Source organism: Scyliorhinus torazame, chromosome 6 (genome assembly GCF_047496885.1).
Source record: "Scyliorhinus torazame isolate Kashiwa2021f chromosome 6, sScyTor2.1, whole genome shotgun sequence".
In the NCBI taxonomy this organism is placed as follows: domain Eukaryota; kingdom Metazoa; phylum Chordata; class Chondrichthyes; order Carcharhiniformes; family Scyliorhinidae; genus Scyliorhinus; species Scyliorhinus torazame.
The window spans coordinates 258564981-258709159 of record NC_092712.1 but is presented as its reverse complement, the minus strand read 5'-3'; the positions used below and the strand labels follow the sequence as shown (position 1 = coordinate 258709159).

General features: G+C 50.2%; 1 protein-coding gene and 1 pseudogene across 1 annotated transcript; both read left to right on the top strand.

Annotated features, from left to right (window-relative positions):
- The first annotated feature begins 1360 nt into the window (after window positions 1-1360).
- LOC140425387 (cytochrome c oxidase subunit 7A2, mitochondrial pseudogene) lies at window positions 1361-1816 on the top strand (annotated as a pseudogene).
- Window positions 1817-42530: 40714 nt separating this feature from the next.
- On the top strand, window positions 42531-111482 carry rnf182 (ring finger protein 182). The gene is made up of 2 exons (XM_072510214.1): window positions 42531-42861; window positions 108422-111482. The coding sequence occupies exon 2, from the start codon at window positions 108605-108607 to the stop codon at window positions 109343-109345; it is 741 nt and encodes a 246-aa protein (XP_072366315.1). The 5' UTR covers window positions 42531-42861; window positions 108422-108604; the 3' UTR covers window positions 109346-111482.
- Window positions 111483-144179: the final 32697 nt, after the last annotated feature.

The window sequence follows — 144179 nt, the reverse complement described above, 5'->3', positions numbered from 1 at the left end:
TAGTGGTCGCAATGGAAGCAGAAAAGGCATTTGATCGGGTGGAATGGACGTATCTGTGGGAGGTGCTGGGGCGGTTTCGGTTTGGACGGGGCTTCATCGACTGGGTTAGGCTGCTGTATCAGGCGACCATGGTGAGTATACGGATGAACAGGTTGACATTGGGCTATTTTAGGCTACACCGGAGGACGAGGCAGGGATGCTCCCTCTCCCCAATGCTGTTTGCGCTGGCCATAGAGCTGCTGGCAATTGCGCTGAGATCCTCAAGAGGCTGGTTTGGGGAGGGGTGGAGCACAGACTCTCGCTATACGCAGATGACCTACATGTTTCTGATCCACTAGAGGGGATGGGAGAAATTGAGGATTCTGGGGGAATTTGGCCGGTTTTCAGGTTATAAATTGAACATTAGGAAAAGTGAGATGTTCGCAATCCGGCCAAGGGTGCAGGAGAGGCGACTGGGGGAGTTGCCATTTAGAGTGGTTGGAGAGTCTGGGGGCAATGGAGAAAACATGTGGGAGCAGAGGGAGCATCGGTCTGGTCTCCAATCTGCAATAATCATCCGTTTGCCCCAGGGAGGCTGGTTGGAGGGTTCCGGAGATGGCAGGGATCGAAAGGATGGGAGATCTATTTATAGAGGGGAGCTTTCCCAGCCTGAGGGAGTTGGAGGAGAAATTTGAATTGACGGGCGGGAATGAGTTTAGGTACCTGCAGGCACGGAACTTCCTACGCAAGCAGGTCTCAACCTTCCCTATCTATGAGGAGCGGTTGAATAAACTCGGTTTGTTCTCACTGGAACGAAGGAGGTTGAGGGGCGACCTGATAGAGGTCTACAAAATTATGAGGGGCATAGACAGTGTGGATAGTCAGAGGTTTTTCCCCGGGGTAGAGGGGTCAATTACTAGGGGGCATAGGTTTAAGGTGAGAGGGGCAAGGTTTAGAGTAGATGTGCGAGGCAAGTTTTTTACACAGAGGGTAGTGGGTGCCTGGAACTCGCTACCGGAGAAGGTGGTGGAAGCAGGGACGATAGTGACATTTAAGGGGCATCTTGACAAATACATGAATAGGATGGGAATAGAGGGAAGTGTAGAAGATTGTAGTTTAGTCGGGCAGCATGGTCGGCACGGGCTTGGAGGGCCGAAGGGCCTGTTCCTGTGCTGTACATTTCTTTGTTCTTTGTTCCCGCTCCTACCACCAAGGGGGATACAGGACAGGGTAGTTTCCAGAGTATGGGTGGGAGAAGGGAGAGTTTCGGACATCTATAAAGAGCTCATGGGGTCAGAGGAAACGCAGACCGAGGAGCTGAAACACAAATGGGAAGAGGAGTTAGGAGGAGAGATAGAGGATGGTCTCTGGGCAGATGCGTTGAGTATCCACAGCATGGGAGCGAAATGAGCGGCCTAGGAGTGAGGGGCCTGCGGGCTTTTCAACAGATTTCACAGCTGACCTTCAGCACTGCAGCCTGCAGGCGAATGGCGAACAAGGTTCCTGAGAAGCAGAAGATATTCCAGGCGGACAATGGGATGCCGGTCCATTTAAAAGGCGGTGTGATGGATGCACTGCTCTACAGGCTAACCATGAGCCTCACGGTTGCGGGTGCAGCCTATGTTATCTACGAACTCGTCACAATTGCCCTGCCCAAGAAGAAGTAACATCAGCTCTTCGACATGCCTAAATCTTCGTTTTATTCCATAACCCTATAATACTGTAAATTATCTGGGGACCTGACTGTTCACGGTTTATGTGAACAGTTGTTTATTTGATGATGAGACTTGTATAACTAATAAATAGTGATTTATCACGAAAAAAAAAAAAAAAAAAAGAGTATCCACAGCATATGCCAGGCTCAGCCTGATACAATTTAAGTTCGTTCACGGGGCACACATGACAGTGGCCCGGATGAGCAGGTTCTTTGGGATAGAACAGTGGGTTCTTCAAACTTGGGGGCGCAACCCGCGGGGAGGTTGCGGAGCCGTCCTTTGCGGCGCTCCCGATCGCGCAAATCCCCGCGCAGCAGCCGGCTTTTAATAACAACGGCTGCAAGCGGCCTTTAAAATGGCCGTGAACATGTTAACAAATTCGGCCGCATTGCGCATGCGTGCACGATCATTGGCGCTGTTGCTAATTGTGCTTCTCTCTTAATTTGGCTCTGTTTAATTACGTTTGCTCAAGAGTTGCCAGGTATCTTTCGACACCGCCACAAGGTTCAAAACCGAATACTGATCAAAGACTCGATACACCAGTTAGTAAGTTCAAAAGCAATGCTCATTTATTTACACACAGTCAAATCTACTCATGCATAAAACTCTACAACCTAAACTATCACTATTACTAAAAGCCTATACTTAGCTTCGGGTGCCCACTCAGTCAGAGGAACAATGGCCGTTGCTCGGTTCTGAGGCTGCTGGGTTGAGCTGTTACAGGATAGCAACTAGGAGCGTCTATCTCGTAGCGTGCATTGACTCGGAACTTACTTGGTCTGGCGTAGCTGCTCGGCTGGTCTCTCTTCGCTGAGAGCCAAGGCCTGCTCTTGGGCGGGCCTTGAACATGGCCTCAATTAATTTGACCTTTCCCAATCATTCTTATCGATCTTGCTCCAATAGAGGGGTGGGTTCCCTGATTGCCGGGCGTGTCCTAGGTGACCGTTGGTCTGCTTTGTTTTAGTCTCCTCTGGCGCCGGGGTGTCTGCCTTAACATTGTTTATCTAAATGTTTCCCTTTTGTCCCCAGAGATGGCTCATTAGTATGTAGATGGCTTAGCAGTACCGGTCCTGTCTGAGAGCCACTGCTCTAATCAACAGACAGGCCTTGCACCTGCTTGCTTTTCAGTATTGTCCAACTTTCCCTGCATTCTTTGCAAAGTGCCCATTTTGTAATCGGGATGTGGCCATCACAGCTACAGCGCGCATGCGCATAGTTTTGCACATGCGCGCCGATGATCGGATGCGCATGCGCAGTGCGGCCGCTATTTTTATAAACAGTCATAGCTAATCGTTTTACAAGTTCGGGCTTTTAAAATTCATTTTATTCATTTACTTTATTCAATTTTTATTTTTTTCATTTATTTTATTCATTTTTTTTTTACAAGTTCGTGGGGGGGTTTATTTAATAAAATGTTATGGAAAAAACGTAGAACTTTGGACAGATGGAGACTCCATACTTTCCGATACTGGAAGGCTTCACCTTCATCCAACAGGTTCCATTGCATGAGTGTGTACGAGGGCCAAAGGGACCCAAAACCATTTCCTCCATTTTTATCAGCAGCAAACAAGGTAAGAGAAAATGGTGGGTCGCTCAGGTCAGCCGGCATGGGTCGTGAAGGTCGGCAGGTTAGTAAAAATGGGTCCCTGGAAAAAAAGTTTGAAGAACACTGGGATAGAAGACACGTGCGCAAGGTGTGCGGGAGGACCAGCGAATCATGTTCATATGTTCTGGGCATGCTCGAAGCTTGGGGGATTCTGGCAGGGGTTTGCGGATGTCATGTCCAAGGTGTTAAAAACAAGGGTGGCACCGAGTCCAGAGGTGGCGATTTTCAGTGTGTCGGAAGATCCGGGAATCCAGGAGGAGAAAGAGGCAGACGTTCTGGCCTTTGCCTCCCTGGTAGCCCGGCGACGGATACTATTAGCTTGGAGCGACTCAAAGCCCTGAAGTCAGAGACCTGGCTCCCTGACATGGCTGGCTTTCTCTGTCTGGAGAAAATCAAGTTCGCCCTGAAATTAAATGAAAATAAATGGGCTTCAAATGAAGTTACTGTGAAAAGCCCCTAAGTCGCCACATTCCGGCGCCTGTTCGGGGAGGCTGGTACGGACATTGAGAGGGTCAATGTCAGGGTTCGTCCGGAGGTGGCAGCCGTTCGTCGACTTCTGTCGAGAAAATTAACTGTCAGCAGAGAGGTGGGGAGGGGGCTTAGCTTAGATTAGTGTGTAACAAAGGTGGGACTGTGAGGGAGGAAGACTGCCTTTGCACTATGTTTATATTTGTATGTACACTGTTTCTTGTTATTGTTACAAAATCACAAATAACTCAATAAACTTTTTTATAAAAAATGTTTTTATTAATATCAGCCACGGCTCACTCTCCACTCTTGAGTAAAAAGGTTGTTGGTTCAAGGCCCACTACAGAGCTTGAGCACAAAAAAGTCAAAGCTAACACGTCGGTGTAATACTGAGGGAGTGCTGCATCATTAGCTCTCAGCTGGAAGTAAAAGATTCTATGGCACTGCTTTTAAAAGAAGCAGGGAAATTATCTATAGTGTCCTGGCCAATATTTATCCCTTAATCTGCATCACTAAATAGATTATTGGTCATTGTCACATTGCTATTTTTAGGCATATTGCTGTGTGCAAATTGGCCACCATGTTTCCTGTGTTATAACAGTGACTATACTTCATTGGCTGTGACGTAAAGATGCGTTCGAGAAATATCCATTTTGTCATTGGCTGGCCACCTTCAACTTTTTGAAAATAATTTGCTAATCAAAAGGCAGTAGCCCACATCTACTATGTTACATTTGCGAGAAGACACTAGATGCTTCATGAGGACACTGGGTCTGTTGAGCTCTCAGACATTGGCTAACATAAGCCCAGATTGAAACCAAGGAGAAATCATGTGACCTAGCTCACAGGGATTAAAAAGATACTGGATTTGAACTAAAGTCAAAGAGACTTCCTGTCATGGATTTGCATGGGAACAGCAATAACACACATTTAACAAGACATAATAGGAAGCGATCTGTCCAGCAAGAGGTAGAAATCTGCCGAGTGACAGCAGTAGCCAATATTCAAATGGCCAGATGAGATACGTCTTTCCAAGTAACAAGATTAGAAGGCATCTAGATAAAATCAGGTCTGAATATCTTATTAGTAGAAACAGTTTACCTAGATGATGGGGCGATCAATGAGGCATACACATGTTACGTTCTCGAGTTAAGGAATGTGACAGGGTCAGACAAGCCAAATCGACAAACGGCGGAGTTAAAGGAAAACAGTGGTATAATTGCCAGCATCCTCAGGAACAGACAGGCCAGTTTACATCTGCCAACCTCAGAAGCAGACAAGCCAGTTTCCTGCTAGAAGCCTGGAGGCTAACCTTACACCTAACAACCTCTAAGTCTTAGTGCCAAGGCAATGCAGAAACCTTTGCAAAGGCAGATTAAATATCTTCGCAGGACCAGGATAAGACATTTCCCGGATTTGATTATCCTCCCTGTATTGTGTTGTAATTATAAGCTGTTTTTTGACCTATTTTCTTTGGGTGTTGTTTGGGGGAAGTGGGAAATCTTAAAGAGTTCAGGGATCATTCATATTGTCTTTGTGTTGTATAGTCCTGTTCATGTATATTTGTCTTTAATTTAATTTGATAAACAGATTTTAATAATTGTAACATGATGACTTGACTGCTTATTCTCATGGGGTTTCAATTGACTCCTCATACCATGCCAAAAACAAAACTCTACACTCTCATGATCTGGTGTTCCAAGTTGGGATAGTCTTGCAGATAACATAAGCACTGACAGTGCCACAAGGATACCTCCTCTCTCTCTGAAAATACTATCATCAAGGTGGGCTGTTTGTGATTTGCAAACCCAGTAGAATACCTAATTGCTGCAAATCGAGAGGCCTGAAAGGAGGATTCTGAATCAACACCACTGCAGATGAGCTGGGACAGGTGATGTTATGAAGGCAGCCTCCTGTGAAGTCTGTAGAAAATGAAGACTTGGACTGATAATCTGCAACTATTTGAAATTTTGACTTTTTCCCCGTTTTCTTTTGTCTGATTTCATATTGTCATAGATCCTGTTTAGTGGGAGGTGTTAACATTTGAGCATGATACAGAATGTCTTATCCTTTAGAATCTCAGGGACTTTTATTCATGGTATCTGTGCCGAGTGCTAATTATCCGTCGTTTTCTCATCTTATCAGTACCTTTGTTATGGTTGTTTGGTATCATCCTCGAATCCCTGCAGTGCAGAAGGATGCCATTCAGCCCATTGTGTCTCCACCAACTCTCTGAAAAGGGCACCTTGCCTATACCCACCCTATCCCCACCTAACCTTTTGGACACTTTAGGGGGCAATTTAGCAGGGCCAATCCGCCTAACCTGCACATGTTTGGACAGTAGGAGGAAACTGGAGCACCCGGGGGAAACCCATGCAGATATGGGGAGAAAGTGCAAACTCCACACAGACAGTCCCCCAAGGTCGGGGTTGAACCCGGGTCCCTGGTGCTGTGAAGTAGCAGTGCTAACCACTGTGCCACCACGCCGCCCCCTTTCTTTAATCAGGATGGAATTCAGTGGCTCCATTACCGGAGGTGGGTGGAAGGCTCTTCATGGATGTGTCCAAAATGCAGGACGGACATGTGTCGGAACTTACAGTGCCGGCATGTAGAGGGGAAGTCGCACATTGGGCAGCTCCCGCTTGAGGTATGTTTTTAGGAAGTTTAAAATCCAGTCCCAAGGGTAATTTTTGGAGGATTGAAAGAAGGGAGATAAAAAGTCGCTAAAAGATGCCAAAAGGACTGCAAAAACCAGTGGTGAAGAAGGGAGGGAGCGAGGGCTCACCGTCGAGTGAGAGGGCCAGCAAAGGTGCTGCCAAGCTGGCAAAGGCTGGACCGCAAGGTGGGGCCACACTGCTTACGGTGGAGACAATGACTGAGGTGATGGCTGTGGAGCTGGAGAAGTAGTTTGCGAGGCACATGGAGGCATTGAGGACGGAGATGGCGGTCGCACTGAAATTGTTGGAGGAGGCAGTTGCCCCGGTGAGGGTAGCTGTGGCAAAGACATCGGCTGAGGTGAGAGAGCAGGGCGAGAAGATGAAGGAAGTGGAGGAGGCCATGTCGCAGCACAGCGACCAGCTCACCTCGATGGGGGACGAACTGCGAAGAGTGGTGGAGGCTAACAAAGGGCTTCGAGCAAAGCTCAAAGATTTGGAGAATCGCTTGAGGTGGCACAATTTGAGGATTATGGGCTTGCCCAAAGGAGTAGAGGGCCCGAGGCCAACGGCGTACTTCGCCGAGTTGATGGGGGAGGGGAGGAGCTCTCTGGGTATGAACCAAGAGCAGTAATCATCTGCTTCCATAGATACCACACAAAGAAGAGGGTGTTAAGTTGGGCGAAGCAGACTTCCGGTGATGGCGGACGGGAGGCGGCCGCACAATGGAGGGCTCCCATTCGGCAACGGCATTTTCGGGGCTTTAAGCCCGGTCCCAGGGTCCACGGAGGCGGCAGAAGCAGGGAGAAGCCACGGAGGAGACACAGTGAAGACACAGGAGGAAAAAAAGAACAAAGAAAAATGTCGAGGATGAGCAAGAAAACGGCCGGAAAAAAAACAGCCGAAGGTCCGTCGGGGAGTGGAAAGGTCACCGCGGGGTCACCAAGGAAAATGGAGGCTGGAGCACCAGGGAAGGCCGCACTGCTTACGGCTGAAGAAATAACTAAGGTGATGGCTGCGGAATTTGAAAAGCAGTTGGCGCAGATTGCGAAATGCATGGAGACGGTGAGGAAGGAGATGAGGGAGGTTTTGAGTGTGCTGGTGGAGGAGGCGGTTTCCCCGGTGAGGACGGAGGTGGCGAGTGCAGTGGCGGAGGTGGGAGAGCAAGGGGAGGCGCTGAAGGAAGTGGAGGAGACGTTATTGCAGCACGGTGATCAACTTGCCTCGATGGGGAAAGAGATGCGGAAGGTGATGGATACTAACCAGGATCTGCGAGGAAAAATGGAAGACCTGGAAAATAGATGCAGGCGACAGAATTTGAGGATTGTGGGGCTGCCCGAAGGAGTTGAAGGACCGAAGCCGACTGAGTATTTTGCCGCGATGTTGTCAAAACTGTTGGGGGAGGGGGAGGATCCCTCCCGATATGAACTGGATCGGGCTCATCGGTCGTGGAGGCCTGTACCAAAGGTGAGTGAGCCGCCAAGGGCAGTGACTCTGTGCTTCCGTAGGTACAGGGTGAAGGAGAAGGTCCTGAGCTGGGCCAAGCAGAAGCGGGTGGTGCAGTGGGCTGGAGCTGGAATATGTGTATACCAGGACTTTACGGTGGAGCTGGCAAGGAGGCGGGCTGCCTTCAACCGGGTGAAGAGGGCACTGTACTTTAGCAAGGTGCGGTGCGGCATTGTATATCCAGCGAAGCTGAGGGTGACTTACAAACGCAGGGACTTTTATTTTGGAATGGCGGAAGCAGCGGAGGAGTTTGCGAAGGCAGAAGGACTGGCAGAACTGACAAATTGAGGAATGGCCATGTGCCGATGTAACCTCATGACTGTATTTTCTTCTTTTTTGTATCACTGCGCGCAGGTGTAGAGACTAAAGGAGCCAATGTGGTATATATTTGGACAAGGGAATGGACGGGACTTTCACTCAAAATGAGGGTTCTTTGGGGTGTAGGTGGATATGCGGGGTTTGTGTGCTAAAAGGGGATCTTTGAGCTTTCCTAAGGCCGGGCAAGGGGGAAAGGGACCCGGGCGGGGGCCTCCATGCTGGCCGGTTTAAGCCGGCCAGTGAACGGGAGTGAGGTGGGGGGAGGGGCTGCGGCCATCGGAGCTTGGCAGAACAGGGTCCGAGTGGTCTAGCCGGGGTGGAAGGTTGGGGGGAAGGAACCGAGGTTGGGAGGAGGAGTTTTACAAGAGGCAGTGGATGGGAGGAGCTGGAGACCGGGGGGGGGGGGGGGGGGGGGGGGGGCTGTGTAAGATTAAGGGTGACTACGGGTAATCCCTGATTCCTTTTTGTCATTTGTTTATGTAAACATGCGGGTTGAGGTTTGGGGGTTGGTGGGTAGATGGGATCATTGTTATTATGGGGACTGACATATCTTGCTGATTATAGTTGATGGATGTAAATGTGGGAGAAAATGGGAAAAAGGAGGAGAATAAAAAAAAAATTTTTTTTTTAAAAGTTGGGCGAAGCAGAAGCGGGAGGTGCAGTGGGCTGCAGCTGGAGTTCGGATATACCAGGACTTGACAGAGGTGTTGGCAAAGAGGTGGGCAGCGTTCGGCCGAGTAAAGACAGCACTGTACAACAGTGGGTGCGATTTGGTGTGTATCCGGCGAAGCTGAAGGTGACTTACAACACCAAAGATTTCTATTTTGGGACGGTGGAGACGGCTGAGGCGTTCGTGAAGGCAAAAGGCTTGGGACAGAAGTGAGGAGTGGAACTGGACAGAGGTCGTGGACTGTGATTGGGGAGCTGGAGAATGTATAAATGTTATAACTTTCTGTTCATTGACCTGTATTGTAACTTACTTGACTTCACACTGTTATAGAGTTGAAGTTTTTGTTTGGTTTGATTGGCATTATTTGTTGCTACGGTTACATGTTATTTTATTGAGTTGTATGGGTTGGATTGTTTTTTTCTGGGACTGGGTGGAAGGAGAGGGGATGGAATGCCTTGGGGTGGGGTGGGGTTGGGTGGGGCGGGGGGCGGGGGGTGGGGGCACCCCCGCACTAGCTGCACTAGCTAACTAAAGTCGGCAACTGAACGAAGGTGAGGTGGAGGATGGGGCTGCGGACATTGGATCCTGGTGAGCAGGTCTCGATGGGCCTAAGAGGTGTGAAAGGGGGGGGGGGGAAAGTGATCGATACTGGGTGAGGTTTTTTCAAGAGGAAGTATGGGGGAGAGGGGGATTCTGGGAGGGGGAGGGGGTTTGATGTTAACAATGGACAGGGGCGGGTAAGGCTCTTGGGGCAGGGCCCGGTGGTATGATGATGGTGGATAAGAAGGGAGCGGGGGTGAGAGACCCGTGGTTAGGATAGTCACGTGGAACGTGAGAGGGTTGGGAGGTCCAGTCAAGAGGTCAAGGATGCTTGTGCATCCTAAAAGCTTGAAGGCCAATGTAGCAATGCTGCAGGACAGAGGCCGGGGTGGAAATTGGATGTGGGACTGTTGGGGGACCGAGGGTTCTGTGATAAAATTGAGGAATATGTAGGCTTTAACTGCATGAGGGAGGTGTTGAAGGCGGTTGTCTGGGAGGCTCTAAGGGCAGTGGTGAGGGGTGAGGTGATCTTGTTTAAGGCTAGGGTGGACAAAGAGGAGAGGTTGCAGCATCAAAGGGTAATAGATGAGATGCTGGAGGTAGATTGGAGTTATGCTGAAGATGGGGACCCAGCAAAGTTGGAAAAGAGGAAGGAACTCCAGGCGAGCTTTGACCGACTATCTACCAGGAAGGCGGTGTGCCAATTGAGGCGAGAAAGGGGTGCAGTTTACGAGCATGGAGAGAAGGTGGGGCATATGTTAGCGGGTCAGCTTCAGAGGAGGCGGCGGCAAGGGAAATTGTTCAGGTGCGGGACAGGGCAGAGAAGCTGGTGGTGTCTCCGGATCTGATTAATAAGGTGTTCGAGGAATTTTACGAGAGGTTGTATAGGTTGGAGCCACCTGGGGAAGACTGGGAGATGCAGGTATTTCTAGATGTGCTGGGGGACCCGAGGTTAGGGGAGGGTGACAGGGTTACATTGGAGGGGGAGGTAACGGAGCAGGAGATAAAAGATGTGATTGGGAGGATGCAGTCGGGGAAGGTGGCAGAGCAGGGTGGGTTTCCGGTGGAATATTATAAAAAATTCAAGGATAAGCTGGCACTTCCGCTGGCTGTTGGGAGGCCTGTAGTAAACCCCCAACATTGTGACTGCACCCTTCTTATTCCTGAGCTCCACCCATATTGCCTCGCATACGAGCCCTCCGAGGTGTCCTCCCGCAATACAGCTGTGATTTTCTCCTTAACCAGTAATGCAACTCCCCCACCCCTTTTACATCCCCCTCTATCCCGCCTGAAGCATCTTAATCCTGGAACGTTTAGCTGCCAATCCTGTCCTTCCGTCAACCAAATCTCTATAATAACAGCAACATCATAGTTCCAAATATTAATCCAAGCTCTAAGTTCACCTGCCTTACCTGTTATACATCTTGCTTTGAAACAAAAACTCCTCAGAGCACCAATCCCGCTGTATTCAGCAACATCTCCCTGTCTGTTCTTCCTCTTGTCTTACTGGCCTTAGCATAGTGGTTAGCACAGTTGCTTCACTGCTCCAGGGTCCCAGGTTCGATTCCCGGCTTGGGTCACCGTCTGCGCGAAGTCTGCACGTTCTCCCCGTGTCTGCCTGCGTTTCCTCCGGGTGCTCCGGTTTCCTCCCACATCCAAAGATGTGGTTAGGTAGATTTGCCATGCTAAATTGCCCTTAGTGTCCAAAATGTTAAGTGGGGGTTACTGGGTTACGGGGATAGAGTAGAGATGTGGCCTTGAGTAGGGTGCTCTTTGTAAGGGCCGGTGAAGACTCGATGGGCCGAATAGCCTCCTTCTGCACTGTAAATTCTATGATTCTATTCACTAGTTACCCCTCAGTTGTTTCACCTGCTGACCTGCTCTAGCTCTGTCATTCTTTCCTCTACTCCTCTCTTCAACACTATAAAGCCCATCACATTTCTACCTCTTCAGGTCTGAACAAGACTTGTTTTTGTATTGGAGCTTAATGTTCTCTGCCTTAAGTTTATCTGTGTTTGCTGCAGCAGTGGGAAGAGTTGGTCACAGTTTGGACCTTGTGTGGTTTGCAGCTCACAGAAAGCCCTGGGAGCCGTTAGCAGAAGACCTGAGGAACTGCAAAGATGGTGGAAGATCACTGGTTCCATGCCACGCAGTGATGACTCCGAAGTATCCTTAGGGGCCATTTATAGCTCAGTATATCCAGGAGACTAGAGTTCAGAGAAACCTAGAGGCAGTACCAGGTTGGTGAAGTTGGCGTTCTGCAAAAGAGTTGGAAGTGTGCCAGTGTTTTGAGGTGGAGGTGCAGCTCCATGGATCCCGTGAAATGCAGTCTCAGGAGAAGAAATTGAACCATCGGGTGTTGAGCAGTTATTGAGGCAATCCAAGTCGTAGTGGCTATTGAGGGAATTTGAAGGCTAAATCTTCAAAAGTGAAGATTTGAAATCTGTCATGCGCAAATAGAATTTTAATGAGATGTTGTGACTCACTGAGATCACTGAGGTCTAGGTGGTTTGCTGAGAATCCATTTGACTTGGGATATTCCACCAAGTAATGTGGTGTGATATGTTCGACCACAGATTGCCTGTTAATTCATAGTTGTTTGAGATTAATTCTGAATGTTTAGAGTATCAGATATATATTGCAAGTTGTTTTACTTTTTTGTTGTTCTTAAAACTGTGGAATCCTGTGGCTTTATTCTCCTGGTAGATAACTGGACTTTTAAACTTTGCCTGAAAAGTCACTGGTCTCCAACTGAGTCGGAACAGGGAGGAGAGGAGATTTACCAGGATAATTCCAGGATTGAGGAATTTTAACTGCATGGTTAGGTTGGTGAAACTGGGGGTGTTCTCCTTGGAGCAAGGCAGATTGAAGGGAGAATTGATTAAAGTTGTACAAGGTTGACAGGTTTAGATAAGATAAACAAAGAAAAGCTGTTTCCATTAGGTGAGGATGCTGGGACCTGTGGGCACAGATTTAATGTTTTGGCTAAGGGGTGTGAAGAAGGTCACAGACAATCAGGGTTTATCAACCTAGTCCTGACAACTCTCTCTGTGCCTTGTCATCTGCTATTCCTCTCCTTTTTCAGCCAAGTAGTTGCAGAACATCTTTTTGAACCACAGTTATCTCCATATTTTTCCTCTGTTCATAACTTTCACTTCTGGGCGACCTCTTCATTTACAGAGAGAATACAGGGCAAAATATTCTGACCTTAATCCCTGCTGGATTTTTGGAGGATTTCCACAGCGGGAACCTGGTTGAATGACTTATGCATCTGGCCTTTCCCCCTTTCCTTGAGCAAAGTAAGAGCCCGCCTCTGAGCTCCCCAAACAATAAGAGAACACAGGCAAGATAATGCATCCATTCACTCAAAGAAAGTATTTTAATTAAAGAGACCATAATAATGGGTCGATAAGGCTCACCAGCACTTGACTTTCTGAGGCTACGGCAACCAGTGGTGAGGAGACATGGGAAGGCTGCCACAATGTTCCCACCCAGCCCAGCCTGATCTCTCTGGAACTCCTCTTCTATTACTGAGTGACTGCAGTAGGATCAGATGAAGAGGAGAACCTTCCCAACTCCGCAAACATGCATGGCATTGGCCAAGGAAGTTAACAGAAGATGTGTGATTGCTTTAGTCTGGAAACAGTGCACCAAGAGGATCCATGTCCTCAGCATGGCGGGGAAGGTGAGTAACATAATGCTCTCAGCTGCTAAGTCAACACACTCTGTCTTCAGCAACAAAAACAGAAAATGCTGGTCTGACAGCATCTGTGGAGAGAGAAGGGAGTTAATGTTTCAGGTCTGGATGACTCTCCCAGTGTTCTCCTGCATAGAAATCCTTAGCTTATACTTTTTACAGCTCCCCTTTGTCATAATATGCACCCATGCACATCTTGAGGTAAAAGCAGGCAGCGACAGACACCCAGGTGAGCCAATCAATGTACAGAACAGAACACGACCAATCACAAGACAGGACACCAGAGGGGGACTTACACCTATAAAACACATGAGGCATCAGCACCCTGCCTCTTTCCACTGGTGATAGCTATAGTGATAGTCAGGGTGTACAAATCATTCAACACCTCCAACACGTGGATCAGAGCTAGCCTGGTCTAGATAGTTAGCTTTAGTTTACTTAGGGTAGTAGAGAGTCAACCCACAGGCAGCTGTGTGTTTTGTTGCTGGAGTTCAATAAATCTTTTGTTGAACCAACACCTTCGTTTGGTGTATGCTTGATCAGTTAATTGCATCGTGTGCAATCCATGTTACCCCAGGGTGAACAACATGACATGATACCAGAAATGGCTACTGCCTCTAAGTAATTTACCTTTGAAAATTCTCTCAAGACCAGCAACTGCCTTCCTGTGCCATGGAAAAGATCCAGGCACCTCTGCAGCTCCGCATCTCCGGGAACCTTGGCGCCAACTGGCGGGCCTTCAAGCAAAAATTCAGCCTATACCTTGAGGCCTCGGGCCTCGAATGTGCCTCCCATGCCCGAAAAATCACCCTGCTGCTGTCTACTGCGGGGGACCAGGCCATCCAAATCTTCAATTCACTCACTTTCTCCAACGGTGAGGACAAGGCAAAGTTCCAGACTCTCCTCGTGAAATTCAACAGTCACTGCGAAGTCGAGACAAACGAAAGCTTTGAGCGTTACATATTCCAGCAGCGCCTTCAGGATAAGGACGAGCCTTTTCAGTCTTTTCTTACTCAGCTTCCCATTCTAGCGCAGTTCTGCAACTACGGAGACCCCGCTGACTCCCTCATCAGGGATCAGATTGTGTTTGGTGTCCACTCCGACGACCTGCGGGAGCAGCTCCTAAAAATAAAAAATATGACCTTGCAAGTGGCCATCGAGACATGCAAAGTCCACGAACTGGCGAAAAGTCGCTATTCCCGCCTGAAGTCGGCAGAGCAGGACCAACTCGTCTCCCACAAGGCTGAAAGTGTACAGGCCATCGCCCGAATGCGGGGCCTGTGCATCGATGAAGGCGCCCATTTCACGCCCTTTTCAAGGGCTCCCATGCATGCGCACCACGGTCGGGAAAACGACGCGGCCGAAGACTACACTGCGCAGGTGCGAGCGGCGGCTGACCGCACTGCGGAGGCGCGACGACACGCCGAACATCACGACGTCGACATAATGATGTGCCCCATTTCAAGCGGCAATGCCCTGCGAGAGACAGGCGATGTCTCAACTGCAAGAAGCTTGGCCATTATGCTGCTCTGGGCAGATCTGCACCTCCGACAGGGGGCCAGCGGTACCAGGTCCAACGAAAACGAGTTTGAAGTGTGCAGCAAGGGCTGCTGGACTTGGAACCGGATCCCATCACCGATCCAGAGGACGACTGCCCGGAGTCCACGTATCGAGTGGGCATCATCACCATGCATAACCATGCCTCCTCACTTTCACCAACACACACGCCCATCCTTAAAGTGGATTGTGCGGACGAGTGGCGTGCCGCAGTACAGGTCAACAATTGTAGCATCTGGTTCAAGCTCTACACCGGTACTTCGGCCAACCTAATATCCAAAGCAGATCTGGCTCGCATCCGGAGGCAGCCTACCATTCTTCCACCGGCTTGCCAGTTGCTCGACTACAATGGGAATGCCATCACGGCACTAGGGTCCTGTCACCTGCAAGTATCCAACAGGGCCGTCAAGGCCACTTTGCGGTTTGAGATCGTCCAGCCCGGCAAGGCTTTTCTGCTGGGTGCCCGAGCATGCAAGCTCCTCCAGCTAGTTCAGCGTGTACATGTCATGTCCTCAGCTGACAACACTCTGCAAGCTGACATTGAGGAGCTCCTACTGAAGTACCCGGATGTGTTCACAGGGATGGGCATGCTGCCCTACCGCTATAAAATTCTGCTCAGGCCTGATGCCACGCCTGTCATCCATGCGCCGTGCCGGGTGCCGGCGCCCCTCAAAGACCGTCTGAAGGCGCAACTGCAGGATCTCCAGGATCAAGGGATAATATCCAAGGTGATGGAACCAACTAACTGGGTCAGCTCAATGGTCTGTGTCAAGAAGCCCTCTGGAGAACTGCGCATTTGCATCGATCCCAAGGATCTGAACCGCAACATTATGAGGGAACACTACCCCATCCCGAAGCAGGAGGAGCTGACAACTGAAATGGCGCATGCCAAATATTTTACAAAGCTGGACGCATTGAAGGGCTTCTGGCAGATACAGCTGGACGAGTCCAGCCGGAAGCTATACACATTTAACACTCCCTTTGGGAGATATTGCTACAACCGAATGCCATTTGGCATTGTGTCGGCCTCCAAAATCTTTCATTGAATAATGGAGCAAATGCTCGAGGGCATTGATGGTGTACGGGTCTATGTTGACGATGTCATCATCTGGTCCACGACCCCGGAGGAACATGTTGCCCGTCTGCAGCAGGTCCTCAGGCGCATACATGCCAACGGCCTGAAGCTCAACAAAACTAAATGCTCCTTTGGCAGGTCGTCAATTAAATTTCTGGGCGATCAGTTCTCACAACAGGGCGTGCAGCCGGACTCAGACAAAGTCCAGGCAATTAACATGATGAAGACGCCAGAGGACAAGAAGGCGGTCCTCCGCTTCTTGGGGATGGTGAACTTTTTGGGGAAGTTCATTCTCAATCACGCGTCACACACCACGGCCCTCAGACACCTTGTGAAAAGGTCCACCACTTTCCAGTGGCTGCCCGCACACAAGAAGAGTGGCTTGAGTTGAAAGCGAAGCTAACCACCGCTCCTGTTCTAGACGGCATTGGGGCGGTGCTCCTGCAAAAGGACAACACCTCGTCCTGGGCTCCAGTGGCCTACGCTTCCAGGGCCATGACGCCCACTGAGCAACGCTATGCTCAAATTGAGAGAGAATGCCTGGGCCTGCTCACTGGCATCGTGAAATTCCACGATTATGTCTATGGTCTCCCGACCTTTATCGTGGAGATGGACCACAGACCCCTGGTGCACATTATACACAATGACTTAAATTACATGACACCCAGGTTCCAGCGCATTCTCCTTCAGCTCCGCAGGTATGATTTTGAACTGGTTTATACACCTGGAAAGGAGCTAATCATCGCGGATGCCCTGTCGCGTGCCATCACCTCACCATGTGAGCAGGTAGACTTCATGCACGACATCGAGGCGCAGGTGAAACTGTGTTCCAGCACTGTCCCGTCATCCGACAACCGACTCGGCATCATTCAGGAGGAGACCGCCAAGGACCCTCTGCTGCAGCGGGTCATACATCACCTCACAAATGGCTGGCAGAAAGGGCAATGCCCCCAATACTATAATGTAAAGGATGACCTAACTGTTGTCGAGGGGATCCTTCTGAAATTGGATCGCATCGTCATCCCGCGCAGCCTCCAGAGCTTAGTGCTCACGCAGATACACGAGGGACACCTCGGCATTGAGAAGTGTAGGCGCAGGGCCCGTCAGGCTGTCTATTAGCCCGGCATCAATGAGGACATCTCAAATATGGTCCTCAACTGCGTGACATGCCAGCGGTTCCTGCCTGCTCAGCCCAAAGAGACGCTCCACCAGCATGAGCTCGTGAGCTCTCCGTGGTCTAAAGTTGGTGTGGACCTCTTTCACGTCAACGGGCGAGACTACGTCCTGATAATTGATTACTTCTCCAGTTACCCCGAGGTAGTGAAACTATCGGACCTAACATCCTGGACCGTAATACGGGCCTGCAAAGAGGCATTCGCCAGGCATGGAATTCCGCTCACGGTCATGAGCGACAACGGTCCCTGTTTCTTCAGTCAAGAATGGTCCAACTTTGCAAAGCAATACCACTTCCAGCACATCACCTCAAGCCCGCATTACCCACAATCTAATGGGAAGGTCGAAAAAGGGGTCCACATCATGAAGCAAATGCTCTGTAAGGCTGCGGACTCAGCTTTGGACTTCAATCTCGCTCTTCTGGCATACAGGGCAACCCCTTTGTCCAATAGGTTATCTCCGGCTCAGCTCCTAATGAATCGTAACCTGTGGACGACTGTCCCGGCCATTCATGTACCTGACCTGGATCACCTTCCGATGTTGCAAAAGATGCAGCAGATTAGAACCAGGCAAAAGATCACATATGATGCTCACGCTGCGGATCTGCTGCTCCTCTCTCCGAAGGACACTTTTCGCATTCAGTTGCCTGATGGTGGCTGGTCAGCTACTGCTGTTGTGGTTCGACAGGCTGCTCCCAGGCCGTTCGTGGTTCGCATGGCGGATGGATCGATTGTAAGGCGCAACAGAAGGGCACGACGCAAACTTGCATGCCCACCACCGGATCTCACTTTCCCAGATGTCACTTTGCCCGACCCGGACACCTCGCTCCATGAGGCCACCAGCCTGGCTGCATGCCAACCGGTCAAGACACCATCATCTCCGTCTCCACCTCTCAGGCGGTCCATGAGAATCCGTCGACACCTCCAACAATTGGACTTATAAATAATTCCCTGTATATATAATGTTTCCCTGTATATATAATTGGATTGGATTGGATTTGTTTATTGTCACGTGTACCGAGGTACAGTGAAAAGTATTTTTCTGCGAGCACTCAACAGATCATTAAATACATGGAAAGAAAAGGGAATAAAAGAAAATACATAATAGGGCAACACTACAAATGTTATGTTTCTGCACGCTAAACACCTTACATGTACATATCCATCCATTCACCGATTTTGTATATAGTTACTCTTGTAAATCTGTCATTTCTGCTTCAAGCAGCCGACAACATTTTATTTCAAAAAGGGGGTTGTCATAATATGCACCCATGCACATCATGAGGTAAAAGCAGGCAGTGACAGACACCTAGGTGAGCCAATCAATGTACAGAACAGAACACAACCAATCACAAGACAGGACACCAGAGGGGGACTTACACCAATAAATCACACGAGGCATCAGCACCCTGCCTCTTTCCACTGGTGACAACTGTAGTGACAGTCAGGGTGTACAAATCATTCAACACCTCCAACACATGGATCAGAGCTAGCCTGGTCTAGATAGTTAGCTTTAGTTTACTTAGGGTGGTAGAGAGTCAACCCACAGGCAGCTGTGTGTTTTGTTGCTAGAGTTCAATAAATCTTTTATTAAACCAACGCCTTCGTTTGGTGTATACTTGATCAGTTAATTGCATCGTGTGCAATCCGTGTTACCCCAGGGTGAACAACACGACACCCTTTTTCCTCTCTCTGCAGATACCTTGCATCCCCATTTGAACAGTCTGCACTTGGCCCTCAGCCTTTTACCCATTTGCACCAATGTCTCAGTCACCCTTCACAAATACTGGGCTGGATTCTCCACTGGTGAGCAGCCTGGGGGTTTCCCAACGGCGTGGGGCTGCCCCACAATGGGAAGCCTCATTGACCAGCTGGTGTAACGGAGCATCACGCCGGCGGGGTGAAACAGAAATGTGGTGCGATAGGGCAGAGAATCCAGCCCACTGCCTGTCCCTCTCCACAAAAGCCATACTGAACACACACACAGTTCTGTTTTCTCTCCTTGAAGAAGACAGCATTTAATCTAGTGAGATGCCAGGTGGATAGTGGGTAGATGATGGCCCTTTGCTTACAGGTATCTTGGCAATTCATGCCCACCTGCTCCATTTGGAAAGTGATCTTGTTCTAGGAAGCTGCATATATCAGCAGTGGCCTTACATGAGAGTGGATCCTCCTGATGCCCTGTTACTCAGAATGTCAAGAGAGCTGTTCCAATCTGATTGTAGATCCTGAGTTGGTGATTTTGCTGCCTTAATGCCCACCTGCCCTGTAGAGAAGGGAACTGGGGGTGACTGCTGCTGCCGGAGTAGTTTGTGGCAATGTGACTTCTGCCCTTGAACGTGAGCAGACCTGGAACGCGGGGCTGCATAAGCTGCTGCCATACTATGGTGAAGACTGGCAACAGGAAAGTGCAATGAGGTGCTAGACAAGCAACGTGCCTTCCAGCAAACAAAGAACAAAGAAATGTACAGCACAGGAACAGGGCCTTCGGCCCTCCAAGCCCGTGCCGACCATGCTGCCCGACTAAACTACAACCTTTTACACTTCCTGGATCCATATCCTTCTATTCCCATCCTATTCATATATTTGTCAAGATGCCCCTTAAATGTCCCTATCGTCCCTGCTTCCACTACCTCCTCCGGTAGCGAGTTCCAGGCACCCACTACCCTCTGCGTAAAAAACTTGCCTCGTACATCTACTCTAAACCTTGCCCCTCTCACCTTAAACCTATGCCCCCTAGTAATTGACCCCTCTACCCTGGGGAAAAGCCTCTGACTATCCACTCTGTCTATGCCCCTCATAATTTTGTATACCTCTATCAGGTCTCCCCTCAACCTCCTTCGTTCCAGTGAGAACAAACCGAGTTTATTCAATCGCTCCTCATAGCTAATGCCCTCCATACCGGGCAACATTCTGGTAAATCTCTTCTGCACCCTCTCTAAAGCCTCCACATCCTTCTGGTAGTGTGGCGACCAGAATTGAACACTATACTCCAAGTGTGGCCTAACTAAGGTTCTATACAGCTGCAACATGACTTGCCAATTCTTATACTCAATGCCCCGGCCAATGAAGGCAAGCATGCCGTATGCCTTCTTGACTACCTTCTCCACCTGTGTTGCCCCTTTCAATGACCTGTGGACCTGTACTCCTAGATCTCTTTGACTTTCAATACTCTTGAGGGTTCTACCATTCACTGTATATTCCCTACCTGCATTAGACCTTCCAAAATGCATTACCTCACATTTGTCCGGATTAAACTCCATCTGCCATCTCTCCGCCCAAGTCTCCAGACAATCTAAATCCTGCTGTATCCTCCGACAGTCCTCATCGCTATCTGCAATTCCACCAACCTTTGTGTCGTCTGCAAACTTACTAATCAGACCAGTTACATTTTCCTCCAAATCATTTATATATACTACAAACAGCAAAGGTCCCAGCACTGATCCCTGTGGAACACCACTGGTCACAGCCCTCCAATTAGAAAAGCATCCCTCCATTGCTACTCTCTGCCTTCTATGGCCTAGCCAGTTCTGTATCCACCTTGCCAGCTCACCCCTGATCCCGTGTGACTTCACCTTTTGTACTAGTCTACCATGAGGGACCTTGTCAAAGGCCTTACTGAAGTCCATATAGACAACATCTACTGCCCTACCTGCATCAATCATCTTAGTGACCTCCTCGAAAAACTCTATCAAGTTAGTGAGACACGACCTCCCCTTCACAAAACCGTGCTGCCTCTCACTAATACGTCCATTTGCTTCCAAATGGGAGTAGATCCTGTCTCGAAGAATTCTCTCCAGTAATTTCCCTACCACTGAAGTAAGGCTCACCGGCCTGTAGTTCCCGGGATTATCCTTGCTACCCTTCTTAAACAGAGGAAAAACATTGGCTATTCTCCAGTCCTCCGGGACATCCCCTGAAGACAGCGAGGATCCAAAGATTTCTGTCAAGGCCTCAGCAATTTCCTCTCCAGCCTCCTTCAGTATTCTGGGGTAGATCCCATCAGGCCCTGGGGACTTATCTACCTTAATATTTTTTAAGACACCCAACACCTCGTCTTTTTGGATCACAATGTGACCCAGGCTATCTACACCCTCTTCTCCAGACTCAACATCTACCAATTCCTTCTCTTTGGTGAATACTGATGCAAAGTATTCATTTAGTACCTCGCCCATTTCCTCTGGCTCCACACATAGATTCCCTTGCCTATCCTTCAGTGGGCCAACCCTTTCCCTGGCTACCCTCTTGCTTTTTATGTACGTGTAAAAAGCCTTGGGATTTTCCTTAACCCTATTTGCCAATGACTTTTCGTGACCCCTTCTAGCCCTCCTGACTCCTTGCAAGTTGGCAATCACCTGCCAAGCAGTGATTACACTCTGAGAAACTGCTGTTCTATGCTTTTTCTTTCAATGGCCATGACTGGTGTTCTTCAATGTTATTTAGCAAAGCCTTCACAGCTTGTCAGTTTCACTGAAGACACTTTTCCTTCTGTCCACTCGCCTCAGTGACCCTGGCAAGTTGCTGACAGGTTGGAAAGCAAGTCATCCAGGAATGAGTCTGAACAGATCTGTGGCTGCATGTTGGCACAGTGGTTAGCACTGTTAATTCCCGCTTGGATCACTGGCTGTGCGGAGTCTGCACGTTCTCCCCGTATCTGCATGGGTTTTCTCCGAGTGCTCCTGTTTCCTCCCACAAGTCCCAAAAGACGTGTTTGTTAGGTGAATCGGACATTCTGAATTCTCCCTCTGTGTACACAAACAGGTGCCGGAATGTGGTGACTAGGGGATTTTCATAGTAACTTCATTGCAGTGTTAATGTAAGCCTACTGGCGACAATAATAAAGATTATTATTACTTAGCTGTCAAATTACCTTAATAATGTAACCATGCTGTCACCATGCAGTAACCTGGAAGAGTATGAGATGGTGTTGCGATTCGCATCCCAATTGCAGGGATTTAACTCTGTATGTATGTGAAGGTCTTCCCTTGACTCTGAAAATTATCCCATTATTTCCTTCAAAATAATAAAGCGGAATGGGTAAGTCTAATAATTGTACACTAGGGGTCAGTGTTGTACATTCGTTTTACCCTTGTATTTTTGTGTTGTAAAATCACCGTAGTCCCACATGTCCATAAGCTGCTTTCCCTTTGAGGGGGAGAGCTGACTGGTGATTTAACCTGAGGATCGGTGCAGCATGGTGGCACAGTGGTTAGCACTGCTGCCTCACTGCGTTGAGGATCTGCGTTCGATCCTGGATCAATGTCCCTGTGGAGTTTGGACATTCTCCCAGTGTCTACATGGGTCTCACTCCAACAACCCAAAGATGTGCAGGTTAGGTGGATTGGCCACTCTTTTGAGGTCCACCAACAAAACAGAAGAAAGGAAAACAAACTGAGGGACAAAGCAAAAAAGGGCCGCACCTGTTAGGGGCACTGCCCGAACATAACAAAGATCAACGGAAACGGAAAAACATCAAATAAGAGTGCAGTTAAAGGGGGTCAATAAAGCCCCCCAACCCCTGCGTTGCCCACTGGGCAAGGAAGGCCTCGATGGTGCCCTATCGATGGGCTCTGGGTGCTGCGGGGAAGTGAAACATTAACGGCTGGGGGGCTTGAGGTCAGGGGGTTCGCGTTCACACACAACCAGATGTCCATAAAGATGATGAGCCATGTGGAGGAAGTCCTCATGGTGCTTCTTCTTTTCCTTTCTTCTCCGGTCCTGGAGCTTCTGGAGTTCTGTGGAAACAAGCATAGTGTCTGTAACTATCTTTGTTTAACATCTCGTACGATAGTGTGTCTGTCCTTTAGTGCCAATTACTCCCTTTATAATTGGTCACTATGTGTAACTCCCTCATTTTTGTTCAAAAACCGAATTTCAGGACAAGACACACTTTCCAATAATGAACCAGTGCGAGCCGTCTCGCAGACTGTGCGATTTACCATCCAAATGTTTCAGGATGTAAATAGCATGTGGTTGGCAACCTAAGGGTTACCTGAAACAAAACAAAACTTTTTGAACTGTAAGTGCCAAAATGAGGTGTGTATGGGGCGCGACGGGTAAGAGTTGGATGGAGTCCCCAGGTAGGACGGCGACCAATGCCGTGTCTCCCCTACCCGAGCGTAGTTGACCAGAGGGGGGGTTCCCAGGCAGGGCGGGTCCCAAGCCATTTCTCCACTGCCTGAGCAACCGACAAGAACGGGCAAGAAATGTAGTCATCGTGGGGGGGGGCTGCCGTATTGGTTCTACTTCGAACCAGAAGGGCAGTTATGAACGGGCGTCTGGTTCCTTAACCAGTCTCTGCAGACAAGCTAGTTCCGCTGAACTAGTGTCTGGCAGTAGTGAGTGAAACCTCAGAGGTTTCTGCTGATGAGCGTGCGGACAGGTTCTCAGAGGTTTCGGCCGAAAAGGCGTGGGGCCGTGAAATTTTTTTTCCTGTCAGACATACAACATTTAACAAACTTACAAACAACACAAAACATGCTGCAGGTTCCATCAGAAAGGAGACCACTTCTCCCAAGCGGTTCCTTTTAAAACATCATCTGGACACCTCAGTTCTCGGTTGCGAACAGGGTCGCAAAGAGGTTCTCGGTGTGGGAGTCAGACCCAAGGTCATCATCTTCTCCCGGGTGCCAAACTCTTGAGTGTATCAGGGCTGAAAGGGCTGCATGGTGTGAGGTGGGGTCGCTCTCGTCGTTGTGGATGAGTCGGAACGAATTATCTCGATGCCAATAGTTGGTGTCTAGTTGTGTGGGGACAGAATCGGGGTCGTCATGGTAGTTCGGTGGTTGGTGGTGGGGTTTATTTAGGAAAGTGACCATGAAGGGATCACTCGGATCGTAGTCGGATTCGCTGGGTGTGGGTCCTGTTGCACGGGGATAGTAGGGAGGCGTGCTGTGGCTATCGTCCGAGTCACAGTCGCTGTCTCTGCTGCTGCAGTCTGTGGGCGTTCTGGGGTGGAGTGTATATTTCGGGGGTGGAGCCGAGGTTGAGTCCGTGACTGGGCTGGACGTGTTGGGGGATGGTAGGGTTACGTTGGCTGTGGTGTGCTGCGTCGAGCATGACGTGGTGTGCGTGGTTAGACTGTGTTCCATATGCCTTCAGCTGGTTGATATGGAACCACGCAGTCTTACCGTTGGGGTACTTTATTTTATATACGGAAGGGCTTACTTTATCCACAATGGAGTACGGACCCGAGTATTTTGGGGACAGGAATGTGCTGGGGTTATATACAGAGAGCATAACTTGCTGTCCTATACTGTACTCAGTCGCATGCACTGTCTTGTCGAAACAAGCCTTGCTCTGTTTCTTTCTGGTGCCCAATTTTACTGCGGCTGCTAGCTGAGCCGTTTTAACATTTTCAACTAATTGCTGTACTGCTTTCTCGTGTGTGAGGGCCGTCACTTCGGGGCTGGTCAAGTCTAAACCTAACAAATATTCTGTGCCTTTCATGGGGCATCCGGTCATGAGAGTGTGTGGGGTGTAACCTGTGTAAGTAGAAATTGTGTTACGCAAAAACATCAGCACAAAAGGGAGGACCGAGTCCCAAGTGGTGTTGTTCTGCTGGACCATCTTTCTGAGGGTGGATTTTAGGGTCCGATTCATGCGCTCCACGATACCACTCGACTGTGGGTGGTATGCTATGTGGAATTTTTGGGTGATGCCAAATATCGTGAGGACGTTCTGCATGACACGTCCCGTAAAATGGGAGCCTTGGTCGGATTCAATGCTGCAGGGGAGTCCCCATCTTGTAAAAATGTGGTGGGTCAAAATCTTGGCTGTGGTTTTTGCCGTGTTTGTGCGGGCTGGGAATGCTTCCACCCATTTCGTAAATGTGTCAATTACCATAAGTACATATTTATAGCCATTCCTGCAAGGGGGTAATGGTCCTATAAAATTGCTCTGGAGGTTAGTCCAGGGGCCATTAATGGGTCGGGTATGGCTGAGTTGAGCCTTTTTGGCATATCTGTCCGGATTATTCTGGGCGCAGATAAGACAATTTTCAATGTAGTGGTTTACATCTTCCTTTAAATTCGGCCACCAACAAAGCTGCTTGAGATGGGCTGTAGTGGGATCGATTCCCTGATGTCCATAACCGTCATGGAACAAACAAATCAGTTGATTCCTGTCCTGTTCAGGAACCACATAAAGGGTGTCTTTTAACACCACACCGTCATGTGTGGTCAGTGCATTTCTAAATCTCTCGTAGGGTGCTGGATACTTTCCTTTTACAATCTCCCTGAGATTGCTGTCCTGCTTCTGGGCCTCTACTAGATCCTCGATCTTTGTCTGTGAGACCTGAACTGCACTCACTGGTACGCTTTTGGCCAAAGGTATCCATGTCTGGAATCTGCCTTAACCAGTGCGTCGGCTTTCACATTTCCAGGGGGGGGAGGAACGATGGTGACTGCGGACTTTGATTATCCCAAAAGTCCTGTTCTGGGCTCTCTCTAAAATGTGACAGAGCAATGGGGCTAAGGGGAGGGGTTTTCTGTCTGCGGAAACAAATCCTCTTGCTTTCCACAGGGGCAGGAATTCCGTGAGGCTGTTGCAGACATAGAGGCTGTCCGAGTATATGTCTGCTGGGCTGGGAAAGGAATCTGGGTGTTCCACTATATATGTGATGGCCGCGAGCTCTGCTGCCTGCGCGCCTAAGTGGCCTGGAAGTTTGAATGATATTTCCTCAAGAGCGCGTCCCTGCGCGTCCTCGACATAAATACCGCAACCTGTTATGCGCTTTCCATCCAAGACTGTGGAAGATCCATCCACATAGATCTTTATGGGCTCACACGTGTCCGTGTGCTGGGGGCTCTGGGTTGAACTACCTATCTGTCTGGGGGGTGTCTTCGCGATAAAGGGGCCTGTGTCGTGGTGTGGAGAGATAATTTTGCATTCATGGGGGGTTCCAGGGTACTGTAAGTTGTCAGCAAAAAAGGTGTGCGTCTTTGTCCGTTTAACGGTGATGTCCCATCCCTGCAAGAGAAGGGTCCATCTCGCTGCTCAAATCTGGCTTGCTGTACCGTCCTTGAGTCGTCCCGTCCAGTAAAAGTTGGGTGGGGGTGTGTTCGGTGAGAATTGTGATGGGATTCAGTCTGGTAATATATGAAAAATACTGCACTGCCCAAAATACTGCGAGCAGGTGCCTCTCACAGGCTCAAAATCCCTGCTCCACAGCATCTAAAATTCTGGAGGCATAAGCTACGGGCCTTAACTGGTCATGCCGTTCCTGGAGGACCACGTCTGTGGTCGCTACCTCTATGGCGTAAGGGGAAAGCGGGTCTGGAACTTGTTGTGCGGGTGCTGCTATGAGTGCTGTTTTAAAGAGTCCACAGCATCCGAATGCGGCGGAAGCCATTCCCAGGGGGCTCCTTTCTTTAAGATGTCTGAGAGGGGTGCTGCCTTGCTGGCGAAACCGTCAATGTGGTTTCGGCAGTAGCCAACCAGTCCTAAAAACGACCGGAGGGCTGAAACGTTCTGGGGAAGGGGCAATTTAGCAATCGAGTCAATCCTTTTAGGCTCAATCTCGCGTTTACCATGTGTGATAATTGTTCCCAAATATATCACTTTTTCTTCCAAAATCTGGGCCTTTTTGGGGTTAACTTTACAAGCAATTGAGTGTAAGAGTTCCAGGAATTCGGACAGAAGTGTCTGTCTGCAGTAGTAGGTCATCTACGTACTGAACCTGACATTCGGGACGAGAGAATTTGGCTAAGCCATTTGCCAGCTGTCGGTGGAAAATGGAGGAGGTGTTGTGGAATCCTTGTGGCAGGCATGTCCACGTGTACTGCTGTGCTTTAAAGGTGAAGGCAAATTTGTACTGGCGCGCCTTTGCCAATGGAATGGACCAGAATCCATTACTGATGTCCAAAACCGTAAAGAATCGGGAATTGAGTCCCTACTTGAGCATGGTCTCGGGACTTGTTGCTACTGTGGGGGCTGCTGCGGGGGTGACTTTGTTGAGTTCCCGGTAATCGATGGTCAGTCGCCATGATCCATCGGGCTTTCTCACTGGCCAAATCGGGGCATTATTAGTGGAGGCTACTGATCTAAGTACGCCCTGCTCTAATAAGCTTTCTATTACCTTGGAGATTTCTCCCTCTGCCTCTTGGGGAAATCCATACTGTTTTTTGGGTCCAGGGTCAGGTCCTGTTATTTGTACGGAGCCAGTCATCCATCCACAGTCGTGCTTGTGGGTCGCGAATGCTGCCCTGTTCTTTTGCAGAACTGCCCTAACCTGCTTGTCCGTACTAAGCGTGGTCGGGTTGAACCAAAATTTGCCTACTGCGCTAATTTTGTTTGCATACTCTCCTATGTTGAGCGTTGCGGGGGCTCTTGCAGATATTGCCATCTTCCAGACACACTGGTTGACTGGATCGAATGAAAGATTGTGGGAATTCATGAAATCGATTCCCAGAATGTGTTCTGCTGTGTGGGGCAGGTCAACTAAAACCACGGGGTGCTTGGCGGTGATATTACCGATTTGAATGGGTACAGGGGCTGTGATGTGTCCCTGTTGTGAGTGACCTGGAAAGCCGCTGAGGGTGATAGTGGCTGTAGTGGGCCACGTGTCCTTTTGGAACATGGTGGAGGAATTTATTGTGGTGCGGGACCCTCCTGTGTCCCATAGAAATTCGATGGGCTGTCCCCGAATTTTCGCTGCAACTACCGGTCGTCCGGACCGATCCCAAAGGGTGTCGCAGACCCAACTGGGGGAGCCCGAACACCATCAGTCCGTTCCGGTCAAGTCCGTCTGATCTGAACGGGCGCTAACACTATGAATGGGCCCTGTCTTTTTCTTACTCAGAATGCCCGTCTGCTGGGCTCTCTGTGGCTTTTTAGGGGCATTGCACTCTCTTGCGAAGTGTCCCAACTGTCCGCAGTTGTAACACTCCTGTGACTTGGATGAGGGGGCTGTTCTTTCCCTCATTTACCCATGCGGGGTTCTGGTGTGTTGTAACTGCCTGCATATCTGCAGCAGCCTGCTTTTCCTCGCTATCCTTAACTGCGGGTTTACTTTGTATAGATTGCTCCCAAGCGCGGGACAATCTTTTCACTACCCACTTCTCGTTATGGGCCTCCTCTGAGGGATCATAACTCGTGCAAGCTTTCTGTCCTGTTTCTGTGGCATGGGAGATAAGGGTGCGGGTCCATTTGGCCATGTTGTCTGGGGACAAATGGGCACGGTCTAAGTCTCCAAAGACTGCTGCCAAGTGGATCCACAGGCGTCCAGCAAACGCTGTGGGCTGCTCGGATTTCTTTTGCCTATATTTGTTGAGGCCATCTACGGGGTCACCCCGGTTATACCCGATCGCATCCAGGATTACGGTATGCATTTCTGAAAGGGTGCCTCCTCCTACATTCTGTGGGTCAGGAAGGGCTGCTGTTACTGAAGAGTCTAAACTTAAAACTGTGAGCTTTACATGCTCTCGCTCATCCAGGCCATACATGGTCGCCTGATACTTGACTGTGGCAAAGAAATGGTGCAGGGCTGAGGTGGAGAGGAACGGTGTGATCTTATCGCACGCGTCCCATAATTGGGTCACTGTTAAGGGGGTGGAGTATAGAAATTCCGCATCGTCCGATGTGGCTGTGCGGTGGGTGGTTACTGGGTTCATTGGGGCTTGAACTATCTACTGGGTGGGGGGTTGGGGCGCTTTTCTCTTTTGTAGCCTTCCCTGCGCACATGTTCCCTGAACATATCTCTGCGCTGTTTCATTCAATTCTTCCCAATCAGGGCCGTCGTCCTGATCTAATTTTTCTCCAAAGGTTTCCTGGAAACCTTTCTGAACTGAAAGCAGCGATTGCAGCTCTGCAATCTGCTTCCGGCACTTTGCGTGATCTAACGTGCTTTGGCTTTGTTCTGTGGTGGCAGCATGGAGTGCTCTTAATGCTGCCTTTAGGTCACTACACTGTCTCTGTAGTGCTTCTACCTGTTTTACCGTTTCCTCACGTACCAGGACTGCACGTTGCGTGTCCTAATAGGCCTTTTCGTATTGAGACTGGAAGCTGCATAAGTGCGCCAGACAAGACTGGTGTGCCCTTTTGGCATCCTCCACCTCTACATCTTTTGCTGCCAATTTCCTTCTCAATTCCAAATTCTCCTTTTCTACCTCGCTTACATCGACCTTACTCATTCGATGTATGCCCTCTACTTCTTTCCGGAGCATCCTAACGACCTCCTCTGTGCCTCGCAATTGTGCCAAGCAGGACACGATTGCCATCGGCTTGTGAGCTTTCCCTAAGCTCTTTTTGTGGATCTCGCTCAGTTTTTCCCACCAAGTATGTCCTATACTCCCGGGACCTGATTCCTCGTTGTCACAGAATTCATTCCAAAGGGGCCATCCTTTCCCTTTGAGATATTTCCTGATCTCTTCCTCCCAAATGGGACATTGTCCCACTCTACTGCTGCTGGTCGCTGTGACCGCAAATTCCCCGGGGTTCATTAGGCGCTGCATTGCCTGCATTGCCATCTTTCCTATCCGAATGCTGCTCTTCATATTTGGGACAGGGGTTTTAATCCGATTGCTGCTCTTCAAATTTGGGACAGGGGTATTAAGGCGGTGCTGTAAATACGGGTACGGTTTTCGCTACTTTCCAATATTCAAACTTCCGACAGTTTTGACGCAACAAAAAATCTATCAGTTTTACCTTATCACCTGTTAGTTGCGCATGCATTCACACACTTCCGAATTATGAGTATTGATCAGAACTGCTTGAACACTTGTGGTTTTCTGTTTCTAATTGGATCTCTAATTCAAATTCTGGGTTCTCCCGGAGTGGTTTTCCACTTCTAGATCGGGTCCCGTCAGATGTCGCCAAATAATGTTGCTAATTTTGCCTTAGTGCAATTGCTCTGTTTATTACCTTTGCTCTTGAGTCGCCAGGTATCTTTATGATACCGCCACGTGGTTCAAGTCCGAGTAATGATCAATAACCCAATACATCGATTAGTAAGCTTTAAATCAAAGCACATTTATTACACACAGTAATCACTACTCATGCACAAATTCTACGTTTAAGCTACTTCTACAACTAACAGGCCAATACTTAACTTGGAACTGGCCCACCAGGTCAGGGAAACAAATGGCCTTTCGTTCGGGTTCTGAGTCTGTGGGATTCGAAGTTGGTACAGATTGATAGCTAGGAGCGTCTATCTCGTAGCGAGCGTTGAAGTAAGACTTACAGTTTCGACCAGCTGCTGAAGAGTGAAGAGCTGGAGAAGCGGTGGAGAAGAGAGCGATTTGAACTTGGGGCTCAATTCTTATAGTTCCCAGGGGCTTCCCGCCTTTCGGGGCGGACCCTGTACCTGGTCCCAAGTGATTGGACTTTGTCCCAATCGCTTGGTGCGATTTTCTCCAATGCTGGAGCGGTTCCCTGATCGATGGGCGGTCTTGAGGTGCTCGTTCACCTCCTTTTGTGTAGGCTTCTGCTGGCGCCGAAGAGTCTGGTTTTGCTTTATGTGTCTAAATGTTGCTTATTGTTCCCGGGGATTGCTCATTAGTATGCAGATGGCTGTTGTTTTGTTATGCTGATGGTTGCTGGTATCGATATTGTCAGGCCTTTCCAGAGGTAAATACACAGCCAACCTGCAGCTGCTCACTTGTGTCTCGTTGGCTGACTTTCCCATCTGCCTTTGCCGTTTGCCATTTTGAATCGGGAGTTGGCCATTTTAAGTGCCTACACTGCGAGCCGGACGTCCACCGCTGCACGTTGTGCTAACTCATGGGGTATCATCTAGCCCACTCCTCCACCACCCAGCACGTCCCCGATCCTGGTTACCCCGGCAGCCACAGCTCGCCCCTCTGCCAGCCACTCAAAATGGTATTGGTGGAGGTGCGGAATCCTGAGCAGCGGCTCCCTGACGACAGCCACCACTCCTGACCGGGGGAGCTGCGGTGTGAGGCGTCCATGTTCCAGACTTTGAGCAGGTCCTGGTAAAAGACGGGCAGCGCCTGCGGAGGGTAACGAAGACCCTGCAGATCTATGAACAGGAGCTGCACGTCATAATTCAGGCCGTGCACCCGGCGGAAGAAATGCGTCGCGAGGGCACACCATCGTGGAGGGGGCTCAACGTAAAGGTATCGTTGCAGTGTCTGAAGGCGGAAGGTTGCCACCTGGGTGCAAAGGCACACCAGCGCCTGGCCGCCCTCCCAAAGCGGGAGACTCCGAACCTCAGCAGCGACCCAGTGCAGTCTCTTGTCCCAGGAGAACTCTACAAGCATTCTCTGGATGTTCTTGACAAAGTCAGGGGGAGGGGTCAAAGTGACCAGCCGGTACCACAACATGGAGGCTATCAGCTGGTTTATGACGAGAACTCGACCCCTGTAGGTCAGCACTCGGAGCAGTCCTGTCCAGCGCCTCAAGCAAGCGGCGACCTTGGTCTCCAGCTCCTGCCAGTTAGCCAGCCAGGATTCCTCAGCTGGGCAAAGATGGACTCCCAAGTAGAGGGGACTGGTCCTGCTCCAGATGAAAGGCCTGAGCTCCTCTGGGAGGGGGTCCATTTGCCACGGACCGACCTGGAGTCCGGAACATTTGTCCCAGTAGATCCTGGCAGAGGACGCGTCGGAGTACACAGCCTGGCACTCTTGCATCCTCCGGAGGTTAGCAGGGTCAGTGAACATGAGGAGCACATCATCAGCATAAGCCGAAAGGACCACCCCAATGCCCGGCCCGCGCAGAAGCAGTCCCGACAGCCTCCTCCGCAGGAGGTGCAGGAAAGGCTCCTTGCAAATAGAATAACGTTGGCCAGACAAAGGGCAGCCCTGATGCACCCCTCTCCCAAAGCGAAGGGGCGTCGTCAGGGACGCGTTAACCTTACAAAGACCCTCTGCGGCAGTGTACAGAAGTCGGATCCGAACGACAAATTGCATCCCGAACCCGAATGCTTGCAGAATCCCGAATAAATATTCGTGATCCACCTTGTCGAACGCCTTCTCCTGATCAAGGACAGGAAGGCGCTCGACATACCAGCCCTCTGGGAATGATGGACCAGGTCCCGGACCAGATGAATGTTGTCATGGGTTGTGCGGCCTGGGACCGTGTAGGACTAGTCAGGGTGGATCATGTGGTCCAGCACGGTGCCTTGGCGAAAATCTTGTAATCCGTGCTGAGGAGGGAGACCGGACGCCAGTTTTTAAGGTGGCGGAGATCCCCCTCTTTGGCAGCAAGGTAATGGTGGCTCTGCGCCATGAGAGGGGCATCTCCCCGGTTGCGATACTTTCCCCCAGGACCCCAGGACCCCCGCATAGTCGCTCCCCAGGACGTCCCAGAATGCTCTGAAGAACTCCACGGTCAGCCCGTCCAGCCCTGGGATTTTGCCCCTGGACAGGCTGTCGAGGACACCGGTCAGCTCCCCTAGGCTTATAGGAGTATCAGGCCCACTTGCGCCCTCTGGGTCGACCTGCGGCAGGTCCTCCCACAAAACTCTGCCAGCATCCTCACTGGACAGATCCGGAGAGAAGGGAGCGCTGTAGAAGCTTCGGATTTGGGCCCGAACCTCCTCCGGATCCGAGACGAGGGACCCGTCGTCGGCCAGCAGCGTAAGGAGCTGCTGACGGACCCCGTGCCTTTTTTCCAGCGAGTAGAAGAAGGGGGAGCCACAGTCCATGTCTGTAAGGATCTGGATCCGTGACCTCACATACGCGCCCCGGGACCTGCAACTTGTCTGTACATCAGACGCAGGGCCGGGTCTTCATCGGGCTAACCGAGACGTGACTCCAGGTCGAGCACATTTTCCAACTCCTCGACCCTGGATTTCTGCCTCTTTGTCGACCCCCTCACATACTCCTGACAGAAGGTACACACGTTGCCCACGTCCCACCATAGCCTCAAGAAGGGGAAGCCTCCCCACTTCCTTCTCCAGCCGGTCCAGAAGTGACAAAATGAGCCCAGGAACCACTTGTCCTCCAGCAGCAGGTTGTTAAAGTGCCAGCATGCGAACCGCAACTGAGCGCGAGACATGACGAGCCCCGCCCACACGAGACGGTGGTCCGAGCACGGCACCAGCTGCACAGAGGCCATCGGGACACGGGGCAGGTACTCCCTTGAAATGTAGAGGCGATCGATTCTGGACGCTCCAACCCCAGGCCTCACAAAAGTGAAGACGCTGGAGTCAGAATGGAGAGTCCACCAGACATCCACCAAGTCAAAGAACCCGACCAGGTTCCTTAACTTCACCACTGCACGAGAGCTGCACTGGGTTCCAAGACTTTCCTGTACATTCGAGAGGCGGCCACAATGGCCGAGGGCCCGGCCATCGCGCGAATGCACGCCTCTATGGTGATGGTGGGGTGAGCGTAGCCCAGCTTTTGCGTCAGCAACTGGAAAGGTGGCGGGGCTGCGGGAGCAGTGGAGGCCGAAGAGGCCACCACCCTCGCATAGTTGGCTCTGGTCACTAGCGTAGGTGGAGAGGCCATCAGGGCAAATACCACGCCCACCCCAATGTGGGCTTTGTCGCGTTGGAATTTAATTGACAAAATAGATAGTGGGGAGGGGGTTGTCAAGGGAAGGGCAAGGTGGAATGACGTACTCTCCCCCTTGGAAGGTATACAGGGGAGCAAAGCATGGAAGGGAAGAGAAGAGAGAACAAGAATCCCTGTTGGAGGAGGTTAACAATGCTGGAGGGCGGGGCACCGTAGATGGAATGGTGCCCGAGGAGAGAGACTCCTGAGACTCCAGGTGAAGCTGGAGGGTGGGAGGATTGGGGATCTTCAGCCCAGGTGAGGGCCCAGCAAAAAAAACACAGTCTGTGCTCCCACCCTACGTCACCACACGGAGGTAAATGACGCTGGTTTAAAGAAGTCTTCGGCCCAAGTAGGGCTCAGCAAAATACAGTCTGTGCTCCACCCTGGAACGACCACCCAATGGAACTGATCTCCTTTCTGCTGGTGTATGGGATCTTCAGCCCGGGAGGGGCTCTGCAACCACTCGCTGTCCCTGTGGTAGTCACCACTAACTGTATTAGATGTATATTAGATGTAGTACGGTAAGACTCCTGTACTAGAGGTACATGGGTAACTCCCTGCCTGCTGGCTCCGCCCAGTAGGCAGCGTATAAATGTGTGTGCTCGCAGGTGCTGCTCCCATTCTGGTTCCAGCTACAGAGGGCCACACATCTTTCCTCAACAAAACCTCGATTATTCACTACTGTCGTCTTTGTAGTAATTGATAGTGCATCAGTCCCTGTCCCGGAACAAGCTCACTAGATGGAATGAGGAAGACCTGTCAGTTGGGAGAACTGGGCAGGGCCAGGCCCAAAGCCCGGGAGTGGCCCAGCAAACAAACAGTACAAAGGGACTTTACTCCCACTTTGTTTTTGCAGCCACCTTCCTGTTGTTATTGTTGTTGCTGTTGTTTCTTCCCTCCTTCCTTTCTCCTTCTTCTCTCCTTCCTCTCTCCCTCTCCTTTCCTCCCTCTCTCCTTCCTGCAGGCAAGTCAGCAACAGCCAGCACTCAGCAGCAGAGACAGAGAGCAGCTGCAGCTACTCAAGGTGGATTAGCAACTCTAAATTGCCCCTTAATTGGAAAAAAAAATTGGGTACTCTAAAAAATGTTTTTAAATCCTGAGGATCACCACACCTCGGGTAAGGGGCAATGTTGAGACAACGAGGCCTTCATGAATAACTTCAGCCAGTAGAGGAATTGTACCTGGGCTGCTGGCCTTGCATAATAAACCAATTGTCCAGCCAACCGAGCTAAACTGGTCCCATTGTGTTGTAGAGTTAATCCAAAGTTTAATGCTACTTAGTAAAATGAAGAGAACATTAGCAAGGTTTTTTAGATTAGTCATGTGCTCTTCATTTGTTGAATTTAGTTGATTGTTCACAAACGGTAGGATTGGATTTTTGTTCAATGAGCAGAATTACCATGATTTCATAACATTTTATCTATAACGACAAGCTAAAGGAGAGTGGATGACTCAGTAGGGTAGAGTTTGGTCTTTTACCACTTGGACTCAAATTCAATTCAAAATCAATGGGTGAAAAAATCTCTGCTGGAATTGAATCTTAAACGTAATCCAGTTGCTAGTGGTTGTGTGCCTTTCGCACAAAACCGCCCTTTTTTTTTTTAAACAAAGGATCAGAAAATAATTGTGTGGAAAATATAAAAATATCATGGTGGTGCCAGTGGGATTCCCATTTTATAGTTGGCCTGAGGCACAGAACGGAGGTTGCTTGGTGCTGCATCGAAGTGGGTAGGATATAGACTTACACTTTGTGGGGCCCTGTCCTCATCTTCATTTCTGGGGGCCCCCTATGACATCACACCCCTCCTCCCTGTTGTAACCCCATGAGGACCATGGGGAAACAATTATTGGGACTCATGGAATACAAGCTCCCTAGGTAGGGAGGCAGAGGCCAACCAGCTGGAGCTCGTTAAGGCAGGGGATAAAAGCAGGCCTAACTGATGGCCTGATCTGATCTATCCTCCCAGCGAGGTCTGCACTGGGAGTGAGATGTTGTGCTAAGCATGCAATTATACATATGTAAACAAATTCACCTTCATTACCAACAGATTCCTTTTGCGTTATTCTGCCCCAATTATGTCATGCCCCTCCCCTCCCAACCCCACCCACCCTCACCCCACAGATCGCAAAGGTGCAAGTCACTGCTTTTGTGCTTTTTTACTTGTAAAAATACATCGGTAAGAATAATTACTGAACTGAAATCAAAGCTTACCTCTTGTCAGAATGGCGGTAAAGATGATTAATATTGCAATGTGTGTGTGCAGGGGCGAGTAAACATGGAACTTGCTGATGAGCAACGAGATGGAAAAAGCAGCCGGTGACATCCCTGCAGCACAGACCAGTGCAGGACAGAATGAGCCAGTCCAGCGCAGGAGCAAATACTCCAATCAACAAGGTGCATATTCTGTCATTCAGTATATTTCAGAGTTTTGTTCAGTTTCAAAAGTTAACTTCCTTATTTCCTCTCACAAAATCAAAGAAGTTATTGCCGTAAATTCACGTGGCAGGCTTTCCTGAACCCTGTTCGGCTGTCTGGGGGTCATCGGCTCTGGCACTGGCTGGGGACGGGGGGGGAGGGGCACCAGATTGACCAGCCCCATCTCCGGCAGGTCCTGTAAGACACAGGATGACATGTATCATTAGACAGCGAGCTGGGGGATCGGGGTTGGGGGGTGTGGGAGTTGCGAGGGGTGAGGGTGCGTAGGTGAGGGGGACTGTGGTGTGAGGGGTAGGGTGGGGTGTGGGTTGTGGGGTGACTGGGGTGGGGGTGTGTGGGTGGGAGAGTGAAGGGGGTCCCCACATGTGTCATGGGGATCCGCAACTAAGCAGGGTCTCACTCCCTTGCCCGCTGCTGAACTGCACCTCGGCAACCTCCCTTTCCTCCGGGCCGCCGACCACGACCAGTGCCCTCTGCTCGGGCATGGTGAGGAGCCGCAGTTCTGGTGGTCCCTATCCGGTATTTTCCCGCTCCCAGCGGTTGTGCGCGTCCTTCTCCTGGGGGCGGGGAGGGGGGGAACACAAACAGGACAACCATTAGACGTTCCAATGCTTGCAGCCCAGGGGTTGGGTAGATGGCGGTCTCAGTGGCCAGGGCACCCGCCTATGGCGGCTGGCATGGATGCTGGCATGTCGGGCAGGGTGGGGGTTCAGCCGTCCCCCGGGGGGGGGGAGGAACCGGGTTGCAGGTGTGTGGGGGGGTGGCGGGGTTAGTGCCAGGGGCACAGAGCAGCCAACTCACCCTTGCCCCCCTGAGGAAGTCGTTGAGTTTCTTCCTGCACTGCATACCAGTCCGGACAACACTGCCCATGGCGCTGACTGCCTCTGCCACCTGCGTCCAGGCACGGCAAATGGCGGCACCTAGCTGCCTTCCACCTTGGCCGTTTACAGTGTCATCCGCCTCTCTTCCACGGCGTCCATGAGGGTGTCCAGCTCAGCGGCCCTGAACCGTGGCGCTGCTCTCCTTCCAGCCATCTTGTGGGGGATGGACCGTTTAAGTGCGGCTGCGGTGTGTGAGCCTCATGTGTGCCAATCATGGACCGGATCCGGCACCATTTTGCATGGAACCGATTGTGTTCCACGTGGCGATGGTGCTCGCCCATTTAAACTAGCTGAATCGGTGCAGTTATTGCGCTGTTTTTTCTGTCGTAAAACACCACTGTTTCCACGTCGGCGTCAGCACTTACTCTCAAAATCGGAGAATCCAGCCCATCGTCTCCAGAATGGAGAATCCAGCCCATAGTCACCCAAACGGAGAATCCAGCCCATAGTCACCCAAACGGAGAATCTAGCCCTTGTTATCTTTACAATTCTGTGTTCAAGAACTCTTTTCATCCACTGTGGCCAATACTCACCTTGTGGCAAAGGTGCATGGACCAACAGTGCCAGGACGTGGGCAGTGCATAATTCTGACATGTTGCAGAGACAGGGGAACAGGCCAGAAAGTTGTTGTAATATGGATATAAGTGACACAATAATGATTCCTACTCAACAGATTAGTGATTTACTTATATCTTTTGCTGCCTTTATTACCTTGTGCACAACTTGGCAATTTTCCACCCCACCAACCTTCATGTTTGTCAGATCATCAATGTCTATTCCTGACACTTTTAACTATGATTCCGCCATCAACTGCCTGTTCTGAGGTGGGTGAGGTAAAGACAGGGAATAGGTATCAGCAAGAATTTGAAAATGGCAGCATTACCATCAAATCAGCATTGTACACTGATTGATGTTGTAAACTGTTTGCCCTGTCTGCTGCGGGTGGTCACTGGATGGGTGTGTGCATACACCGTTATCAAAATAGTGTCCAGTTTATTCCCATGAGGTGTGTGCACACATCGTAGACTTCATTTTGAGTGTTATGTGGCTGCACAGCATCTAAAATAGTAGCTAAAATGTTATGCAGCCCACCTTTCCCCTATAGTTTTTACAACACTGTATTAGGCTAATGTTTATGCTCCAGAAGAGCGTCCTGCCACCTTTCTTTATTTATCCCCATTTTTAAATTTAATTGATTTCTCCATCATACTTATTTAGATTCTCCTTAAATGCATCTAGTCTATTCACCTCAACCATTGCTTCTGGTAGTAAGCTCCACATTCTAACCATTTTCTCGGTAAATAATTTTCATGATTCTGCATTCCCTATCATCAGGGACTGGACCCTGACATTTGCTAGAATACTGGACATGAACCCCAATTTTTTTTTTGTTGATTTGTAAAACGGTGAGGCAAGGATACTTTTGTTCCAGAAGTCATTACACACAAATATAGGGATATGGTATATTAACATAAACTTTATTGTTAACACAATACTAAACTACCTTAACATCACAGAAATATAGCTCATAATGACCAGTTAAACAATGCTTAACAATAAAAAGAAAGACTTTCACTTCTAACTCATACCTTCTTTATCTCCGTACGAAGTCTTACAACACCAGGTTGGTGAGGTAAAGACAGGGAATAGGTATCTGAGGTGGGTGAGGTAAAGACAGGGAATAGGTATCAGCAAGAATTTGAAAATGGCAGCATTACCATCAAATCAGCATTGTACACTGATTGATGTTGTAAACTGTTTGCCCTGTCTGCTGCGGGTGGTCCAACAGGTTTGTTTCGATGTCACTAGCTTTCGGAGCGCTGCTCCTTCCTCAGGTGAATGAAGAGGTCTGTTCCAGAAACACATATATAGACAATTACAAAGATGCCAAACAATGCTAGGAATGCGACCATTAGCAGGTGATTAAATCTTTACAGATCCAGAGATGGGGTAACCCCAGGTTAAAGAGGTGTGAATTGTATCAAGCCAGGACAGTTGGTAGGATTTCGCAGGCCAGATGGTGGGGGATGAATGTAATGCGACATGAATCCCAGGTCCCGGTTGAGGCCGCACTCATGTGTGCGGAACTTGGCTATAAGTTTCTGCTCGGCGATTCTGCGTTGTCGCGGGTCCTGAAGGCCGCCTTGGAGAACGCTTACCCGGAGATCAGAGGCTGAATGCCCTTGACTGCTGAAGTGTTCCCCGACTGGAAGGGAACATTCCTGCCTGGTGATTGTTGCGCGATGTCCGTTCATTCGTTGTCGCAGCGTCTTTATCTCCAATCAAGCAAAATGCAGCACAGGTCAAAAACTACTTTTAAATAGAGTTAGCAAACACAGGGGCCGGGTCGGAGAATCCCCATGTGGGGAGGCGCGAATCCCACCCCGCCGCCCCGACGTCGGCTGCCATATTCACTGGCGCCATTTTCTGGGGGCCGGCGGGATTCCCGCCACACCGGTTGAGCGCCATTGACAGCAGCACCCTTGGCGATTCTCTGGGCCCCGATGGGCCGAGTGGCCGTAAAGTTTTGGCCAGTCCCGCCGGCATGAATTACTCACCTCACGCACAACAGGACCTGGAGGAAAGTGTGCGGGGGTGGTCCTGGGGGGGGGCTAAACCTGCGGGGGGATCCGACCCCAGGGGGGGCCCCCCACCGTGGCCTGGCCCGCGATCGTGGGCTACCGATCTGCAAGCGGGCTGGTTCCGTGAGGGGCTGTCTTTCCTCCGTGCTGGGCCCCTGTAGGGCTCTGCCGTATTGCCCGGGGGCCGGCGCAGTGAAAGGAACCCCCGCATATGTGCGGAAATACGCCGGCCGGTCTGTGCATGTGCGAAAATACGCCGGCCGCTCCGCGCATGCGTGAACTTGTGCCGGCCCTTCGGCGCCGGCTGGAGCGGCGCCAACCACTCCGGCATCAACCCAGCCCCTGAAAAATGGGAGAATTCCTCACTTTTGGGGGCTGTTGACGACGGAGTGGTTAGTGCCGGTTTTACCGCCGGTGTGGGGACATAGCCCCATTTTCAGAGAATCCCGCCAAGGGTTACTTGCCAATCCTTGGATAGAGTGGTCTTTTGAGAGCCTGCTGGAAGAGAGAGAGAGAGAGATCCTGTCAGATTAATGCTGAATCTCTGACAGCCTTTTGCAGAAGCTGCTTTACTTTCAGCTCACTACTTTTTAAAAAAATGTTCTTGGGATGTGGGTGTCGCTGACTGGGTCAGCATTTCTTGCCCATCCCTAATTGCCCTGGAACGGAGCGGCTTGCTTGACCATTTCAGTGTGGGGCAGTTAAGAGTCAACCGTATCGCTGTTTGTGTCTGGAGTCACATGTAGGCCAGACCGGGTAAGCACCTCAGATTTCTTTCCCTAATGGACATTAGGGAGCCAGCTGGGATTTTACGACAAACGACAATGGTTTCATGGCCATCATTAGACTTTTAATTCCAGATATTTATTGGATTCACCATCTGCCGTGGTAGGATTCAAACCAAGGACCCAGATCCATTAACCTCTGGGTCTCTGAATTATTAGTCCAGTGACAATGTCACTAAGTCACTGCTCCCCCTGCTTCCAGAGAACTAAACTAAACCTCTGCCTGCTACTGCCCTGGCTCCTCCCACCCACCACTTCAATCCCATGACTTACTTACTTAAGTTTAAACACAATGGGCTGGATTCTCTGATTTTGAGGCTATGGCTCCACGCTGGAGCTATGGCGTGGGAATGGTGGCATTTTACGATCGGAAATTCGGCATAAAATGGCCACCGATCCTCCATTTGGCTGGGGGCTAGCAGCCGAGCAGCGTAGAGCCCCCGGCTCTAGCTGCTGATACGGATCCGTGGTCTTGCCATGCAACATGGCGCCGACCGCTCGTGCCCCCCCATAAGCGAAATAGTGCCCCCCATTTGGACGGCTCGTGCACCCGGACCACCCCCCAACAGTGCCCCCAGCCCCAGTCAAAGTCCCCCCTGCTCACCGATAGTCCCTCCCCCGACTGTGGCGCCGCTGGACTGAGTCCGCAGCTATCATGCTGAGTTCTCGTCGGATGATACCACACTCGACTGACGCCGTCGGGAAAACGGCCGGTCGGGGGCGGAGCATCGGGGGTGGGCCTCAGGCAATGTCCTGTGACCGTCAATACGGTGCGTGGTGTAGTCTGCGAGTATGCCGCTTTGGAAGGGGCAGAGCATCGCAAAAGCGGCGCCGCCCCCGAACTGGGCGTAAACGGGTATTCTCCAGCCAATCGCCGAAGACGATTTCAGCGCCGACGACCGGAGAATCTCAGAATGTTTGTAATTATCTACTCCCCAGGGAATCCCAGAAAACAGAACAAAAACCCATTAGGCCTCTCATTGTAAACATATACACGGTTTGAAAGAACGATAATCATACTTTTACAACATCTTAATTGCACATTTGCAGCCACAAAGTCTGGCTGCCTTTCAAACCAGGATTTAAAATATGTCAGTGCAGCAGATACATACACACACCACCCCAGGCTTTAAAAAGTATTACTGCAACAGATAAATATAATACAATATATATACCAATTTTTACATTCATCACGCTATATTTAAGTGACTAACTTATCTTTATGTCTCTAGATTTAACCTTTCCTCTGGATGAAAACATCTCTACATCCACTCAAACACATTCATAATCTTAAAGAACTCCATCAAGTCTTTTCCGATTGGGGGGGGCCTACATTTTGCAGCTGTCTCCGCGGTTGAGTCCGCCATGGCGCTCGCGCGGCCGCTGGAGGCCACCGCCTTCTGCATGTGCGGACTCAAAACTGGAAGTGTGGGGTCCCATATCCACAGCTAAAGCTGCATGAATGACTCTGGATCCCTGCTAGCCCCCTGCAGGTGAGTGAATTGGATGATCTTTTTATCGGAAACTCTGGAGTGAAACGCCAGCGTTTTTACACCGGCGTGGGGACATAGTCCAATTTTGGGAGAATTCAGCCCATAACCTCTCAGTTCTGGTAATATTCCAGCAAATTTCATTTGCACCTTCTTCTGTGCCTCTCTATCCCTTTTATGATGTGGCGACCAGAACTGTTCACAATACCACAAATGTGATCCAGGAAGGTTCTGTACAATGTTGTACATGTCTTTTTTGCTTTTCAATTCTATCCCTTGATGAATGAGACCCAGTGTTTTGTTTGTTTTTTCTCCTGGTCTTAGTCACCTACTTTTAGAGTGATCTCTGTATCATTTGACTCTGGTTAGATATAGTTTCCCTTGACAACGAATGAGCAGACTAGGCTATGTTGATTGGATGATAAATCTAGGCCACAGTGAGTGCCCTGATGTATGCTCCAGGTTTTCTTTATGCTGTATTGCTACGGTCACTGTTTTGTGGCTGTAAAATAAATACCATAAAAGTAATAACAAAATCAGTAGCAAAACTGCATGTTTATATGCTCATACGCTGTGCTAAATGTAATGAGTTAGTGAACACAGTAAAAATGTTTTAGCTAAACAGGTATAAAGTTTCATTAAATAGTTAATGCCACGTTGTGTATGAGTTGACACCTCTATAGATATATAATGCAAAATGTTCTGTCTACTTAAATTAAATATTACAGTAAACAAAATCAGTTGATAAAATGAGCTTGTTGCCTCCACATCCTGCTACAGTATATAACTGAGAAGCTGGGATCTGTGTTAAAAATAGCCCAGTTCAGTCAGGAGCTGCTGCCGCAGTCTCTGTAGGTACTGCACCTGTGAGGTGATGTCTGCTCATCCACCTGAGTACTGTGTCTCAGAGTCATATTACTCTGCTATGATGACTGGTTTCCTTTTCTGACTTGGGATTAGCCATAGGTTCCACTCCAGACTGTCTATGGATTGTATTGCAAACTGATATTATACTGGAGTAACCACCTCTACGTCCACCACCAGTTACTCCTTGACCGTTATTGTGGTGTAGTTTGGCTTTGGTCATTTGTTTCATAGAGAGAAAAACAGCAAGTCTGAATGTTCTGAGCTTCATTCATTTTTTCCCCGTTGATTTACACTGTTACCAAGGTGACAAGGATGATCAGTCCCTCACTGAAGCAACAAAGCCATATCACACAGTTCTGATGATGGAGGAGTGCATCATTCCATAAAACTGGAATATAACAGGTAATTTCTTTCTTTTTTAACTTTATGCGAGCTTGAAAATATGAATCACCATCAGAGCAACTTGCCCCCCTAAAAGGGCAAAGCTGAGCAGAAGCAGTCTGGTCCTTTAACCATGGCTAGATGATACAAGTCAGAATCTTCCTGGAAGTGTGTGTAACAAGACAGCAGTCAGTTTATCTCATACAGATCAGATCTTCAACAAATATAGGTGTAGCCTAGCTTTTGGAAATGAACCTTGATGGAGGGCTGGTAATTTTCTATCGCTATGGCATCAAAATACTGGCAGGCACCCAACATCAAATGATGTTGGTGTAACATTTGAAAGAATTACAGCATGTTAGAAAAAAAGAACAATGGGGTATGTTGTAAGATAGTGCGTGGTTCGCACAAAATAAAATCCATTTGATTGAAATATGCAAACACTCATAATTTCTATATGCTCACTAATGCTGGATTTCAGCAATTGGTGCGTTTATTGATTGCACCTTAAAAGCTGTTTAAGTAACAACACCAGTGCAAGCTTCAAGGTCAATTCATATCTTCAAATTGGGATGCGAATGGTACTGAACTATGAATATTAGGCAGGTTGGGGAGACTGAGGAAAGAAAGAAAATAATATATAGAATTGCGCCTGTTAATTTATCATTTCTGAAGTAAGGTCAAAGGTACAGGAAGGATACAGAATGATTGTTTCTTTCAATATGACGAATGATGGACAAACTGTGCTGAATGTTTTCTAACACCATGGGCTGGATTCTCCGCACCCCAACAAAATCACGTCCAACGCCGGGGCGGAGAATCCATTTCTGCGCATGGAATCGGGACCGGCGGTGGTTCCCCGATTCTCCGGCCCCCGAAAAGCAGCGTACTCTGTGTCGCGGATCCCCAACATGCGGCCATTGCCAGAGGCTCGTCCCACTATTCTCCGCCCCCGACCGGCCAAAGTCCCGACGGCGTGGATCTAACATGGTCCTGCCGTTCGGGATACTCGCGTGGCGGCTGTGGACTCAGTCCGCGGTCGACATGGTTGGGGGTGGGGCGATCGGAGGGCAGGGCGGGCTTAATACGGGACCGGGCTATTTCTGGGCGGGCGGTCCAGGTCAGGCGTGCGGCCGATCGGGGGCCCTATTTAGGAGGTCCAGCTCCACGGTCTGAGTCCGCCATGGAGCACGGCGCGGCCGCTGGAGGCCGCTGTCGTGCGCATGCGCAGCCTCTGACCCGGACGTGCGGGGGCCGTATCTGCAGCTAAAGCTGCTAGATTCACGACGGGTCCCTGCATGCCCCCTGCAGGGCGATGAATATAGGGTCTTTGGCATGAAAGGCCACAGTTTTTACGACGGCGTGGGGACATAGTCCCAAAAATAGGGAATCCAGACCCATATTCTCAGAACGGTTCAGCAAAGGGGAATAAAGCACTGTTATTTCAGGAAGCAAAAAGTCCATTGAAATTTAGAGTTAGCTGAACAGGCTTGAGGCAGATTTTTTTTGCAGAGCAGCCCTTGTTAGCCTGTAATGTTATTTAAAGGAAACGTGAATGTGTGTGGTCATTTGAGATGATTTTCAGTTTTCAGCTGGAATTTAGGCCACCGGAACCACCTTGACGAAAGGTAATCAATCGTGCATGGGGAGCAAGAAAAGATCATGATACGGGTACAACACAAAAGATAAAGAAAAAATACTGTCAGAAAAACATGTATCTCTTTCACCTCCCTTGTGTGGGAGCTCTGTAGTGACTTGCATAATCTTTATTTTCTGAAACAAACTATGGATGACTGTTCATTCAAAAAATACAATGCGCTTGCAGTAGATGAAAAATTACAAGGGTGTCAGACTGCCAAAAGTAACCTGTTCCCAATTCACAGGATTATATGTGCTTTAATTCAGTGTGGCACAGTGGTGCAGTAGTTAGGACTGCTGCCTCACGGCGCTGAGGATCCAGGATCAATCCCGGCCCCAGGTCAGTCTGTGTGGAGTTTACACATTCTCCCCATGTCTGCGTGGGTCTCACTCCCGCAACCTAAAAATGTGCTGGGTAGTGGATTGGCCACGATAATTGTGCCCCTCTCTAGGAAACATTTTTTTAAAACAGGAAAACAATGCTTTCATTGTAAACAGATTTATCCAGCCTTTAATATGCTCTCGTAATGATGTTCATAAATAGCACTGTCCAAAGGGTATTTGGAACCTACTGTGCGCCTTGATGCTCTTCACCTACATTCATTCCGAAGCAATTATTTGGCACCGGAACATTCCAACGAACAGCTGATATCAGAAATGATGAAAGTGCTCAGTAATTGCAGTCACCAATCACTGTAACCAATTACTTATTTGCCGATGTACTTTGCCGATTATTCTTTTTGTCTACTGTGTACGTACTTTATACATTCCCTTGGGCGCAGAAAAATACTTTTCACTGTACTTCGGTACATGTGACAATAAATCAATCATAGCATTCCACTGGTTCTGAAATTGGCAACTTAATACAAAACAAAAATATATATATTTAATATTTTCACGAATTAGCCATCATGTGGGCAAATGCAATGTAGCATTAGTAAGAACACAATTATTAAAAATATTGAAAACAGGCTTTCCTTCTTGTTCCCTTTATTATTGTTGAACACAGCAAAACACAGTACAATCTTATGGAAGGGAGCAAATGTTGTGCCCTTATTTAAGAAGGGTGCAAAGAAAGAACTGGGAATTATAGACCGGTAAGCCTAACATCTGTGGTGGGTAAGTTATTAGAGAGGATTCTGTGGGATAAGATATACAGGCGTTTGGAAGGGCAGCATGGTAGCATTGTGGATAGCACAATTGCTTCACAGCTCCAGGGTCCCAGGTTCGAATCCGGCTTGGGTCACTGTCTGTGCGGAGTCTACACATCCTCCCCGTGTGTGCGTGGGTTTCCTCCGGGTGCTCCGGTTTCCTCCCACAGTCCAAAGATGTGCAGGTTAGGTGGATGGCCATGATAAATTGCCCTTCGTGTCCAAAATTGCCCTTAGTGTTGGGTGGGGTTACTGGGTTATGGGGATAGGGTGGAGGTGTTGACCTTGGGTAGGGTGCTCTTTCCAAGAGCCGGTGCAGACTCGATGGGCCAAATGGCCTACTTCTGCACTGTAAATTCTATGATAATCTATGACATGGGGCTGGATTGTCCGTCGTCAGGATGCTCTGTTTTGCCGGCAGCCCGGGGGTTTCCCGACAGCATGGGGCTGCCCCACAGTGGGAAATCCTGTAATGATATGTAGACAGACATGTAACTAAAGGGTTAATCACAACACTTAGCGGTGGCACTACCACTATAGGGCACCACCAGATCACACTATATAAATGAGCTCCCCAAGGATCTTGCTCTCTTTCCACACAGGAGTAGCCAGACAGCAGTAGTATCGTATAGCCAGGTCACAGCCTGTCCACCACGTGTAGTTCAGATACAGTTTGTACAGTTATTTCTCATTACTTTATTTCTAGAGTTAGTTCAGTAGTGTCAAACTCATTTATTAGTTTTATCATTACTTAATAAATTTGTTTCCTTTACATCGAAGACTTGTGTGTTCTTCAAGGTCGTCTGCAACCTGTAATGACAGATATTACTTTAACCAAGTAATACAACATGCTACCAGGAGTAGCAATATAATATAATAAAAATGGGAAACCCCATCGACCAGCCAGCGAAACGGAGCATCCCGCCGGCATGCTGAACCAGAAATCTGGCGTGGCGGGACGGAGAATCCAGCCCAGGGTTTGATTAGGAGTAGTCAGCACGGCTTTGTCCATGGGGAATCGTGCCGTACAAATTTGTTAGAGTTCTTGCATGACATGATCAGGAAGGTTGATGAGGGCGGGGTGGTAGATGTAGTCTATATAGACTTCAGTAAGGCCTTTGATAACGTTCCACATGGTAGGCTGCTCTGGAAGGTTAGATTCCATGGAATCCAGGGAGAGCTGGCAAATTGGATATACAATTGGCTTGATGGTCGGAAGCAGAGGGTAATGGTGGAAAGATGCTTGTCGGACTGGAGGCCTGTGACTAGTGGTGTGCCTCGGGGTCAGTGCTGGGCCCCTTGTTGTTTGTTATCTCTATCAACGATTTGGATGAGAATGTACAAGACATGATCAGCGAGTTTGCAGATGACACTAAAATAGGTGGTATTGTAGACAGTGAGGAAGGTTATCAAAATTTGCTGCAGGATCTTGATCAGCTGGAGAAGTGGGCCAAGAAATGGCAAAATGAGATCAATACAGTTAAGTGTGAGTTGTTGCATTTTGAAAAGTCAAATCACGGTAGGACTTCCATGGTGAATGGTAGGGCCTTAGGGAGTATCGTGGAACAGAGGGACCTTGCAGTTCAGATGCACGGTTCTCTAAAGATGGAGTCATAGGTAGATAGGGCAGTGAAGAAGGCTTTTGGTATGCTGGCCTTCATCAGTCAGAGCATTGAGTATAGACGTGTTATGGGCTAGGGTTTAGAGAGTCCCAAAGTGTATCATGGAGTTCACCTGACCCACAACTTTTAATAGATTGTGGGTATGGGGAGCACACGGGCCTACCTTATAGGTGTGATACACCAGAGATCCACAGTACTTTTAAATTAAAGCAATGTTTATTTATGAAGTGGAGATGCCGGCGTTGGACTGGGGTGGGCACAGTAAGAAGTTTTACAACACCAGGTTAAAGTCCAACAGGTTTGTTTCGATGTCACTAGCTTTCGGAGCGCTGCTCCTTCCTCAGGTGAATGAAGAGGTATGTTCCAGAAACATATATATAGACAGATTCAAATTTGTGATTTATTTGTGACAGATTTATGAAACCAGTTAACACTTTATAAACCCACAGTAAACATCAACAACTATCAACACCAATAAATCCCCAAAGAATACAGTACTCTATTGATAACACGGCAGCACGGTAGCATTGTGGATATCACAATTGCTTCACAGCTCCATGGTCCCAGGTTCGATTCTGGCTTGGGTCACTGTCTGTGCGGAGTCTGCACATCCTCCCCGTGTGTGCGTGGGTTTCCTTCGGGTGCTCCGGTTTCCTCCCACAGTCCAAAGATGTGCAGGTTAGGTGGATTGGCCATGATAAATTGCCCTTAGTGTCCAAACTTGCCCTTAGTGTTGAGTTGGGTTATGGGGATAGGGTGGAGGTGTGGGCTTGGGTAGGGTGCGCTTTCCAAGAGCCGGTGCAGACTCGATGGGCTGAATGGCCTCCTTAGGGGCTGGTTCAGCACAAGGTTAAATCGCTGGATTTGAAAGCAGACCAAGGCGGGCCAGCAGCACGGTTCAATTCCCGTACCAGCTTCCCCGAACAGGCGCCGGAATGTGGCGACTCGGGGCTTTTCACAGTAACTTCATTTGAAGCCTACTTGTGACAATAAGCGATTTTCATTTCATTTCATTTTCATAGCATTTCATTTTATTTCTGCACTGTAAATTCTATGATAAACCCTTAATAAATTCCCAAACAACATTCGGCAGACAAAAGACCCTTTTAAACACAGAGATCAGGTTTAAATTCACTATTGAGAGCAGTCAGCACTTTGAAATCACCCAATTGATTTGGAGACAGTCTTTAGTTTGCAGAGAGAGATCCTTATACAGCTCCTTGCTTTGCCTGCAGCTATCCAGCTCTCGAAATGAAACTAAACACACCCTGTAGCAAACAGCCTAAAACAAAAGTAAAGCAGACAGACAGCCCAGCTCCACTCACACTCTGACATCACTGATAAACACCCATTTCTTAAAGGTACTCTCACATGTCAGAAGTTGAAAAGTTATGTTGCAATTGTACAGGACATTGGTGAGGCTGCACTCGGAGTATTGTGTTCAGTTTTGGTCACCTTGCTTTTGGAAAGATGTTATTAAACTGGAGAGAGTGAAGAAGAGATTTACAAGGATGTTGGCAGGACTCAAGGGGCTGTGTTATCGGGAGAGATTGGACAGGCTGAGTCATTTTTCTTTGGAGCGTAGGAGACTGAGGGGGTGATCTTTTGAGGTGTATAAGATCATGAGAGGCATGGGTAGGGTGAATGCACTCAGTTTTTTTCCTAAGGTTGAGGAATCGAGAACTAGAAGGCATAGGTTTAAGTTAAAAGTGGAAAGAATTAATGGGAACCGGAGGAGCAACATTTTTACACAGAGGGTGGTACGTATGCGGAATGAGCTGTCGGAGGAAGTGGTTGTGGCAGGGACATTGACAACACTTGAAAGATATTTGGACAGATACATGGATAGGAAAAGTTTAGAGGGATATGGGCCAAATACAGGCAAAGGGGGTTGGCTTAGGTGGACTTTTTGGTTGTCATGGACCAGTTTGGGCCAAAGGGCCTGTCTCCATGCTGTGGCTTCTATGATACTATGATATACCAACATGAATGAACCAGTGATAGGATTTTATAACCAATTGTTTCTGTTTCTTTGTTCTAATCCACTGAATGGGCTAGCAACCAGTGTAAAAAGCGAATGACTTGCAGGTGCAAATCGATGCCTCCCATCCATTGACTCTAACTACACCTCCCGCTGCCTTGGGAAAGCGGGCAGCATAATCAAAGACCCCTCCTACCCGGCTTACTCACTCTTCCAACTTCTTACATCTGGCAGGAGATACAAAAGTCTGAGAACACGCACTAACAGATTCAAAAACAGCTTCTTCCCCGCTGTTACCAGACTCTTAAATGACCCCCTTATGGACTGATCTGATCTCGTCACATATCTTCTCTACTGAGTAGCACTACACTCCTGTATGCTTCACCCAATGCCTGTGTCTATGCATTTACATTGTGTATTTTATGTTTGCCCTATTATGTATTTTCTTTTCATGTACGGAACAATCTATGGGCAGCATGGTGGCACAGTGATTAGCACAGCTGTCTCACGGCGCCGAGGTCCCAGGTTCGATCCCGGCTCTCGGTCACTGTCTGCGTGGAGTTTGCACATTCTCCACGTTTTTGCATGGGTTTCGCCCCCACAACCCAAAGATAAGCAGGGTAGGTGGATTGGCCACGCTAAATTGCCCCTTAATTGGAAAAAATAAATTGGGTACTCTAAATCTATTTTTTAAAAATGTACGGTATGATCTGTCTGAGCTGCAGCAGGAGGAGCATCTGCAGAGAGTTAATGCATCATCAACGTGTGCCAGACTCAACCTGTTCCAATTCAAGGTGGTCCACAGGGCTCATGTGACTGTGGCCCGGATGAGCAGGTTCTTTGAGGAGGTGGAGGACAGGTGTGGGTGATGTGGGGGAAGTCCGGCGAATCATGCACACATGTTCTGGGTGTGTCCGAGGCGGAGGGGCTTTTGGCAGGGATTTGCGGACGTCATGTCTGAGGTCCTGCATGGGAGGGTGGCTCCAAGTCCAGAGATGCGATCTTTGGAGTGTCGGAAGGGGGTGGGGGAGAGGCCGACATTTTGGCCTTTGTTTCCTTGGTGGCCCGGAGACAGATTTTACTGGGATGGAGGGACTCTGAGCCCCTGAAGTCGGTGGGTTGGGTTAGCAACATGGCGGGGTTTCTCAGGCTGGAGAAAATTTAATTTGCCTTGAGGGGTTCATTATAGGGGTTCGCTCAGAGGTGGCAGCTGTTCATTGACTTCTTCAAGAAAAATTAGACTGTCAGCAGGGGGGGGGAGGGGATGGGGAAGGGGGGTAAAAGGGGAGGCATGGAAATGACGAATAATAATAGTTCTAATCACTCATTGTCAAAAGTAGGCTTCAATGAAGTTACTGTGAAAAGCCCCTAGTCACCACATTCCTGCGCCTGTTCGGGAAGGCTGGTACGGGAATTGAACCCGCGATTCTGGCATTGTTCTGCATTACAAGCCAGCTGTTTAGCCCACTGTGCTAAACCAGCCCCTTCTAGGATAGGAAAGGGCAGGAAAAACCAATGGCAGGAGGGCCGGGGAGGGCTGGTGGGTTTTTTTATAAGCCATGTTGGTTGGGGTTTGTGTTTGGGGGGAATGATGGTTATTTCATTGTGTGTCCTGTTGGATGTTATTGTTGAAAAGTGTTAAAATTATAAATGCCTCAATAAAATATTTTCTGAAAAAAAATAGAGTTTTAATTCTTAACTGTGACTCAAACCCCAGCAGACCTGACATTTCCACAGCAGGTTGACTTTACTTTGTTGACCTTCATGATTTTCCTGTTGTAAATTCACAATTTTAACATTCGGTTTACTGTTTTCACTTTAAAATTAATAACGTTAATAGTAAATTATGCCAACCAAATGTAATCAAACACTTGGAAATTAGCTTATTGGCTTTTCCCAAAGGATTTGGCACTGCTTCTGTTATTCAAAGCTTTGAAAAAAAAACAATCTTCGAAAGTACAAATTTGAAATATCTTCCATAAGATTTGGGGGTGATTTTGTTTATTTTTTTGTGCAGGTGGCGTTGGAACAAAATGTTAAATTAAATGGAAATCATTTCTGCCTAACCACCTATTTTTAGTCCCAAAACAAATCTCCAGTTGGGTCTGGATTGGGAATGTTCCGTCCACACAAATTTCCAGGGGATTGGAATTCCGATCTCTAACCATGAAACCTGGCCTCCAGGGTTATTAGGACTGGAACTTTTAGATGGGAGGTCACAGTTTGTGTTTGGTTATTTCTTTTCTTAAAAAATATTTTTATTAAAGGGATGTTACATATATGCATGAAAATAATGAAAGATCAAGCATCAACAATGAACAAACCAATGAACAGGTCCCCTAGGGTGGCACAGTGCCACAGTTGTTAGCACTGCTGCCTCACGTTGCCAGACTCGAATTCGATCCCAGCCCTTGACCACTGCCCGTGTGGAGTTTGCACTTTCTCCCCATCTCTGTGTGGGTCTTATCCCCACAACTGAAAATGATGTGCAGGGTAGGTGGATTGGTCCCGCTGAATTGCCCCTTAATTGGAAATAAAAAAAGACAGAGGCCCCCAACATCCTCCGATACCAACACCCCCACTCACGCCGCCTTCCTAATTTTTCCCCCTTATCCACCCCCCCGGCCACACCAGAGAGGACAGCCCCAGGAAAGAAGGCACCTCTCTCACAAAATCCGTCACCTGCAGGTATCTGCAACTATTCTTTTTGGTCAACTCGTACGTTTCCTCCAACTCCTCCAATGCAAGGCATTATGGTGAAGTCTCTTATCACTCAATCTGTTCATAGCAATGACAGCAGGTATCATCTAGGTCCCCGTGAGGTTAGAACGCTGGTCCACTGAACGCACTCGACTGCACTAACACTTCACGCATAATGCCTCAAGGGTTGAAGCGCTTCATTCAGGACGAGTTGACAGGGCCAACTGTGGGGAAGTGATTATTGTGTGACAGAGGAGGGAGCGAAGCTGCGTGGAAAGCTCACACGGGGAAGCACATTAGTGGCTGTCCCAGACGCTGAGAAGGCTGAGGGCCAGGGCACTGTCAGGAATCCTCATTGGTCACTTTTTGATGTTCTTGTCTTTTCAGTTTTTGATTCTGGAGAATCATGGAGCCAGTTGAGTTGGTAATTCTGTAGATTGTGACCGACTTGCAGTAGCAACATCTGCGTGCCGCTGCACAAGGCCAGGAACAACATCCTGCAGAGGAGCGGGAGGCTGGGCCCATTCTTTCTCCAGGAGCTGGGTCACAGATGGCTGAGTCTTTGAGCAGGCACTACCAGCCAAGCGTATTCTGACATTGAACTTCCTACCTTCAGATGTCAGAGCTCCAGTGCTGGAGAAGACTGTGTTTGTCCCGGGTAAGGGTGAACTACCTGTGCCAGGTGATGCAAGAGTTGGCACCACATGGACTGGGAGGTCACTCATTGCCTGTAACCCTGAAAGTTACTGCCGCTCTCAGCTTCTATGCAAGTGGCTTGTTTCAGAGCAGCACGGCTGACCTGTGAGGCATATCCCAGTCAGCCACAAGTGCATAAATGAAGTCACAGATGCGATATTCGTGAGGGCCCACATGTCCATCAACTTGGACCAGGACGAGGCAAACCAGGGTGCCAGGATCAGCGGCTTCGCCAACATAGCAGGCATGCCCCAGGTGCAGGGTGTAATCGACTGCACCCATGTGGCTCTCTGCTCCCCATGGCAGCATGGGACGCCATTTGTTTTTTAAAAAATAATTTTTATTAAAGTTTTCACAAAATATCAACAACAAAATGTAAAAGGAACCCAATAGAATTAAATACAAAATAAAACAAAACAACCCAGTGCCCCCTCCCCCATACATAAATAATATATTAACACCCGCCGAAACACACAGCAATCATAGCAAATAGATACACCCCCTCAGATCCCCCAGTGTAGATAAACAAAAATAAAATAGAACCCCCCCCAACTCCCCCACCCCGAGCTGCAGCTGCTGACCATTGTCTACCGTTCTGCCAGGAAGTCCAAGAACAGTTGCCACCGCCTGAAGAACCCTTGCACCGATCCCCTTAAGGCAAATTTCACCCACTCCAATTTAATAAACCCCGCCATATTGTTGAAATACCCCGAAAACCCTCCATCTATTCTCCCTGGGACAAACCAGTGGTTCACCCGTATCGGGGTCCACACCGAGGCCCCCACTTTTCTCCTGTGCAGCCTCCATTGCCCCCAAATTTTGGGGGCAGCCGCCACCACCGGACTCGTGGTATACCTCCTTGGAGGGAGCGTCAGCGGCGCCGTTGCCAGCGCCTCCAGACTCGTACCCTCACAAGACGCCGTCTCCAGCATCTTCCATGTCGCCCCCTCCCCCTCCATCACCCACTTGCGCATCATCGCCGCATTGGCAGCCCAGTAGTACCCACCGAGGTTGGGCAGCGCCAGCCCACCCCCCGTCCCTACTCCGCTCCAGGAACACCCTTCTCACCCTCGGAGTCCCTCGCGCCCACACAAACCCCGTTATGCTCCTGTTGACCCGCCTAAGGAAGGCCTTCGGGATATGAATGGGGAGGCACTGGAACAGGAACAAAAACCTCGGGAGCACAGTCATCTTGACTGACTGCACCCATGGGACACCATTTGTGAACCACAAGGGATGCCACTCCCTCAATGTCCAGCTCGTCTGTGACCTAACGGTGCACATCATGTAGGTGTATGCCGGTTTGCGGGAAGCGTCCATGATAGCTACATCTTAGAACATAGAACATACAGTGCAGAAGGCGGCCATTTGGCCCATCGAGTCTGCACCGACCCACTTAAGCCCCCACTTCCCCCCTACCCCCGTAACCCAATAACCCCTCCTAACCTGTTTGGTCACTAAGGGCAATTTATCATGGCCAATCCACCTAACCTGCACATCTTTGGACTGTGGGAGGAAACCGGAGCACCCGGAGGAAACCCACGCACACACTGGGGGAAAGTGAAAACTCCGCACAGACAGTGACCCAGCGGGGAATTGAACCTGGGAACCTGGCGTTGTGAAGCCACAGTGCTATCCACTTGTGCTACCGTGTGGCCCGGTAGCACAAGCAGCAAGCACAATCTTAGGGAGCTTGCTGATCCCAGCTGTCTTTGAGGGAGTGTAGTGGCTTGAGAGAGGGCTCCTCAGGGACAAGGGCTACCCACTCAGAAGGTGGCTTATGAGCAAATGTGGAGGCCACAAATATCCGCTGAGACTCACTATGAGGCTCATGTGTCAACGCGCACGTTGGTCGAGCAGTTTATTGGCCTGCTCAAGATGCTGCTCCGGTACCTGAACCAGTCCGGGGGGGCCCTTCAATATAGCCCGCAGAGGGTGTCCCGCATCATTGTGGTCTGCTGTACTCTGCACAACCTGGCACTGCAGTGGGGAGATGATGGCTAGTGGTAGTGCCACTGGACTAGTAATCCAGACACCAGGGTAATGCTCTGGGGTCCCAGGATCTAATCCCACCATGGCAGATGGTGAAATTTGAATTCACTAAAAATCTGGAATTAAAAGTCTAATAATGTCCAGAGGGTTGGAAGATAGCCAATATTGTCCCGTTATTTATGAAGGGGAGCAAGGATAACCCTGGTAATTATATGCCAGTGAGCCTGACGTCGGTGATAGTGAAATTATTGGAAAAGGGTCTCAGAGATAAGGGGCGGGATTCTACGAGCCTCCGTGCCGTACTCGCGCTCGGCGCATGAACGGAGAATGGGGCGTCAGACCCGCAATCGGGTTCGAAGCCTTCCCGCGATTCTCCACGGACCGTAGAATCGCCGCCAGTCTCGCGTGTGCGGTCAACACGGAGCCGGTCGGGGGCCATTGAAAGAGGCCCCAGGTTCGATTCCCGGCTTGGGTCACTGTCTGTGCAGAGTCTGCACGTTCTCCCTGTGTCTGCGTGGGTGCTCCGGTTTCCTCCCACAGTCAAAGATGTGCAGGTTAGGTGGATTGGCCATGATAAATTGCCCTTGGTGTCCAAAAAGGTTAGGTGAGATTACTGGGTTACGGGGATAGGGTGGAGGCGTGGGCTGATGTAGGGTGCTCTTTCCAAGAGCCGGTGCAGACTCAATGGGCTGAATGGCCTCCTTCTGCACTGCACACTCTATGATTCTATGATCAGAAGCATGGACGCACATAGAGATCTGGGCATGCAGGTCCAGAGATGCTTAAAAGTGGCAGCACAGGTGGAAATGGTTCTCCCTAGAAAGACGGAGGCTGAGGGGCAACCTGATAGAAGTTTATAAAATTCTGAGGGGTATAGATAGGGTGAACAATTGGAGGCTTTTTCCCAGGGGGGAATTGAAAATTACAAGGGGGCACAAGTTCAAGGTGAGGGGGGAAAGGTTCAGGGTAGATGTGCGGGGGAAGTTTTTTACACAGTATGGTGGTGGCCTGGAATGTATTGCCAAGTTAGGTGGTTGAGGCAGATATGTTAGCGACCTTTAAGACTTATCTGGACAGACACATGATCAGACGGGATATAGAAGGATACAAGTGTTTGGTTTAGATAGGACATGTGATCCAGACTTGGAGGGCCAAAGGGCCTGTTCCTGTGCTGTATTGTTCTTTGTTCTTTGATGACCCTGACACCATTGCCGATTGTAAAAACCCATCTGGTTTACTAATGTCCTTCAGGGAAGGAAATCTGCTGTTCCAACCCGGTCTGATCTACATGTGACTCTTGACCCACACAGCCATGAGGTTGACTTTTAACTGCCCCCCACTGAAATGGCCTAGCAATTCACTCAGGTCAAGGGCAATTAAGGGTGAGCAACAAATGCTGTCTCAGTTAGCGACGCCCACATCCCAAGAACGAACATGGAGGGCATCGAGGGTCAACACGTGGAGGAGGAGGAAGGACCTTGGGCAATTGCCAGGGCCTGCATGGGGTGAAGAGCTAAGGATGCCCTCATACCATCTTGGTTTGTGGACGACAAGGACGAGGGAGTGAAGAGCTCTCCCACTATGGGGTCTGACATGAAATCACTACTGAGGTGCCTGCAGGACGTTCTCATATGGTTCCTATATGCATGTGCTGGACACTAAAGCCATTGGCTGCACGCTGCAGGAGAATGATGATGACTTGAATTGAGGACAGGGCGATGCTCCCCTCATCCTCAGCGATATGCTTGACTCCTGCCTGATAGTGAGCTGAACGCTCATGCACATGTGTCCACACTTCCCTGGGAGTGCGCAAGGCAGCTCTATCCTGGGGCAGGGGAAGATCCCCGGCATCTTCGAGGGACACACCACGGTGACCAGTTAGCCCTTGGGGATAAGGGGTACCCGCTAACTCTCTGGCCAATGACGCCAGTAAGGAGGCTGGAGACCGATGCAGAGACCCGGTATAACGAGGACCATGTGGCCATCTGGGGTGTCATTAAGCAGTACATCCTACTGCTTGAAATGCGGTTCCGATGCCTCGACCGCTCTGGTGGCACCCTGCAGTACACTTCCCGGAGGGTCGCACACTTTGTGGTGGTCTGCTGTGTCCTCCACAACCTGGCACAGCAACGAGGCTGGAGGTGGAGGAGGAGGAACATGTCACCACCTCCAAGGAGGAGGAGAGGAGGAGCCAGACCAGGGGGGGCTGGAGGAGGAGCCCAGGGAGGACCCGCAGGAGCAGCCGGAGGATGGAGGACAGGCGATGACAGGAGGTGGCGATGGGGATCCGGCATGCCTGGAGGACCAAGGAGGCCCTCATCCTCGCCCGCTTCTCGTAGAATGTGGCTTCATCCGACATCGCACCCCCGCTCCCCATCCCACCCGCTGTCCCCCCACAACCATGCCCCTACCCCACCCCCTTCTCCCCCTCCCCTGTCGCCTTGTTCCCCCCTTCCAGGGTCTGTGTTACATCACTCCAGGGTGATGGGCCTGTGGCAGCACTGTCAGTGGGTCAATATACAAGGCAGGAGGGTGATGATATACTGCTGCGAGCTGAGCTCTGGTGCTGCTCAATCTATGCCATAGTCTGACTCCTGTCTGTCTGCTGAGTGCGCGCTTACACTTCTCGCCTGCACATGGTATGCCTTGGGGCGGGGGTAAGGCCCAGGTCCAGTAACAGGAAGCCCAGGGGGCTTGGGCCGGGGAGGGTGGTTGAAAACTAGGGGGGGGGGGGGGGGGGGGGGGATAGGCCGGCTCGCAATGCGGAATAGCGTGACAGAGGCTTCACATGTCTCGGGTATAACATGTTTATAGGTGTACATGTTTATAAGTACAATAGTGACCCCAACTGGCCCTCGGTCCAATGATGCCGCCCTCCTCCTCCCCACTCCAGTGTCCGCTCCAGTGCCCGCTCAGTGATTCTCAATGTGTTTAGCCCTCCGCTATGTCCAGGTGCGTCCCCAGGATGCATATCAGAGATGGGGGCAGCCTGCTGTTGCCCTTGATGGGCGGGCGTCCTCTGGAGGTCCTGGGGACGGACAGCCCCTGCCGACTTGGCCAATTAACCAAAATTTGAAGATAAAAAGTAATCAATATAAGTGACATTATTTATTACGACATAGATGCAATTAACGGGCAAATCTGTTGGCAACTTATGGCAAAGAAGAAATATCCGGTAAAATGAGAATCCCCACGACCTGCTGGCCAATTTGCACTGAACATCTCTGTGATCTTCATGAAGTTGCTGTACTTGCATATTAATCATCCATTGAACTTTCCCCAGGAGTTTAATCTCGTAATTAGTAGCATGAGTGCCCTTTTAACAGCATGATAATCATTAATGAGTGCATATAATATGGGTCTCTGGGGACACCACTAAAACCAGTAACATCCGGCCAACTTGAGTACGTACCCATTAACCCTACTCTCTGTCCCTGGGCACGATCTAAGTGTGATAGCGAGCAAGATTAGTCGGGTGTTTCCGGCCAGCTGACCCGACGAGGCAGTCACCGGGTCAATAACATTAATTAGGTCACTTAATGAAGGCTTTACGCCGGAAATGACTGTCCTGGCAGCTGATTCACCGGGATCGGGCCCGACAGTTCCCCACTAATGAGGGGGAGCAGCACTTAAACCAATCCTGCAGAGCAAACCCCAGACAGCATGCAGACATGCCACCATGCAGACCAGCTCCACGATTCGGGATGCCAACCTGGCCAGGCTCATGGTCGAGTCCAGGAGAGATACCTTGGTCCTCCGAGGGACTCAGAGGGTCAGCCATAAGGTAGCCAGTGCTGCCTGGGAGGTGGTGGCAGCAGCCCATCAGCGCAGGGAGTGTCACCAGGAGGACCACCACCCAGTGCCATACGAAGTTCAACAATCTCCACTGGGCCATGCAGGTGAGTTGGCATTGGCCCTCTGGCACCGGTCCCACCTGCCATCCCCGCAGCCCCCGCGACTCTGCACCTGGCACCACCTCCCCCGTCGACTCTGCATTTGGCACCAGCCCCCAGCTCATCTTTCAGTACTTGTGGGAGGAAACCGGAATCCCCGGAGGAAACACACGCAGAAACGGTGTATTGTGCAAACTTCACACAGTCATCGACGCCGGATCGAACCCGGGTCACTGGCGCTGTGAGGCAGCAGTGCTAACCACTGGGGCCATCGTGTAGGAGGGAGGACTTTAGATTCCTCGCACACTGGAACTGGCTCTGGGGAAGATGGCACCTGTACAAGCAGGAACCTTAAGCCAAGGGCATCATGGGGCATAAATACCCCAGCCCTAGTGTGAGCCGGGCACGGGAGACCCTTCGAGTAGGAGTTGTATTATAGTAGATAAAATAAACGTGTGCTTTTGCTTTCAGACATCGCTTCCGATTGGCCGCTCGCCTGGACCTTTACAGTCAGTGAATAAGTGAAGTCAGTGTAAGGGGGAAGGTAATGATGCCTAAATTAGGGTTACTGTGCATGTGTGTGAATGCATGGAGTACAGTAAATAAGATTGGGGAGCTACAGATGCAGATTGCATTGTGGAAATGTGATCTTGTGGCGATAACAAAAAGCTGGCTCAAGGAAGGGTACATATTCATGGGTAGAAGGTGTTCAGAAAAGATAGGGTAGGAAGAAAAAGAGGAGGGTGGTTGTATTGGTTAAGGAGAGCATTGCAGTGCTCGAGAAAGAGGGTCCCAGAGGATTCAAGGACAATCAATTTGGCTCGAGTTAAGAAACAAGTGGGTGCAATGACATTGCAGTCTATAGACCACCAACAAAGAACAAAGAACAAAGAAAAGTACAGCACAGGAACAGGCCCTTTGGCCTGCCAAGCCTGCACCAACCATGCTGCCCGTCTAAACTAAAATCTTCTACACTTCCGGGGTCCATATCCCTCTATTCCCATCCTATTCATGTATTTGTCAAGATGTCCCTTAAACGTCACTATCGTCCCTACTTCCACCACCTCCTCCAGCAGCGAGTTCCAGGCACCCACTACCCTCTGCGTAAAAAAAAATCTTGCCTCGTACATCGCCTCTAAACCTTGCCCCTCGCACCTTAAACCTATGCCCCTAGTAATTGACCCCTCTATCCTGGGAAAAAGCCTCTGACTATCCATTCTGTCTATGCCCCTCATAATTTTTTACACCTCAAGCAGGTCGCCCCTCAACCTCCGTCATTTCAGTGAGAACAAACCAAGTTTATTCAACCGCTCCTCATAGCTAATGCCCTCCATACCAGGCAACATCCTGGTAAATCTCTTCTGCACCCTCTCTAAAGCCTCCACATCCTTCTGGTAGTGTGGCGACCAGAACTGAACACTATACCCCAAGTGTGGCCTAATTAAGGCTCTATACAGCTGCAACATGACTTGCCAATTCTTATACTCATGCCCCGGCCAATGAAGGCAAGCATGCCGTATGCCTTCTTGACTACCTTCTCCACCTGTGTTGCCCCTTTCAGTGACCTGTGGACCTGTACACCTAGATCTCTCTGACTATCAATACTCTTGAGGGTTCTACCATTCACTGTATATTCCCTACCTGCATTAGACCTTCCAAAATGCAATACCTCACATTTGTTCGGATTAAACTCCATTTGCCAACTCTCCGCCCAAGCCTCCAAACGATCTAAATCCTGCTGTATCCTCTGACAGTCCTCATCGCTATCCGCAATTCCACCAACCTTTGTGTCGTCTGCAAACTTACTAATCAGACCAGTTACATTTTCCTCCAAATCATTTATATATACTACGAACAGCAAAGGTCCCAGCACTGATCCCTGCGAAAAACCACTCGTCACAGCCCTCCAATCAAAAAAGCACCCTTCCATTGCTACTCTCTGCCTTCTATGACCTAGCCAGTTCTGTATCCATCTTGCCAGCTCACCCCTGATCCCGTGTGACTTCACCTTTTGTACCAGTCTACCATGAGGGACCTTGTCAAAGGCCTTACTGAAGTCCATATTGACAGCACCCACTGCCCCATCGGCATCAATCATCTTTGTGACCTCCTCGAAAAACTCTATCAAGTTAGTGAGACACGACCTCCCCTTCACAAAACCGTGCTGCCTCTCGCTAATACGTCCATTTGCTTCCAAATGGGAGTAGATCCTGTCTCGAAGAATTCTCTCCAGTAATTTCTCTACCACTGACGTAAGGCCTATAGTTCCCTGGAATATCCTTGCTACCCTTCAAAAACAAAGGAACAACATTTGCTATTCTCCAGTCCTCCGGGACATCACCTGACGACAGTAACGATCCAAAGATTTCTGTCAAGGCCTCAGCAATTTCCTCTCTAGCCTCCTTCAGTATTGTGGGGTAGATCCCATCAGGCCCTGGGGACTTATCTACCTTAATATTTTTTAATACGCCCAACACCTCGTCTTTTTGGATCACAATGTGACCCAGGCTATCTACACACCCTTCTCCAGACTCAACATCCCCAATTCCTTCTCTTTGGTGAATACTGATGCAAAGTATTCATTTAGTACCTCGCCCATTTCCTCTGGCTCCACACATAGATTCCCCCGCCTGTCCTTCAGTGGGCCCACCCTTTCCCTGGCTACCCTCTTGCTTTTTATGTACGTGTAAAAAGCCTTGGGATTTTCCTTAACCCTATTTGCCAATGACTTTTCGTGACCCCTTTTAGCCCTCCTGACTCCTTGCTTCAGTTCCTTCCTGCTTGCCTTATATTCCACACAGGCTTTGTCTGTTCCCAGCCTCTAACCCTGACAAATGCCTCCTTTTTCTTTTTGACGAGGCCTACAATATCTCTCGTTATCCAACATCTCTCGTTGCCGTATTTACCCTTCATCCGCACAGGAACATGCCGGTCCTGAATTCCTTTCAACTGACATTTGAAAGTCTCCCATATGTCAGATGTTGATTTACCCTCAAACATCCGCCCCCAATCTAGGTTCTTCAGTTCCTGCCTAATATTGTTATAATTAGCCTTCCCCCAATTTAGCACATTCATCCTAGGACCACTCTTATCCTTGTCCACCTGCACTTTAAAACTTACTGAATTGTAGTTACTGTTCCCCTAGCACTAAGTGAGTCCCAGTCAATATTGGGGAAGTTAAAGTCTCCCACCACAACAACCCTGTTGTTTTTACACGTTTCCAAAATCTGACTACCTATCTGCTCCTCTATATCCCGCTGGCTGTTGGGTGGCCTGTAGTAAACCCCCAACATTGTAACTGCACCCTTCTTATTCCTGATCTCTACCCATATTACACCTCTACACCTCTGCCCTCTGAGGTGTCCTCTCGCAGTACAGCTAACCAGTAGCGCAACTCCTCCACCCCTTTTACATCCCCCTCTATCCCACCTGAAACATCTAAATCCTGGAACTTTTAGCTGCCAATCCTGCCCTTCCCTCAACCAAGTCTCTGTAATGGCAACAACATCATAGTTCCAAATACTAATCCAAGCTCTAAGTTCATCCGTTATACTTCTTGCATTAAAACATATGCACTTCAGGCCACCAGTCCCGCTGTTTTCAGCAACATCTCGCTGTCTGCTCTTCCTCAGAGCCATACTGGCCCTACTTCTCCCTCAATTTTTTCACCTTCTGACCTATTGCTCCGGTACCCACCCCACTGCCATACTAGTTTAAACCCTCCCATGTGACACTAGCAAACCTCGCGGCCAGGATATTTATGCCTCTCCAGTTTAGATGCAACCCGTCCTTCTTACACAGGTCACTCCTGCCCCGGAAGAGCTCCCAGTGGTCCAGATAACTGAAACCCTCCCTCCTACACCAGCTGTTTAGCCACGTGTTTAGCTGCTCTATCTTCCTATTTCTAGCCTCACTGGCACGTGGCACAGGGAGTAATCCCGAGATTACAACCCTCGAGGTCCTGTCTTTTAACTTTCTGCCTAGCTCCCTGAACCCCTGCTGCAGGATCTCATGCCTCTTCCTGCCTATGCCGTTAGCACCAATATGTACAACGACCTCTGCCTGTTTGCCCTCCCCCTTCAGGATGCCCGCTACCCGTTCGGAGACCTTCTGGACCTGGCACCAGGGAGGCAACATACCATCCTGGAGTCTCTTTCACGTCCACAGAAGCGCCTATCAGTGCCCTGACTATAGAGTCCCCTATGACTATTGCTCTTCTGCGCTTTGACCCTTCCTGCTGAACATCAGAGCCAGCTGCTCTGGCTGCTGCTGTTTTTCCCTGATAGGCTATTCCCCCCAACAGTATCCAAAGCGGTATACCTGTTCAAGAGAGGGACAACCACAGGGGATTCCTGCACTGACTGCCTGCCCCTTCTGGTGGTCACCCATCTCTCTGCCTGCACCTTGGGTGTGACCACATCTCTATAACTCCTATCTATGACGCTTTCCGCCATCTGCATGCTCCTAAGTGCATCCAATTGCTTCTCCAACCGAACCACGCGTCTGTGAGGAGCTGCCACTTACTGCAGATGTAGTCGACTGGAACGCTGGAAGCGTCACAAATCTGTCACATCTCACAGTTGGAGCACTGCACCCCGCTGAGTGACATTTAAGCACTAGTTAATTCATTTAAAATAAACACTTGAATTATTGTTAGATTGAGTTACAATTAACTATATGGCCTTGACGCTAGATGATTTTTACTGTAAAATTAAATGCTAAATGCCGATCTCTGCCCTCAGGTTAAGTTACTCCACTATCTAGTTAATCAGTTAGATTTTTCATTTGCAATATTATAGTTTTTTAAAATTTAGCAGATTCCCAACCAGCCAATCAGGTCACAGCTTTACTGTGATGTCACTTACATTACCCCCCCCCCCCCCCCCCCCCCCCCCACACACACACACACACAATTTGAAAAGGTAATAAAAATAAAATAAAAATCACTTACTTTCCAAGGATGCTCTCTGGTTCTCTCCCTGCAGATTAACAGTTACAGGCCAGAAGAAAGATAACAAAACGGTAGGAAAAAAGCACCTTCTCCCACTCTGCACTGAATTACCTCACTGCACCAAATTACCAAGTTCCAATTCCCACTCTGGATGTGTCTCACTCACTCAGGATGTGTCTCCTTCACCTGCTCAAAGCTTATTCTCTCCTTTACCTGCGCAAAGCTTACTAGTGAGAAGAATGTTGAGGAACAAATCTGAAGGGAAATTGCAAGAGATACAAACATTATAAAGTAGTTACAATGAGGGATTTTAATTATCCGAATGTAGACTGGAACAGTGGTAGTGTAAAAGGCAGAAGAGAACAAAAGATCCTAGATTGTGTTCAGGAAACATTTCCACAGCAGCAGGTGTCAAGTTCAATAAGAAAGGATGCACTGTTGGTGGACCAAGTAGATTAAGTGTCAGTGGGAAACCACTTAGGAGACAGTGATCATTGTTTTGTAAGGTTTAGGATGATGATAGAAAAGGATAATAGGCAATCCAGAGTAAAACTAATTATCTGGGGGAGACCCGACTTCAGTGGGGCAAGAACGGAGCTGGGCCGGTTAGACTGGAAACGGAAGGTTGGTGAGAAAAACTGTAGCTAAACAATGGCTACCTTTAAAACAGAAATGGCGTGGATACAGTCAACGTATATTCCCTTATAAGGGACAGGTAGGGCAAACAACTCCAGAGCTCCCTGGATCAAAAAGGAAAGAGAAATTAAGATAAGGAAGTAAAAGTGTGCTTATGACAGTTGTCAGGTAGAAAAAACAGTTGAGAACCAAGAGGAATACAGAAGGTTCAGAGGGGAGATGAAAAAGCTCATTAGAGAAGCAAAGAGGGATAATGAGCAGCCAACATAAAGGGGAATCCCAAAGTCTTACATAGGCATAGAAATAGTAAAATGGTGGTAAAACGAGAAGTAGGACTGATTAGTGGCCTAATACGGAATTTACACATGGAGTCTGGGGGGCATCCCTGAGGTAGTAAATGAATACTTTGCATCCATCTTTACCAACGAGATAGATGCTACCCAGGACATGGTGACAGACAAGGAAACTCTGTCCCTAGAAGGGTTCAAAATTAATAAATAAGGAGGAAGTGTTTAGGTTGACAACAGGACCAGATGAGATGCATCCAAAGATATTGAAGGAGGTGAGAATGGAAATTGCAAGGGCGCTGACCATAATCTTCCAGTCTTCTCCAGACTCGGGGGACGGGAGGATTGCAAATGCTATGGCCTTATTCAAAAACGGTTGCTAGGTTAGCCCCAGCAATTACAGCCCAGTGGTGGGCAGGCTGCTCGAAACAATTATTCGGAATAGAATTATGGTGTCAAACCCGGTAATTATATGTTAATTAAAATATATGGAAATCAGGTTCTTACCCTTTTTGGTCGTAAACCTGATTACATCACTGGTGGAACAGCAGGGAAGATCTCAAACTGAGATTTCATCGGCGCAAGCCCCGTTTTTGGCTACTCGTGAGATTTTACGGCACTTACGGGATTTATACCTGTGGTTAACGTGGCTGCTAGATTGTGCCTATTATGCACAGGTCCTGGACACTACACTATCGGAAGGAGGCGATCGCATTAAAGATAGTGCAGAAGAGATTTACAAGAACGGTCTCAAGGATGAGAAACTTCAGTTATGAGGATAGCTTGGAGAGGTTGGGACTGTTTCTCTTGAAGAGAAGTGTTGCTCTGTTTCTCTGGTTCAAAATATGGCGGTCAATATGATCGCCTTCCTTAATCCTAATTATGTTTGCTTTAGAGTCGACAGGTATCTCTCGATACCGCCACAAAGTTCAAACCCGAATACTGATCAAAGAGCCAATACACCAGTTAGTTAGTTCAAAGTCAATACTATTTATTTACACACAGAGTAAGATCTACACATGCACAAAGTACTACAAACTAAACTATCTCTAATGCTAACGCCTAGACTTAGCTTCGGGTGCCCACTCAGTCAGAGGAACAATGGCCATTGTTTGGATCTATGGCTGCTGGGTTCGAAGTGGTACAGGAGAACAGCTAAGGTCGTCCTTCTGGTAGCGAGCGTTGACCTTGGACTTACTTGCTTCTGGTGTTCTGGTGCAGCTGGTGGATGGGTCTCTCCGCTTTGAGAGCCAAATCGAAGAGAGCGATTCTCTCTCGGGGCCTTCTTCTTATACCCGGAGGGGCTTTGCGTGCTTTTGGGGGGGCCTTAAACTTGGCCCCAATTAATTGGGCCGTATGTTGATCACTTGTATTGATCTTGACCAATGAAGGGGTGGGTGCCCTGATGGCTGGGCGGGTCCTATGTGGCCGTTGGCGTTGGCCTGGCTTTGTTTACGCTTTCGGTTTGGGGAACTGGCGCCACGATGTCTGGAGCTAGATCAGTTGCTTGAGTGTCTTTCCTTTGTTCCCGGAGATGGGCCATCAATATGTTAATTACCCTACAGTTTCAGTCCCGTCTGGGAGCTGTTTCTTCAATATGCATACAGGCTCTGTGCCTGCTTGCTTTCTTAACATTGTCCATAGTTCCCTACAGTCTTTGCAATCACCCATTTTGTATTCAGGAAGTGGTCTTCCCAGATGGCTACAGAAGAAGGCTAAGAGGAGATTTGATAGAGATGTACAAAATCATGAGGGGGTGGGACAGAGTAGACAGGGAGAAACTGTTCCCACTCGTACAAGGATCAAGAATAAGAGGGAAGAGATTGAAAGTGATTTGCAAAAGAAGTAAATGTGATGGGGGAAACAACTTTTTCACACGATTGGTTCGGGTTTGGGTGCACTGTCTGGAAGTGTGATGGAGGCACATTGAATTGAGGCATTCAAGAGCGCAATAGATGATTATTTGAATAGGAGCAATGTGCAGGGAATGGGGAAGAGGCAGGGGAATGGCAGTAAGTCATAATGCTCGTTTGGAGAGCCCGTGCAGATACAATGGGTCACATGGTCTCCTTCTGCACTGTAACAATTCTGGGATCCTGTGTGACTTGAGGACCTGAGTTTTATGTTGGACAATGAACATGATGGAGGTTGTAGTTTTTGAACTTACTGCTGGAAAATTGACTTCATTTCCACACAACTTGATCATTTTGATGTTTACTGTCTGTTGGAGGGAAGAAAAACCTCAAAGTCTGTTCTCGACCGCGTGGTGTTGGTAAAACTTTGTTTAATTCGGAAAAACTGTGCGCACACAGGAGGATAGATTCTGCGACTATCCTGTAGCTCGCAAAAGTCAGCTCTGCCTGTCCTCAGTATTACACGCCTATATATTTAAAGTTCTTCGGAGTCACAAGCAGGTATTGACATCACTGAATCATTCGGAACAATACAAAGTGATCAGTATGCATATTTTCTGGTCCCCGTAATGGGGAAAACAATTAAAGAATACAATGTTTCCTTACAATCTCATGGGTTTGTGCTTAACATATTTAACTTCTGGAAGAGGTGCGAATGTGTTGGACAATGGATCCCTGAGACTTACTGGGGTCTCCTGGGCGCGATTCTCCACTCCCACGCTGATTGGGAGAATCGCCTGGGCCGCCAAAATTTCCCGCGACGCCGGTCTGACGCTCTCCCGCGATTCTCCTAAGCAACGGGAATAGCACGGTCGAGTTTCGCGGGCCGCAGGCCGGAGAATCGCCCGAGACACCCAAAACGGCGATTCACCGGCACCCCTGCTATTCTCAGGCCCGGATGGGCCGAAGTCCCGACGGCGTGACCCCAGTTCACGCCGTCACCATGCACACCTGCTATTTAAAGTCGTCAGCCAGCACGGAGCAGGGGGGAAGTGAGCGGACTGTAGCGCAGCGCCCGGAGACCGGGTCGGCTTTCCCTGTGAAGTCTGCCGCCAAAGGGGGGGGTGCGGGAGAGTGTGCGGGGGGGGGGGGGGTGGCGGGAGAGTGTGCAGGTGGGAGGGGGGTGAGGGAGAGTGTGCAGGTGGGAGGGGGGTGAGGGAGAGTGTGCAGGTGGGAGGGGGTGCGGGAGAGTGTGCAGGTGGGGGGGGGTGCGGGAGAGTGTGCAGGTGGGAGGGGGGTGAGGGAGAGTGTGCAGGTGGGGGGGGTGGGAGAGTGTGCAGGTGGGGGGGGTGGGAGAGTGTGCAGGTGGGGGGGGGTGGGAGAGTGTGCAGGTGGGAGGGGGTGCGGGAGAGTGTGCAGGTGGGGGGGGGGGCGGGAGAGTGTGCAGGTGGGAGGGGGGCGGGAGAGTGTGCAGGTGGAAGGGGGGTGAGGGAGAGTGTGCAGGTGGGAGGGGTGTGAGGGAGAGTGTGCAGGTGGGAGGGGGTGAGGGAGAGTGTGCAGGTGGGAGGGGGGTGAGGGAGAGTGTTCAGGTGGGAGGGGGGGCGGAAGTGTGTGCAGGTGGGGGGGGCGGGAGAGTGTGCAGGTGGGAGGGGGGTGAGGGAGAGTGTGCAGGTGGGAGTGGGGTGGGGGAGAGTGTGCAGGTGGGAGGGGGGTGAGGGAGAGTGTGCAGGTGGGGGGGGGGTGACGGAGCAGATTGCAGGTGAGAGGGGGGTGAGGGAGAGTGTGCAGGTGGGAGAGGGGTGGGGGAGAGTGTGCAGGTGGAAGGGGGGTGGGAGAGAGTGTGCAGGTGGGAGGGGGGGATGAGGGAGCGGCGTGCAGGTGGGAGGGAGGGATGAGGGAGCGGCGTGCAGGTGCGAGGGGGGTGAAGGAGAGTGTGGATAGTATCGTCCATCCGCGGATGCCACATGTCAGCTGCCCTGATATGTCAGGACGGTGACGAGGACACGGCCGCAGGGTGCGTGTGGCTGATGGGCACAGGCAACTGGCACACTGGTGAGCAGTACGGTGTGAACTGACCGTTGGACGCAGACAGTGACCAGGTGTTAGGCTGGCTGCGTATCTGCAACGCGACTAGGCCACGGGACACACAGGTATCCCATGCAACCCGGCTGGCGAGGTGTGGAAGAACATCCGTGTAACATGTCGTTTCTCTGCCCCCCACCACCCTCCTGCAGGTCACCATGTATGCCAACCAGACAGCGATGTTCACTGCCGTGGTTGGAGCCGCAGCTCTGGAGTTTGCCATCCGGCAGCGTAGGCTGCGACGGCCCACAGTGGCTGCAGATGCAGCGGTTGCCGGTGCAGCAGAGGGGATGGCCGCGGAGTGGCCCGTCGTCGCCGCGCAGGCCGCAGGCGCTCAGGACCCGAATGTACAGGGGGATGCCGAGGGGAACATTGACCGCCCCAACGGCGAGGAATGCAGAGGAAGTGCTTGGGGGGGAGCGGGAGGAGGAGGAGGAGCAGGTGGAGCAGGAGGATCCACTGATGGTGGTGCCAGGGCGCCACAGGCGTCCAGCAAGGCCGAGGGTGTACCGTGACAGAATGTCGTTCGAGGCCCTACCGGACATCACATGCAGGAGGAGACTACGGTTCAGCAGGGAGACGGTCGCACATATATGCCAGCTCGTGACGCACCTCGCACCACGTGGAATGGGAGGAGGACACGCGATACCAGTCTCCGTCAAGGTGACGGTGGCCCTAAACGTCTATGCTACCGGTTCCTTCCAGGCGCCGAGCGGGGACCTATCCGGGATCTCACAGGCATCGGTCCACAGGTGCATCAGGGCCGTCACCGACGCCTTGTATGCCATCGCGGACAGGTACATTCAATTCCCCGAGGACTGAGCACAGCAGGAAGCACGGGCACGTGGATTCACCAAGGTGGCCGGGATACCGATGGTCCAGGGTGTCATCGATGGTGCGCACGTCCCCATGCGCCCGCCTGCAGACAGCAGGGACGTGTTCATGAACAGGAAGGGCGCATACTCCATGAACATTCAGGTGGTGTGCGACCCCCACATGAAGATCATACACGTGTGCGCAAAGCACCCCGGCAGTGTGCATGACGCCTACATTCTGGCACAGTCATTCATCCCCGCAATGTTCGATGGATGCCCCCCGGGCTGAGGGGCTGGTTGCTGGGCGACAAGGACTATCCATTGAGGTCATGGCTGCTGACGCCAATATGGAGGCCTCACACCAACCCGGAGAGCCTATACAACGAGGCACATGCAGCAACCAGGGGTGTGGTGGAGCGGTGCTTCGGGCTGCTGAAGATGCGCTTCAGATGCCTGGACCGATCAGGAGGGGCCCTGCAGTACCAACCCGACAGGGTCGGTCGCATAGTTGTGGTCTGCTGTGCGCTGCACAACATTGCCATGCAGAGGGGAGATGACCTGGTGGAGGAGCCGGAGGGAGGACCCGACGGCACCGGAGCCAATGCAAACGAGAGGGATGGGGTAGAGGAGGATGCGGAGGATGAGGATGATGGCGCGCATCAGGGTGGGGGTAGGGGCGCAGGACGCAGACACTGCCCGGCAGCTCGTTACGCCCAGGATGCTGCGCGACAGCACCGCCGGGAACAGCAGGCACGCGACGCGTTGGTGGCCGCACGGTTCACGCACTATGGGGGTGGGATTCGCTGAACACTGCCATTTGCACCATCACTCCTGCACACGGGCACCACACAGCACCCCCCCCCCCCCACCCCCGCACCGCGTTCACGGCAACAATTCCAAATCACCTTACCACTGCGGCACTACGGGATTGCTACATTGATGATTGTGTAAGCGGGTGTGATCAGTGCCATGTTGAATGATGACAGCCCGCTCTGCGATGAGCTGTGAGCTCAGATTCGCCAGCCAAGGTCTGACTCATGGCTAAAGCTGAACCATGCACTCCGGTGGTCACAGCCTTCGTGACGGATATTTCACCACGTGCCCATGGGGTGGCTGGCGTCGGTGTACCGAGGACAACGGTGTCCGATTATGGGGGAGGTGGGGGGGGGGGGGAAAGGGTCACCACATCCGGAACAGACCTTGAACGGCTCATATACCACTATGCCAATCGGGCACCCTCCCGGGCCCCCTGGCACCAGACATAGCACACAGTCTTACAAGTCAAATTTAACAGTGCGTTTATTCGTGTCGTAAACATAGGTGCCCTACCCCCTACAACTAAACTGTGCCCTGCACCCGTGCCAACGTCTTATGTTTCTAACTTCTTTGCCTTACGGGCCCTACCACTACATCTAGGTGTGTTCCCAGATGGTACAGCAGGAGTGGAGGCGGACTGCTGAGAATCACGCCCTTCGACATGGCTCCCCTTCGGCACACGTTTCCTGGGGCGGCCCGGCTTCGATGGGCCAGGCTGCTCTGCGGGCATGCTGGATGGTGTGGTGCCACCCTGACCTGCCCGCACCCCACCAGATGCGCCAGGGACGGAATGAGGGGAGGCCGAGTGTACCGGGACGTCCCTTGGTGGAGCTACTGGGACGGGACCCAGAACCCCCTCCTCCCTCGGGGAGCCCGGTGGCCCCCGGGCCTCACTGTGGGACGGAGATGCGCTCGGAGACATGCCCCGTCGCACCCCCGACACCTGGCACTGCCAGTCCTGGAGGCCTGCAGCGGTATCGACCACGGTCCGAATGTTCGACGAGACGGGGCCCAGGGAGTGCCACATTCCTGCCAAGGTCTGTGCGATCTCGACCTGTGAGTGTGCGATGCCATCCATCACCTGCGCCAGGCGGTCTATGCTCTCCGCGACCGACTGCTGGGACTGAGCCATCGCTTGCTGGGACCGGGTCATGGCATGGTGAGACTCAGCCAGGGCCCGGAGAGCGGCGGCAATGTAGTGTTGGCTCTGGCGCATGGCTACCTGTGAGAGGGCAGCCCTCTCCTGGGCCATGGATGACGCGTGCACGTGAAGCCCAACGCCTTGCAGAACCTGACCCATGGCCAAAACCGTTTCACCCATTGCCTCCACCGCGGACGCCACCCGTGCGGTGTCGGCCTGGGTGGCTGCGATGAGCGGCACAACTCCCTACTCCTGGACGCGGATAGACTCCTCCAGCTGCGTGTGCAGGTCCTGGAAGATGGCCCTCATCCCGTTACTCAGTCCCTGGGTGTCCATACGCATCGGTTGTCCGGGTGGGTCAATTACATCCAGGAACCCGGGAACCGTCTGGGTGGCAGCTGGTTGCTGGGCCTGGGCTGCCCTCCGACCGTCCAGCCCCTCGGCTGCTCCAAACTCCACCTGCTGTACCGGCTCGGCTGTGGGGTGCGCACCAGACAGTGACCCGGGAGCCTCATCACTTATCTGCCCAACCGAGGTGAGTGTCTCTGCGATGGTGAACGGTGTGGGAGACAGCAGTGCCGCAAGCTCGAGGTCATCATCCGTCAAGAAGTCTGGTGTGTATTGTTCCCCCTCATGGCCCGGCGCAAGCTCCATGACGGCCATGTCGTCTTGACCTCCAGTTCGATCCAGCGGGTGTGTGGCCGTGATGTGGGCTTCGGCATGACTGTCCACACTGTGCCCCTGACTAATGTCTGTCCCGGAGGTCTCAGCGTCCCGGTCCTGTGTCCCAGGCTGTGAGGTCTGCCCTCCTGTCCGACCAACTGCCAACCTCTGGCGTGCGTCCCTGGGTGCCGTTGCGGTGGGTGGCGTTGCGCTGCTTCCTGGGCGAGACGTCCCTGAAGGTTTGGCCGATGGCCCTGGGGAACATAAAAGATTCGGGGTTCGTTAGACACGGTGGCCCGGGTGTATGGTGGTGGTGGGTGCACAGTGTGAGGGGGGATGGGATCGGGGGTGCAGTGGCCAGAGTGTGAGGGGGGATTGGATCGGGGTGCAGTGGCCAGAGTGTGAGGGGGGATTGGATCGGGGTGCAGTGGCCAGAGTGTGAGGGGGGATGGGGTAGGGGGTGCAGTGGCCAGAGTGTGAGGGGGGATGGGATCGGGGTGCAGTGGCCAGAGTGTGAGGGGGGATTGGATCGGGGTGCAGTGGCCAGAGTGTGAGGGGGGATGGGGTAGGGGGTGCAGTGGCCAGAGTGTGAGGGGGGATGGGATCGGGGTGCAGTGGCCAGAGTGTGAGGGGGGATTGGATCGGGGTGCAGTGGCCAGAGTGTGAGGGAGGATGGGATCGGGGGTGCAGTGGCCAGAGTGTGAGGGGGGATGGGATCGGGGTGCAGTGGCCAGAGTGTGAGGGGGGATTGGATCGGGGTGCAGTGGCCAGAGTGTGAGGGGGGATGGGGTAGGGGGTGCAGTGGCCAGAGTGTGAGGGGGGATGGGATCGGGGTGCAGTGGCCAGAGTGTGAGGGGGGATTGGATCGGGGTGCAGTGGCCAGAGTGTGAGGGGGGATGGGGTAGGGGGTGCAGTGGCCAGAGTGTGAGGGGGGATGGGATCGGGGTGCAGTGGCCAGAGTGTGAGGGGGGATTGGATCGGGGTGCAGTGGCCAGAGTGTGAGGGAGGATGGGATCGGGGGTGCAGTGGCCAGAGTGTGAGGGGGGATGGGATCGGGGTGCAGTGGCCAGAGTGTGAGGGGGGATTGGATCGGGGTGCAGTGGCCAGAGTGTGAGGGAGGATGGGATCGGGGGTGCAGTGGCCAGAGTGTGAGGGAGGATGGGATCGGGGGTGCAGTGGCCAGAGTGTGAGGGGGGATGGGATCGGGGGTGCAGTGGCCAGAGTGTGAGGGGGGCGATGACGGGTTGGGGGTGGGGAGGACATGCAGGATTCTCTCACTTGCTTCTGCGCCTCTGACCTGGCATGGCGCGACCTCCCGGGTGGCGGATCCCCCAGCGAGGTCCAGGGCCCTCTGCTCGTGAACGGTTAGGGGGTGCAGGACCGGAGAACCCCCTCCGGTTCTCATGCGCTCCCACTGGTTGTGCGCTGTCTTGTCCTGGGGGGAGGGTCGGATAAAGCATCACCATTAGGCGGGTATCATCAGGGCATGCAGATGTAGACAACATTGTTGCTGGTTCAGGAGACAGCACGCCATGGGTTCGCTCCAGGGGGGGCAGGGGCTCATGTGGGTCGAGTAGATAGTTGGGCACCGTGACCCCCCCCAAATCCCCTGACCCCCCCAACATCGCCCCTGATGCCCCAGTCCCCCCCAACACTCCCAACGCCCCCCCCAACCCCACTTCCCCCCCGTGCCAGGGGGGGGGAGCCTGGGGGCACCCTCATGGCACTTAGCCTGGCAGCCCGGGTGAGGTTGTGCAGCTTCTTGCGGCACTGCTCCCCCGTCCGGGGGGTCTGCCCCACAGCACTGACTGCAGTGCCCACCTCCCGCCAGCCACGCCTCACCGCGCTGGATGGCTGGCGATGCCCACGTCTTGGGCAGAGGGTGTCCCTTCTCCGCTCCACTTCATCCACCAGGGTGTCCAGGTCCGTATCCCGGAACCTCGGTGCGGCTCTTCGGGGCTCAGCCATCTCCTCAGTTCTCCTCCGGGTCCTCTGTGCGCGGTTCGCGCAATTTATGACGCAGCGCTGCGTCATTCGGGCGTCGCACGGTGACAACGCGGCCTTCGCGGAACGCCCCCCCGAGGTTCTCGCGGCCCCGATCCTAGCCCTTTCTCGCGCCCTGAATCGGTCGGGATTGGGGCAGTTCCGCTCCGTCGTGAACCTCGACGGCGTTCACGCCGGTTCGGCCACTTCGGCGTGGGAGTGGAGAATCGCGCCCCCTGTGTTTCCCTTTTCATATTCAAATGCTCTGTGAGATGATTAAATCATTTCCAATGAGGGTGACTTTAACCCCTTGCTTGCTGGTTTTCCCTTGGTATATGTTTAACCCCTTGCCTGCTGGTTTGCCCTTGACCTGTGCTATTACAATACTTTGAGACATCTTTATTGTACCAATCCTGACACGTATAGCAATTTCTTCCGCTAACACTCCCCCCTGATGGCTCTAGGTAATATACATACCCAAGAAAGCCATATAAACACTCCCTTCTCTCTGTGTGCTTCCTTTGGTTGAAAACATATTTTATAGCTATCTTGTGGATTGATCATGCCTGCTCGCCCATGGGTGACTTCCTACCGTTTTACTTATTTGTTGAAGACACCGACTGCACCTGATCCCATCGGTGGTTCCGGTTCCACGGAACTTGTCCTAAACAACATGGCTGCAAATTCCAGCCACTCCTTTCTCTTCCCCTCCCCCATCTCGGACGAATGCCATTGGGATGTACTGAGGGGCAATTGGCCTTTCCCCTGCCTTTCTTTGCTTGCAGCACATAACTATTGCCCATATCACTACAGCACATGTCCCCAGGGTTATGTCCCTAACCTCACTGTCTCCCATTCGCCTGCTGAACAACCCCCTCCGAATATGTCCCAGCAGTGGTGTGCCCCTGAAAATCCTATCTTGATGGAGGTCTGGAGCGCTAAGTTCATCTGAATTCTCCCCTTGCTAGTTTGTTCTGCAGACTGCCTGGTATAATCCTGGGCTAATTCTGTGGCGCGATTCATTGCCTCATGAATTATACTACCCGGTGTCTTGTCAATGTCCCACCAGGCTCAGAATAAATACCCTGATGTGCTCCCTGGCAGGTGAAATTCTCCCACTGTCAATGAGTCTGTGACAGAAGAGCTGTGGCTGCTACCACAGAATAAACCCCCTGAGATGATCTCCGTCTCCGACATTGTGAAGCACCACTGTGTCGGCCCCATCTGTATAGCTTTGAAGGATTCCCGTAAAGGCAGTATGTTGACCATCACTTTGCTGGTACTAGACAGGGGCTCGAGGGTTTTACATGCACACACGATATAATGAATTGATTCTGTGTGGTGAACGTATTACTGCTACCATTCACCATTGTATTGCATTACAATGTATTGTATTATGTTGATGCCCTTGTGGGCTCCGTCTATGGCTCCACCCCCTCGGGGGAGGTACATAGGTCCGCAGCCTGTAGGCGGCACTCAGTACAGTGCAGTCGCAGGCAGGCACAGATCTAGCTGATTAAAACCATTGTTCACTACTACTCATTGTCTCGTGTGAATTGATGGTCGCATCAATTCAATCAGCTAAGATATCGCGATGGAAGCCGCCCTCAAGCCTGATTGACTGGAACTCGACCCACAGGCAGCTGAAGCCAAAGGAATCTTTTCGCATTGGCTCGGCTGCTTTGAGGCCTACCTCGCCGCCACCTCCTCACCCGCCGTCACCGAGGCACAGAAGCTGAGCCTCCTCCACGCCCGATGAGCCACAGAATCTCGGTACTAATCGAAGACGCGACCACGTACGCAGACGCGGTCGCGATTCTGAAAAGACATTGCGTGAGGCCGGTGAACGAAGTGTTCACGCGGCATCTCCTCACCACGCATCGTCAACGCACCGGGGAATCGCTGGAGGAATATCTACGCGATCTGAGGGTATTCGCTCGAAACTGCAACTACAAGGACATCTCGGCCTCACAGCATATGGAACTCGCCATCCGGGACACCTATGTGGCTGGAGTCCGGTCCAACTATGTCAGACAGCGCCTGCTCGAAAAGGGCACCCTCGACCTAGAAGAGATGGTAAAACTATCCACCTCATTAGAGGTAGCCTTCCAGAGTCTGAATGCCTTCCCCTCCGACCACGCGACTTGCTCGTGGGCGCCGGAGGTACGGCTATCACCCGACCCGAGGGTGCCCCAGGTCTGTGCCACGCAGCTGACCGCCCAATCTGGGGTTGCTATTTCTGCGGTCAGAACCAGAACCCCAGGCAGCATTGCCCAGCTCGGAACGCGACCTCCAGAGACTGCGGCAAGAAAGGACTTTTTGCCAAAGTCTGCTTGGCCTGACCCAAAGTTGCGAAATCGCAGGCCTGACTCACAGGCCCGCAGACCCCGCAGCGTGGCTGCGTGCCTGCCGGTACCGCCCCCTTCTGACGCGTCATCCGCCTCGTGCTACCCATGGGGACCGCCATCTTTAACCCTACCTGACATGTGCGACTCCCGCTGATAACGGACTTTTGGGCCCTTTTAAGGAGCTCCAGCGGCACTTTGACAATGATTCCCGGTGTGCGAAGGAAACAGGGAGGATCCCCCAGCGCTGTATGGAGTGGACCAGGAGTGGGGCGGTCAAAAAAGCGGCTTTGGAGAAGAGAGGAGAACCGGTGCGAAAAAGCAAGATGGCGGCTGGCGGGGATCAGGCAGCGTGGGCCCAGTGGTCATGGGAGCAGCAGGAGTTTTTAAGAAACTGCTTTGCGGATTTAAAGGCGGAGATGCTGGCCCCTATGAAGGCGTCGGTTGAAAGGTTGGTGGAGACCCAGAAGATGCAGGGGACGGCGATCAAGGAGGTGCAGCAGAAGGCCTCTGATAATGAGGACGAGATTCTGGGCCTGTCGGTCAGAGTGGAGGCGCACAGGCGCTGCACAAAAAATGGCAGGAGAAGCTGGAGGACCTGGAGAATAGGTCAAGGAGGCAGAACCTGCGGATCCTGGGTCTCCCTGAAGACGTGGAGGGGTCGGATGCTGGGGCGTATGTGACCACGATGCTGGGTACGCTGATGGGCGCGGGGGCCTTCCCGGGGCCCCTGGAGCTGGATGGGGCGCACAGAGTCCTGGCAAGGAGGCCGAGGGCGAACGAGCCGCCGAGGGCTATGGTGGTAAGGTTCCACCGCTTCACTGACAAGGAGTGTGTCCTGCGATGGGCGAAGAAGGAGCGGAGTAGCAGGTAGGAGAACACCGAGATCCGTATTTATCAAGACTGGAGTGTTTATCAGGACATGGCCAAGAAACATGCGGGATTGAACCGGGCCAAGGCGGTCCTCCACGGAAAGGGGGTGAAGTTTGAGCTGTTACAACCGGCGAGGCTGTGGGTTACATATCAGGACCGGCACCACTATTTTGACACGCCGGACTTGAGTTAATGGACTGCAGTATGTTGTGGGGGTTGTTGGTGGGGGGAGGGGCCGGTGTTATGTTGGGGTTTCCCCCGTGTTTTCTTGTCTTTTTGTGGCCCCTTTGCCCTGGGCCCTCGCGGCTTTGGGCGAGGTCGCAGTTGGGAAACGTTGAGTCACAGGAGGTGGGGTCGGCCCAGACAGGGAGCGCGGTTTACCCACGGAATGGTGGGGGTGGCACCTGAAGCTGGGGGTTTGAGTGTACGGTACTTTGTTTTGTTTTTCTTTCTCTGTTCACATGGGGTGTAGGAGGGGGGGCTCTCTCTACCCCACTTACGTGGGGAGGGTTTGGAGATTTGTAAGGGGAACCCACAGGGGAATTGGAGGTGGAGGCGTAAGCGGCCGGGGTCAGCATGAGTCAGCTGACTTACGGGAGTGCAATGGGTGGGGTAGGGGGGTTAAGCGGATGCTTGACTGGGAGGGGGGGTTAAGCGGGGGGGGGGCTGGGATGCTGCTGTGCTGATGGAGGGGGAATCGATCTTAAAGGGGAGAGTTGGGACGGGGAGCCTTAGCCTCGGGGGCTGGAGGGTGCGGGAGGCGCGGGCATGTGGCTGGCCTAAGAATGGAGATGGCTTATCGGCAGAGGGGATGGGGGGTGGGGGGTGGGGGGGGGGGGGGGGGGAGGGGGGTGCAGGGCGGGGGGGGGGGGGGGGGGTGCGGGGCGGGGGGGGGGGGGGGTAGCCCCCCGACCAGGCTGATCACGTGGAACGTGATAGGCCTGAATGGGCCGGTCAAGCGGGCCCGTGTGTTTTGGCAGACGTAGCCATGCTACAGGAAACACACCTGAAGATCGTGGATCAAACCAGGCTGAGGAAAGGATGGGTGGGGCAGGTTTTCCACTCAGGACTGGATGCGAAGAACAGGGGGGTCGCAATCTTGGTGAGTAAGCGGGTGGCATTTGAGGCGGTGGGTATTGTGGGGGATAAAGGGGGCCGTTATGTGATGGTGAGTGGCAGGTTGCAGGGGGCCCGGGTGGTGCTAGTGAATGTGTATGCTCCAAACTGGGACGATGCAGGGTTCATGAAGCGGATGTTGAGTAGGTTCCGGATCTGTAGTCATGCAGTTTGGTATGGGGCGGGGGGGGGGGTACTTTAACACGGTCCTGGACCCGGCACTGGATCGGTCCAGGTCGAGATCGGGTGTGAGGCCGGCAGCGGCCAAGGTCCTGAGGGGTTCATGGACCAGATGTGGGGAGTGGATCCGTGGAGATTTGCCAGGCCAAGGGCTAAGGAGTTTTCCTTCTTCTCCCATGTGCATAAGGCCTAATAAGGGCGCTAATCCCGAGAGTGGAGGGGCTGGAGTATTCGGCCATTGCGATTTCGGACCAGGCCCCGCACTGGGTGGAGTTGGTGCTGGAGGACGAAAGAGGCCAACACCCTCTGTGGAGAATGGACGCGGGACTACTGGCGGACGAGGAGGTCTGTGGGCGGGTCCGGAGGTGTATCCAAAGCTATGTGGAGACCAATGATAATGGGGAGGTTTCGGTGAGTGTGGTCTGGGAGGCGCTGAAGGCAGTTGTCAGAGGGGAGCTAATTTCAGTCAGGGCCCACAGAGAGAAGAGGGATAGGATGGAGAGGGAGAGATTGGTGGAGGAGATACTTAGGGTGGACAGGAGGTATGCGGAATCCCCCGAGGAGGAGTTGTTGAAGGAGCGCCGGAGCCTGCAGGCGGAGTTTGACTTGCTTACCACGGGGAAGGCTGAGGCTCAGTTGAGGAAGGTACAGGGAGCAGTGTACGAGGATGGGGAGAAGGCAAGTAGGATGCTGGCGCATCAGCTGTGAAAGAGAGAGGCGGCCAGGTAGATTTGGGGGATTAGAGATAGGGTTAACACGGTGCTGAGCTCGGCTAGGATTAACAAGGTCTTCAAGGACTTTTATGGCAAATTATACGAGTCAGAACCCCCGGAAGTAGGGGGGGGGGATGAGGCAGTTCCTGGACCAACTGAGGTTTCCACAGGTGGAGGAGGGGCAGGTAGAGGGATTGGGGACCCCGATTGAGATGGAGGAACTGGTTAAGGGGTTAGGGGGGTGTGGTAGTCAGCATTAGAGGTATTATGGTACTCTGTAATGCCGGAAGACCGGAATGCCGGTGTAGAAGGTACTCTGTTCTCATTGGTTAAGCCTGTCTGCTGGCTCTGCCCAGCAAGGCGGGGTATAAGAGTCCGTGTCGCCCCAGCAGCTGCCTTCTGTACCTGCGCTGCTGGGGGAAATATCTAGTGTAATAAAGCCTTCAATTGTCTCCAATCTCGCTTCTGGAGTTATTGATCGAGCATCAATTTATTACACTAGATTTTAAAGAATGGAGCTCCGAATCAAGCCGGAGTGTCTGCAACTCAGCCTCCACGTGGCAAACTCAGCGGCAACTTTCAAGCACTGGCTGGCGTGCTTCAACGGATATCTCGGGACGGCCGAAAACACACCCACGGAAGGCCAGAAACTACAAATTCTGCACTCAAGGGTGAGCCCAGAGATCTACACCCTCATCGAGCATGCGGACGACTTCGAGGCCGCAATAGATCTGCTGAAAGGACATTATTTTCGCCCTGTAAACCAAGTCTACGCCCGACATCTACTAACGACGATGCGCCAAATCCCCGGGGAATCGCTGGAGGAATTTTACCATGCGGTCCTGGTGTTGGGGAGAAACTGCATCTGCCTGCAGGTTTCGGCGAGCGACCACACAGAACTTTTGATCCGGGACGCTTTCATTGCAGGTATGCTATCCTCCCAAATCCGCCAGTGATTGCTGGAGAAAGAGACACCAGGCCTCAAGGAGGCATGGGTCCTTGCCAGCTCCCTGGATGTGGCCTCCCGAAACACCTGCGCTTACGTCCCCGACCGCGCGGCAGCCCCCTGGGCAGCGTGGAACCCCCCCCGCGGACGAATCCGATGCATCTCCCATCCCCCCACAAGCTTGTGCTGCGAGACGGCCTGGCAACCCGGGGGGGGCCCCGCTGCTTTTTTTGCGGGCAAGCCAAGCACCCCCGACAGCGCTGTCCGGCTCGCTCATCCTTCTGCAAAGTATGCGGCAAATAAGGCCACTTTGTGGCGGTATGCCAGGCCCGGGCGGTCGCTGCGGTCCTAATACGGACCGCCACCACAACCCTCTCCACGGGCCCTTGCGGCCAGCGGGCGCCACTATCTTCCTCCTCCAGGGCCACGTGCGGCCTCCGGGCGCTGCCATCTTGTGTCTCGGACACCACGTGCGATGGATGGGCGCCGCCATCTTGTACACCCCCAGCCATGTGCGACCAGTGGGCGCCGCCATCTTGGCTGGACTCTCAGGACCCCAATTCGGATGACCACACACCACCCGAAAAGAACATCCAACTGCTGCCACGACTGGCCTCGGTGACCCTGGACCAGTCGCGGCCCCGAACACCCTCGACTGCAACGATGACGGTGCTCATCAATGGGCATCAGACGTCCTGTCTGATCGACTCTGGGAGCGAGGAGAGCTTCACATACCCCGACGTAAGGCGCTGTTCTCTCCCCGTTCACCCCGTTAACCAAAAAATCTCCTTGGCCTCCGGGTCTCACTCGGTAGAGATCAAAGGGTTCTGCATCGCGAACCTCACGGTCCAGGGAAGGGAGTTTAAAAACTACCGGCTCTACGTCCTTCCCCATCTCTGCGCTGCCACACTCCTAGGGGTAGATTTTCAGTGCAACCTCCAAAGCCTAACTTTCAAATTCGGCGGCCCTATACCCCCCTCACTGATTGCAGCCTCGCGACCCTAAAGGTCGATCCGCCTTCCCTGTTTGCGAACCTCACCCCGGATTGCAAACCCGTTGCCAGCAGGAGCAGATGGTACAGTGCCCAGGACCGGACCTTTATTAGGTCGGAGGTCCAGCGATTACTGAAGGAAGGTGTCATTGAGGCTAGCAACAGACCCTGGAGAGCTCAAGTAGTGGTTGTAAAGACCAGGGAGAAGCACAGGATGGTCATAGACTATAGCTAGACCATCAACAGTTTGACGCGTACCCTCTCCCCCGCATATCCGACCTGGTCAACAGGATCGCGCAATACAAGGTCTTTTCCGCCTACCGCCAGCTCCCCATCCGCCCTAGCAACCGCAAATACACTGCTTTCGAAGCAGATGGGCGGCTCTACCACTTCCTAAGGGTTCCCTTCGGTGTCACTAATGGAGTCTTGGTCTTCCAACGAGTGATAGACCGAATGGTTGACCGGTACGGTTTGCGGGCCATATTCCCGTACCTTGATAATGTCACCATCTGCGGCCATGACCAGCAGGACCACGACACCAACCTCCGAAAATTCCTCCATACCGCAAAAATCCTTAACCTCACATATAAAGAGGATAAATGCGTGTTCTTCGCCGACCGCCTAGCCATCCTCGGCTATTTAGTGCGTAATGGAGTTATAGGCCCAGACCCTGAACGCATGCGCCCCCTTATGGAATTCCCTCTCCCTCACTGCTCCAAGGCCCTGAAACGCTGCCTAGGGTTTTTCTCTTACTATGCCCAGTGGGTCCCCAACTGTGCGGACAAGGCCCACTCGCTGATCCAATCCACGTTTTTTCTCCTGTCGACAGAGGCCCGCCAGGCCTTCAGCCGCATCAAAGCAGTCATTGCAAAGGCCACGATGCACGCCATCGACAAATCCCTCCCCTTCCAGGTCAAGAGCGACGCGTCCGACGTAGCTCTGGCGGCCACCCTCAACCAAACGGGCAGACCCGTGGCCTTTGTCTCACGCACCCTCCACGCATCAGAAATCCACCATTCCTCTGTTGAAAAGGAGGCCCAGGCCATAGTAGAAGCTATGCGGCATTGGAGGCATTACCTGGCCGGCAGGAGATTCACTCTCCTCACTGACCAACGGTCGGTGGCGTTCATGTTCGATAATGCACAGCAGGGCAAGATAAAAAACGACAAGATCTTACAGTGGAGGATCGAACTCTCCACCTACAACTACAAGATCTTGTATCGTCCCTGGAAGCTAAACGAGCCTCCTGATGCCCCATCCCGCGGCACATGTGCCAACGCACAAGTGGACCGCCTCCGAGCCGTCCACGAGGACCTCTGCCACCCGGGGGTCACTCGATTCTTCCATTTCATCAAGACCCGCAACCTGCCCTACTCCATCGACGAGGTCAGGACTGATGTGTTGGGTACTCTGGATCTGTGGAGACTGCGTTTACCTTAGCAGTAACATAGACAGGCTACCAACACTTGTAATAGTAGAACACTATTTTATTAAGCTAGAAACTGTTAAACTTACTTTCACTGTGGGTTAACACGATGTTAGATTGAACTAAAGACCTATGCCTATCCTAAACAGTCTATGCACTCAGCACATGGTGAAGATCTGTGCTGTAAGCTCTAAGCTCTGTCCTTCTGAGAGGCTGCATCCCGAATGAGCGGGAAAACCGATGCCCTCTGTCTTTATAGTGAGTGTGCTCTAACTGGTGATTGGCTGTGGTGTTGTGTGTGTTGATTGGTCTTGCTGTGTGTCCATCAGTGTGTGTGTCTGCACCATGATATACTGGTGTATATCATGACATCCCACCTTTTATAAAAAAATGTATGTTTGTGGCAATCAATAATGTGTGGTGATAATGTTCCTAACTACGTGTGGGGTGTGAAGACATATATACATGAGAACTAAGCTATTTACATGGGAAGGTGCCTGGTGCAGAGAAGCAGTATGCAACAAGAGTAACGAGATCAACACTATATACAAACCAGGGAAACGATCAAACAAAGCAACGAAACATTTCAGAGAGTCCATAAATTAAACATGTTCATAAATTTGGTCTCTGAGGTGGGCGACGAATTCTGGTTGACCGCCTCAAGGGTGGGTCGAGAGCCACCGGTTCAGGAGCGGGCTGGACTGCGTCAAAGTCAGGGGGAGGCAGAGTGACAGGGAGCTCTGCATAGTCCATGGCAGGGTCAGCAGGAGGGCGAGGCAACACTGGAGGATCACGTGGCGAGCGTGGAACGAGACGAAGGGCGTGTCGATTGCGGCGCAGAATAGAGCCATCCGGTAGACGAACCAGGAACAAGCGGGAGGCCACCTGCCGAAGGACAACAGCTGTTGCAGACTAGCCACCATCCAGAAGATGGATGCGGACGTTGTCATCTGGAGCCAGAGCAGGGAGATCAGCAGCACGGGAGCCATGAGCCACCTTGTGCTGTGCACGAGACAGCTGCATCTGGCGAAGGATCGGAACATGGTCGAGGTCTGGGACTTGGATGGACGGCACCATCGTCCTCGGGGTGCGATTCATGAGTAATTGGGCTGGCGACAGGCCAGTGGACAGTGGGGCGGAGCGATAGGCCAGCAAGGCAAGGTAGAAATCAGACCGAGCAACGGCAGCCTTACATAGGAGCCGTTTGGCGATATGTACTCCCTTCTCTGCTTTGCTGTTGGATTGGGGGTACAGGGGACTGGACGTCACATGGGCAAAATCGTACCGCCTGGCAAAGTTGGACCATTCTTGGCTGGTGAAGCAGGGGCCATTGTCCGACATAACAGTGAGCGGGATGCCGTGTCGAGCAAAGGTTTCTTTACAGGCACGAATGACTGCAGACGAGGTGAGGTCGTGCAACCGTATCACCTCCGGGTAATTCGAAACGTAGTCCACGATCAGGACATAGTCTCTACCCAGCGCGTGGAACAGGTCGATGCCCACCTTGGTCCATGGTGACGTACCCAGCACGTGGAACATGTCGATGCCCACCTTGGTCCATGGTGACGTGACCAACTCATGGGGTTGCAGGGTCTCACGTGGTTGGGCCGGCTGGAAGCGCTGACAAGTGGGGCAGTTGAGCACTGTGTTGGCGATGTCCTCATGAATGCCGGGCCAGTACACTGCCTCTCGGGCCCGTCGGCGGCACTTTCCACGCCAAGGTGGCCCTCGTGTAGTTGTTCCAGGACAAGCTGGCGCATGCTATGCAGGATGACAATGTGGTCCAGTTTTAGAAGAACCCCGTCTACTACCGCCAGATCATCTCTGACGTTATGGAATTGAGGGCATTGGTCCTTGAGCCACCCGTCTGTTAGGTGGTGCATGACACGCTGTAGCAAGGGGTCAGCCGCCGTCTCGTGGCAAATTTGGATGAGGCGTTCACCCGAGGCAGGTAGATTGGAGGCCATGAATGCCACATGGGCGCCAACCTGGCAGACAAATCCTGCTGGGTCACATGGAGTGTTTTCTGACCTGGAGAGAGCATCAGCAATGATGAGGTCTTTGCCTGGGGTGTATATCAGCTGGAAGTCGTATCGCTGGAGCTTGAGAAGAATACGCTGGAGGCGAGGCGCCATGTCGTTCTAGTCTTTCTGTATTATATTGACCAGCGGGCGATGGTCGGTCTCGATGGTGAATTGAGGAAGTCCGTACACATAATCGTGAAACTTAACAACACCGGTCAGAAGGCCCAGGCACTCCTTTTCTGTCTGTGCGTAGCGCTGCTCTGTGGGGGTCATCGCATGCGACGCATATGCAACGGGGGCCCATGATGAGGCCACATCACGTTGAAGGAGCACTGCCCCAATGCCGGATTGACTGGCATCGGTCAAAATTTTGGTCTCCTTTGCTGGATCAAAGAAGGCTAAGACCGGGGCCATGGTCAGTTTTGCCACGAGTTCCCCCCATTCGCGCTCGTGGGCAGGGAGCCATTGGAAGTCTGGCGTCTTCCTGACCAGGTTCCTGAGAGCCGTGGTATGAGAGGCGAGGTTAGGGATGAATTTCCCTAAAAAATTTACATGCCCAGAAATCGGAGGATCGCCTTCTTGTCCTCTGGTGTTTTCATAGCTGTGATGGCAGCTACCTTGTCCGCATCCGGCTGCACACCCAATTGGGAGATGTGGTCCCCGAGGAACTTAAGTTCTGTCTGACCAAAAGAGCATTTGGCCCTGTTGAGGCGGAGGCCATGCTCATGTATATGTCTGAATAAGCGCTGGAGGCGACTAACATGCTCCTGCGGGGTGGTGTACCAAATGATTATGTCATCAACATAGATGTGAACACCTTCAATACCTTCCATCATTTGTTCCATAATCCTATGGAACACTTCTGATGCAGAGATGATCCCAAACGGCATCCTGTTGTAACAATATCTTCCAAAGGGGGTGTTGAACGTGCAGAGTTTCCTGCTGGATTTATCGTGCTGTATTTGCCAGAATTCTTTTGAGGCGTCGAGTTTGGCGAAGAGCTTGGCGCGAGCCATCTCACATGTGAGCTCTTCGCGCTTGGGAATTGGATAATGCTCCCTCATAATATTGCGATTGAGATCCTTGGGATCAATGCAAAGTCTCAATTTGCCGGAAGGCTTTTTTACACATACCATGGAACTGACCCAGTTGGTCGGTTCCGTGACTTTGGAAATCACTCCTTGGTCCTGGAGGTCCTGCAGCTGCTGCTTGAGGCCCTCCTTAAGGGGTGCTGGGACACTGCGAGGTGCGTGCACCACAGGCGTGGCATTCGGTTTAATAAAATCTTGTAGGTGTACGGGAGCGTGCCCATGCCCTCGAAGACGTCGTGGTGCTGGTTGATAATGGTGTCGAGCTGCGCCCTGAAGTCAGTGTCCTGAAAGGCAGACGCGTCAGCAGGAGGGAGAGAATGAACTCTCTGAACTAGGTTCAACAGCTTGCATGCCTGCGCGACAAGCAGGGAGGCTTTCGAGGAGCCTACGATTTCAAAGGGAAGGATGGCTTTGTGTGACCTGTGCGTCACTTCAAGTTGGCATGAGCCGCTGGCAGCAATGGCATTGCCATTATAATCTAATAGCTGGCAGGCTGATGGCAGGATGGCTGGTTTGACACAAAGGCTTTGGAGGTCAGACCGCGCAATGAGATTGGCGGAGGCACCGGTGTCCAGGAGGAATCGTATTTGGGACCGGTTGACCGTAAGGGTGTCACACCACTCATCGTCCGGATCGATGCTGTATACCGGTAGAGGCTGGATTCTTTGCTTCGGGGATACCCTGTTTTTTGTAATGATACCGACTCGAAAAGACGCCTTCGGGTCCTCGGTGTCAATATCGGGTAGCAGGTCCGAATCGGGCTCTGTGACCGTGGGTTGAATGGCCCGGACATCCCTGCTAGGCTGGCTGGAGCGACGAAAGATGGCAGGCTGAGCTGATCTGCATAAAGCAGCATTGTGGCCAAGTTTGCCACATTGCAGGCATCGTCGGGATTTGGCAAGACATTGGCACATTAAATGGGTGGAGCCACGGTTGCCGCACGTTGTAGCGTCAGTACGTTCGCTGCGCCACCGCGCATGCGCGGTGCGGTCATACGTGGTGCGCACCTGTGCAGTACGTTCGTCGATGTCGCCGTCCCCTCGTTCGGTGCGCACAGCGCGGGAGTCCGTGAAAAGCGCGCGAAATGGCCGCCCTCGTCCAGGCTGAGGCCCTGGAGTTGCTTGATTGCTTGGACCCGTTCTGCCTCGTGGGGACCCTGCCGTGCCATTTCAGCCGCTTGGATGTGGGAATACCGACTAGTGGCGTGTTCGTGTAGCACGCAGGTCTCGATGGCAATCACTAGGGTGAGCTGCTTTACCTTGAGGAGCTGCTGGCTAGGGGGTCCGACTGAACACCGAAAATGATCTGGTCGCATATCATGGAGTCGGAGGTGGACCCGTAATTACAGGACTGCGCAAGGATGCGGAGGTGGGTGAGAAAGGACTGGAAAGGTTCATCCTTACCCTGCAAACGCTCTTGGAATACGTAGCGCTCGAAACTTTCATTCACCTCCATGTCGCAGTGACTGTCAAACTTAAGGAGGACCGTCTTGAATTTTGATTGATCTTCATCATCAGCAAAGGTGAGAGAATTGAAAATGTGGATGGTATGGTCCCCGGCATTGGATAGGAAGAGAGCGATCTTCCTGGTGTCTGAGGAAGCATTGTTTGAATATCTTCCAGTTAGCCCCTAGGTTACCGGTGATGCGGAGCGGCGGCGGCGGGCGGACGCTGTCCATTTTGCAGGATGGCTGTCTGCTGGTGGAAGGCAGATCACTTGCAGGTAGGTCTAAGAAGTTCTAACATCCCTCAACTTCTGGTACCATGATATGTTGGGTACTCTGGATCCGTGGAGACTGCGTTTAACTTAGCAGTAACATAGACAGGCTACCAACAGTTGTAGTAGTACAACTCTATTTTATTAAACTTGAAAATGTTAAACATACTTTCACTGTGGGTTAACACGATGTTAGATTAAACTAAAGACCTATGCCTGTCCTAACCAGTCTATGCACTCAGCACATGGTGAAGATCTGTGCTGTAAGCTGTAAGCTCTGTCCTTCTGAGAGGCTGTATCCCGAATGAGCGGGAAAACTGATGCCCTCTGTCTTTCCAGTGAGTGTGCTCTAACTGGTGATTGGCTGTGGTGTTGTGTGTGTTGATTGGTCTTGCTGTGTGTCCATCAGTGTGTGTGTCTGCACCATAATATACTGGTGTATATTATGACAAGGACAGCCACCAGGAACAGCCAAATCTGCGCGGAGTGCAAGCCACACTTTTGCAGGCCAGAGAAAGCGCACCTGATAAAGGCTTCCCGTCCCTTTGAACGCCTCAGCATGGACTTCAAAGGCCCCCTTCCCTCCACCGACCGCAACAGGTACTTCCTGAACGTGATTGACGAGTACTCCCGGTTCCCATTCGCCATCCCCTGCCCCGACATGACCGCAGCCAATGTCATAAAAGCCCTCCACAGTACCTTTACGCTGTTTGGTTTCCCTGCCTACATACACAGCGATAAGGGGTCTTCCTTTATGAGCGGCGAACTGCGCCAATTCCTACTCAGCAAGGGCATCGCCTCAAGCAGGACGACCAGTTACAACCCCCGGGGAAACAGACAGGTAGAGAGGGAGAACGGAACGGTCTAGAAGACCATCCTACTGGCCCTAGGGTCCAGGAATCTCCCAGTCTCCCACTGGCAGGATGTCCTCCACTCCATCCGGTCACTGCTGTGTACCACGACCAACCAAACACCTCATGAATGTCTCCTTGCCTTCCCTAGAAAGTCCTCCTCTGAGACCTCGCTCCCGACATGGCTGGCAGCTCCTGGACCCATCCCGCTCCGCAAACACGTGTGGGTGCACAAATCGGACCCATTGGTCGAGAGGGTCCATCTCCTCCACGCTAACACTCAGTACGCCTACGTGGCGTACCCCTACGGCCGACAGGATACGGTCTCCCTATGGAACCTGGCTCCCGCTGGATCCCCACACGCACCCCCACCCTCCCTCCCACCAGCGCACCCAACAGCCGCCCCTTTCCCAGGTGGATTGGTTCTCCCACCGGTCCCGTCGAGGGGTGATGAAGCAGCTGCCGAAGAAGCCGAAGCCACGCTCCCGGAGCCACATACGCCCGAGCCACCGCCTACAGCACCACAAAAGCTACGACGATCGCAGAGGACGACCAGGGCCCCCGATCGACTAATTGCTTCATTCTGAAATGTAAATAAATTTTGTAAATAATTGCGATGTAACGAGGCGAAACACAGTACGGAGATATACCAGGTACCGTCATACCCTTAACTTCTACCACTCTGTAATGCGAGGCCACCACCCCCGCCGGAGCCACCACCCCCGCCGGACTTGTTTTTAACAGGGGGTGAATGTGGTAGTCCGTATTAGAGGTATTACGATGGAAGACCATTGGTGTAGAAGGTACTCTGCTCTCATTGGTTAAGCCTGTCTGCTGGCTCCGCCCAGCAAGGTGGGGTATAAGAGCCCGTGTCGCCCCAGCAGCTGCCTTCTGTACCTGCACTGCTGGGGGAAACATCTAGTGTAATAAAGCCTTCAATTGTCTCCAATCTCGCTTCTGGAGTTATTGATCGAGCATCAGGAGGTATGCAGGCGGGCAAGGCCCGGGACCGGATGGGTATCCCGTAGAGTTTTATAGGAAATTCTCGGAGCTGTGCGTCCGCTGTTGTTGAGGACTTTCAATGAGGCTAAGGAAAAGGGGACCCTTCCCCTGACGATGTCGCAGGCTCTGATCTCGCTTATCCTCAAGCGAGACAAGGACCAGTTGCAATGTGGCTCCTATAGGCCGATTTCGCTCCTTAATGTGGATGCCAAGCTGTTGGCCAAGATTTTGGCCACTAGGATTGAGGACTGTGTCCTGGGAGTGATCAATGAGGATCAGACAAGGTATGTGAAGGGCAGGCAGTTGAATACGAATGTGCGGAGGCTTCTGAATGTGATCATGATGCCCTCGGAAGGGGGGGATGCAGAAGTGGTAGCGGCAATGGATGCGGAGAAAGCCTTCGATCAGGTGGAGTGGGAGTACCTGTGGGAAGTGTTAGGCAGATTTGGGTTTGGAGAGGAATTTATAGGGTGGGTCAAATTGTTGTATCAGGCCCGGTAGCGAGTGTGTCGACGAACCGGCTGCGGTCGGGGTACTTTAGATTACATCGAGAGACGAGGCAGGGGTTCCCCCTGTCCCCCCTGCTGTTTGCCCTGGTGATCGAGCTGCTGGCCATGGCGTGGAGGGAGTCCAGAAACTGGAGGAGGTTGGTTCAGGGGGCGGGGAGGAGCATCGTGCTTCACTGTATGCGGATGACCTGCTCCTGTACATTGCGGATCCGGTGGAGGGGATGGGGGAGGTCATGCAGATTCTTAGGGACTTTGGAGACTTTTCGGGGTATAAGCTGAATGTTGGAAAAAGCGAGCTTTTTGTGATACATGCGAGGGGCCAGGAAAAGAGACTGGGTGAGCTACCGCTTAAGATGGTGGAGAGGATCTTTCGCTACTTGGGCAACCAACCCCGGGGGACCCAAGTGCTACTTCTGCGGAGAGACAAAACACCCCTGGCAGCACTGCCCGGCGCGGAGCGCGCTCTGCAAGGCCTGTGGGAAGATAGGACATTTCGCCGCTGTGTGCCAGGCCCGCTCGATCGCCGCTATTGTCCCTGCATCCCTCATGTGCGACCCGTGGGCGCCGCCATCTTCCTCGCCTCAGACCACGTGCGGCCCGTGGGCGGCGCCATCTTGCTCACCCCACAACATGTGCGGCCCGTGGGCGCCGCCATCTTCCTCGCCTCAGACCACGTGCGGCCCGTGGGCGGCGCCATCTTGCTCACCCCACAACATGTGCGGCCCGTGGGCGCCGCCGTCTTCCCCGCCTCAGGACCCCTGCTCATCGGCACCTCATCAGGCCACTCATCGCCTGCAACCGCTGCCGACCAGCCGCGTCTCGCCTCCATTACGATCGACCAGTCCCGACCGCACAACCTCGCGACCATGTCGCCGACAGTGAAGGTCGACGGGCACAAGATATCCTGCCTTCTGGACTCCGGGAGCACTGAGAGCTTCATCCACCCCGATACGGTAAGGCGCTGCTCCCTCGCGGTACACCCCATTAACCAGAACATCTCCCTGGCCTCCGGATCCCACTCCATGGCGATCCAGGGGTACTGCACCGCCGCCCTCACCATCCAGGGCATAGAGTTCAGCGGCTTCCGGCTCTACGTCCTCCCCAACCTCTGCGCTGCCTTGCTACTCGGCCTGGACTTCCAGTACAACCTCCCGAGCCTAACCCTGAAATTTGGCGGACCCTACCACCCCTTACTGTATGCGGTCTCACGACCCTTAAGGTCGACCCGCCTTCTCTGTTTGCAAACCTCACCCCAGATTGCAACCTGTCTCCACCAGGAGCAGACGGTACAGCGCCCAGGACAGGACCTTCATCAGGTCTGAGGTCCAGCGGCTGCTACGGGAAGGTATTATCGAGGCTAACAACAGCCCATGGAGAGCCCAAGTGAAAACTGGGGAGAAAAACAGGATGGTCGTTGACTACAGTCAGACAATCAATCGATACACGCAGCTCGACGCGTACCCCCTCCCACGCATATCTGATATGGTCAATCAGATTGCACAGTACCGGGTCTTCTCGACAGTGGACCTGAAATCTGCCTACCACCAGCTCCCCTTTCGCATGGCGGACCGCCCTTACACCGTGTTTGAAGCGGACGGCCGCCTTTACCACTTCCCTAGGGTTCCCTTTGGCGTCACTAACGGGGTCTCGGTCTTCCAACGGGAGATGGACCGAATGGTTGACCCGTACGGACTGCGGGCCACCTTCCCATACCTGGATAATGTCACCATCTGCGGCCACGACCAGCAGGGCCACAACGCTAACCTTTCCAAATTCCTCCACACCTCTAAACTCCTCAACCTAACCTACAAGAAGGAGAAGTGTGTGTTCAGCACAAACCGATTAGCCATCCTCGGCTATGTGGTCCAGAACAGAGTTCTAGGGCCGGACCCCGATCGCATGCGCCTCCTCATGGAACTCCCCCTTCCTCACTGCCCCATGGCCCTCAAATGATGCCTGGGCTTCTTCTCGTACTACGCCCAGTGGGTCCCTAACTATGCGGAAAAGGCCCGTCCACTCATCCACTCCACCGTTTTCCCACTGACGGCCGAGGCTCACCAGGCCTTCAACCGTATCAAGGTCGACATCGCCAAGGCCGTGATGCACACGGTTGACGAGACGCTCCCCTTTCAAGTCGAGAGCGATGCATCAGACGTTGCTCTAGCCGCCACCCTCAATCAGGCAGGCAGGCCCGTGGCATTCTTTTCCCGCACCCTCCATGCCTTCGGAATTCGGCACTCCTCCGTCGAAAAGGAGGCCCAAGCTATCGTTGAAGCTGTGCGGCACTGGAGGCATTACCTGGCCGGGAGGAGATTCACTCTCGTCACTGACCAACTGTCGGTTGCCTTCACGTTTAACAACACACAGCGGGGTAAGATCTATTGCTCTGTTTATTTGGTTCTAAATATGGCGATCAATATGGTCACCTTCCTTAATCCTAGTTACGTTTGCTCAAGAGTCGCCAGGTATCTTTCGATACCGCCGCAAGGTTCAAACCCGAATACTGATCAAAGAGCCGATACACCAGTTAGTTAGTTCAAAGTCAATACTATTTATTTACACACACAGTAAGATCTACTCATGCACAACAGTACTACAAAATAAACTATCTCTAACGCTAATGCCTGTACTTAACTTCGGGTGCCCACTTAGTCAGAGGAACAATGTCAGTTGCATGGATCTGAAGCTGCAGGGTTCAAAGATATACAAGAGAACAGCTAAGGTCGTCCGTCTGATAGCGAGCGTTGACCTTGAACTTACTTGCTTCTGGTGATGCTGGTGGAAGGGTCTCTCCGCTTTGAGAGCCGATTCCAAGAGAGCGATTCTCTCTCGGGGGTTTCTTCTTATACCTGAAAGAGCTTCGCGCGATTTGGGCGGACCTTAAACTTGGCCCCAATCAATTGGGCCATATCTTGATCATTCGCATTGATCTTGACCAATAAAGGGGTGGGTGCCCTGATGGCTGGGCGTGTCCTAGGTGGCCGTTGGCCTGGCTTTGTTTGTGCTTTCGGTTTGGGGAACTTGTGCCGCGAGGTCTGGGGCCAGATCGGTTACTTGGGAATCTCCCCTTTGTTCCTGGAGATGGGCCATCCATATGCTAATAGACCTACAGTTTCAGTCTCGTCTGGGAGCTGCCTTCCCAATACACATACAGGCTCTGTGCCTGCTTGTTTTCTTAACATTGTCCATAGTTCCCTGCAATCTTTGCAAACATCCATTTTGTATTCTGGATGTGGCCATCCCAGATGGCTACAGATCAAAAATGATAAGATCCTGAGGTGGAGGATCGAGCTCTCCACCTACAATTACAAGATTTTGTATTGCCCCGGTAAGCTCAACGAGCCCCCCGATGCCCTATCCCGGGGTACTTGTGCCGCGCACAAGTGGACCGACTCCGGACCCTACATGACGATCTCTGTCACCCAGGGGTCACCCGCTTTTATTACTTCATAAAGGCCCGCAATCTTCCCTACTCCATCGAGAAAGTCAGGGATATCACCAGAGACTGCCAGGTCTGCGCGGAGTGTAAACCGCACTTCTACCGGCCAGATGGAGCGCACCTGGTGAAGGCCTCCCGCCCCTTTGAACGCCTCAGCGTCGACTTCAATGGGCCCCTCCCCTCCACCGACCGAAACACGTACTTTCTAAATGTTGTCGACGAATATTCCAGATTCCCCTTCACCGTCCCATGCCCCGATATGACGTCTGCCCTCAACACCATCTTCACTCTGTTCGGTTTCCCCGCTTACGTCCACAGCGACCGGGGGTCCTCATTTATGAGCGATGAGCTGCGCCAGTACCTGCTCAACAGGGGCATTGCCCCGAGCAGGACGACCAGCTACAACCCCCGGGGAAGCGGACAGGTGGAGCGGGAGAATAGGACGGTCCAGAAATCTCCCGGCCTCCCGCTGGCAGGAGGTCCTCCCCAACGCCCTTCACTCCATTCGGTCGCTCCTTTGCACTGCGATTAACGAAACTTCCCATGAACGTCTCCTTGCCTTCCCCAGGAAGTCCACCTCCGGGATTTCGCTCCCAACGTGGCTGGCAGCTCCAGGACCCGTTCTCCTCCACAAGCACGTGCGGCTACACGAGGCGGACCCGTTGGTTGAGAGGGTACAGCTACTTCACGCGAACCCGCAGTACGCCTACGTAGCGTACCCCGACGGCCGCCAAGACACAGTCTCCCTCAGGGACCTGGCACCAGCTGGGTTCCCACCCCCCCCCACCCCCTCTGCCCTGGCACCACCCTCCCTCCCCCCCCCACGCATCCCACCACAGCCCCCGCTCCAGGACGATCCGTCCTCCCCTTGGTCCCACCCGGGGATGAAGATCAGGTTGACACGCTCCCGGAGTCACCGACGACTGAACCGACTCCGAAATCGCCACCAGAACTGCAGAGTTCGCAACGACGGATCAAGGCGCCCGATCGTCTGAATTTGTAAACTTTTCCTGAAAATGTTAAACACCTGAATGTAAATAGTTTTCCACCACCCCCGCTGAACTCTTTTTTTAGTCACCACTGTTGTATTGTATATACCGCATACGAAGGGTATTACGGTAAGGCCCCTTTACAGCACGTACGAGGGTAGATCCCTGCCTGCTGGCTCCGCCCAGTAGGCGGAGAATAAATGTGTGGGCTCTCCGAGCTGCAGCCATTTCGGCAGCAGCTGCGGGAGGCTACACATCTCTGCATAATAAAGCCTCGATTACTCTCTACTCTCGTCTCGTCGTAATTGATAGTGCATCACTCCTCTACTGAAGCTATTAGTGGATGAATGGGTCTCTTTTACTATCCCCTGAGCTTCTAATTCTTGCACTATATCCCTTACTGCCTCGGTCGCTTCCCATTTTATGGGATACTGCTTATGTGATAGGTGTGCGTCTCTGGTGATGGTGATTGGAGTCACCTCCAGGCTCCCACAATCTTGCTTGTTTCTGGCCCATACTGCTGGATCTGCTAGTGCTACTATTCCCCACATCCCCTGCTGCCCCCGGTCAGTGGTGACTGAAGCCATGCTGTGGATGCGATGCCAGGCCTTTCTTCCCCACCGACCTACATTGTATGGCCCTTTCCACTCAATGGCCTGTGTTTTAGTGTTTATTACTGCTCCCAATCGCTCTAGCCTGCCTATTCCTAATATAGTCCCCTCAGCAGTCTTGCATACCCAGATTTGGATTCTAACCTTGAAATCCCTGATTTCTAAAAGGGTGAAATGAAAATCGCTTATTGTCACGAGTAGGCTTCAATGAAGTTACTGTGAAAAGCCCCTAGTCACCACATTCTGGCGCCTGTTCAGGGAAGCTGGTACGGGAATTGAACCGTGCTGCTGGCTTGCCTTGGTCCGCTTTAAAAGCCAGCGATTTAGCCCAGTGAGCTAAACCAGCCCCTTAAACCAGCCCCTTACCAGGGTTCACTTAATGTGGCTACACGGACCCCATCCCCCACCCCCCTGATCTGGGTTGTGTGACCGGTTCAGGGTAAATCTATATCGGTGATGGATATTGCAGCCCCGGTATCTATTAACGTTGTGCACAGCTGGCCCCTAACAGCGCATCAACAAATATCCGGGAGTCCCTTTCTTTACCAGTGAGGGCTGAAACGTGTCATTGCTTTAGGGCACTGAACATCTTTGCTAAATCCTTTGCTGAAAACTGTATTACCGATCCTAGGGCACTCGACCCCCCACTGCCGTTTAGGACTGTGGGACCCTGACCTTCCTTGCCCCCTCTCTTTGCCCAACAATTTTCCTGCTCGTGTCCTGGTCTCCTGCAATTCAGATACGTCAGGAGTCCCTGTTTGGGTTCTTTCCTGCTTTTACAATCCCTTGCGAAATGCCCTTCTTTCCCACTGGTGTAGCACTGCCTTCCTCCTTCTAATATTCCAACGGAGCTAACCTTGGACCCCTTTTGCTATGATGGCCTCTGCCTTCATAGCCCATGCTAAGACCTGATCAAAGTCGTTCCCTACCGGAAGTCCCATATCTACGATCCTAGTTAGGTGCGGACCAATTCCATCCGTTAACATTAAAAAAAAGATTTTTTTCACCTCTACTGGGGGCTACTGTTCCTGAATAATGCTTAAACGCCTCAAATTTCTTCTCTGCATAATCCTCGACCCTTTCCTTTGGTCCCTGTTTAAGTAAGGTGAGCAATGTCCAATTTGGGCGACCTCTCCCTAGGGCAGTTCTCACTGCCGTTCTAAAGGTTGCAAAGCGGGTGTCTTTGTTTCCCCCACCCCTCTGTGTGACCCACGTGCGATCCCTATATGGTTGTGGTATGCTTGCCCATGCCGGTGTGGGAATCTTTGCCTTTAACAATAAATGGATATCATCATTGGTTAACCCATGAGCCTCCCGTAATTCATCCAGTTTATCCCAAAAAGGGCCATTATCATCCTGTCGTTTTAGAGAGGGCAGTTCGTTCAAGCTCATTTGTTTTTCCCCAGCTGTGAAGTGCATTTGAATTTCTGCTCAGTGGTTTGCCTCTCCACTGTTTTCCTCACTACACGCACTGGGGCTACAGGCAACGTTTCCTCCTTTTCCTCATAAGGAGGGGGTATGCGTAATCTCCGTGCATTCCCTCCTCGGCACTGTCCCAGTCATCCCTGTAGTCACTCTCCTCCATGACACGTGATGCGGTCGGGGTCACAGAGCCCACAAATCTGCCCTGCGGGTTTCTCCTGTCCCCTTCCTGTGCGCTTCTTACAGCTGTTACTCTTGCCTCCTGCAATTCTTTGCTCCCTATGTTCCTTAAAATTGCAGTTGCAATTATTACCCCCTTCTCATACTTATTCGTGGTTTGGCCTGCCCACCAGGCCTTCTGCTCAGCTGCGGGTGCGTCTGGGTTGTATCCTTTCTCCCTCATCTTTGTAATTAATTTACTATTGTGGGTTACAATCATCTGCACAATCGATCCCTCGGGCCCCCATCTATCTTGCTCTACCTTGCTCTTGCTGCCTGTTTCAGCTGATCCAGCCATCTCTGCCGCTCACTCTCACACACACACAAACCACTCCTGCGGAGTTCCTCCTCCGCGCCTCCGCGGTTACTCCTGCGGCTACTCCTTTCCCACATTAGGTGAGATGCTTCTAACTCTTTCTCTCGTGGTATTTCGTACTACGGGTTTTTACTTTTGACCAGGCACTTCAATCTCCAAAGCAAGTTTCTTAGCAAGTTTTCCTTAACTTAACTACCCGATCCCACACCCCGGTTTCCCCCAACGATTTTTACTTCACCTCACACGGTCAGACTTTTCCTCTGTTTTGTTCTTTAAGATCGCAATATACGGCCGGCCAATGACTAACGTGGAATCGCTCCCTAACTATGGGTAGTAGATTAAAAGAAACTCACCCGGTTTGGAGCCACATAGTTGCCGGTTGTCCTGTGTTGATCTCTGACCTAACTACGCAAACTGTTGGAGGGAAGAAAAACATCAAAGTCTGTTCTCGACCGCGTGGTGTTGGTAAAACTTTGTTTAATTCGGAAAAACCATGCACACAGCGGGGATAGATTCTGCGACTATCCTGTAGCTCACAAAAGTCAGCTCTGCCTGTCCTCAGAACTACATGCATATATATTTAAAGTTCTTTGGAGTCACAAGCAGGTATTGACATCACTGAATCATTCGGAACAATACAAAGTGATCAGTATGCATATTTTCTGGTCCCCGTAATGGGAAAATGATTAAAGAATACAATGTTTCCTTACAATCTCATGGGTTTGTGCTTAACATATTTAACTTCTGAGACTTCCGGGTGCGGCGATGACCAGCTGAGTCGCACGTTTCGGCAGCTCCCGGTGGAACGGACTTTTGGGCTCTTAATAAGAGCCCCAACGGCAATTTTAACGGCTAAAAGTACTGTGCGGTGAACCAGAAGGGAATCCCCCCTGGATACGGATGAAAAAAGGAGAGGAAGGTGGCCGGATTGCGGTGGATCCTTTAGAGCAGCGGCAAGGAAGGCAAGCAAAAACCAAGATGGCGCCGGAAGGTGGCAGTTTAACATGGGGCCCTGAACAACACGAGTTTTTGAAACGCTGCGTGGAAGAACTCAAAAAGGAAATGAAGAAGGAGCTCTTGCCCCCGATATTACAGGCGATCGAAGGGCTAAAGGAGGAGCAAAAGACCCAGGAGCGGGAGCTTCGGGGCGTGAAGGCAAAGGGTGCCGAGAATGAGGACGACATACAGGGCCTGGTGGTGAAGACGGAGATGCATGAGGCACATCAGAAACGATGTGTGGAAAGGTTGGAGGCACTGGAGAACAACGCGAGGAGGAACAACTTAAGGATTCTTGGTCTTCCTGAAGGTGCGGAGGGAGCGGACGTCGGGGCATATGTGAGCACGATGCTGCACTCGTTAATGGGAGCGGAGGCCCCGGCGGGGCCGCTGGAGGTGGAGGGAGCATACCGAGTGATGGCGCGAGGACCGAGAGCAGGAGAAATTCCTAGAGCCATAGTGGTGAGATTCCTCCGTTTTAAGGACAGAGAGATGATCCTTAGATGGGCAAAGAAAACTCGGAGCAGTAAGTGGAAGAACGCGGTGATCCGCGTATACCAAGACTGGAGTGCGGAGGTGGCGAGAAGGAGGGCGAGCTTTAATCGGGCCAAGGCGGTGCTTCACAAAAAGAAGATAAAATTCAGAATGCTGCAACCGGCAAGACTGTGGGTCACATACCAAGGGAAGCACCGCTACTTTGAGACGGCGGATGAGGCGTGGACTTTTATCGTGGAAGAAAAATTGGAATGAGCGGGTTATTAAAAAAAGAACGTTTGAAACAAAGTGGTGGGGCGAGTATGGGGGGCGAAGAGGGGGGTAAAAAGGGGGGAAAGAGGAGTTTTATGTACTAATCCTGCGATGTGGTGACTTTTCTCTCTCCCACAGGTGGTGATGGGGGGAGGAGGGGAGGTGGAGGAGATGGGGCGTTGGCCATTGGGGGCGGGGCCAAGGGGGAAGCGCGGGCTCGGTTCCCGCGCTATGATAATCATGGCGGGAATAGGGAAGCAGGTGCGAGCCGAGGTCACGGGGGGAAGCTGAGGTCGGCCAGAGTTTGCTGACTTCTGGGAGCAACATGGGGGGTGTAACTACGCTAGTGGGGGATCTAGCGGGGGGGTGGGAGGGGGGAATTATTGGGCTGCTGCTGCTGGGGAGAGGGGGGAGCTGGTATGGGGTGGGATGGGCGGGGGGGCACCGCCTGGGGGGGACACAGCTGCGTGGGAACCGGGTGAGGAGCTGGAAAAAGGGGATGGCTAATCGACAAGGGGGGTGGTAAAAAGCCCCCCAACCCGGCTGATCACGTGGAACGTGAGAGGGCTGAACGGGCCGATAAAGAGGGCACGGGTACTCGCACACCTTAAGAAACTTAAGGCAGACGTGGTTATGTTACAGGAAACGCACTTGAAACTGATAGACCAGGTGAGACTACGCAAAGGTTGGGTGGGGCAGGTGTTCCATTCGGGGCTAGATGCGAAAAACAGGGGGGTAGCTATATTAGTGGGGAAGCGGGTAATGTTTGAGGCAAAGACCATAGTGGCGGATAGCGGGGGCAGATACGTGATGGTGAGTGGCAAACTACAGGGGGAGACGGTGGTTTTGGTAAACGTATATGCCCCGAACTGGGATGATGACAATTTTATGAGGCGTATGCTAGGACGCATTCCGGACCTAGAGATGGGAAAGTTGGTAATGGGGGGAGATTTCAATACAGTGTTGGAACCAGGGCTGGACAGGTCGAGATCCAGGACTGGAAGGAGGCCGGCAGCAGCCAAGGTGCTTAAAGATTTTATGGAGCAGATGGGAGGAGTAGACCTGTGGAGATTTAGCAGACCTAGGAGTAAGGAGTTTTCGTTTTTCTCCTATGTCCACAAAGTCTATTCGCGAATAGACTTTTTTGTTTTGGGAAGGGCGTTGATCCCGAAGGTGAGGGGAACGGAGTATACGGCTATAGCCATTTCGGATCACGCTCCACATTGGGTGGACTTGGAGATAGGGGAGGAAACAGAAGGGTGCCCACCCTGGAGAATGGACATGGGACTAATGGCAGATGAGGGGGTGTGTCTAAGGGTGAGGGGGTGCATTGAAAAGTACTTGGAACTCAATGATAATGGGGAGGTCCAGGTGGGAGTGGTCTGGGAGGCGCTGAAGGCAGTGGTTAGAGGGGAGTTGATATCAATAAGGGCACATAAAGGAAAGCAGGAGAGTAGGGAACGGGAGCGGTTGCTGCAAGAACTTCTGAGGGTGGACAGGCAATATGCGGAGGCACCGGAGGAGGGACTGTACAGGGAAAGCCAAAGGCTACACATAGAATTTGACTTGCTGACAACGGGTACTGCAGAGGCACAGTGGAGGAAGGCACAGGGTGTACAGTACGAATATGGGGAGAAGGCGAGCAGGTTGCTGGCCCACCAATTGAGGAAAAGGGGAGCAGCGAGGGAAATAGGGGGAGTGAGGGATGAGGAAGGAGAGATGGAGCGGGGAGCGGAGAGAGTGAATGGAGTGTTCAAGGCATTTTATAAAAAATTATACGAAGCTCAACCCCCGGATGGGAGGGAGAGAATGATGGGCTTTATGGACCGGCTGGAATTTCCCAAGGTGGAGGAGTAGGAAAGGGTGGGACTGGGAGCACAGATTGAAATAGAGGAAGTAGTGAAAGGAATTAGGAGCATGCAGGCGGGGAAGGCTCCGGGACCGGATGGATTCCCAGTTGAATTTTACAGGAAATATGTGGACTTGCTCGCCCCGCTACTGATGAGAACCTTTAATGAGGCAAAGGAAAGGGGACAGCTGCCCCCGACTATGTCTGAGGCAACGATATCGCTTCTCCTAAAGAAGGAAAAGGACCCGCTGCAATGCTGGTCCTATAGACCTATTTCCCTCCTAAATGTAGACGCTAAGATTCTGGCCAAGGTAATGGCAATGAGGATAGAGGATTGTGTCCCGAGGGTGGTCCATGAGGACCAAACTGGGTTTGTGAAGGGGAGACAGCTGAATACGAATATACGGAGGCTGCTAGGGGTAATGATGATGCCCCCACCAGAGGGGGAAGCGGAGATAGTGGTGGCGATGGATGCCGAGAAAGCATTTGATAGAGTGGAGTGGGATTATTTGTGGGAGGTGCTGAGGAGATTTGGTTTTGGAGATGAGTATGTTGGATGGGCGCAGCTGTTGTATAGGGCCCCAGTGGCGAGTGTGGTCACGAATGGACGGGAATCTGCATACTTTCGGCTCCATAGAGGGACAAGGCAGGGATGCCCTCTGTCCCCATTACTGTTTGCACTGGCGATTGAGCCCCTGGCAATAGCATTGAGGGGTTCCAAGAAGTGGAGGGGTGTACTTAGAGGAGGAGAAGAACACCGGGTATCTCTGTATGCGGATGATTTGTTGTTATATGTAGCGGACCCGGCGGAGGGGATACCAGAGATAATGCGGACACTTCGGGAGTTTGGAGAATTCTCAGGATACAAACTGAACATGGGGAAAAGTGAGTTGTTTGTGGTGCATCCAGGGGAGCAGAGCAGAGAAATAGAGGACTTTCCGCTGAGGAAGGTGACAAGGGACTTTCGTTACTTGGGGATCCAGATAGCCAAGAATTGGGGTACATTGCATAGGTTAAATTTAACGCGATTGGTGGAACAAATGGAGGAGGACTTCAAGAGATGGGACATGGTATCCCTGTCACTGGCAGGGAGGGTGCAGGCGGTTAAAATGGTAGTCCTCCCGAGATTCCTCTTTTTAGTGTTTCAGTGCCTCCCGGTGGTGATCACGAAGGCTTTTTTCAAAAGGATCGAAAAGAGTATCATGAGTTTTGTGTGGGCCGGGACGACCCCGAGAGTGAGGAAGGGATTCTTACAGCGTAGTAGGGATAGGGGGGGCTGGCACTACCGAGCCTAAGTGAGTACTACTGGGCCACCAATATCTCAATGGTGAGTAAGTGGATGGGAGAAGAGAAGGGAGCGGCGTGGAAGAGATTGGAGAGGGCGTCCTGTAGGGGGACTAGCCTACAAGCTATGGTGACGGCCCCATTGCCGTTCTCACCGAAGAAATACACCACAAGCCCGGTGGTGGTGGCGACTTTGAAAATTTGGGGACAGTGGAGACGGCATAGGGGAAAGACGGGAGCCTTGGTGGGGTCCCCGATAAGAAATAACCATAGGTTTGCCCCGGGGAGAATGGATGGGGGATTTGGAATATGGCAAAGAGCAGGAGTAACGCAACTGAAAGATCTGTTTGTGGATGGGAAGTTCGCAAGTCTGGGAGCGCTGACCGAGAAATATGGGTTGCCCCAAGGGAATGTATTCCGGTATATGCAACTGAGGGCTTTTGCGAGGCAGCAGGTGAGGGAATTCCCGCAGCTCCCGACGCATGAGGTGCAGGACAGAGTAATCTCAAAGACATGGGTGGGGGACGGTAAGGTGTCAGATATATATAGGGAAATGAGGGACGAGGGGGAGAATATGGTAGATGAGCTGAAAGGGAAATGGGAAGAAGAGCTGGAGGAGGAGATTGAGGAGGGGCTGTGGGCGGATACCCTAAGTAGGGTAAACTCATCGTCCTCGTGTGCCAGGCTAAGCCTGATTCAATTTAAGGAGTTACACAGGGCGCATATGACTGGAGCACGGCTCAGTAAATTTTTTGGGGTAGAGGATAGGTGTGCGAGATGCTCGAGAAGCCCAGCGAATCACACCCACATGTTCTGGTCATGTCCGGCACTACAGGGGTTCTGGGTGGGGGTGACAAAGGTGCTTTCGAAAGTAGTGGGGGTCCAGGTCGAACCAAGCTGGGGGTTGGCTATATTTGGGGTTGCACAAGAGCCGGGAGTGCAGGAGGCGAGAGAGGCCGATGTTTTGGCCTTTGCGTCCCTAGTAGCCCGGCGCAGGATACTGTTGATGTGGAAGGAAGCCAAGCCCCCGGGGGTGGAGACCTGGATAAATGACATGGCAGGGTTTATAAAGCTAGAACGGTTTAGTTCGTCCTAAGGGGATCGGCTCAAGGGTTCACCAGGCGGTGGCAACCGTTCGTCGAATACCTCATAGAAAGATAGAGGGAATGGAAAAGAAGAAGGCAGCAGCAGCCCGGGGAGGGGGGGGGGGGGGCAGGGGGGGGGAGGAACCAGAAGGAGTCTCAGGGTTATTAATATATATGTATAATATGTATAGGTCGTTGCTATAAATAATTGTATATTGGACTGTTAAATCATATTTTTGGAGAGTGTTCATCTGAGACAAGGCAGTTGCCATTTAGTTTTAGTTTTAGTTTTTATTATATATTATTTATTCTTTGTTTGTAAAACAGGTCATTGTTATCTATACTGTTATATTATTGTGTAAAGGATACACAATGTACTGTGATGGTTGACCAAAAATTTTCAATAAAATATTTTTTAAAAAAAACATATTTAACTTCTAGAAGAGGTGCGAATGTGTTGGACAATGGATCCCTTAGACTTACTGGGGCCTCCTGTGTTTCCCTTTTCATACCGTTCAAGGGCAGCACGGTAGCATTGTGGATAGCACAATTGCTTCACAGCTCCAGGGTCCCAGGTTTGATTCCGGCTTGGGTCTTTGTCTGTGCGGAGTCTGCACATCCTCCCCGTGTGTGCGTGGGTTTCCTCCGGGTGCTCCGGTTTCCTCCCACAGTCCAAAGATGTGCAGGTTAGGTGGATTGGCCATGATAAATTGCCCTTAGTGTCCAAAATTGCCCTTAGTGTTGGGTGGGGTTACTGGGTTATGGGGATAGGGTGGATGGTGTTGACCTTGGGTAGGGTGCTCTTTCCAAGAGCCGGTGCAGACTCGATGGGCCAAATGGCCTCCTTCTGCACTGTAAATTCTATGTAAATTCTATGTAAATATTCAAATGCTCTGTGAGACGATTAAATCATTTCCAATGTGGGTGGCTTTAACCCCGTGCTTGCTGGTTTTCTCTTGATATAAGTTTAACCCCTTGCCTGCTGGTTTGCCCTTGACCTGTGCTATTACAATACTTTGAGACATCACTATCAGAAGGATGTGGAGGCTTTAGAGAGGGTGCAGAAGAGATTTACCAGAATTTTGCCTGGTATGGAGGGCATTAGCTATGAGGAGCGGTTGAATAAACTTGGTTTGTTCTCACTGGAACGAAGGAGGTTGAGGGGCGACCTGATAGAGGTCTACAAAATTATGAGGGGCATAGACAGAGTGGATAGTCAGAGGCTTTTCCCCGGGGTAGAGGGGTCAATTACTAGGGGGCATAGGTTTAAGGTGAGAGGGGCAAGGTTTAGAGTAGATGTACGAGGCAAGTATTTTACGCAGAGGGTAGTGGGTGCCTGGAACTCGCTACCGGAGGAGGTGGTGGAAGCTGGGACGATAGTGACATTTAAGGGGCATCTTGACAAATACATGAATAGGATGGGAATAGAGGGATACGGACCCAGGAAGTGTAGAAGATTGTAGTTTAGTCGGGCAGCATGGTCGGCACGGGCTTGGAGGGCCGAAGGGCCTGTTCCTGTGCTGTACATTTCTTTGTTCTTTGTATATGGCAATTTCTTCCACTAACACTGTCCCATTGGACTCATACAAAGTAGTGTCCTAAGCAGAGCAAGATTACACCTATGTTCTGCAAAGATTAGGCAGCAGTATGATTAATGTATTAATTGAGTGGTGACTTGAAATGAAATGAAATGAAAATCGCTTATTGTCACAAGTAGGCTTCAAATGAAGTTACTGTAAACAATTTAAATTGAATTTAAAATTCCTGGTTTCCACATTCCTGCGCCTGTTCGGGGAGGCTGGTACGGGAATTGAACCCACGCTGCTGGCCAGCCTGGGTCTGCTTTAAAAGCCAGCTATTTAGCCCTGTACTAATCCAGCCCCATGCTTGCTGTGATTGGGTGTTTGATCCTGCATGGCGCTGACTCCAGGGATCTGTGGCATGTGCAATCTCAGAGAAGCAAATACCTGGCTCTTTAACCAATCAAATTGAAGAATCCCAACTATATCACCCAATGGGCGGGATTCTCTCAGCCCAGGACCGGGCCGCAGAATCGCCGCGAACGGCGTGAATTGCGCCATGCCGCCCGACAGCGATTCTCATCCCGGGATGGGCCGGGCGGCCGTACCGAATAACCCGAGTCCCGCCAGCGCCCTTCTAACCTAGTCTTACCCGGCGGGACCTCGGCGTGGAAGGGTCCGGGGGCGGCCTGTGGGGGGTGAGGGGAGGTCCAACCCCAGGGGGGGGGGGGGGTGGGGGGCCTCTGCTGTGACCTGGCCAGCGATCGGGGCCCACCGATCGGCGGCCCAGCCTCTTAGGCTGGGGGCCTCCTTTGTTCCATGCCGGCCACTGTAGCCCTACGCCATGTTGCGTCGGGGCCGGTGCGGAGAAGGGAGACACCGCGCATGCGCAGAAATCGCACCGGTCCCACCGTGCATACATGGACCCGCAGCGCCCATCTGACTCCGGGAACGGCAGCTGGAGCGCCGTGGGTCGCTCCAGTGCCATGCTGGCCCCCTGTAGGGGCCAGAATTGCTGATCCTGAGGCCATGTTGACGCCGTTGGGAAACGCGACGGCATTTACGACGGCGTCATCACGTAGCCTCAAGATCAGCAAATCTCGCCCAGAGTCTAAACAAGGAAGTATAAACCAGGAATTTTAAATTCAATTTAAATTGTTTACAGCAAGTGAAATAAAAGTTTGGGGGGAAAAAGTTGGGACAATGTAAGAGAGACAAAAGAGACAAACAGCAAAAATAAAAATCTATACCACCAATTAAATTCTGAAAGAATGAGACTCCATAAATGTAAAATGAAATGCTATCAGCTAGAGAGGTAGTTCTAACAGTAATTCTGCCGCTGTAAAAAAATCACATATCTCAATGTGGGCTACAGTAGCACAGTTGCTTCACAGCGCCAGGGTCCCAGGGTTACTGTCTGTGCGGAGTCTGCATGTTCCCCTCCTGGCTGCGTGAGTTTCCTCCGGGTGCTCCAGTTTCCTCCCACAAGTCCCGAAAGACTTGCTGTTAGGTGAATTAGACATTCTGAATTCTCCCTCAGTGTACCCGAACATGCGCAGAGGGTGGAGACCAGGGGATTTTCACAGTAACTTCATTGCAGTGTTAATGTAAGCCTACTTGTGACACTAATATAGATTATTATTATTATGTACCAGCCCTAATTTATTCTGCCATGTATAACGGATAATAAATGGACCAGCACAGCAACTTCTATATGAATTTCAGTGGCAAGCCAATCAATAAGTCAACGAAATACTGTCTTAGCTTAGCCTGTGGAGAAGCAGGGTAACTCGGATTGCAACTTCTGGATTTCTGCATTTAACTGAGCATGTGAGTATTCCAGATGTAACTGAACATGTGAGTATTCCAGATGTTACTGTCCAATTTACTCCATAATGACATTGATAACCTCACCCTTATTCTCAATCCAAGGTCCAGGCCATTGAAAATTTTTAACTTTTAACAGCAACTTTACCTTATTATTTTTACTTTTGGTAAGTTTCTATTTAATTTGTTTCAAACTAGCACCCGACTCCACCCACACAACCATGCTACAATAGAGACAACCCACTGACAAATGAGCAATTGTGTCAGGCCAATGCAATCAAAGAGATTAACGACTCATTCAGCTCATTGATGTTTCTGAGATCTGATGTTGTACAAATTGCTGGCGCATTCACCTACAAAGCAACAGCGACTGGACTTCAAAGTAATTAATTGCATGCAAAGTGCTTTGGGGTGTTTTGAGAGATGTGATAAATTGTTGAATAAATGTGAGTACTTTGTTTTTGCTTCTTGTTTTCAGTTTGTTCTTTATTAAATGGAAATTCTAATAATAGAGTTGCCATTCAAACTGTACATTTACCAGTTCTTCTCTATGCAAAATTATGTTAAGTGTTTTACATGTGAATCGTGAGCTATAATTTATGAGTCTTGGTTCCAGGCTCAGAACCTCATTTAACTTAACTACACAAACATTAGGAGCATCAGCCTCTATATCAGATTCTCCAATCTAAAGGTAAAGTCGCCACAGTCCCAGGTGACCATTGTCTGTTTTCCCCTTTGAGGGGGAGAGCTGATTGGTGGTGATTTAACCTGAGGATCATCACACCTCAGGCAAGGGGCAAGGTTGAGAAGACGAGCCTTCATGAAAAACCTCAATTGTACAGGAATTGAACCCACATTGTTGGCACTGCTCTGCATCATGAACCAGCTGTCCAGCCTACTGAGATAAATCAACTTCATCAGTTCATCCAAGATTTTGCTGCCCTGCCAAGCCCCATTTACCAATTGCTCCCAGCTTGGAAGACCTCAATAGGTTCCCAGTTCCCTTATAAATCTAATTTATAGTTTTCATTCTTGTTTTTAAATGTCTTCATCGCCTTGCCCCTCCCCATTTCTGTAACCTCCTGCTACCCTACAACCCCGCCAAAGTCTTCCAAATTCTACATTCTTCTGACTCTAGCCTTCTGCTGCATAACCCCTTTTCTGTGCGCCTTCACATGGCTGTGCCTTCAGCTCTCTTTGTCCCACACTTTGGAATTGTCTCCCTCCAGTCTTCTGCCTCTACATCTCCCCTAAGACCCTACTTAAAACTCACCTCTTTGAGCACGCTTTGAGTCACCTCTCCAAATGTCCTCACTTTGGCCTGGGAGAATTCTCTCATCCTCCTTCTGGGCTCTGTCAATAAGACCTTCCTACATTTTTTAATGGTGGACTCCCTCGTGGTATAGTCAACCAATGCAACCTAACTTGCTCTGACCAGGCAACCTTTGGTAGAGTCAATTGTGGTTGACCCAGATGGGTACACCTTGGCACTTCTGCTGAGACATGCAAAAATTTGGGGCTACCAAGATCTGTCCAAACAAAGATTTGGAACATAGACTTAAACTGTAGGTAAAGCCTCCGTTTCTCTATGGTATGTACCTATTGACTTCATGTATTAATTCAATACATTCCAAATGTCTCAAATATTTCTTTGTCTACCACATTACAGAATGTTACAAAAGTTTACCATAATTTCAGTAACAGCTATTTTTGATAACTGATTTAAATTTATTATTCACTCATTTTTATTTCTGTCCATCGGATTCTATTTTTCTGACTTACTTATTGTAAATTGCCTTAACTAAACCATTTAATCATCAAGGCATTTAAGTGAAGCCCTACCTTATTTGCCTTCCTCAGTTATAAAACAGTGAATACGTCAATAGGTACAAGTGAAACTAGTCAATTTTGAGCTGACTGCCCATTGCTCAACTATGAGTAAAGTTAAAAAAACTTGCAATCCTGGTACAGAAACTCACCAGACAGACCAGAGATGGACTAAAGCATTGTGGTGCTTATTCTCCAACTTGTGCTTGTATTAAAGCTCTTTGCTGGCAGTATAGGTTTTCCGAATGAACCCTGGAGCATATAAATGGTTACTACACATTGGTTAAAATTAGTCCAATCATCCAATCGGGAACTATCCACTTTCTGATCAATAACAATTAAAATTAATACAATTAAATGGATGGCATGTTGACACAGTGGTTAGCACTGGTGCCTCACAGTTCCAGGGACCTCAGTTTAATTCTGGCCTCGGGTGATTGTGTGGAGTTTGCACTTTTCTCCCCGTGTCTGCGTGGGTTTCCTCCGGGTGCTCTGGTTTTCTCCCACTGTCCAAAGATGTGCAGGTTAGGTGGGTTGGCCATGCTAAATTGCTCCTTAGCGTCCAAAAGGTTAGGTGGAGTTACTGGGTTACAGGGCTAGGGTGAAGGCGTGCGTTTAAGTAGAGTGCTCTTTCCAAGGGCTGGTGCGGTCTTGATGGGCCAAATGGCCTCCTCCTGCACTGTAAAGTCTATGAATACTTTTGTTTTCTGAGAAAATTTGAAACTTCAGCACAATGAACAATGTGTGACTTATTCCTCTCCCTACAGGCAGCCTTGAGGTTTACCTGAATGGGACCACAATCGTGAAATGTAGGCCGCCTACTCGAGTGGGGGCAGGCGAAGGGTTGCCCATCTTCAACATTGCTTCCTGTCTGGATTTACTGACATTAAAATGGAAATGACAAAGGACTTTCTGAAAGAAACCATTGGCATTGTTGTTGAACAATCGCTATGAATTTCCAGACCACAGAGGGTCCCACTGAAAAACAATTGCTTTCTTCTGAGGAGCTGGAATGCAAAATCTGTTACAACCCTTACAACCTGAGGAACAGGAGACCCAAGTTGTTGGAATGCTTTCACAGGGTGTGTGCCAAATGCCTGTATAAGATTGTAGACCCTGGAGACTCCTCACAAAGTATAATTAACTGTCCTTTCTGCAGGTATGAGACAAGTGTACTCGACGATGAAGTTGGTGGACTTCCGGATGATAGTAATGTCCTTGCTGCTCTGGCATGCAAGGAGAAGAATAGGAAGTCTGCCTTGGACAACCCGTCTGAGCTTCTGCTGAGTCCAAAAAGGTTAGCTTCCATTGCAAGCCCCTCCCCTAGCTCCTCAAACTGTCTGGTTATCACCATCATGGAAGTTCAAAGGGAATCCGTACAATCTCAGAGATCACCGTCAGCCATGGAATTCCACAACTCCAGCTTTGATTCAACAGCCTCAATGTCTCAGCAATGGGAAATTTGGAATTGCTCTCCCCTACTCTGCCATACCATAGGCAGGATCCTAGTCTGGACACTAGCACTCCTGTATTTTGCCTCTTTACCTCTTGGTGTATATCTGCTCGTGATTCAGAAAGTCACAGTGGGGATTATATTTGTCAGTCTTGTTCCCTCCAGTCTTGGTATACTTATGGTCTATGGTTTCTGTCAATGTTTATGTCATGAGTTTTTGGATTGCATATCTTCATGAAGCAAAATCTAAAAGTCAGTATGAATTAGCACATCCTGGCCATGGGAATTCAGGTTTTGTGTATTAACTCTGGCTTGTGGACTATGTCATTTTACCATTTTGCGTGTCCAGGGGTTAATCTTGCAGTAGAAATGGTTAGAAACAGTGATTGTTGTATTCCTCAGTGTGCAACACATTCTTAAGGCACATTATTTTGTTTTCAAGTGAATACAGCCACAATGTGAAAAGCATGAGGGTGAGTAAATTGCACTAACTATTATATTACAGTTTGAAATGTGTGGAAGAACATATATTAAGGATTCTTAACAGACCTTTGAATCAAATCACTTATACGGTCCTGATAAAGATATGCTTATCTATTCCTATATATTAGATGACAGAGAGGTGAGAGGATGGAGATTGCAGACATAGTGGACAGAGAAGAGACAGTGCAGGAGATCAGAGAGACAGTGCGGGAGATCGGAGAGGCACACAGTGCAGCAGTTTGGAGAGAGTGACCGTGCGAGAGATCGGAGACAGAGGGCAGGATTCTCCGTTCCTGCGTCTAAGTACTGACAACAACGGAGGATCCGTGGAGTTCCACGATTGAAAAATCGGCACCACACCCCCACTGATTGCACTAACTGTGAGGGGCTAGCATCGAAACAACCGCAGAACACGCGGAAAACGGTGGGAGAATCGCCGCATCTGTGCTGGACATGTGTAGCACTGACTAGGTGCAGCTGCACGTACGCAAACACCGGTCGTGCCCGAAAATGGCGCCGGTTGTGCTGGACTGTGTACCCGTCCACCCCGACCCCACAGCCCATCTCCTAGCCATCCCCCACTCGTCCCCCCCAGCCCTGGCAGGAGACCCCTGCCAGCAGCATGACTGTCGGAAAGTATGGCGGTGCTGGACATTGTCCATACTCTCTCCGTAGCTGCCCTCTCTCCTTCTCTACGCAGCTGCCAATCCAGGCTCACGACTGTTGAGTCCACACGTGGACCGAGCCATCAGGAACCCGGCCCATCGGAGGTGGAGCATTGTGGGTGGGCCCGGTAATTATGTGTGCATGGTGTTGCAAGTGCGCACGTCGTGCATCGCAATGACACCAAAGCTATAGAGGGGTCACAGCGTCGCGAACTGGTGCCTGCCACAATTTTGACGTCGGGAGCTATTCTTCGCCCGATCGCCATTCCCGGTTTCGGCGCCTGGCAACAGAGAATCCCGCCCACAGTGCGGGAGATTGGAGAAAAACACACGGTGCAGGAGTTTGGAGAGAGAGACAGTGCAGGAGTTTGGAGAGAGAGACAGAGCGGGGGATTGGAGAGAGAGACAGAGCGGGAGACTGGAGAGAGATAGACAGAGCGGGAGATTGGAGAGAGAGACAGAGCGGGAGACTGGAGAGAGAGACAGAGCGGGAGATTGGAGAGAGAGACAGGGCGGGAGATTGGAGAAAGAGACAGGGCGGGAGATTGGAGAAAGAGACAGTGCGGGAGATTGGAGATAGAGACAGAGCGGGAGATTGGAGAGACAGTGCGGGAGATTGGAGTAAGAGACTGAGCGGAAGATTGGAGAGAGAGATAATGCGGGAGATTGAAGAGAGAGACAGAGCGGGAGATTGGAGAGAGAGACAGAGCGGGAGATTGGAGAGAGAGACAGTGCGGGAGATTGTGAAGAGAGAGAGAGAGAGAGACAGTGCGGGAGATTGGAGAGACAGTGCGGGAGATTGGAGAGAGAGACAGTGCGAGAGATTTGAGAGAGAGAGACAGTGCGGGAGATTGGAAAGAGAGACAGTGTGGGAGATTGGAGAGAGAGAGACAGTGCGGAAGATTGGAGAGAGAGACAGTGCGGGAGTTTGGAGAGAGAGACAGAGCGGGAGATTGGAGAGAGAGACAGTGCGGGAGATTGTGAAGAGAGAGAGAGAGAGAGAGTGCGGGAGATTGGAGAGACAGTGCGGGAGATTGGAGAGAGAGAGAGACAGTGCGAGAGATTTGAGAGAGAGAGACAGTACGGGAGATTGGAGAGAGAGAGAGACAGTGTGGAAGATTGGAGAGAGAGAGACAGTGTGGAAGATTGGAGAGAGAGAGAGAATGCGGGAGATTGGAGTTGGAGAAAGAGAGACAGTGCGGGAGATTGGAGAGAGAGAGCGAGACAGTGCGGGTGATTGGAGAGACAGTGCGGGAGATTGGGGGGAGAGAGAGTGCGGGAGATTGGGGGGAGAGAGAGTGCGGGAGATTGGAGAGAGAGAGAGTGCGGGAGATTGGAGAGAGAGAGAGAGTGCGGGAGATTGGAGAGAGAGACAGAGCGGGAGATTGGAGAGAGAGAGAGAGACAGCGCGGGAGATGGGAGAGACAGTGCGGGAGATTGGAGAGAGAGAGTGCGGGAGATTGGAGGGAGAGAGAGTGCGGGAGATTGGAGAGAGCGAGAGTGCGGGAGATTGGAGGGAGAGAGAGTGCGGGAGACTGGAGAGAGAAAGTTCGGGAGATTGGAGAGAGAGAGAACGTGGGAGATTGGAGAGAGAGAGAGAATGCGGGAGATTGGAGTTGGAGAGAGAGAGACAGTGCGGGAGATTGGAGCGAGGGAGCGAGACAGTGCGGGTGATTGGAGAGAGAGAGAGAGAGACAGTGCGGGAGATTGGAGAGAGAGAGAGAGACAGAGCAGGAAATGGGAGAGAGAGAGAGAGACAGAGCAGGAAATGGGAGAGAGAGAGCGAGAGTGCGGGAGATTGGAGAGAGAGACAGAGCGGAAGATTGGAGAGAGACAGTGCGGGAGATTGGAGAGAGAGAGAGTGAGACAGAGCAGGAAATGGGAGAGAGAGAGAGCGAGAGTGCGGGAGATTGGAGAGAAAGAGAAAGAGACAGAGCAGGAAATGGGGGAGAGAGAGCGAGAATGCGGGAGATTGGAGAGAGAGAGAGAATGCGGGAGATTGGAGAGAGACACTGCGGGAGATTGGAGAGAGAGAGAGAGTCAGAGCAGGAAATGGGGGAGAGAGAGCGAGAGTGCGGGAGATTGGAGAGAGAGACAGAGCGGGAGATTGGAGAGAGAGAGAGAGACAGAGCAGGAAATGGGAGAGAGAGAGCGAGAGTGCGGGAGATTGGAGAGAGAGACAGAGCGGGAGATTGGAGAGAGACAGTGCGGGAGATTGGAGAGAGAGAGAGAGACAGAGCAGGAAATGGGAGAGAGAGAGAGAGAGAGTGCGGGAGATTGGAGAGAGAGAGACAGTGCGGGTAACCTTCTCTTGCCATTCTGCAAGATGTTCCAAATGGCACTCTGCCTCCATGAAAGCATTGGAGATAGTAATCCGAAAAACAGGGGCATGCTGCCCACCTGCATTGCCCCTCCCCTGGTAGGTCTCCTAGACGCTGCTGTCATTTTGGACAGCTCCCTGTGCCGCCTCCAATGTCTACAGCGGTCTCATACAGCCGCCCTGCCGGGTCGCCATTGGACCCTGTGCCTGCCACGCCCCACCTCTGCCGGCCTCGCAGGGCCAATCTGCGCATATTTCCCACAGGATGTCAGTGGCTTATTTGAGCAGTCAGTATAATATCGCGTGTTCTCAGCGATCTCGGGTGAAAGTGGAAAAGACAGCTGCTCCTGGTCTCACCCGCCATGCCTGCCCATCACGGGTAAAATTCTCACCATTTTGTTTTTTCCACCTTCATCCAAATTGGCCGCCCCATTCAGGGGACCAATATGTGTTGAGGTCTGAAAAATTCTTTCTCCATATTCTCACAGAATTCCCAGCAGCAATGGGAAAGGTACATATCCGAGATGTGCTTACTTGTGCCAAACCGCCTGTATTAATGTTGCCTGAGGCTAAAGGGCAGAAAGTAGAGATTAGGGATGACCCAATATTTTTAGCGAGGTATACAGTGTGTTCTCCAGGAATTGGGATTAGGACTACTCCACCTTTTTGACACGTATTAGTGATTTGGACTTTGTTGTACCAAGGATTGTTTGAAAATTTGTGGATGATTTTAAATTCAGAAATGGAATAAACAATGAGAAGGATAGTAACAGACTTCCGGACTTTTGGAAATATTCAGAGATGAAACAGATGAAAATTAATGCAGAGAAGTAAGAAATGTACAAAACCTTTAAAGGCGGGAGGTTGAGTAGGCTTTTTAAAAAGCACATGATATCCTTGCTTTTATTAATAGAGGTATCGAGTAAGAATAATAAGAATAATCTTTATTGTCACAAGTAGGCTTACATTAATACTGCAATGAAGTTACTGTGAAAATCTCCTAGCTGCCACATTCCGGTGCCTGTTCGGGTACACAGAGGGAGAATTCAAAATGTCCAATTCACCTAACAGCTCGTCTTTCGGGACTTGTGGGAGGAAACTGGAGCACCCGGAGGAAACCCACGCAGACACGGGGAGAACATGCAGACTCTGCACAGACAGTGACCCAAGCCTGGAATCGAACCTGGGACCCCGGCATTATGAAGCAACAGTGCTAATCACGGTGCTACCGTGAGTACAAGAGCAAGGAATTTATGCTAACCTTTATAAAACATAGGCCTCAGATGGAGTATCATTTTTTTTTAACAAACATTTTATTAAGGCATTTATGGTTTTATAACAACAAAAGATACAAATACAAAGTAAACATAATTCACTGCGTAACACCCCCCTCCATCTCTTCTCACTGTTCCCGCCTAAACTATGGAGTATCATTTTTAAGCACAAAAAGTTATCAAGGATTTGGAGAGAATGCTGAGAGATTTCCTAAAATCTCCAGGGATAAGGGAGCATCAGTTGTGTGAACAGGCTGGAGATGCTGGAGTTGTTCTCCTTACAACAGAGAAAGTTTTTTTTTCTTTTTTTTAATTAAGGGGCAATTTAGCGTGGCCAATCCACCTACCCCTGCACATCTTTGGGTTGTGGGGGTAAAACTCACACAAACACTGGTGCTAACCACTGCACCACCGTGCTGCCCCACAACAGAGAACGTTTAGAGGAGATTTGGTAGAGGTGCTCAAAATCATGAAGGAAATGTAGAGAAACTGTTTCTAGAAGCAGAGTATTGGTAACCAAATAACCCAGATTTAAAGTGATTGCCAAAAGAACCAAATGCGATATGAGAATTTATTTTTTCAATGCAGTGAGTTGTGATCTGAAATGCATTGTCTGAAAGGATGGTTGAAGCAGTTTCAATAGTAACATTCAAAGGAGCTTTTTTAGAAACACTTGAAGGATAATGTTGCACTGCTGTACGGATAGAGCAGGGGAGTGGGATTAATTGGATACCTTTACCAAAGCACACCAGCACAGGCACACTGGGTCAAATGCCTCCTTCTGGGCTGTGTCATTCTGTGCCTCTTTTTAAAACAATTGCTCTCACTGATCCTGCAAACACTGGCAATATCAAGAGTTCCACCTGTGGTATGGAGTCAGGAGAGTGACAAATCACTCTTGATTGTTTAATATCTATACACCCAAGTGTCTCATTTAGACGTCTAACAGAATAATGCACCAGTCAAAATCAACAGTACTGTAAAGAAACACAGAAAATACGTGACAATCTCAGCAGGTCTGACAGCATCTGTGGAGAGAGAAGGGAACTAATGTTTTGCGTCAGTATGGCTCAAAGTTGGAAAGAGTCATGGGCCAGCTGCAGAAGATGATACTTATACCAATTGTCTTCCTTTCATTTACAAGACGAGCCCTGTTTAGAACTCTATGATTGTTTCATTTTGAATACAAGCATATGTTTTTATTTAGTTGCTTGTTGAAAAAATATTTATTTGTTAGCATAATAACTACTCATTCAATTAATTCTGGTACATCAGTATGTACAATTATGTGGTTGACTGAGTTAAAAGTTGAATAAAGATCAAACCCTCAGCCTGGGCTCAATGGAAATTGCTAAGAATATTTAAAAAGTGAGTTCTGGGAAAGAAAAGTGAAATGAAAATCGCTTATTGTCACAAGTAGGCTTCAAATGAAGTTACTGTGAAAAGCCCCTAGTCGCCACATTCCAGCACCTGTTCGGGGGAGGCTGGTACAAATTGGTAAGCATCTGAAATGGAAGCAGATCCATGTATTAAAATGATTTGGGAAACTATGTCATGCCTGAGTTGTATTAGCTGGTATTACCCCCATTATGTTTTTCATTTGAATTTTAATGGTCCAGTTTTGTTGCTGGATTTCCCTAATATACAAAAAATAGTAATCTGAGAAGGATAGGGCTAAATTAGCAACGGGATTTTATTGTAACAGTAAATCATAATAGTCAGTGATTATCGTTGGTGGCAACAAAAAGGGTCTCAGAGTTAGTCTGCACTGGTCTTAATGAAAGCCTTCCTCTTCAGATAATATAAATTTACTGTGTCCAATTCTGGTCACCCTATTACAGGAAGGATATTGTTATACTAGAAAGAGTGCAGAAGAGATTTACGAGGATTTTACCAGCACTTGATGGTCTGAATTATAAGGAGAGGCTGGATAGGCTGGGACTTTTGTCCCTGAAGTGTAGAAGGCTTAGGGGTGAACTTATAGACGTCTATAAAATAAAGAGTGGCATAGACAAGGTAGATAGTCAATATCTTTTCCCAAAAGTAGAGGCATCTAGAACTAGAGGGCACAGGTTTAAGGTGAGAGGGGAGAGATACAAAAGAGAGCAAAGGGGAAATCTTTTCACGCAGAGGGGATGAGCATCTGGAACGAGCTGCCAGAGGCAGTGGTAGAGGCGGGTACAATTTTTTCCTTTAAAAAACAGTTAGACAGTTGCATGGGCAGGGTGGGTATAGAGGGATATGGGACAAATGCGGGCAAGTGGGACTAGCTTAGTGATAGAAATTGGGCGGCATGGACAAGCTGGGCCAAAGGGCCTGTTTCCATGCTGTAAACATCTAGATCAAGTAACTACAATGCCCAGTGGCGCAGGGCAGTTTGCTTTATCGCAAATCGCATGGATGTAGGTTCATTTGAATGAATCCCTCATGTATGAAATTCTGCACCTCAGCACAGCCCCAGGGCAAAGTGGTTAGTTCCACAGTGGGGGGAAGAAGTAAATCACCCCACACTTCTCCTCTGAATCTCCGAGCCCCTTGTTCAACAATGTCTTCCAAATACATTGGTCAGATAATGGTGCATAGTGTTGGGGAGGAGATGATACAAGAATAAAATACAAATCATGAACAAATACAGCAATATTTATTGGACTGTTAATTGTGTTTGTCCACCAATAATCAGGGCAATTTAGGTTTATCTACTAAAAATAAACTGTACGTGCGTGTGTGTATATATATGTAATTGTTAAATATACATGGTGCTGATGTTTCTATCTGTCACTGTTAAATAAATGTGAGTTGATGTGTAGAATAATAATAAATGTTGACAAAGTAAGTTGGCTGAATGCAGACTGTTTAATCTTTTTTTTCATTGGGATGTAGTGTCGCTGACTGAGTCAGCGTTTGTTGCTCATCCCTAATTGCCCTGGAACTGAGCGGCTTACTAGACCAATTCAGAGGGGGGGAGCAGTTAAGAGTCAACCACATTGCTGTGTGGATCTGGAGTCACATGTAGGCCAGACCGGGTAAGGACGGCAGATTTCCTTCCCTGGAGGATATAGTGAACAATCGGCGATGGTTTCATGGTCATCATCAGGCTTTTTATTTCAGATTTTTATTGAATTCAAATTTGGCCAGCTGCCATGGTGGGATTCAAACCCAGGACCTCAGAGCATCACCCTGGGTCTCTGGATTACAGGTCCAGTGACAATACCACAATGCCACCGCACAGTGGTCTATCGGGTCCAAACCAAAGTTCACAAAAGCATTTTGAATTCATGCGAGCAGTTCATTTTTTTAACAGTGTTGAATGTTGTGGGTTTCCTAAATCACTGACATCAAGGACTTCCAAGAAAGATAGTTTATTGCTGAGCTCAACAGCTATATACGACAATTATGCTCTGCCGAAACTCCCAGGGATAACGTCCGTGCTCCTGTCACGTGACCTCTTTTGTAGCCGCTCCATTACATTCTCACATGACCGCTCAGTCTACATCTTCCCAGTTAGTTGGTGTGAAATGTAACTGAGTGCAAAAGGAAACTGTACAGACCACTATGTAACATACAATTAAAGAAACTGACAAAGCATAAATATTTTCATATACATATACAGGCATGGATTAAGCTGTGCAGCAACTGGTGCATAGCCCATCGTGTCTCCTTATCACACCACCTCGTGAAATTTGCGGCCAGGGTGTGGGTGGGAGGGCATGCCAGGTGTGGGCAATGGGGGAGGGGGGAGCCATCACTGTTGGTCAGTCTAACATTCTCTCCCAATTCCTCACAGATATTGAATGGTATGGACGATATGGTGAACTGAGGGTTGATTTCTGCCCTATGTAGTGCCGTCTCCCCTTAGGATGGTCCTGCGTTATTCATGTAGCTCATACAAAGAACAAAGAAAAGTACAGCACAGTTTAGATTCTAACTGACTGGATTCTATGGGCTCAAATTTGTGAGCCGGACGCAATGGTTGAATAACTGGAGAGGCCCAAATCGGGTTTCACGCTGGGCACGAAACCTCGCGTGTGTCACTCGACTCGGTGCCCAGCACAATCTGGGTCACGCCCTCGCTAAGCATGATCCAGATAATGATATTTAGATGAGCCATTATCCTGACACTGTATTCACCTGGTGCCTGGGAGTCAACGACTGCGTCTGTGAGGCCTCGACCGGGTACCGTTTAGTACTGGGTTTTACTATCATGGATCAGGCATGATCGCACCTCGAGCGGGGGGGGGGGGGGGGGGGGGGGTTACCTTGGCTCTCAGGCACTTTAGCGCTGCCAGCCTGTTACCCTGCCAAACGCACCCGAAAGTGAACTTTTAAATTTTGCCAGTGAATCGTGCCCCCGTCTCAGAAAAGAGCATCTTCAGCTTGTAAGAGATCAGAGAGTGAATCCAATGTTCATGTGAATCGTCTGCAACACCCACAATAATTCTGTATTCAGACTTTAATTCGCCATGATCACATCCTTCTGCCAGCCTGTAGAGATTGTTTATGAAGGAACCAACAGGGCAGTTGGACTCTCTTATGAAATTTGGTTCTCATCAATATTTTATTAGATCTCTGGTTGAAATAAACGTCGACGGAGTTTAAAACATCATCACATTTGGCAGATGACTCATTGATAGCTTGTCATGCAATGATATCGTTTGCCATTCCAATCGAGTTAAAAGTATGTTGACTTGTTCTTCTTCTGACTTTTTATTTAAGTCTGTAGCAATACTGTATCTTAAAAATCCTTTCCTCTAGGGACTCCAATTCTGTGAGTGACTTAAGCCATGTGTGAGTCCTCGTGGACCCGGAGGTGTGGGAATTGCAATCCATTTTGAAGATTTTTAAAAGTGTGGGTGCAGCCTTAAGAGATTACAGACCTCTGAGATGGCGTTACCGTTCACTGCTGAACAATGGATCTCCCTGCGTTTGCTGGTTTTTGGTGGGCTTTCCGAAATGGCAATGGCATGCTTCTGACTGAAGAAGAAGGGTCCGTAAAGGCTGCGTGGGTCATATATTCATAGGCTTTGTGTTTAGGAAATAGGATGGTTGCCAGGTACCCAAAGTTGACAAATTACTTATTAATTTAGATTTGTTTGTGCATTGCCGAATTTGGCAGCCATGTTTTGAGACTTGGAGTTGAGGATTAGAATAAATGTACTGTTTCCTTCAAACAGCGCTTCTGATTGAATGAATGGGAAGGAGTTTATCAAGACTGGCTGGCCTGGAATTTTTGAAAAATGATCTCACCCTTGCAGGCTGGGAGCTCTGCTTGCTGAAGCTGGACTTCCAAAGGAGATTCAATGCTTCCAGGCTCTGGAGTTTTTCTTTGTGATGAATTTTATCCATGTCCATAGCTTCAGTTCGATTTCAATTCAGGATCTATTGAAGTTGTCCCTTTCCTTAGTTTCTCTGCATTCTTGTGAGGCTAAGGGTTTTTGATCCGGAGACAGCAAGATGAAGAATCCTGCTTTGGACACCAGAAAGTAGACTTTGTAGTCTTTGTGACATTAGAAAAATGTTCAGTATACAAAGAGTTAATGTCATGTTACTATATAAAGCACTGACTCTCAGACTTCTGGGAAAGAGAGTGATAGCTGGAGTAGAGTGTATAGGAGAGATCAAGAGAGGATAGAGTATAGTTAGAGTTAGAGTGTAGAGACTCGTGTTAGTAGAGTGTAGATTACTATAATTCTTGTTTACTATAGGAGTAAGTGGTTGAGCTTGATTTAAGTAGTATAAATAAATGTTAGCTTTGTTTATGAACTTAGCTTCTGTGGTTTTGTGAACACTATGATATCCATCCTGAACAACAGCATCACAAAAACACCACATGCTACCAGGAGTGGAAATATTAAAGCACAAAGAACATCATATGTAGTGTGTTCCTATAAGTAAGCAGTGAGTTTTAGAAAGAAAGTTCAAATTCAAAGAAGAAAGAAAAATCATCACACTGCTACACCGCTCTCAGAACCAGCAAGACGTTACTGAGCGTAAGATGGAAGGTCTGAAAAAAACAGAATACTTCAGGATGACCGGTAAACTAAGATTAAACAGGTAAAATTTCAAACAGCAATTTGAAGTTTTTTTTATCTGCCTCCGCATTAGAATCAGCTCCTGATCAGCGAAAAATCACGCTCCTCCTCAATTTGGCAGGTCCGCAGGCGTTTGAATTATTCAATTTGTTTGAATTCACAGACAATGAGGATTAAAAAAAGTATGAACGGGTCATGGAGAAATTTGATGTTCATTGCAAAACGTAAGTCAATGAGACATACAAGCGCTATATGTTTTAAAAAGGCAACAGATCAAAGGAGAATCATTTGACTCATTTGTCACTGATTTAAGGCTTTGAGCGCAGTCGTGTAATATTTCATCTGTTACAGATTCAGTTTTGCGAGATCAAATTGTGTTTGGTATATATGACGAGCGATTGCGAGAACGATTGTTAAGAAGACCAATGATGACATTAGAGGAAGCCATAAACCTGTGAAAAGCCAGTGGGCATGCCACTAACAAGTATGCAGAGTTCCGAGCGAAAGAAAAAGGCATGCACTCGAGCAACGTGGTCAGTGCCATTGACTCTGTGGCGCAGTTCAGAAAACAGCGTGCTGCAGATAGTGGCCATTTTGAGTGTGACATCAGCAATGCCATGGCGTGCACATGCTGTGGTCATGCCCATAATAGAGAAGATTGTCCGGCAAAAGTAATTGCGATGGAACAAGCTTAATCATTTTGCCTCACAATGCCGTTTTACTTCAGCGATACTGGCAAATAACTCAAAAATTCATTCCAAAGATTTATAAAGGTTCATAGCATACAAAAAGAAGACAATGAAGAAAAGAAAATTACTTCCAATATTGATTCCTCTGAGTTTACTCTACAGGATACCTTCATGGTTAAAGCGATAACGAGAGTTAATACACTGGACACTGATGATAAAACTGTCAGCTCTCTGCTTTAACTAAAGATTGGACTGCCATGTTTAATGTAAATGGGTCTGATGTGCAATTCAAGTTGGACACAGGCACACATGCAAATTTAATAACGGAAACAGATTTGAAGAAAGTAGGCAGGCTTCCAAAACTTAAAAACCCAATGGTAGATTAACAGACTACAATGGGACCGCAGTAGCAATGAAAGGTACATGCTGCCTCACAGTGCAGAACAGTGACATACGTATACGCCTAGAATTTGAGATTGTGGATGCTACAAAGTCATCGCTAGTTGGGGTAGATGCATGCATTCAGTTGAATTTGGTACAGAGAATATACACAGCCACAACTTTAAATGGCTCGCTAAATTACAGAATTGAAACAATACGGAGCAAATTCAAGCATGTCTTTAATGGAATGGGCACATTACCATTCACCTACAGCATTAAACTAAAAAATGATGCTAAACCAGTCAGACGTGCTCCCAGAAGAGTGCCAGTGCCACTGAGAGACCGTCTCAAGGATGAATTAGATAGGATACAACAATGCAATATCATTTCAAAGGTGACTGAGCCGACAGACTGGGTAAGCTCCATGGTATGTGTGCAAAAACCGAATGGGGATTTAAGAATCTGTATCGATCCCACGAATTTAAACAATAACATAAAAGGGAACACTATCCCATACCTAAGATAGAAGAGATAACTGCAGAGATGGCACATGCCAAGTATTTCACAAAATTAGATGCTTCCAAGGGATTCTGGCAACTATGACTTGATAGTAAAAGCAGAAAATTGTGTACATTTAACACTCCCTTTGGCCAATATTGCTTTAGTCGATTGCCTTTTGGTATCATATCAGCTTCCACCATGCGATGGAAACCATTGAAGGAATGGTGTTTGTGTATATGTAGACTATGTAATAATATGGTCCAACACACAGAAAGAACACAGTGAGAGGCTAATGAAAGTCCTAACAAGAATAAATTCTTATGGATTAAAGCTGAACAAAGAAAAATGCCAATTTGGAATCCAGAAACTCAAATTTATTGGAGATGTCATATAACCTAATCAAGCCAAGATTCAATCCATTGGTCAGGTGCCAATGCCGAAGGATAAGAAAGCAAAACTACGGATGCTAGGCATTGTTAACTTCCTAGGAAAATTTATTCCCAATCTGTTCAGCAGAACAATTGCTTTGAGAAATCTAATAAAAAAGAATATTGAATTTCTGTAGACACCTCAACATGCCGATGAATGGCAAGATATCATCTTTAGCTACAGCTCCAGTCTTAGCACTTTTCCATTCCACGAAAGAAACAAAAATATCAACGGATGCGAGCTAAAATGACATTGGAGCATTTTCCTACAGAAAACAAAGAATAGCTTCTGGAAACCAGTTGCGTATGCCTCTCGCTCTATGACTCCAACGGAGCAGAGACATGCACGGCATTATCCGCCTTAACGATTCCGAACATGGATGACCATTTGTTGCACAACAAAATGAAACACAGAAAATGCTGTAGCAATGTAAAATGGCCACCTGCAAAGGACCATGGGAATTATGGTCAATTTGGGACACAGACAGGTACACAGCCTCTGTGTATTGTGCAAAGAAACCAGACTTGACTGAAACTTGCATCCATTAAGAATCAATTCCCATTTTCCCCAAGCATTCGCATTAAGGACCATCAACGATAGCAGACGAACTGGCGCCACCCCCCTTATTTGGAAGGGCCTACGTGCCTGGGACAATGATAGCTAGGACCCGCCCAGCCATTGAGGTATCTGCGCCCTAATTGGCTAAGATCAATGAGGGTGATCGAAACCCTATCGATCCATTGGACTTGGAGTAAAGACCGCCCAAAAAGGCACGAAAGAAACGAAGGATAAAAAAAACCCTGCGCACTAGAGATCAGTCTCTTTTGGGATTGGCCTGTGCGTGTCCAACTGTAGCAGAACAACCACGGTCAAGGACCTATGACCATTCCTGAAGGATGAGCCCAGCTGAGACGAACCCAACAACTTCCAACCGACCACGTGGACCCGGATAAATGCCTTATCTCGCACAGTTCCAGTCACTCGAAGTTAAGTAAAGTTGTTAGGTGTAGTTTAGTACGGAGCCGCGTGTATTATTGCATAGGGATACAAGTCTTATGTTATTACTAAACTGTGTTTTTGAGCTAACATATTGGTTGTGTGGTCATTTGGTCAATGTAAGAAACAGCTTGTGGTTCACATAAAGGGTAAAAAAGAAACAATGCAAACAAGCGTATTACAATAGAAAAGTAAAGTCATTACCGCCACTGCATGAAGGTGACTTTGTCAGGATTCGCAATCTAGATGGTGGATGGATGGATCTGGCAAAGGTGTTCAATGAAGTTGCACCAAGATCATATGTAGTAAGGACTGCAGCTGGACTAGTGTTTCACAGAAACAGACGACTATTATTGAAAGTGAAACAGCCAGTGCAATTTCCAGAGCCAACAAACCAGGACAATTTGTTTTCCACCATTGACTTTCCTACAGCTTTGTTATCAAAGACAAGGGACAATTCCAATGACACGGAAATGACATTGAGGAGGTCAAGAAAGAATAGAAAACTGCCGAGTCGTTTAAACTTATAGACACTAAACAACTACAGCTCTACAACTACAACAATGTAAAAAGATGTCAGAAAAGATTCAAACATTTTTTGTCAAAGAAAAGGGAATGTGACATTATAGAAATGTTCAGTATACAAAGAACATACAAATTACAATGAACCACTAGATGGAGCTAGATGCAGTACTATATAAAGCACTGACTCAGACTTCTGGGAGAGAGAGGGAAGGTTGGAGTAGAATGCATAGGAGAGATCTAGAGAGGATAGAGTGCAGTTAGAGTTAGAGTGTGGAGACTAGTGATAGTAGAATGTAGATTACTATAATTCTTGTTTACTATAGGAATAAGTGGTTGAGCTTAATTTAAATAGTGTAAATAAATGTTAGCTTAGATAATGAACTTAGCTTCAGTGGTCTTTGTGAACAGTACGACATCCATCCTGAAAAACAGCACCACAAAGAACACCACAGTCTTGAGTATATGAACAAGTCTTCATGAACAACTCACAACTATAAACACTTAAACAGTAATGTATGGAGCTGACTCCATCCTAGGTTTTACTCATCTCTGGCCATCTCTTGACTGACTCTAGCTTTAGATCATTGCACCTTCTTAGATCACTGTGTGGGGTGTACTGTTCTCAGTCCCACGGTAGCCCTCTATGCACCAGACTCTACTATTACAAAACCCACTGGCAGTTAAAATCTAGGCCGTAGAATGGATGTGTATAACTATATCATATCACTGTAGAGAAGCTGGTCACCAGAGTAGAAAATCCCAACTTTCTAGGACCAGCACAGCTCAGAGTTCAGACTCTGTGATGCAATGCTTCGAGTGGGAATTGGTGCTCGTGTCGAACATATCTCAAGATACGACAGGTGGACAGCGTAGGATTTTCCAGCTTTCAAAATGAATGGACAGAAAATAATGGACCGGAAGCCTGTAAATTTCCCTGTATGTGCTCCCTCTGACCAGTGTTCTCTGATGGAGGTGGGTTCTCTGCTGGATAACAAAATCAATCCTTAATATTTTTGTATGAACACAAACCGCTTGATAGTATTGGTGGTGTCTTTGGGGGTGAGATGGGGAGGAGAAGCGAGGTTAAGGGTTGCATTGGTATACTTAAATCTCTCTGAGTTAAGTGACAAGAAAAACCACATGGCAACTTTTTAAAATACATTTTAACATTCCAGTTTGCTTCATTTATATTGTGGAGCAGGGCTTCTGGACAAAATTCAAATACACAAATTGTTTGACAAACATTGAGAAAGATAACCTTTGAAGACAATAATCACCTTAAATCAGTAATAATGCACTGTCCATGTATGCTTGGAAGCCATCCAACAGACTGCTGTTTGTGAAATACTGATAATTAAAGGATAGCTGGATTATTTCCATTTCATTAACTTTAATATATAATTTCTCAATGTTTACTTTTTAAGCACGCAATAGTCAGGTAAACAACTGTTATGAAGTTCCACAGGAGGAACTTTGCAATTATCTGTCAAGGTTTGAAAAAAAGATAGAAAACAAAGAGAGATCCCAATGGAATAGATCAGCTCTCTGAGACATTGGCAGCAGCAGGTGGCTGTGAAGTGTGTACCTCTGTGAATTGTACTGTACTTGAGTTGATGAAAGTTGGGCGAAGTCTTAAAAGGACCACTGTCCATCCAAGCACTTGGACAATAATTAATTGAGGAAAGCGGTGTTCTCATGCTACCTCATTGACCAGGTCTTTGAACTACTGCTACTCTGTTCTTTTTTTCTTTTTAAATTTAAAGTATCCAATCCTTTTTTTCCCAATTAAGGGGCAATTTAGCGTGGCCAATTCACATACCCTGCACATCTTTGGGTTGTGGGGGTGAGACCCACGCAGAGACGGGGAGAATGTGCAAACTCCGCACAGAGAGTGACCCGGGGCCGGGATCAAACCCTGGTCCTCGGTGACATGAGGCAGCAGTGCCAACCACTGTGCCACCGTGCCACCCTACTACCCTGTTCTTGGATGTGGCCTTCCCCGTGGCAGCCTCTGTGTAGAATCTATGGGGTACATGTTCAGCTTTACCGATGGGCCATTGTAGAAACCACGCCATCCTTTTCCACTGATCCCATCAGATTGCCACCCACATAGTGCAGATAAAAATCTATCCTGATGTCTCCTGCATTTTATTTCAATATTTTATTGGGAAAATAATAAGAGCTGAAAACACCAGATTGATCTCCCAGCGTGGGGTTGTGCCCAACAACAGCGCAGGTCAAATAATCCAATTATCCAAACTAACCCAATTATCTGACCATTAATAATAGCTTCCGCATCCAAGTCTCTGATTTGTTGGGGGAAGCTCCGAGGTGGAAGTGGAGTGTTGCAATTTTGGGATTATGATTCAAATTTCTTCATATTTGGGGCACATAAGTTAACATTTATTTTAATTACTGGAATCTAAAACCATTCTAAATGACCTTTGAAATCAAATTGCCTAAGCATGGAAATGAGCTGTTGCTCAGTTGGAACCCCTTTGAAATTAATTACATAGACCTGTCATCCCTGCTCTTGGGTATTAGATCACAGGTTTTATGACAGCTGTGACTCACAAGAGCGTCTTTGCTTCTTGGGTACTGATTATAACCTATCTTTCCTCATTGCCCACATTATATAAGTGCACAGCGCTGTGTAATGTGACTGAGCATTAAAATTTAAATGCACAGCAACTTGACAGTGGTTTCTGATCGGTGAAACATCGCTGCGGTGTGAAGCTAAGTTCATTGAGTTTGCACTGAAGAGACTCTGCTGCTCCCATGGGCCTTGAAATGCTCCACAATGGTGACTTTGCACGTTGAGGTGGCGTAATACGGCAGCTCCCATTGCAGTTAACTATTTCCCAAATCAAAACTCCAGAAGTTGGGGAGTTATGTGAAGCCAGGCAGCTGGTAGGGAATTTTGCCAACTGGCAGCATTTATTGGAAAATTGCGGGCAATGTGTGCCCAATCTTCCCATATGTACTGCCAACAGGCAAAGGTCCCTGTTGGCAGCACAGATTTGTAATATTGTCCCTATATTGCTAAAACAAACTAATGAATAAGCAATGATATAGGAATTGGATTTGAATCACTTTGCTGAGACATAAAATACTGCTTCAGGCCATGGGCGGCACGGTGGTGCACTGGTTAGCACTGCTGCCTCACAGTGCCAGGGACCTGGGTTCAATTCTGGCCTTGTCTGCATGGGTTTCCTCCGGGTGCTCTGGTTTCCTCCCAAAGATGTGTAGGTTAGGTGGCCATTGGGGTGCTCTTTTGGTGGGTCGGTGCAGACTCAATGGGCCAAATGGCCTCCTTCTGCACTGTAGGGATTCTATGATTCTATGACAAACTTTGGAACTTGGTTTGGCTACTCAGAAAGATCTTAAATAAGTGATAAATTTAGGAGTGTAGATGGATTGTATAGCAAAGATGGAAGCAAAATGTTTCCCATCTACTTTGTAATAATAATCTTTATTGTCACACATAGGCTTATGTTAACACTGCAATGAAATTACTGAGAATCGCTGCGAATCGCGCGCCAGCGGTCTACACATTGACAGAGGCCCACCCGGCGATTCTCTGACGAAAACTGGCTGAGTTCCCGATGGCGTGGTTCTAACTCTATTTTGCCTGTCGGGAACGGCCAGTGGCGGCTGCGGAGTCAGTCTGCGGCAGCCCTGGTGGGGGACGGGGGGATCCTTCACCGGGGGGGGGGGGTCTCTCGGACGGCCAGGCTGGGATGGGGACCTCACGGACGGCCAGGCTGGGATGGGGACCTCACGGACGGCCCAGGCTACTCATCGGGGGCCAAAGATCCGTGGGCACGTGCAATCCCGGGGGGCGGGGGGCTATATTTCCGGGGCCGCTCCGCGGTGTGAGTCCGCCTTCGCGCACGTCGTGGCTGCCGCAGCTGTGCGCATGCGCGGACTCCCAACCAGAAGTGCAAGAACATTCCAGGGCCCTGCTAGCCCTCTTCAGGTAGGAGAACCTGAATTCTACATCTGGGAACCTGTTTCCTCTGTCATAGAATCCATACAGTGAAGAAGGAGGCCATTTGGCCTCTCGATTCTGCATCAACCCTCTGAAAGAGCACCTTACCTAGGCCCACACCCCAGCCCTATCCCAGTGACCCCTCCTAACCTTTTGGACACTGTGGGGCAATTTATCATGGCACCGATCTTTCTATGCATCTTCTCTACAGTTGTAGCACTGTGCTATGGTTGCATCATCCGATGTCTATGTTTATGAATTTACACTGTGTATCTATCGTATGTCCTATGTTTTCATGTATGGTGCGATCTGCCTGGGCAATACTTTTCACTGTACACATGACAATAAATATAAATCTAAAATCTAAATATACAGTATTGGATAACGAGAAAAAGGGAGGCTTATGGCAGATATCGAGGGCTCAAAACAGCAGAAGTCCTAGAGATGTATAGAATGTATAAGAGGGAACTTAAAAAGGAAATAAGGTGAGGGAAAAGGGAACATGAAAGGATACTGGCAGGAAGGAAAATCCTAAGTTGTTTTCTAAGTACATTAAGGGTAAAAAGTATAACTAGGAAAAGAGTAGATTACAGGAGGATAAAGGCGGCTGGTCAGATGGGCTGATCAGTGGCAAATGGAATTCAGTCTGGATAAGTGAGAGGTGATGCATTTAGGCAGGAGAAACAAGTCAAGGGAATGCATGATGGGAAATACCGAGGATCACAGGGATCTTGGTGTGCATGTACACTGGTCCCTGGTCCCTTAAGGTAGCAGGGCAGGTGGATAAAGTGATTAAGAAGACACTTGCCTTTATTAGCTGAGACATAGAGTTTGAGAGCAGGAAGGTTATGCTGGAACTGTGTAAAACATTGGTTAGGCCACAGCTAGAGTATCGTGTGCAGTTCTGGAATCCACATTATAGGAGGGATGTGATGGCCCTGGAAAGGGTGCAAAGAAGATTTACCAGGATGATGCCTGGGCTGGAGAGTTTTAGCTATGAAGAGAGATTGGGGTTGGTTTCCTTGGAGCAGAGGAGACAGAGAGGGGACATGATTGAGATGTATAAAATTATGAGGGGCATAAGGTAGACAGGAAGAAACTCTTCCCCTTGTTGAAGGGATCAGTGATGAGGGGGCATAGATTTAAGCTAAGGGGCAGGAGGTTTAGATGCGGTTTGAGGAAAAACGTTTTCACCCAGAGGATGGTGACGGTCTGGAACCCACTGCCTGTCAGGGTGATGGAGGCAGAGACCCGCATAACATTTAAGAAGTATTTAGATGTGCACTTGGGAAGAAACACTCTGACCCCTTCTTCACTCTGCTTTGTTTCTGCTCTATTTTGGCTCTACCTGGGATAACACACACAATTTCCTTTCCTTCCACAAGAGGGCTGTTAATTCTAAATTATTAGCACTCCAATTAAGCAACATGTAACAAAGAAAATCATTATGCATTGCACAGAAAGCTACAGTTTACCATATCATCAATAAATTCAAAACTTAAATATTCTCCAGCTCTCCCTGTATCTGTGTCCATCTTGTCTATAGTTCTTATGAAGTAATTTTTCTCTCTAGCCTTCACTTTTCTTAATCCAGATTCCATATCGCTCTGATTTTAATATGACAGGTGATAGTGTGGTTAATTCTATCCAGATTGTTTTTCAGTGATTTTCCTTATGGCGTCTATGTCAATGCCTTAATAATTTAATAAGTTAACTCACTCTACTGGATGCATTAACCATTTCATGTTGTGCTGTTGTCAATAAGCTGAGTATGTCTGCGACCTATTCTTCAGAGGTGATTCATAATGCATTTGCACATGTTAGTGTAACAAATCACATTTCACACATCCTAATATGCCATCCGATACAAAGCATTCATGGCTCATAAGTCCAGCATGTTCCCAATGCCTTGGATAGTGGTAAGACTATTCACTTGAACAAGTTTATGGGTAAGTCTCTGAGTGAAACTTTGCAATTAACATTTCTTAACTATATTTTTCTGACTTTCAAGAGAATTTACATTAACACCAGGAACCCACTTATCGCCAATTAAATGCCTATTAAGCTAAACATCTGAACATCGTGCTTTCCCCCCCAGATTTGAAATCAAGCCCCCGACGTCTGCAGATAAATTCTTAAAGCTGCAGGATGTCTAGTTACGCTATCAGTATCCATGCTGTTACGGACAGGAGGAGATTTTATTTAAATAGTCCTGATTTCTCCTCTCACCATCTGTCCATAAGCAAAACGATGTTTTGATTTTGATTTCCCCCTTTATAAATGGGTGCATATTTCCCAACCACTCAGTTTTGGTGTGATCCAATTTCTATTAAAAACTCCACAGAGATAGGATGAACTCAGAGGGTTAGTTTATTTACACACACTCAAATACAGTAGGAGGGTCACAATGTAGGCCCCTATGCTTTCATACAATCAGAGAGTGATAGAGAAAGAAAGATTTACAGGGCAAAGTCCACAGAGAAAATAATTATTGTTTCACTTGAATTCAGAATCCAGAATCAAAAGTCTAATAATGTGGGTCAGAGGTTAGCAGGCTGAAACTGATGCTGGATAAATCAGTATTCCGGTAGAGGTGACTTTGACAATGTGATAGGCATGCATTGATGAATCAGTCTTACAGGCAATGATGCAAAATTTCAGAAGTTCCAGTAGAAACAGTGTAGATGCGGCAAGGCATGCAGACCTGGACCGAGCCCCTTTTCTATGCTGACGCTAGGTAGGTGGAAAGATGGCAGACTTTGCAGTACAGTAAGACAGTATAACTTGTTCTTCCAGCAGGAGGTTCATGTCACATGACTCCCATCTCTCCACACTTTGACAAAGGATGTGTATTCCTCTTCTGGGTCTCCAGAATTGTTAAATGTCCCAGCCATGAAGAATTTAAAGAAAGGTTGAAGGGCTCTGTGTCCTAGCAGACTCCAGTTGGCCAGCCTGGGTTCTGAAGTGAAGATGGCTTTTGTATAGTTTCCTTTGAATTTGGTCTCTGTAGCCCACAGGACCATTAGTGTCTCTTCAGAGATAGTGAGGTGGAAGTATCTGCGATACTGCCAAATAGCTCTGTGTTGATTGGATTGTAACCAGTTGGGATGGGCTGAATAAATGTATCTGTATGATGTCCATTGTTCGGTGGAGAAGCTCATGGTGAGCCCAGCAGCTTGCTCCCCACCGGAGTAAAATATTAAACCCATTGACGATTGGAACAGACTTGGGTGTCGATTCATTTGGACCTTTCAATTGGCGTAGTCGGCAGGGTACAGAGGCTGCCCACCACTGATGGAGGACCTGGAGAGTATATATGCTTGTCCTCATAGACGGTTCGAAATTGTCCCAGGACTGGGTGACATATCCAAATCTGTAAGGTCCAATTAATCACTGCTGGCAGGAGAGATGGGACAATGGATATCCCTGAGGGTCAAAGGTATACCAATGGATTTGTCGCAGATTCATAAAAGGAACACAGGACAGGACTACATGGAATACGGGGCGCTATATAGCATATCGGATGGGGAATGCATACCCGCAAGCAAAGATCGGAGTAAGGACAGAACATACTTTAATGCTTGGCTCAATGTACACCCAAACAAAAACAGTATGGGCTGTTCCACGTACATTCGCAGTAACTGTGAGTCTATAGGTGAGGTGAGAAAGACGGACAGATATTCTTTCGGAATTATTTATCCTCCACGTACAGAACGCCAGATGACATACACAAACAAAGACAGGGTGCCTTGTGCAGGTATGGCAATGCTGGAGAAACCCCAGCATTGTCACTACATGTATGTTTTCCTCCCGATCAGACAACACCGCGCCTATTGACTTCACCTACGCCCCTCAGGAGTTAGAATGTCAAACATTTGTTAGGATACCGGACAAGAACCCCAAACACTTTCTTTTTAATTTGTAGAACTGTGAGGAGAGCATACTTTGCTCCAGCGCTGCATGGATTCCCCGAAGGCCCTACGGGCACCGTCCGAGTGGAGGAAACGCTGGAGCTCAACTTGGTGCCTTCCACCAGGGAGACGATGGTGGTTTCCAACTCTCCCAAACCACCCCCACCTCCTGGCACTGGCGTGCCTCAAGGTCAGCGGACAGTGGGCCTCTCAGTAGCATTGTGGATAGCACAATTGCTTCACAGCTCCAGGGTCCCAGGTTCGATTCCGGTTTGGGTCACTGTCTGTGCGGAGTCTGCACATCCTCCCCGTGTGTGCGTGGGTTTCCTCCGGGTGCTCCGGCTTCCTCCCACAGTCCAAAGATGTGCAGGTTAGGTGGATTGGCCATGATGAATTGCCCTTAGTGTCCAAAATTGCCCTCAGTGTTGGGTGGGGTTACTGGGTTATGGGGATAGGGTGGAGGTGTTGACCTTGGGTAGGGTGCTCTTTCCGGGGGCCGGTGCAGACTCGATGGGCCGGATGGCCTCCTTCTGCACTGTAAATTCTATGATAATCATTATTAATTCCTAAGATGCCAGTGACACCGGTAAGTCGGCTGGTGCTCTCCGGCTCCTGGCCAGGGGCATCAAAGGCCACAGGGCGTGAGAAGCATCAGGCTGCCCCCACCTCCACTGTGCATCCTGGGGACACATCTAGATGTAGCGGCAGAGCAAGGAAGCTTAATAAGATTGAGGACCACTGAATGGGCACGGGGGGATGGGCAACATCTGTAGCTAGGGACAATGAGGGTTCAAATGTTCACAATTAACACATGTTACACATGATACATCACAGAATCACAGAATAATACAACACAGAACCCATTGATGTGCCCCGAAGCATGCAAAGCCTCTGTCATGTTATTCCTCATAACGGGCTGGCTTGCACCCCATCCCATGTTGCCCTCTGCTCCCCCAATCCCGGCTCCTCTGGAACATTGGCCCTACAGCAAGAGCCTCCGATGCAGACCATGTGCAGGCAATGTGTGTGAGTGCACTGTCAGCAGAAAGACAGGAGTCAGACTAAGGCATAGACTGAGGAGCACCAGAGCTCACCTCACAGCAGTTTATCATCACTCTCCTGGGACGAAATTCTCCGGTATCGGCGTGATGTCTGCCGACCGGCGCCCAAAACGGCGCAAATCAGTCGGGCATCGCGCCGCCCCAAAGGTGTGGAATCCTCCACATATTGGGGGGTCTAGACCCACCCTTAAGGGGCTAGGCCCACGCCGGACTAATTTCTGCCCCGCCAGCTGGCGGAAAAGGCATTTGGTGCCCTGCCAGCTGGCGCGGAAATGACATCTCCGGGCGGCGCATGCGCGGGAGCGTAAGCGGCCGCTCACGGCATCCCCGCGCATGCGCTGTGGAGGGAGTCTCTTCCGCCTTCGCCACGCTCTCCACCAAAGAGTGCCCCCACGGCACAGCCCCGCCCGCGGATCGGTGGGCCCCGATCGCGGGCCAGGCCACCGTGGGGGCACCCCCCGGGGCCAGATCGCCCCGCGCCCCCCCCCCCCCCAGGACCACGGAGCCCACCCACGCTGCCTTGTCCCGCCGGTAAGGTAGGAGGTTTAATCTACGCCGGCGGGACAGGCATTCTAGCAGCGGGACTTCGGCCCATCTGGGCCGGAGAATCGCGGGGGGGGGGCGGGGGCCGCCAACCGGTGCGGCGCAATTCCCGCCGCCGCCGAATATCCGGATCATAATACAAAACAGGGGCGGAATTCTCCAACCCCCCGCCGGGTCGGAGAATCGCCAGGGGCTGGCGTGAATCCCGCCCCTGTTTTGTATTATGATCCGCTGACAGTGCTGACACAGGCCCTGGGATGATGTTACACAGACCCTGGGAGGGTGGAACAGGGTCGTCGGGAATGGACAGCGGTAGTGTGCGAAGGGCAGGGAATGCGAGGGAGGGAGGGGGGAAATGGGTGGGAGGGTGGGGCATGGGCCCCCCTCTGGGTCCCTCCCTGGCCTGATGGTTGGCCAGGTCTGCATGGTGTGTGGTGACCCCCTGCACATGGGGTTACGCCTCAAGCCTGTATCGACACTGTTGCCATCTCTGGCGTCTGACCGCTGGGCTGCCACCAGTACCACGACGGCTGCCGCGGTGGGGTGAACAACACCACCATCTGGTTATATCTGTAAGAAATTAGAGAAGTAGAGAGACTGACAATCAGTTCGGACTTCCACCCCTGGACCATCACATTCCCCAAACCTCCTTCCCCTTACATGTCCTGCCTACTCTCAGCGTGCCACCCACTGATCCAGTTGTGCTGGGGGACACCACCCTGCATACTTACTCTCAGCCACATCAGGAGTCCCTAGACCCCGGCTGGGAATACCCAGGGAACCGTGCTCAGGTACCCACACCCCTGATTCACACGCTCGCCCTCTGTTTGCGGGGATATCGCCAGTGCTGAAGCCCAGCTCTTGGGTATCTGATTGTTGGCTACAGCCTCTGTGGTGTTGACACCCCCAGGGTTCAGGCAAAATGTCCAGGCCTCACAGTTTGTATGGAATGCTAGGCAGCAAAACTCATCTAAGACATCGCATGTGCTCCAACACATTCTCCCCTTCCTTACTTCAGGCCACAGAAACAGAAGAGGAAGCAGCAAACAAACACATGGCTTGCAGGTATTTGCAGCTACCAGCAGGAGCAATCAGCAAACACACCCTGAAGTACCACTTGAGAATATTTTCTTTATTAAACGTATCTTATCAACTGTACCTTCATACAAAAAGATGAAAAGAACTACTCAGCAGTCCATATATCAGACTAACCATGAACCAACAAGGAAAAAGTAAGAAGTCTTACAACACCAGGTTAAAGTTCCAGAAACCTACCTCTTCATTCACCTGAGGAAGGAGCAGTTCTCCAAAAGCTAGCGATTTGAAACAAACCTTTTGGACTTTAACCTGGTGTTGTAAGACTTCTTACTGTGCAAACCCCAGTCCAACGCCGGTATCTCCACATCACAACAAGGAAAAGGCAGCACACCACACCTGTTAACTACAAATTATCAGTACAAGCATGATGCACGATCAATGACCACTAAAGCGAAGTTGTAGTCCAACTGAAGGCTTTAATAAGCTAGATGTTTCCCCCAGCAGCTCAGGTACAGAATGAAGGCTGCTGGGGCGGCACGGGCTCTTATACCCCGCCTTGAAGGGTGGACCTACCATACAGCTTGACCAATGGGAAACATACAATATCTGCCAATGGTGTTCCAGCATTACCAGGTACCGTAATACCTCTACACAGACTACCACATTCACCCCCTGTTAAAAAAGAGTCCGGCGGGACTGCCGGTTGCGGCAATGACCAGCTAAGCCGCACGTTTCGGCGGCTCCAGCTCGAACGGACCTTCGGGCTCTTTTAAGAGCCCCAACGGGGATTTTTTTCGATACGAAACCCGGTGTGGGGTGAGACAACAGGGAGTCCCGCGCGCCCCCCCCCCCCCCCCCCAAGCGAAAAAGAAAAATATCGGCGGCGGCGGCCAGAGTGCAAAGAATCCTCGAGGACAGGGGCAGAAGGAAAAAAGGAGCAAGATGGCGGCGGAGGGAGCCCAGGCGACATGGGGACTGGACCAAGACGAATTTTTAAGACGGTGTGTGAAGCTGCTTAAAAAGGAGGTGCTGGCCCCGATGCTACAAGCAATTGAGGGGCTTAAGGAGACACAAAAGACCCAGGAGATGGAGCTCCGTGTGGTGGAGCAGAAGGTGATGTACAACGAGGACGAGATCCTGGGCCTGGCGGTCAAAATGCAGACGCACGAGACGCTCCACAAAAAGTGCATTGAAAGGATTGAAGTCCTAGAAAACAGATCACGGAGAAAGAACCTCCGGATCCTGGATCTCCTCGAGGGAGTGGAAGGAGCGGACGGCGGGGCTTACGTGAGCACGATGCTACACTCGCTAATGGGAGCTGAGGCCCCCTCGGGCCCCTTGGAAGTGGAAGGGGCCCATTGGGTCCCTGCGAGGAGACCAAAGGTGGGAGAACCACCTAGGGCGATGATCGTGCGATTTCACCGCTTCAATGACAGAGAGGTGGTTCTGAGATGGGCCAAAAAGGTACGAAGTAGTAGATGGGAGAATGCGGTGGTACGAGTGTACCAGGATTGGACTGCGGAGGTGGCGAGAAGGAGGGCGAGCTACAATCGAGCCAAGGAGGTGCTACACAAGAAGGTGAAGTTCGGGATGTTGCAGCCGGCGCGACTGTGGCTCACGCACCAGGAGAGGCATCACTACTTCGAAACGGCGGAAGAAGCATGGACCTTCAATAAAAACGAGAAACTGGATCAGAACTGAGGGACTGATGTTGGAGGGGAAACGACAATGCTGATGTATATAGAGATGTAAATTGGGGAGGGGGGGGGACACTGAGAAATGTGGGCGCCGGTGGGGGGGATGAAGAGACATAGGCGGGGGATGGGGAATGGGAGTGGGGCGGCAGAGGGAGCTGCGCCACGAGGGGCGGGGCGGCTCTAGAGAACACGGGGTTTATTTTTCTTGTTCCCGCGCCAGAAAGTTGATGGCGGGAAGATAGGCGCAAGGTGGATGGGAGTTCCTCACAAGGGGGGGGGTCAAGGAGAGAGCGGGAGAAGCTAGGGTCAGTTGAAGTCAGCTGACTTTCGGAAGCAATATGGGGGGAGTAATCATGCTAGATGGGGATCTAGCGGGGGGGGGGGGGGGTAGGGAGGATAACTGGGTTGCTGCTGCAGAGATCGAAGAGGAACTGGTAAAAGAAAAGGTGGTCGGGGCGGGAATGCGCCGCCTGGGGAACGGGTGGATGCGCGGAACCGGGACGTGGGACTGGCCCAGAGAGGGTGATGGCTAGTCGGCAGGGGAGGGGGGCAGGCAGCCCCCCAGTTCGGCTGATCGCGTGGAACGTGAGAGGCCTAAATGGGCCGATTAAGAGGGCCCGAGTGTTCGCGCACTCTGATTCCTATCTTGTACAGGAACCACGTAAAGGCTGTCTTTTAGCACCACACCATCGTGTGTGGTCATATGGAACCTCTCGTATGAGGCTGGAAACTTCCCTTTCACGATCTCAGTGAGAGCGCTATCCTGCTTCTGGGCCGCTACTAGATCCTCGATCCTAGTCTGCGCGACCTGAGCTGCACTCACTGCCGCACTCACTGGGGCGCTCCCGGGGGGCTTCCAAAAGTACCCATGCCTGGATCCTGCCTTAGCCAGCGCGTCGGCTTTTACATTTCCAGGGGGGGAAGAACGATGGTGGCTGCGGACTTTTATAATGCCAAAAGTCCTGTTCTTGGCCTTTTCCAGAATATGGCGGAGTAATGGGGCTGAGGGAGGAGTTTTCCATCCGCGGAAACAAATCCTCTTGTTTCCCAGAGGGGCAGAAATTTGGTGAGGCTGTTGCAGACGTACAGGCTGTCTGAATATATGTCTGCTGGGCTGGGGAAGGAATCTGGGTGCTCTACAATGTAGGCGATGGCCGCAAGCTCTGCTGCCTGCGCGCCTAAGTACCCGGGCAATTTTAATGCGATTTCTTCGAGGGCGCGTCCCTGCGCGTCCTCCACATAAATCCCACAACCTGTTATGCGTTGCCCATCCAGGATTGTGGAAGATCCATCCACATAAATCCTGATGGGGTCACACGTGTCCGGGTGAGTGGGGTTCTGAGATGGAGTGGCTAGTTTTCTGGGGGGTGTTCTGGCTATAAAGGGGCCTGTATTATGGTGGGGCGAGATGATTTCACACTCATGGGGGGTTCCGGGGTATTGTAGATTGTCCGCTAAGTATGTGTGAGTCTTTGTCCGTTTGACTGTGATGTCCCGTCCTTGTAAGGGAAGGGTCCACCTAGCAGCGTGGATTTGGCTGACGGTACCGTCTTTAAGTCGTCCGTCCAGTAAAAGTTGTGTGGGGGGGGTGTTCGGTCAAGGTGGTGATGGGGTTCAGTCCGGTAATGTAGGAAAAGTACTGGACTGCCCAGAAAACTGTGAGCAGGTGCCTCTCACAGGCTGAAAATCCCTGCTCCACAGCATCTAAAATTCGGGAGGCATAAGCCACGGGTCTTAGCTGGTCGTGCCGTACCTGCAGGAGCACGGCTGAAAGGGTGCGGTCTGTGGTCGCTACCTCTATGGTGAAAGGGGAAAGCAGGTCGGGAACTTGTAGTGCGGGGGCTGCTATGAGTGCCTGTTTTAATGATTCCACAGCCTCCGTATGTTGCGGAAGCCACTCCCAGGGGGCTCCTTTCTTTAGGAGGTCTGAGAGGGGCGCTGCCTTGCTGGCGAAACCGTCAATGTGGTTTCGGCAGTAGCCAACCAATCCTAAAAATGACCGGAGGGCTGACACGTGTTGGGGAAGGGGCAATTTAGCGATCGAGTCAATTCTTTTGTGCTCGATCTCGCGTTTGCTGTGTGTGATGATAGTACCCAAATATATCACCTTTTCTTCCAATACTTGGGCCTTTTTGGGGTTTACTTTACAGCCAATGGAGTGTCGTAACTCCAGGAGTTCGGACAGAAGCTCAGTGTGCTCTTCCTTTGTGTCTGTCTGCAGTAGTAGGTCGTCTACATACTGTACCAGACATTCGGGGCGAGAAAATTTTGCGCGTCCATTTGCCAGCTGGAGGGGGAGTTGTGGAAGCCTTGTGGCAGGCATGTCCACGTGTACTGCTGAACTCGCAAAGTGAAGTCAAATTTGTACTGGCACGCCTTTGCCAATGGAATGGACCAGAACCCATCACTGACGTCCAAAACCGTGAAATATCGGGCATGGAGTCCCTGTTTGAGCATGGTCTCGGGACTTGTTGCAACGGTGGGGGCTGCTGCGGGGGTGACTTTATTGAGTTCCCGATAATCAATGGTTAAACGCCATGATCCGTCGGGTTTCCTTACTGGCCAAATCGGGGCATTGTTAGTCGAGGCTAGCGGTCTTAGGACGCCCTGTTCTAACAAGCTTTCTATGACCTTTAGGAATTCTCCCTCTGCTTCTAGGGGAAATCCGTACTGTTTCTGGGGTCTTGGGTCCGGTCCGGTTATCTGTACGGAGCCGGTCATCCGTCCACAGTCATGTTTATGGGTTGCAAATGCTGCCCTGTTTTTCTGCAGGACTGCCCTAACCTGTCTGTCCGTGCTGAGTGTGCTGGGGTTAAACCAAAACTCGCCTACGGCGCTGATTTTGTTCATGTAGTCCCCTATATTGAGTGTTGCGGGGGCTCTAGCGGATTTCGCCATCTACCAGACACACTGGTTGACTGGATCGAAGGAGAGATGGTGTGAGTTCATAAAATCGATCCCTAAAATGTGCTCTGCTGTTGGGGGCAGGTCGACTAACACTACGGGGTGCTTTGTGGTAATATTTCCGATCTGGATGGGCACAGGGGTCGTAATATGCCCCTGTTGTGAGTGGCCTGTGAAGCCGCTGAGGGTGATAGTGGATGTGATGGGCCACGTGTCCTTACCAAGGGTGGAGGAAATTAAGGTTGTGCGGGACCCTCCTGTGTCCCAGAGAAGCTCGATCGGCTGTCCCCTAACCTTTGCTGCGACTACGGGTCGTCCTGACCTATCCCAAAGGGTATCGCAGACCCAGCTGGGGGGGCCTATACATCGTCAGTCTGTTCCGGTCACATCTGTCTGATCGGACTGGGCGCTAACGCTATGTATGGGCTCTGCCTTTTTCTTATTGGGAGTGCCTGTCTGTTGGGCTCTCTGTGGTTTTTTAGGGCCATTGCATTCTCTAGCAAAATGTCCCAAGTGTCCGCAATTGTAGCACTCTTGCGGTTTGGCTGGGGGATGTTCTTTCCCTCGTTTACCCAGGCGGGGTTGTGGAGAGTGGTTCTTACTGCCTGCACGTCTGCGGTGGCTTGGTTTTCCTCGGGGGTTCTAGCTGCTGATTTGCCGTGAGCCGCTTGTTCCCAAACGCGGGACAATCTTTTGACCACCCACTTTTCATTATGAGCCTCCTCCGAGGGGTCATAATTGCTACAGGCATTCTGTCCTGCTTCCATGGCATGGGAGATAAGGGTGCGGGTCCACTTGGTCATATTGTCTGGGGACAAATGGGCACGATCTACGTTGCCGAAAACGGCTTCAAAGTGAATCCACAAGCGTCCTGTGAACGCTGTGGGGTGTTCAGACTTTTTCTGTCTGCATTTATTCAGACTGTCTACGGGGTCGCCCCGGTTGTACCCGATCGCATCCAGGATCGCGGTATGCATTTCTGCAAGGGTGCCTCCTCCTACATTCTGTGGGTCGGGAAGGGCTGCTGCGACCGATGGGTCTAAGCTGAGGACCGTGAGCTTTACCTGCTCTTTCTCATCCAGACCGTACATGGTCGCCTGGTGTTTGACGGTGGCAAAGAAATGGTGTGGGTCTGAAGCGGGGAGGAACGGTGTGATTTTGGCACACGCGTCCCGTAATTGGGTCACTGTGAGGGGGGTGGAATATAAGACCTCCGCCTCGTCTGCTGTGGCGGTGCGGTGGGTTGTTACAGGGTTCATGGGAGCCTGTATTATCTGTTGTGTGGGGGGTGGGGGTGCTTTCCTCCTTTGGGCTTTTCCCTGCGCACATGCTCCCTGAACATATCTCTGCGCTGTCTCTTGCAATTCTTCCCAATCAGGGCCATCTTCCTGGTCTAAACTCTCCCCAAAGGTTTCTTGAAATCCCTTTTGGACAGAAAGCAGTGCTTTCAAGTCTGCAATCTGCTTTCGGCACTTTGCATGGTCCAAAGTACTCTGCCTTTGTTCCGTGGTTGTGGCGTGGAGCGCTCTCAAGGCTGCCTTGAGATCACGGCATTGTTTCTGGAGCGTCTCTACCTGGTTTTCTGTTTCTTTCTTTACCAGGACTGCACGCTGCAGGTCCTGATAAGCCTTTTCATATTGTGACTGGAAACTACTCAAGTGCGCCAGACAAGATTGGTGACCCCGTTTGGCGTCAGCCACCTCTTCGTCCTTTGCTGCTAATTTCCCTTTTAACTCCAGATTCTCTTTCTCAATTTTGCATACATCGATTTTACTCATCCGATGTATGCCTTCTATTTCCTTGCGGAGCGTCCTGACGACCTCCTCTGTGCCTCGCAATTGTGCCAGACAGGACACAATTGCCATCGGCTTGAGCGCTTTTGCTAAACTCTTTTTGTGGATCTCACTCAGGTTCTCCCACCAAGTATGCCCTATACTTCCAGGACCTGAGTCGTCGTTATTGCAGAAATCCTTCCACACGGGCCATCCTTTGCCCTGCAGAAATTTGCGGATTTCCACTTCCCAAACGGGACACTGTCCCGCTCCTACGCTGCTGACTGGTGCGACAGCAAAATCTTCGGGGTTCATGAGGCGCTGCATCGCTTGCATTGCCTGCATGGCTCTCTCTTATCTGTTCGTTACGTTCGAATTTGGAACAGGGGGCTAAGGTGGTGTGGTAGATGCGGGTACGGCTTGCGCTAATTTCCAAAATACCAACTGCCGATAGTTTTGACGCAACAAAAAATCTATCAGTTTTGCCTTATAACCCTGTTAGTTACGCATGCATATACACACTTCCGAATTGTGAATTATTAACCAGAAACGCTTGAACACTTGTGGGTTTCTTTTTTTTGTTTCCGATTGGATTTTAATTCAAAATGTTGGGGTTCTCCCGGAGTGGTTTTCCACTTCTAAGTCGGGTCCCGTCAGGATGTCGCCAATTATGTTGCTCTTTTTAACCTTAGTCTATTTGCTCTGATTACGTCACCTTTGCTCATGAATCGCCAGGTATCTTTATGATACCGCCACGTGGTTCAAGTTCAGGTTATGATTAATAATACAGCACACCGCTTAGTAAGGATTAAAACAACGGTCATTTATTATATACAACAAGCAATATTAATACCCTAATACTACTTTCTATATAATAAACCTATCACTATTGGCCAATACTTAACTTAGGAAGAGCCCACCAGGTCAGGGAAACGAATGGCTTGTCCAATCAGATCTAGCCCGCGGGATTCAAAAGGCTGCTACAGGTCGGTGGCTAGATGTCTCTACCGGATAGCGATCGCTGGATTCAAACTTACATTTGCCGGTTGCTGTTCTTGCGAAGGTCTCGAGCAGGCAAAGAGGAGAGAGAGAGAGATCTGAACTTGGACCCTCACTTTTATAGGGCCCAGGGGCTTCCTGCCTCCCGGGGCGGCCCTTGACCCTGAGTCCCAAGTGATTGGATCTGTCCCCAATCTCTGGGGTCGATGTGTCCAATGGTGAGGCGATTCCTCGATCGGGGGGTGGTCGCTCACCTGTCTTTATTTCGGCCACTGCAGGTGCCGACAGGTCTGGCTCGGTATTCAATTGCTAATATGTTGCAATTGTTCCCGGGGATAGCCGATTTAACTGCAGATGTCTGGATAGATGGGCTGCAAACAGTCCTGAATGCAACTGCAAATACCTGGGTTGATGGGCTGTTGATAGCCCCGAGTATCGATCTGGGCTAACTTCCCATAGCTGAATATGCAATACTGTCTGCAGCTGCCTGCTTGTGTCTTCTTAGCTGCTTTTCCCAGCAGTCTTTCGGGTTAGCCATTTTAAACTGGGTTTTGGCCAGATTAATCGGAACGCAGCCATTTTACATGGCTGCATAAGAAGGACGGGTTGCATCTAAACCGGAGAGGCATAAATATCCTGGCCGCGAGGTTTGCTAGTGTCACACGGGAGGGTTTAAAATAGTATGGCAGGGGGGTGGGCACGGGAGCAATAGGTCAGAAGGTGAGAGCATTGAGGGAGAACTAGGGAATAGGGACAGTGTGGCTCTGAGGCAGAGCAGACGGGGAGAAGTTGCTGAACACAGCGGGTCTGGTGGCCTGAAGTGCATATGTTTTAATGCAAGGAGCATTACAGGTAAGGCAGATGAGCTTAGAGCTTGGATTAGTACTTGGAACTATGATGTTGTTGCCATTACAGAGACCTGGTTGAGGGAAGGGCAGGATTGGCAGCTAAACGTTCCAGGATTTAGATGTTTCAGGCGGGATAGAGGGGGATGTAAAAGGGGAGGCGGAGTTGCGCTACTGGTTCAGGAGAATATCACAGCTGTACTGCGGGAGGACACCTCAAAGGGCAGTGAGGCTATATGGGTAGAGATCAGGAATAAGAAGGGTGCAGTCACAATGTTGGGGGTTTACTACAGGCCTCCCAACAGCCAGCGGGAGATAGAGGAGCAGATAGGTAGACAGATTTTGGAAAAGAGTAAAAACAACAGGGTTGTGGTGATGGGAGACTTCAACTTCCCCAATATTAACTGGGACTCACTTAGTGCCAGGGGCTTAGACGGGGCGGAGTTTGTAAGGAGCATCCAGGAGGGTTTCTTAAAACAATATGTAGACAGTCCAACTAGGGAAGGGGCGGTACTGGACCTGGTATTGGGGAATGAGCCCGGCCAGGTGGTAGATGTTTCAGGAGGGGAGCATTTCGGTAACAGTGACCACAATTCAGTAAGTTTTCAAGTACTGGTGGACAAGGATAAGAGTGGTCCTAGGATGAATGTGCTAAATTGGGGGAAGGCTAATTAAAGCAATATTAGGTGGGAACTGAAGAACATAGATTGGGGGCGGATGTTTGAGGGCAAATCAACATCTGACATGTGGGAGGCTTTCAAGTGTCAGTTGAAAGGAATTCAGGACCGGCATGTTCCTGTGAGGAAGAAGGATAAATACGGCAATTATCGGGAACCTTGGATAACGAGAGATATTGTAGGCCTCGTCAAAAAGAAAAAGAAGGCATTTGTCAGGTCTAAAAGGCTGCGAACAGACGAAGCCTGCGTGGAGTATAAGGAAAGTAGGAAGGAACTTAAGCAAGGAGTTAGGAGGGCTAGAAGGGGTCATGAAAAGTCATTGGCAAATAGGGTTAAGGAAAATCCCAAGGCTTTTTACACGTACATAAAAAGCAAGAGGGTAGCCAGGGAAAGGGTTGGCCCACTGAAGGATAGGCAAGGGAATCTATGTGTGGAGCCAGAGGAAATGGGCGAGGTACTAAATGAATACTTTGCATCAGTATTCACCAAAGAGAAGAAATTGGTAGATGTTGAGTCTGGAGAAGGGTGTGTAGATAGCCTGGGTCACATGAGATCCAAAAAGACGAGGTGTTGGGCGTCTTAAAAAATATTAAGGTAGATAAGTCCCCAGGGCCTGATGGGATCTATCCCAGAATACTGAAGGAGGCTGGAGAGGACATTGCTGAGTCCTTGACAGAAATCTTTGGATCCTCGCTGTCTTCAGGGGATGTCCCGGAGAACTGGAGAATAGCCAATGTTGTTCCTCTGTTTAAGAAGGGTAGCAAGGATAATCCAGGGAACTACAGGCTGGTGAGCCTTACTTCAGTGGTAGGGAAATTACTGGAAATAATTCTTCGAGACAGGATCTACTCCCATTTGGAAGCAAATGGACGTATTAGTGAGAGGCAGCATGGTTTTGTGAAGGGGAGGTCGTGTCTCACTAACTTGACAGAGTTTTTCGAGGAGGTCACTAAGATGATTGATGCAGGTAGGGCAGTGGATGTTGTCTATATGGACTTCAGTAAGGCCTTTGACAAGGTCCCTCATGGTAGACTGGTACAAAAGGTGAAGTCACACGGGATCAGGGGTGAGCTGGCAAGGTGGATACAGAACTGGCTAGGTCATAGAAGGCAGAGAGTAGCAATGGAAGGATGCTTTTCTAATTGGAGGGCTCTGACCAGTGGTGTTCCACAGGGATCAGTGCTGGGACCTTTGCTGTTTGTAGTATATATAAATGATTTGGAGGAAAATGTAACTGGTCTGATTAGTAAGTTTGCAGACGACACAAAGGTTGGTGGAATTGCGGATAGCGATGAGGACTGTCAGAGGATACAGCAGGATTTAGATTGTTTGGAGACTTGGG

Bases quoted from the DNA above. Each gene is read 5' to 3' on its own strand.
- rnf182 (XM_072510214.1), top strand. From the start codon at position 108,605: ATGAATTTCCAGACCACAGAGGGTCCCACTGAAAAACAATTGCTTTCT.